Here is a 144,179-nt window from a genome sequence, read left to right as displayed (position 1 = left end):
TTGATCACATGCTTCGCTTCACGAGAAGGCTACTTGCGAGCTACTCGCGAAAACTTCTTTGATCTTCAGATTGCCTCGAGTCTTCACACCCTCTTTAACATACAACTTTTACAATGAAATCCCACAAATAATATAGGGTACATAAGATTGAACATAATTACAATCAAATTTGGCACGGAATTAAAGCCAATACAAAATAGTTGTAAAACACAACTTTATAATCTCCCCCTTTGGCTATTCCGTGACAAAACTCCTAAAACAGACTCTAGAGTTAAACGTGAGTTTAGGAACAGTGGTAAAACTTGCTCACACCTAATCCAGAAGCTGTGAAGCACTTGCATGTATACACCTGTAACCTAAAACACTCGCACACAAACAAAACTTTCATTAAGTTTATGACAAGTTGAATACATGGTACGTATATGAGCAAGTAAAATGTGATCAAGGTAATAAAAACTATATAAACAGTTAAGCATATCTTGATCAGACAGGAACAGTCAATAAAGAATGACTACAATGAGCATTTAGCTAGTAAATGATCATTCAGACATGCAATCAATTAAGAGCAATGTAGAAATCAATTGCATGTCCAACACACAACGAATGCGAAATACGAGAAGTATTTGCATCAAAGATACAAGATCCAACAAGAGCACAAAAGTGTAGTACTCAAGATAATGCAACAAAATCTAAAAGTACTAAAAAAAATGCTACAAAGGAAGGATATAAAAGAAAGTATTGAATATAAACTGAAAGTTTTAAACCAAAGTACTTAAAGCTTTAAAAGAAAGCAATGTAAATATCCACGAGTTATAAAAACTATAAAGGTAAAAACAAAATTAAACTGCTAAACCACCAAAAATAAACCAATATTTATTATTATCTATGATCTACCCTGCTCCCTTTCAAACTGTGCATCTCCCCCTCAAACTTTTTCTCCCCCTTTTTGACTAGAATGGCCAAAGAGGCTAGAACTACTTAGATTCTAAGTCGGATCCTTGCTCCATCATCATGTCTTCAATCTGTGATGATAGCGTAGTAATCTAGCCTTGGATATAAGTAAACTGATTCGAGGTGTGTTACACATGCCATACATTTGCTCCACCCTTGCAATGAGGTGATCAAGCCAATCGGGTCCTCGTGCTTAAGCTATGAAGATGGTTGTGCAGAGCCTTTTGGGGCTGAGGTGAACCTATCAATTTCTTCCTCCATATCCCCACCTTCCTCCTCAACATCATCCCTTGGGATTTGAGAAATGCTGGTTCCTCTAGGTGATGCTCTTTGTCAAGAGGTGGTATATGTGACCGCATATGTCGATCTCCTTATGAGTGAAGAGATCATACAGGAAGATGGTTCTTGGTCTGGAAAATGTAGTAAAGTTCGTCACCGGGTAGAGGTTGTGAATCATGACATAAGCCAGTGTCCTCATCTCCACGTTGAAAGGAATGGTGTTCATTGACTTCTTCTTGAGAGAACCACCGAGGAGCTTCGCCATTGGCTCAAGAGAGTCCAATCTGTCATCATATTGTATGGAGATTGGTTGAGATGGTGGACGAACTTCTAAGAACTCTTGAATTGAATCCCTTGTGATGATGAGTTCTTTTTGTTGTACCCAACAGTTTATATGATCTCCTTCCACAGTGGCATTGGCAAAGAACTCCCTTCTGAGTTCAGCATAGACATTTCCACTTGGATTCAACAACTTTGTCGAAGTTCACTCCTTGAACACTTCAGAGATGGAAGTGTTTTCAAGGGTCTCCATTCATACAACCCTTTCCATGATGATTGTTGCTCTTTTGTAGCAGTCATTGTACTCCATGTTTGCCTTAATGGTTCAAAAATTCTCTAAATCTGTGCATGGATGCTTTGAGGATTTCTTGGAAGTAGAGTGCTTAGTGGGAGACATTTGCACAAACAGACACAAAGTAGAGAAAAAAGTGCAAAAATACAAAACAAGAATGTAAACTTGACTAGAACCAAGTTAGTCCATAAAATAAGCACAAAGTCCTAAAAAGGAACAAAAACAATGTCTGACAATCATGTTATAAGTGCTAAACATGTAAGCAACAAATATCTAGCATGAGTGATATTTAGAACATGATAAGTGAACAAGTGTGTGCATCAAGTGTGCAGGTGGTGTGCCTATGTGATGCATGAGCAAGGCATGACTAAGCAAAATTGGGTCAAAGTGTGTAAAACACACAACCAATGATCAAAACATGATAAACATGTACAATCATGGTAATTCCCAAAGTTTGGAAGTCATTAGAGTCCAAAACAACAAAAAAAGGCCATTTGGGCATTTATCAAACACTTGGTATGCACCTATAAAACTAACATGTGGGCAATGCATGAACATGAGTGAATCTTGCCTAAATACATATTAAAATGCCACAATTGGCCAACACAAACACAAACAAACCAAATGGGACAAAGCCCAATCAAGAAATAGGAAGAATTTTCACAAAATTTAAAGTTCCTAACCCTTTTTCAAAATAACCCAATTTAAGAAAAACCTAAAAATTTTCTGCATAATCTAAGGAAATAAAGAGAGAAGATTGAATAAACATACATTAGAAAAGATTCGAAAAGGTTTTCTTTTGAGATTTGGTTGGGTTTTTGAGTGAAATAAGGTTTTGAGTTGAGAGAGGCATGAGGGAGGAAAAACTGTCATGATCAGCCTTTTAAAAATTGAAAACACGCGTTTTTCGCGGGTTAGCTTCTTGGGAAGTTACTCGTGAAAAATGCCTTGAAGCACAAAACTTTTCGCGGTAAGCATTACTCGCGAGATAGTTGCGAGCGAGTCACGAAAGTTTTTGTCTGAAATTTTGTGTTTTTATGATTTTGCCTTAATCCATTTTCGCGGGAAGTGCTTTGTCCCGAGCTTTTCACGAAAATACCTCTAAAGAAGTTTTTGATGAAAAACATGAAAAATCCAATTAAACAAAAACTCAAAACACGAAAGCATAAAAACACTTTTAACAACATATAAAATACTCAAAAATCATTTTGGGTTTGATTGACAAGCAATTGAGTATACACATCATATTTGAACATGTATAATCACACAAATGAAATAAGTATTCATTGAAAAAAAGTCTTGTGTGTTGTGTGTGAGTATCAAATATGGAATAGTCCTTAGTCCAAAGTGAAGCTTCAATGATTAATTCAATCAAGTCATACACAATTGGTACTAAGTCAAGTGGTCTATCTCAATTATAGAAATAAACATATATAACCTCCCACAAGAAAATGATTACATATATTTGAAGCTTTTCATTTGGCTTCTTTTCAATTTATAACATTTGATCATTTTTAAACAAAACATCTCATTTTGAGATGGTGCTTGAAATTTTTAATATTTCAATATTGAGAATATTCCTTTGGCTTTTTGGGCACCATACATTTTAATACAAGTCGTTTTCCCTTTTGCCTAGTCAAATACTAGTATGTGCGATGGCTTTTGCAGCTCATTTTCTCTTTTTGAGATTTGACATTTGTTGAGCTATAAAGCAAAAACATAAAAAGTGTGGGAAGATATATAGGCATAAGTCTATGCATGTATTAAACCATCAAGATTATTGACCAATTATTCATGACAAGCTTGAAGATGGATTTACAATAGTCACACATAGATTTCAAGATTTTTCCCACAAAGATAGATGTGCATACATAACAAGCTAAGCTCGTAAATGCACTACGCCATTAGTACGAAGGTACCAGGCCAAACTCACATGTCAATACACAACACAAGCAATCAAAATTTTTGGAGATTTTTAATTTTTTATGTGTTTTTGAATTTTTTCAACACACTCAAAAATAGAATATGTAAAGTAAGATCAACAAAAACGACAAGAACAAAACAGACTTGAAAAGAAACATGATCTAACTAACAAGTGAGACCTATATAGCAAGTATGCAACAATGAGCAGAGTAAGGTCACATAAGAGATAGAAGTCAAGGGATGATACTGACACCAATAGTCTTACGCAGAGACTCAAATCGTGGACCATCGAGAGATTTGGTAAATATATCTGCCTTCTGGTTGTCGATGTTTATAAACTCTAGACATATAATCTTCTCCTCCACCAAATCTCAAATGAAGTGGTATCGAATCTCGATATGCTTCGATTTATAGTGTTGTACTGATTTTTTTGACTGGTTTATGGCACTTGAATTATCAGAGAACACACACATAGTGTCTTAAGTGATTTGATAATTATGAAGGAGCTTCTTCATCCATAACAGTTGTGCACAACAACTCCCTACTGCAATGTATTCAACTTTATCCGTTGATAGAGAGACTGAATTTTGCTTTTTGCTCATCCATGATACCAAGTTATTTCCAAGGTAGAAATAGCTGCCTAAGGTGCTCTTCCTATCATTAACGGACCCGACCTAATCAGCATTTGAATATTCGGCTAAGCACTCATTCGAGTCTCTTGAATACCAAATTCCATAGTCAGATGTGCCATTGATATAACAGATAATTCGTTTGACTGCTGTTAAATGAGATTCTTTGGGTGCTACCTGATATTAAGCACATAGCCCTACACTAAAGGCGATATTTGGTCTACTCGCAGTAAGGTAGAGAAGACTGTCGATCATGCTTCAATAGAGTGTTGGATCTACTTCCACACTGGTTGCATCAAGGCTTAGTTTTACCGAGGAACTCATACAAGTGGAAGTATGTTTCTTGGAGTCTAGGCCGAATCTCTTGACAAGATTTTTGGCACATTTCTCTTGAGATATAAATATCTCATCTTTCTATTGTTTCACTTGAAGCCCTAGGAAGTAGTTTAGCTCCCCCACCATGCTCATCTCAAACTCCTTTTTCATCTCTTCTGAAAATTCTTAAGTAAGGTGATCGATTGTGGATCCAAAAACAATGTCATCCACGTATACTTGAGCAACAAGGAGAGACTTCTTATCTCTTTTAACAAAGAGGGTTTGATCGACTTGACCTCTCTTGAAACCATGATCCAAAAAGTATGTGGTGAGGCGATCATACCAAGCTCTTGGTACTTGCTTCAACTCATATAATGCCTTCTTCAATCTTAGCACATGGTCTAGAAAATAAGGGTCTTGAAACCCCTTTGGTTGCTCAACGAATACTTCTTTGTCCAAAAATCCATTCAAGAACGCACTCTTCACATCTATTTGGTATAACTTGAACTTCATGATACACGCTATGGAGAGAAGAATTCGAATTGACTCTAGTCTTGCTACCGAAGCAAATGACTCATCAAAATCAATGCCTTCAACTTGAGTATATCATTGAGCCACCAATCTAGACTTATTTCGGACAACTTCACCATCTTCATCGGTCTTGTTCTTGAAGATCCACTTGGTGTCGATTACATGTGTATCTTTGGGTTTTGGTACCAACTCTCATACATCATTTCTAACAAATTGATGCAACTTTTGGTGCATTGACTCTACCCAATTCTTATCTTTCAAAGCTTCTTCCACTTTCTTGGGTTCAAATTAAGCAAGATAATAGTTGTATGTCACATGATTCACACTATAGCCTAGTCATTATCTCAAACGGATTCCCTCTTCTAAATCACCAATGATGTTACTTGTGGGATGATTGAGAGTTACTCTTGATGACGGTTTCTTGGAAGTGGAGGGTTCCCCATCACAAGAAATTGGAGGTTGAACTTCTGGAGGGGTGAATGGGCTTGAAGGTCTTTGTGTTGATCTAGTCTCCTTTCTTGATGTAGGAGGTGTAAACTCCTTTTTCGGTGATTCTCTCTCCATCATCACCTTCACACATGTTGTCATCACCCTCATTCTTCTTAAGACTTGGTCCTTCGCCATCCTCATTAACATCCTTTTCTGAGATGGTGTCATCTATGACCATATTTATCGATTCCATCACCGTTTTAGTTCACTTATTGTACACTATATATGCTCAGCTATTTGTGGAGTATCTTAGGAAGATCCCTTTGTCACTATTAGCATCAAATTTTCCAAGGTTCTCCTTATCATTTAGAATGTAGCATTTTCTTCCAAATAATCGGAAGTAATTCACCTTCGGCTTCTTTTCTCTCCAAATTTCATATGATGTCTTCTTTGTTCCTGCTTGAAAGAAAATCGTATTCCCAATGTGACACAAAGTATTTACTGCTTCAGCCCAAAACTTTCGTGGAAGGTTTTTGTTGAGAAGCATTACTCTCGCCATCTCTTGGATCACCCAGTTCTTTCTTTCAACCACCCCATTCTGTTGTGGAGTCTTTAGGGCTGAGAATTCTTTTTTGATACTGTGCTCATTGCAAAACGTTTCAAATTTTGCATTTTCAAACTCCTTCCCATGATCACTTCTAATTTTGAGTATTGGAACTCCTTTTTCATTTTGGAGCCTCTTGTATAACCTTTCCATCTTGTCGCATGCCTCCAACTTCTCTCTAAGAAATTTCACCCAAGAGTACCTTAAGAAATCATTAACTACCACCATGATGTAACGTTTTCCACCCATGCTTTCCATTCTCGTTGGACCCATTAGATCCACATGAATTAACTCCAATGGATGAAAAGTAGCAACTACATTTACTTTAGGATGGGTTGACTTTGTTTGTTTTCCCAATTAACATGGACCATAAACATTCTTCTCAATTTTTCCAAACTTTGGCAAACCAACCACTGCTTCAAGCTTTGAGATTTTTGCCACTTGTTTGTAATTTGTATGCCCAAACCGTTGATGCCATAACTCCAAAAGGTTCACTCAAGCTCTCCATGATATGCTTGGTTTGGGAATAACACCATAGCAGTTGTCGGTGGTCCTAAGTCCCTTCAATACTTGAGCACCTTCTTCATTGAGGATTAGACAACCTTTCTTTGAAAATTGAACTAGTAAGTCTTCATCGCATATTTGGGTGATACTCAGCAAGTTCACTTTTAATCCTTTAATGTACAGAAAATCAATCAATAAGCAAAGTCCAGGAATATCAACGGTTCCCTTTCCAAGAACTTGTGAGTGACTACCATCTTCAAATGTCACAAAGCCGTCTTCCTTCTCTTTAAGAGTTTTGAATAGTGATTTATCTCCAGTCATATGCCTTGAACATCCACTGTCAAGATACCATAAACACGAATTAAACACTTTCAATGTGGTATGAACAAAAAGACAAGTATGAGATAGGCATTCTTGACCATAAAAGCTAGACTCATCTTCCTTTACTTCATTCATAAATGAGTGAAGCTTTCTTTTCAAACAATCAAGTCTATCACACAAATGTCTATTCCTTCTCTTATATTTACCAATTAGGGAATTCGACTCACACAAGCTATTATGAATATCATGATTCCTATGTTCTAAAGATTTCAGCATGTGTACAAAAATTTTAGCATGTTTCTTTGATTTGAATAACTCTAAAAGCTCATTACTAGGATAGTTTCCAAAGATGCTCATAGAGTCATTATCACAAACACATGAACTATGCTTCATGTTTGCCTTTGCCATAGCAATATCCATAGTAAGCCAAGGGGTTTAGGATCACACTTAGGTAATGAAACCACAACAAGTGTACCCACTTTGATACCAATTGAAAGCTCGAATATGTATGAAAACACAAGAGCTGTTTAGACCCCCAAATTAAAATTATGACTTTGTTGATTTTACTCTATTCCGCACTTAATTTAAGTTAAAGTAAAATTAACCGAGCTGTAATTTTAATTTGGGGGTCTAAACAGCTCTTGTGTTTTTCACACATATTCGAGCTTTCAATGTATGTCTCAATATGTTATATTAATTTTTCAAAGAAGCTCCCTAGTATGTTTATCTCCCTAACAAGTAGTATCAAAGCCCATGGTGGTGTGGGACAAAGGTGGCAAGGTTATTGAGAATCCTTCTGAATTGGAGGTTACAAAGTTATTGAGGTTCCTTCTGAAGTTGGAGTAGGAATAGGGTGTGTGTAGTTGAAATCCTTTCGCAAATTGAGTAGGGCGGGCAGTTGGAGGTGGGATGAGGTGTGTGTACTTGAAGCACGTTTGCAAATGGAGCAAGGTGGGTACCTTTTGGTGCTAGAAAACAGTGAGATGCGAGGTTCCCATAGAGGATGAAAGACTTGCAGGGTTGACATGTGGAGGCCCATGGATGATGCACTAGTGAAGAGAAAGCTCATTAAGCAAAAGGGAGTAAGTAGGACTTGTTCATAACCTACGGAGAGGCCTTGAAGTCCATAGAGAGAGAGACTCACACGTGAGGGGGAGATTGTTAGGTTAAAAGTGTGAGTGAAGTTAGAATAAGTAATTAATATAACATAATTGAGTATATACCTATTGGGCTTAGACTTTTTGGGTTAAAGCATGTCTCAATATGCTATATTAATTATTCAAAAAAACTCCCTAATGTGTTTTTCTCTTGAACACATTGGGAATTAATAGCACTTTAGTAGGGTTTCAGAAGCATATCTAGATAGTTTGGCAGCACTTTAGTTAGGCTTTAACAACAACAACAGTACTTTAGCACCACTTCAACAAGGCTTTAATACATCGGTAAGGTTTAAGCAACAGTGTTAGCCAAGTTAGATTTTTTGCAACATCTCGGAAGTAGTGCCAGCAATATCAGCAAGATTTCTACAACAACAATGTCAGTAGAGATTTCGATTGCAATGGCAATGGGACTTTTGTTTGACCAGGGTATCTTCAATAGAGGACCAAAGCTTTTTTGAAAATCCTTCTTGGAAAGGGCTACACTAGAATTTTAATAAACACCTCTCAAATCTTTAGTAAAACATCGGTTTTGGGGCAAAAAATGCAGTAAATCAACAAATAGGAAACTCTCATGGGCAAGAACTTGCTAAAATGAAATGGGGAGAGGTTCTATTTATAGAGGGAGTTCGCATAGCCAACATGATTCCATCATGAGTGGGAGCATGTCAATCAAACCCCAATTCATGATGGATACATGTTGGTGTGTAATTAACATGTTGTGTCTTGCTTAGTCCTCAAGGTTGTATCAATTGAAGTCCCCAAATCAAAAGTTATGGCCTCATGAAGCTAATTTCTCACAAAGTTTTTGAGCTTTACCTTTAGTCAATTTTGTGCATGTGTTTCGAAGCATTCCCAAACTTTGAATTGAATGATCCAAATGTCTTTGGTAAGCATGTGATACCAATTTTCTATAGAGTTTAAATTAAATAAGGGCATTGTCTACACCCTGTTTACTACACCTATCAATAATATCTTGTCACATAAGATATTTTAAAAGTTAAGAAAAAAATAGGATCACACCTAATTTTGGTCAACAAAGTACCAACCAATTAAAATAAACAAAAAATTCTATACAACCCTTCTCTATCTCTCTATCTCCTTCCCCAGCACCACCTTTCTTCCACCATCATCATCATGTCTCTTTGAAAAAACCCAAAAAATCCCTTGTCCTCTCTTTACCTCCTCTGAAGTTCTATGTCTACCCACACATACACTTCAAAAAAGTTGAGATTGTGAGCAATACATTTTCAATTTCGACAACTGCTATCCTTTTCTTTTAATTGGTCACAATCAATGAATTCTTAAGTGATTTAATTCCATACTCTCATATCACATTACAAATCACAAGGGCCACCAAAGTAAAACATTTACAAATTTATTAGCTTTAAAAGACTTTTATTAGATTCCTTGATTCCCTAAGCCCTCATTTGGGAGGAGGGAATGGAATGGAATGGAAATGAATGAAAATAATAATTTTCCTTGTTTAGGAGTTTTAATAGATGGAATGGAAAATCCATTCCCTTATTTGGGAGTTTAAGTGGGAGGGAATGGAATGGGTAGGAGTAGAAGGGAACACTCATTCCTCTATTCCCTTAAAACTTCAAATTTTCATCCCCAAAATTGGGAGAAATTGGAGGGAATGAAATTAGATTTAATGAATTTTTTACTAATAGTAATATTGTCATAAAATGATTCAATTCCTTTCCCTCTATGTTACTCCCAAACAAGTTTACTTAAATTTCATTCATTTTCATTCATTTATTTTAAAACATCCAAACAAGACTATTTAATTAATTGCTTTTTCATTCCTTTTCCTTACTTAAATACATTATATTCCATTCTATTCTTTTATGATTATTCCTTTCTGTTGGGTTATAAATTGAACCCAATTAATATATTCAATTACCCAAGTTGATTAATTAGGTCAAATTACATGAAAATTGTGGAGACTCACATAAATCACCAAATAAACTAAAGAGCAGCAGAAATTAAATTGACAAGGTGATTGTTCACTTATGGAGAAAACCCTTCACAAGAAGAAAACCCTATTGGGTAAGTTTCAGGTCACCACTCACAATAATTAGCAATCAAGGATCAAGCGGTTACAAGTACAAGGAATCTTACAACTACCTTGGACTATCCCAAAGTAACAACCTACAGTTTAACCTTCACTCCAATCCCCAATTAGACTTGATCTTGTAGAGATTTCTTTCTTTGCACGGATCTTAGTACGTGACTAACTTCCTAACAATTGATGTCTTTTGTTGGATGCAAAGTTTTTCACTTCAATACACGTTGAAGATCTAGAAGCACTTGATTACAAAACCCTAAGGCACATAAGAATGCAATAGCTTCTTCAAAAGTGTATGAGTTCTCTAATTGAGTCTCTGTGCCTTGTGATGAGTTTAAAATAAATCTTTTTTACATTCTAGGAGTTTAGTGTATAAAACCCTAGTAATCCAAGTATCGTAGGTCGAAAATCTAATCAAAGAATTCTAGATCTGCATAGCTCATTAGATCGAAAGGTATCGAGACTAGTATCAAGGTCCCTCATTTATGCTCGATAGATGCTAGTATTGATATAGTGTCGAGGTTCACCTTTTCAGCTTTTCTTCATTTGTTTCTTGGTGCAGTCTTTATGTCTTCAATAATAACACCTGATTAAGTCCTACTACATACTTCATGATATTCTAGAAACCACTTAGAACTACCAAATTACAAGTAAAGTGCATTTTGTTGAAAGAGGTCCCTAACACTTTCTATTTTATTTCATTCCCTTATACTCATAAACACCAACCCAATATTGAAACGTGTCATCTATTAATGCAGAAGTAACGTTTAACATTTTGACTTGCCCTCGATTTGAGCATCTAAGTCTTGGAGAAGTTGACAAGGTAAGTGTGCCACAGAGGCTTGGCCTTCAATATGTAAGGATTGTACAGAGTTCTAGAGAAGGTGAAGAGATAAGATAGAGTGGACGAAGGAATTTTTTGGGCTTTCCAAAAAGATGAAATGGTGGTGTTGGTGGAAAAGGAGACAAAGAAATGGAGGAGGGTTGTATATAGTTTTTATTCTTTTTTAATTGGTTTGTGAACTGGGATCAGGTTTGATCCTATCTATTGCTAAATTTAAAAATATTTGATGTAACAAAATATTATTGGTGGGTGTAAAGACAGTATTACACCCAATCCTTATTGAATTTAGTTGGAGTTTGAATTTGGTGAGGATATGGTGTAAAACCCATATTTTACACCATCCAATAAGAGCATGCCACATTAACATATTACACATTATTACACATGAATGAATAAGTAGTGTCACACACAATCGTAACTCACCCAAAGCCAAATCTTCTCTCTTTCTCTTAGATCAGTCAGCCACAAGCTCTGCCTCTTGTTGGATTATGCTGCCATCCATGAAGATGGCTCCTAAACTCTCAAATTGAATTCTGCCGCCGTCAGCCTCTCATCAGATTCTATCGCCTCTCATTGATGGGTACTCTGATGAGTTGGATTTTCAAATGGGTATTAAAAACCACCATAGGTTGAAGAGAGAGAGAGAGAGAGAGAGAGAGAGAGAGAGAGAGAGAGAGAGAGAGAGAGAGAGAGAGAGACATTAGGAAGTCGAGCGGGGAGCTTGTAGTCCTTTTGTATGAACTTCAATTCTTTCATAGTGAATTCAGGTTAGCCTTGAGGATCGGTGGGTCAAATCCTCCCCAGGTTTTTACCGTGTGGTTTCCTGGGTGATCATATCTTGTGTTATTTATTTTCCGCTGCTTTATATCTTGATATGATTGTTTGGATTGTTTTAACCTAGAATTGCTTAATTTGACTAAGTAACAACTTGGCTAATTAATCTAGGCTACGCAATCTGTGTGTGTTTAAGGGGTCTAAATTTCTTTCAGACAGTATTACACCCAATCCTTATTGAATTTAGTTGGAGTCTGAATTTGGTAAGGATATGGTGTAAAACCCATATTTTACACCATCCAATAAGAGCATGCCACATTAGCATATTACACATTATTACACATGAATGAATAAGTAGTGTCACACACAATTGTAACTCACCCAAAGCCAAATCTTCTCTCTTTCTCTTAGATCAGTCAGCCACAAGCTCTGCCTCTTGTTGGATTATGCCGCCATCCATGAAGATGGCTCCTAAACTCTCAAATTGAATTCTGCCGCCGTCAGCCTCTCATCAGATTCTATCGCCTCTCATTGATGGGTACTCTGATGAGTTGGATTTTCAAATGGGTATTAAAAACCACCATAGGTTGAAGAGAGAGAGAGAGAGAGAGAGTCAATAAAAAAGAAAGGGAGTAAGTGAGAGAGAGAAGTAAGTCTCTATGCCACCACTGGTGGTGGCAAGTGGTAGAGCTTGAGGCAACTCTAGCCGTGGGTTGAAATAGAAGAGAGAGATTGAGGGAGTTTAGGGTATGGAGGAGGTCGGTGATGGTGGAGGAGATGGAAGGGTTGAAGAGGAAATGATTGGTTTTGTGAGGGAGAAGGTGTTGGAGGTGAAAACGAAGGGGGGAGGGGAGGGGAGCAGACAACCATGGTTGCTAGCTTGATCTAAGACATGAGAGAAAGAATGCATATGAGTATTGAGGAGAATTGACTATGTGTGGCCATCTCTATTCATCAATTTGTGAAATTTTTGTGAAATACTAATGTGGCATTATTTAATTGGATGGTGTAAAATAAAGTTTTTACACCACATCCTTATTGAATTTAAACTCATTTAATTTGTATTGGGTGTAATACTATATTTGGTGTATATTATCTATTGGTGGGTGTAAACAAGTATCACAGTATTACAAACAATACTAATTAAATTCATGTTTTACACAGTATTGGTTGGTTTTACATTTGTTATCTATTGATGGGTGTAATATTAGATGGTGTGAAACATGAGTTTTACACCACATCTTTATCAAATTTGGACTCTTTAATGAGTGAGATGCACTATCATTAGAGAAGAGATAACATTCCTATGAACAATTACTCAATGTTAAGGGCTTTTAGGAGTCTTTATTAATTTTCTAAACATGGATCACAAGAATGGAAGGAATTTGGGATATAAGTTCCATTCTTTTCATGCTAAACTTGCTAGATCTCCTCCATTACAAGTAGAAATATTATTCAATATTGCTAGAACAATGTTCTTTGCTCTCACATGAAGATCCCACCATGAATTTAATTAATTGGATTTACTAACATTTAAGAGTAAGAGTTGTTGAATAATTTCTTGATTTTGAGGACACTTTAGGAGTTTTCATTAATTTTGAACATTACAGCTAATGGATGCATACAATTATGACATATGTCCTTTAGACAAAGCATAAAATAATGACAAATGTAAGAACAACTCTATTTTTATTTTTTTTTCATTTGAGTTATTACCTATTTTTTCCTATTAGAGCCTATTAGGAGAGCAATTAATTTCGGGTTTTGCTTATCTCCAATACTTTTTTAACTAGAATTTCCTTTAAAAAAACCTACCACATCACTCACTAACTAAATAAAATGTGGAAATTAAAACCGACTACCACTTGCTATTGAATATTTAAAACAAAAGGAGATGTTCTATTGAAAAAGTACTGAAGGTAAGCCAAACTCATAATTTCTGACATAAATGTATTTTATTTTTTGGTCAATAGGCAGATTAATTTCTCCCATACATGTATTAAGACAATAAATTTCTCCCCATAAACTTCACATAATTTTCTATAAAAAGTTAATTTGCATTCTAATACACGGGGAAAAGAATTTGAACAACCTTTGGGTATCTACAACTATAATCTCTAACTATAAAATTATAAGGAAAATGCATTTTAAGTGCAACCAAATATCTTCAATGCATGCACGCACGCGCGCACACACAAAAAAAAAAAAAAAAAAAAAAAAAAGAAGAAACAAATGATAATATTTCAGTTTTGTTGTTTTGTGCTTATTCTTCTTTTTGAATTTCGCCTAAGTAATTCTTTTATGTGCTTGTTTTGTGTTGCAACTATTGAATTATTCAAAAAAAAAAAAAAAAAAGTGACGGTTTACAGCCACCCGAAATCTTAGGCAACATTGCTATGCATAATTGCTTGATGTTGCTGAATAATTTCTCGATGTTGTGGGTCTTTTTTTTTTGTTTTTTTGTTTTTTTTTTGTTTTTTTTTTTAATATTTACATTCATATTGACAATAATAAATTAAACAAATATAATCCGAGTGTGTGTGAATAAATGTATCCATTTCTCTCTTTTCTGTCAATGGACTTGGTCTTTGTTTTAATACTTTATTTAAATGATGGGTTCAGATACACGAAGTATTTATTTAATTTATTGAAAAAAAAAACCAGATAAGATAATAATCGATAAATAAGAATTAAATTTCTATCAATTTTGACTAGATCTATACTCTTATTTAATCTATATTTTTATTTTAGAAATATTTGCCGACTTTCTAAAGATAAAATCAGCCAGTTGGCAGGTGATCGATTTGGCAAATGATGTTCGTTATTGATCCATTTCTCTCTATTCTGCAATGGACTTGGTCTTTGTTTTAATACTTTATTTAAATGATGAGTTCAGATACACGAAGTATTTATTTAATTTATTGAAAAAAAAAACAGCTAAGATAATAATCGATAAATAAGAATTAAATTTCTATCAATTTTGACTAGATCTATACTCTCATTTTAATCTATATTTTTATTTTAGAAATATTTGCCGACTTTCTAAAGATAAAATCAGCCAGTTGGCAGGTGATCGATTTGGCAAATGATGTTCGTTATTGATCCATTTCTCTCTATTCTGCAATGGACTTGGTCTTTGTTTTAATACTTTATTTAAATGATGGGTTCAAATACACGAAGTATTTATTTAATTTATTGAAAAAAAAAAAAAAACCAGATAAGATAATAATAGATAAATAAGAATTAAATTTCTATCAATTTTGACTAGATCTATACTCTTATTTTAATCTATATTTTTATTTTAGAAATATTTGCTGACTTTCTAAAGATAAAATCAGCCAGTTGGCAGGTGATCGATTTGGCAAATGATGTTCGTTATTTCCAAACTTGTCAGGAACACAATCAGCTATAATTTTGTCAGGAACCTCGTACATCTAAAATTAGGGGAGGCTATTTACGATGTGGTTCCATTCATAGAATTATTGTAGAGAGCCTCCCCTAATTTTAGATTGCAGATAAGACCATGACAATCTTAGTATGAAAATAATGTACCTAATTACATCATTCGCCAAAATTATAGAAGATTGTGATCCTGACAAGTATGGAAATAACGAACATCATTTGCCAAATTATGGGAGGCTCTCTACTATAAATGGAGCCACATCTCCATTAAAAAAAAAAAAAAAAAACAAAGGAACCACATCTAGTTCACCAAATATGGAGCAGCTGTTTCAACTTTTTATCAAGCTGGTGCTTGCATTCCTAGTGATCATGTTCATAACCATGCCATTAGCCATGGGGTCCAGAGGTGATATTGATCACTGTCCATGCCCCCGTATTCCTGACTGCTGCCTTGCAAAGTAGCAAAACCAACAGAATAACTTTTTTTTCCTCTCAGGGTTTGTGCTTCTTAAAGCACAATGTACGTTTAGGGGAAATTACAGTTGCTTTATCCGGAGAGTGCTGCCTCCTATTGTGATAGCACAAATGAATTCAATAAAATAGAAATAAATAAAAGGCTAATTTATTATTATTTCATTTTTATTTTAGAAGTATTTGCTGACTTTTTTGGATAAACAAGTATTTGCTGACTTTCTAATGATAAAACTAGTGTGCAGGAACACAATAATTTCCCAAGATCCACATGGTGAATTACGTCATTTTTGCCTAATAGCCTATCATTCTATTAAAAAACTCCTACATGTTTAAAAATTTGCTGGCTCAATAAAAGTATAAGATAAAAAAAACATTTAAACGCTATCTGTTAAAAAAAAAAAATTACATTTTTCACATCAAGATATTATTATAATAAAATCGTATAGCCTTGAAATACTACAAGATCTTATCAACATCTCCTAAAAAGTATCAGATGTGATATCTAGCTTCAGCGTCATCTACAAACATAACATCATTTTGTTTTGTAGCGTTCGACTAGATACGAGGTTGTTAAATAAGGCACAGTGTATGATTAAGGATGTAAATTAAAAACTGTCTTCTATTATGATAGAAGCCATTTCCAAAAAGCATACCTCCATCAGTCATTTGAGTGTCTATTAGTGCAATGCGGTAAGAAGTAAGAACAAAGAATAAAAAACTATGTTCTGTTATGATAAAATGAAACACAAACAACTTTTTCACCTTAGCATTTGCCATTAAAAGAATGGTTTTTTTTCCCCCTTCTGAGCAGGGAAGTCAGTTTCGTACCGTACTGGCCGGTACCTCCGGTATTTACCGTTCCGGTACCTTGGCCGATACGGAAACAAGGTTGTTTTGTACCGGAAAATATACCGGCCTATACCGGGTCATTTCGGCCATACCGGAGAAAATATCAAATTTCGGCCGGTAAATGCATACCGGACCGGAAAAAGAAAAGTGTTTCTTCCTCACTCTCACCTTCCACCGGCGACGATCTCTACATTCTCGACCTTAAGTCGGGGCCGTGTAGGCTGCTGCTACTTCATCTTCATCTTCTTCTCCTCTCTGTCTCTCTCTCTGTCCGTCTACCTTTCTCTTTCTCTCTCTCTTTCTCAGTTTTTCAAACCTCTTAAATGATATTTGCAGTTTGCACGCCCAAGAATTAGACTTTACAGCTAGCATGTTTTTTTACTGATAGTTGTTGCTTTACAGCTAGCATGTTTTGACTTTTGTTATCATATGAATTGAAATTTTAAAAGCCTCACGTGTTGGGCTGATGGCAGATTGGTTCTTATTTTTAATAAAATATAATATTAATTTGATTGTTATTATTTTTATTGGGTTTGGATTAGATTGAGTCATTAACAATATTGTTATATAACTTATATTTATGAGATTTAATCAATAAAACTTAAATTAATGAATATATATTTATTTATAGCGGTAAATCCGAAACGGTACACCGGTATTGACCGGTATCCGAAATATATCGTACCGTTGACCAAACCGGTACAGCTTCCGGTACGGTATTGACTCCCTTGCTTTTGAGTGCTTAAAACAGATAACGCTTAAATTTTGTTATCTTTTACTTTTGCTTTTATCATAAATTGAGTCAGCAATTTTTTAAACATGTGGAGTCTTTTAATAAAATTGTGGACCTCTAGGCAAAAGTGACGAGGTCCACCATGAGGACTTTATAATTTCTCATAATTTGGCAAATGATGTGCATTATTTTCATATACTAGCTGATTTTTCACGCACATTTTGAAATATTTTGTAAGAAATTATCTTATAGTCCATGTATATTTAGGAAATCAACTTTAATTGTATTACATATCATCAAAAAGAGGAAACACAAATTTTTAACATTAAAATAATTAAAATTTGAACTTGTTACTTGAGTGATTAAGACAAATAATTAGTTATTTTTCTTTAAATTAAGCATAGATTTATTTTTATTTTTTATATTCTCGGTTGCTTGTTAAAAAATTTGCTTCAACTCCATTCTAGATAGGATTTCATCTTAGTCCCGATATATTTGTTGATTAATATTTACAATAAACAAGACAGAGAAGGGGTTGTGTTTGTGTTTGTGTTTGTGTTTGTGGATGATGTTGTGAGATTGGGAAAATTCTCATTATTGGAACATAGCTTTTTTTGGTTTTTTTTCAAAAATTATTTTTATATATTTTTATGTGAGATTTTTTTTTTTGAATTTTTTTAATATTAGTTAGTTAAATACTTAACAAAACCTTCTAACAGAAGTGGATGAAAGACCATGATTGAATAAATTTGAAAATTAAAAGATTCATTTGAATAAGAGCAAAGTTAGAAGCCAGAAATAAATTTTGGTGATACTTGGAGGGTAGGTTTTGTGTTTTTGTCTAAAATTTTTAATTTACCTTTATATCCTTAATTTTCTTCTAAATAAATTGCAATTTACACTAGGGGTATATAGGGTTTGGTTTGGTCGGTTTTGGAGAGGTTTTTTGCACCACACCTATAGGGTGCAGTTTCACCCTATGCTTGACCGCACCTCACTTTTGGAAGGTAAAAACTGGTCTACACAAGGTGCAGTTAATCTTAGCAGCTTGGTGCGGTTAATCTTAGCAGCTCGGTGCAGTTTGTTCGATTATATGGGTATGGAAAAAAAATTATGTGGCTGAGTGCAAAAGAGAAGAGAAAAAAGGTTGGTGGAAGCCTAAAAATCTGAGATAGAGAGGGAAACACTACTAATTGTTTGGCGGGATAAGGGTTTGGAAGAAACATTATGTGGCTGAGAGAAAAAAAGGAGAAAAATGGTTAGGTGAGAGCCTAAGATTCTGAGATTGAGAGGGAAGAAAAATGAAGAAAAATGAATGTGGCTAATGACTGATAGTGACTGAGTTCTGAGTCTGAGAGGTGAGACCGTGAGAGGAGTAGAAGTCTAAAGACTAAATAGGAGAAATGAAATTATGAGAGTAGCTACGTTTGAGTAGGAGATAACTCAAGAGAAAAGACTTGTGTGGCTGAGATCAAAAGAGAAAAAAAAAAATCTTGCACAGTAAATGACTCCATCAGTGACTTAAATAGTGACAATACCACATCGTTTTGTTTTTTTTAAATATATATTTTTTCAAAAAATGCAAGTCACAAGAAAGTGAGTTAGTGACTAATACATGCGGCATTTGTTTTTAAATTAATTTTACACCCTTGAAGTTTGGGGTTGATTGGATTTTACACCCCAAAGTTTCAAAAACTTGATTTTACACCCTAAAGTTTGGTTCCGTTAGCAATCCACCCCCCACAGTTAGTTTCTGTTGTTAAGTGACATATCATCATGCTAATGTGTTTTATTTTTGCAAAATTTGCCTCAAAACTACGTTGTTTTAGTGATGACTAAGTGAATAGCTGGCACAGTCAAAACTATGTCGTTTCAACCCTAAATTTAAAACACAAACATATAGCTTAAACGACAGGCAATGATATGAATCCCAAAAGCATCAACTCTACCAATATACGCATTTTAAGATTCAGAGTTCAATTCAGAATAGAATAAAAACCAAAAAAAAAGTAAACGCAGAATGAAATTGGATATATATATATATATAAAATAGAAAGAAAGACCTTCTTTCACATCCTTTAAAATCATGGTGTATCCAATGTTAGCCTTAACACATATATCACCAATTTCCACAATGTCCACATAACTATCATTGCCCATCTTCACTCTCCCAAAGTGTCCCGCTTTTTATGAAGTGAATAACTCCTTTCTAGGAGTGACATGGCAGGAAGCAGCTGAATAAATCACTCATTCAACATAAGGATCTAAAACTGTACAACAATCATCTTGTCCTATAGCTAGGGCCTCATCTTCCAACACCATAACAGCAGCAGTGTTCTCATCATCCGCCTTTTTCTTATTTTTATCCTCTTTTTGTCTATTCTTCCAAGCCTTGCAATTTCTTTTTATGTGACCTTCTTTATCACAATAAAAACACTTGAATTTCCCTTTCGACTCTAACCGACTTCTAGATTTACCTCGCCCTTTAGAATTTCTACTATTACTTCTCCCTTTATTCTCTGTGACAAAAGCATGTGCAATATCCTTGCCCATATCCTTTCTTCTAGTTTCTTCATTAAGCAAACTATCTTTAACCATAGCAAGTTGTAACACACCATTCGGGGCAAAATTACTAAGCGATGCTACCAAAGTCTCCCAACTGTCAGGTAAGGAACTCAAAAGCAATAAAGCTTGCAACTCATCATCTATTACTAGCTTCATTGTAGCTATTTGATTAACCAAGTCTTGGAACTCACTAAGGTGCTCGGCAATGGACTTACCCTCCTTAAGCTTCAAATTCACAAGCTTTCTAGCAATAAAAGCTTTATTTTGAGCTGTCTTTCTTTCATAAAGACTCCTTAATTTTTCCCAAAGAGCCTCTGCATTTATTTCCTAAGACACATGGTGAAAAACACTAACGTTGATGCATTGTCTAATACACCCAATAGTTTTTCTATTTAATTTCTCCTAGTCTGTATCAGACATATCACTAGGCTTGGCACTATCACCCTCAATAGGGTCATGCAAATCCTTGCAATAAAGGACATCCTCCATCATCGGCTTCCATATCGAATAATTCGATGCCGAAAGTTTAACCATAGTATTCATACCCATATTCTCCATTTAATCCAACACAAGATAGTCAAACCCAAGCAACCAATAGCTCTGATACCACTTGTTGGGGAAAAATCCTAGTCCCCTCTATATCTATGTGTGAATTAAAATATATAACTACCAAGCAATAGCAATATTATGGAAACCAAAAAACAAATTCCAGCAAGTACCACATAAACACAACCACATAAGAACACCAAATCTTACGTGGAAAACCCTCTAGTGTAGAGAGAAAAACCACGGGGCAGCTCTGAAAAATATCCACTATGAAATAAAGATTATAACTATCAAGTTTATGCTAAACTTAAGTCTACAATAAATTGGATATACAACAAATAAATCTCAAGAAGTAAATACAATCTCACCACAAAGCTAGTAGCAAAATCTTCCTCTGAATACTCCAACTCTCCATGGTTGTAGCACTCAAAAACTCCATGAGAATTCCACCAATTTATCTTCCTTGTGTATAACTTGAGCAAAGAAAAATGTCTCTTTTTTTCTTTTTCACTCTCTCACACTCTCATTGTGTTTCTCTCTATTTCTTCACACTAACAACACCTCTCAAAATGGCTGAATATCACTTTGTGTTTTGCTCTTTCTAGAACTCACACACACTGGCCAAATGTGGCTCTCTGTTTCAGCTCTTCTCACTAGGCCGAATGCTTTCTTTTCTTTTCTTTTCTCTCTTTTTTTTTTTTTTTTTTTTTTTTTGCTTATTCTTTTTCTTCAGCATGTCCCACACGCTTTGCAACACTTCTCAATAAGAGAAGTCAGACCATGTTTTTTGCTTCACCCAATTTTCTTTCTTTCTTCATCATGTTAGACATGCTTCAGTCAAGTCTCATTAAGAGGCATGGCTGACTTAGAGACTTTTGGAACCAAGCTCATAAATGAGCTTTGACAAGGCATGTGGGCAGCAAGTGGGCTAGACTCCAAGGGTGTCACGTGCACCCAACAGGATATGAGCATAGAGAAACAAATCTCTCTCTCTCAGTACTGTATACTTCTTCCACTTATATGAATGGTGTGTTCCATTATAAATTTAATTAGTACAACCCACTATTATATAAAATGAATGTGTTTTGTTCAGGGAATACTGTCAAGTCTCATTAAGAGGCATGGCTGACTTAGAGACTTTTGGAACCAAGCTCATAAAGTCAAGTCTCATTAAGAGGCATGGCTGACTTAGAGACTTTTGGAACCAAGCTCATAAATGAGCTTTGACAAGGCATGTGGGCAACAAGTGGGCTAGACTCCAAGGGTGTCACGTGCACCCAACAGGATATGAGCATAGAGAAACAAATCTCTCTCTCTCAGTACTGTATACTTCTTCTACTTATATGAATGGTGGGTTCCATTAGAAATTTAATTAGTACAACCCACTATTATATAAAATGAATGTGTTTTGTTCAGGGAATACTGAATAATTACACTTCTGTCTCTCTCACTTATGCGACATCTTATTACGTCTTAGTTTTTCAAATCCTCCTATGTATTTTAGCTCGAAAAGAAATTAAGGTATTCCTAATCCGTTAATTTAACATTTGAATTCAAGTTCAAGTATCCAAATGAAATCAATACATATTCTTTTTTGAATAAATACATGGCTACATGATCATCTTAAAAATAAGATCTTACCAACATAGCTCTCTCCTGCAAGATATATACTTGAATTCTTGTATTGTGGAAATTTGAGTAGCCATTGTCGTAGAAATATGAAATTGTCTTGTGCTTAATTAAAAAAATGTATTCAATGTCAGATTTATGTGAAAATATTCGTAATATTGAATCAACTTTGTCAGGGATATTTCTAATAAGGTTAGAGCATACCTGCCATGTCATCGGTGACATTGGCGTAAAATGTTTTATTTTCGTAATAAGAGAAGCCCACTCCTGCTGGTGACTCCACATATAACATATGGGCTTCTGTAACAAAAAGGGAACTCAAGAATTCAATTTCGTTATTCACTTGAAATAAAAGATTGGCCTTTGTGTTTTTTAAAACTACACCTCTAAACTAAGTAATTCATTATTGAATTTCACTTTAAAATAAATATTTTAAAAAGAAAAAGAAAAAAGAAGCCAAGTCTATCATCATTTGTTTCTCTTGTAACACATTGTTTTTAACTTATCTAATTCTAATCTAATCTAATATGTTAAAGTGGAAGATGAGGGAAAGTTGAATTTTAAGAACCATAAAGAGGCTAACTAGCATCAGGTGGTATAATTAATTTTGCATAACCAAGTGATAGAGATAGCAATCTTATCGAATCTTAGGCCTACAACTAAAAGACATTTACTCGGTCACATACAAAATACTCAAGAAGTGCAAATCCATAATCCTGCAACAATAATATATATATATATATATTCACATATGTGTGTCTATGTGAAGAATATATATCAAATTCGGATAAGAGGAAACTAGATGAACGATTTTATCTGACTGAACCTTTATTCCAACTATAGTCATTTTTAATTAGAGTCCCTGATCCACTTGGTTTAAAGGGGCCATGTGTAAAGAAAGCTCCGAGTCCCAGAGATGAGCAACCAGGCCCTACACAAGGAAGATAGAGATAGCTTCTGTCATTACTATTATATTTTCACAATTTCAACTTCAAAATAACTCACAAACAACTTCTTTTATATCAAATCACATTTACGAACAACGAAAAGTGGAAGTTCTTTCAGGCAGCATGGTGATGTGAGCAACAAGAATTTACCTCCATTTAGCCAGAGAACAACGGGCTTTGAAGCAGGTTGAGCTTCTGCTTCAACAAAGTAGTAAAAGAGAGTTCTTTGTGGTTGACTACTGTTTGAGTTTACTGTGACATTACCAGCATATTGCTGAAAACTGAACACTGGTTGCCCAGGCAAACTAAGGACTATATCACCTATGGATGGATCAGACTCCACAGCAGGCAAGAAAATCTGCAACAGAGATGTGCAGATTATGACCATGACGATCCATGGTTGAGACTGCATGACTTGGGAAGAAGTGGAGCAAAACATCAAGGGAGAAGGAAATTTCTTTGTTATGAGATACTATACTTGTGCTTGATTGTGATTCTTCTTATGGACTTGTGTTTATATAGGGAATATAGTCCTTGTGCTATTGGTTAACACTTAACACATAAGACAAGAAGCAAAAAACTCTATTTTAACCAAATTGAATGATTTTATATATATATATATATATATATATGCTGAAGAGGATATAACTTTTGTATACAACCTAAAGTACAAATGATAAGGGTTTGTTTGGCATCTGAGTTCAAACAACAATTTTCAGAGTTTTAACACTGAAAATTGTGGGCCAAAAAAAAGTATGTTTAGTAAGAGTGTTTGAGTTAAAGATTAAAAATTTACAGTGTTTAAACACTGTATTTTGTGAATACATCCAAAGCACTTTTCAATTTTTGAGTAACAATGTTGAGTGTTATTGTTGTAAGTATTTTGAAAAGCATGTGACTCACATGATTTGACAATACACAAACTGAACAACTTGGGACATTCTTTCTTTCATGCGTACAACAGCTCTCTCTCTCTCTCTCTCTCTCTCTCTCTCTCATGCGAACAGAGACCTTTGGACTCTTCTCACCAATTACTTCTCTTACAACACTCCTCTCTCTCTCCTTAATCAAATACAACAGTACCAACAAAAGAAAAAAAAATGTACATGTCAGACAGTTACCACGTTAAAAAAAAAAAAAAAAAAAAAAATTTTCTTTTTTTCATTATGAATACTTTAAACATATATTTTACAACACTTTTTAAAACCACAACTTTATCATCATTTTGAAAACAAATTCTTGAACTCTCCTACAAAACAAGCCCTAAGGTTCTCAAACACCCTAGCCAATAAGGTAACCATATAATTGAGGATTCAAATTTCATCATTCAACCTTTGAAAACTACTTTTTATGGTAAAATTATAAATGCTACATCTTAGCTCAGTTTTTTTTATTGTACTTTATTCAAAAATGTTTTTGTGTGTGTATATATATATATATATAGGGCAAAACTTAGATACAGTACCTTAGGTGCAGTACCTTAGGTACCCCTTTTAAAATTTAAACACCTGTCCACTTCCTTAAAAGTGAAACGGCCGTTTACCTCTCTGTTTATTTCTTTTTCTCTTTTATTTTTCCCCTGTTTCAGACTCAAGAACTCCCACAAGAAAACCCCCAAAACTCATCAGCTCTTAGATTTCCTATGACGTTCTCTTTTCTTCTCTTTCTCTCTCTCTTTCCTTCTCTCTCGCTTAGATTGTTCGAGTTATCAAATCCAGCTCTCTGAACTCTCTCTCTCTCTCGCTCTATTTTCACCAGCTCTAGAGCGAGAGAGAGAGAGAGAGAGTTCAGAGAGTTGGATTTGATAACTCGAACAATCTAAGCGAGAGAGAAGGAAAGAGAGAGAGAAAGAGAAGAAAAGAGAACGTCATAGGAAATCTAAGAGCTGGTGAGTTTGGGGGGTTTTCTTGTGGGAGTTCTTGAGTCTGAAACAGGGGAAAAATAAAAGAGAAAAAGAAATAAACGAAGAGGTAAACGGCCGTTTCACTTTTAAGGAAGTGGACAAGTGTTTAAATTTTAAAAGAGGTACCTAAGGTACTGCACCTAAGGTACTGTATCTAAGTTTTGCCCATATATATATATATATATATATATATATTATTTTTTAAATATAAAACTTGATAAATACAGTAGCTATTAATATGCATTTATTATTATTGTATTTATATATGGAAATATTCAACCATTAAGCATGTATTGTGATTGTATTTGAATATTGAACTACTATTTTTCCTTTAAAGAAAATATAATATCCCGATATTTTAATGGAGGTTTAAATATAGAATAGATTTTTTTTTTTTTTTTTTGAAGAGAGAATAGAATTAGAATTCAATTAATATATATATATATATAGAGAGAGAGAGAGAGAGAGAGAGAGAGAGAGAAAAAATAATTTACATCTGAAATTGTAAGGTCGCCAAAATTTATGTCACAAAATATTATGAAATCCACCAAAATTCAAACTATTATTATAAATAAGAAATTAGGAAGGGCAACCCTTCATAAAAGTTAATGGGCCAGACTCATTTTATACAGTGAACATATTATTTGCAATTCATCTAAAATTAATTATTTGAATATATATCAACACTATTTTTAAATAAATAATTTTTTTCTTAAAACTATTTAGTAAAATATATAAAACTTAAAGTAGACCATTTCAAATTTTACTTACATTAGTGAAGTAAAATGATATACACATATGCTTATAAAATTATGTATTTTCATAAAAATATGTATTAAATTTACAATTTTCTTTTAATGATTTTGCAAATGAGATATGCTTAAACTTTTGGATGCAGCATTAGACTAAAAAAGGTGTGACCCATTAATTATTTTAAGATGTTGCTGGTGCTAGTTCATATATTAGTTATATATAATGCTAAGTTTGCTTCTCTCCCTCCTTTCCCGCTGGTGTTCAAGAAGGTGAGGAAGGATGTGTTTCTACTTTTAATGATATCATGCATTATAAAAATAAATAAATAAAAACTTGAGTAAAATTGAAGGTAATGATTATGACACCATTTATTGCACACTTTTTATTTACTGTTCACACTGCCATATGAACTGAAATCGTGTTACAAAAATGTGTACAAGAGTATGTAATAAGAAGTGTGTAACAAGATTTAGCCAAATTTGAGTTGGGATAGTCTAAATTTATATGGATTTATTCTCATGATTTGGATTTATGAATAACTATCTTTTTTTTTTCCTCAAAAAAAAAAAATCTTTTTTTAATACTCTCATAAATCTCGCAAAAGTAGAAATTTGTGCATTGAATAAGATTTTTTTTTTTTTTTTTAATTAATTGGTATATGGAGCAAAAGGTAAAACTTAGTTACAGTACTTTAAATGCAGCACATTAACTTTTCCAATTAAATTCAAACACTTAGTTGTATTAATCAATAAAATACAAATATTATTATATTTTTGAAGAAAAATTAAATTCAAAACGACCGAGAGTTGAATTTAATTGTAAACAACTAAGATTTTGCATACTCACAGGAGATCATAAAATTTAATATATATTCATGTGTGTTCTAATAAAATCATCCAGACAGGGCAGGGGGTGAGAGTTGCATTTCGATAACAATTGAAGACTATTGAACGCAACATTTCTATACAAGTTAAATTCTCTACTCTTCAAGTTTTTTTTTTTTTTTTTACTTGCAATTGGGGATGCAAAGTAAGTCAAGTTCTATCCCAGTTGCCACAGTAAGTGGCATAACTCTATAGATCATTTCGAAACCCTGCAAAATCATCCTGCTTCCAACAGAAATCAAGCAAATGCAGTGCACGACCTCTAATACCAAAACATATACCTTTCTTTTCTTTTCAAGGAGAAGAGGTTGAGGCTTAGGAATTTACATTGGTTCTGCCAAAACAAAAAATAATTATTACTAAGTCAATATAGCAGCATATCGTTTGGAGCGGAATTCATTCTTGAATCTGATCAGGTTTTGAGTGAACTTGTCCCTATTATTCAAATCTAAGCTTCGAGTTATGTCTGCCATTAGTTTTTCAAAGCACAAGGAAAGTTGCTGCTGTTGATCCGGCGGCTGCACAATGATAATTAAACAAGACATCAGAAAATTAACACGCACAATTAAGCCTTGGAAGCCAAATTACAGGTGGAGGTGGTCCCTACAAAGTGATGGTTGACAGGTTGTGCATCTATCCCACTAGAAGATATGGGATTAGGGAGAATGTAATCCATTAATAGCTACTAGATTTCCAATAGATGTTAACATTCGAAATAATTTCTATGGATGCAATTAAAATCACTTTGTCGGGACCACCTCCCACATGTATATTATTGATGAGAAAACGTTACTTGTAGTTCAACAATATTTGGAATGATTTCTATGAATGCAATTAAAATCACTAAAATTGAGAAATAGTATAGATAGTGATAATGGGGTTAAACGACGAATATTAGTGAATTTCAAGAAAAAGCATATGGTGAAACAGTTAAGTACATGTTAGAGGGGCATTACATATTCCCATTACACCATATACCCTCCAAATTCCAGATAGTTTTATCTTATGGATTAATAAAACATGTTAGGCATGCTAATTGAGGGCTGAACAAGACCTTAGTAAGCACAGGTAATGTATGAACCAAAGAGTTCAAGTATTAGACTTACATGTGAAGCCAAAATCTGACCCTTGATGTTTGTCAACGTCTGCAGGAAGTCAAAGTTATAAAAGTTATAATACAAGCACAGTTGAAAGAATCGATAAGGTAAAAGTGAAGGGGAACAATGAACACAAGCAGACAAGCCTCCTGACTCTTCAAACCCTGCTTTCCCCTCGGCACAGGGTGTGGCAAACAGAAAATGCAAGTTTCATTTTTTTTTTTTTAAATAATGTAAGAACTTTTTACTAAAGAATAGCCAACCCAAGTACACTGGAAATGTACTACAGTGGCAAAAATTAAAAACCGAGATTATATTGATCAACTAGAACAAGAGGAACAAAGAAGAACATGAAGGCAAAACTAAGCTCCATTCAAGGAGAGTAGAGGAAAAAAAAAAGAAGAAGAAGAAGGAGGACTTTATATCAAGGATCGACCGTTCAGAGTCCTCAAAGCATTTAGCATTCCATTCCCACCATAAACACCAAAACGTACAATGCAACACAACTCCAAAAATCTATATTTCTACGTCTTCCAAACTTACCCTACCAAGAAGCCAACAACTCAATAACTTTATACAACATAACCCAATGGATACCAAACAAACAGAATACCATAGACCACAATTCATATGCTATCAGGCAATGAAGAAGAAGATGATCCACCAATTCTCCACATATTTTGCACATATAGCATCAATCAAGCACTACAATTTGCCTATGCCAAAGATTATCTATAGTTAAAATCTTACCTAAAGTGGCAGTCCAAGAAAGGAACACTACTCCAGGAGGAACCTTCAATTGCCACACCATTTTCCAAAAGGAAATGACAGAAGAAGAGGATAGAACGTAATAAAAACCTCGAACCTCAAAATCTTTTTTCATTACTGGCTTCCAGCAAACCTTGTCAGCACCCGTAAAAATCAGTAGTTTTATTACGTTCTATGCCTCCTGTAACTTCAAAATTTACTAAAAATCTCCGTGCTCTTCTAGATTTCCTCCCTCAATCTTTCTAATCCTTGACTCTCTGAAACCGATCTCTCACACCAGCTTTAATCTTCTCATAAAGGTGCCTTCCTCTCTTAAAAGAGCTGCTTTTCAACATCATTCTAGTTCTTTCTATTCTCTTTCTAAAATGTTTCCCACTTTCTGAAAAGTAAAGCTCTCTCCTATTCAAAATTAAAATTAAAATTTTTGACCCATAAAAGCCCAGTCTGTCTCTACCCCAAATCTTGGCACAAGAGCTGTGATTTGGCATCATAAACAGAATAATTGGCGGTGGTTTTGGGATTGATTTTGTATCTTTGCTTCATTTGGACTGTGAGATGAAGATTGTTTCGAAAAGTTAATACAAAGGAGACCTTAAAAATTCAGTTTCCATAACTAATCAAGTTATGCAAACCAAAAAAAAAAACTAAGAAATGAATATATAAAAATAAAAATTCCAAACAGAAGAAAATAAGAAGTAGCATATGGAAGACATGCATGGTCGGCCCAAAAAATAAGGGAGCTCTCTTTGCTTGTGCCCCATTTCCCCATCACCTAATAAAAAATCTCAATCAAATATGCGTTAAACCCAAATGATTGAGGCTGACCAAGAATCCTATTCTATCATCCATTCCTGATTAAAACAATGTTCTTAATTAACTACTATTTATCTAAGGTCAACTCAAGCTAATAACAAAACTAAAGTAAACTGAAAGTTGTTCATTCATGAAAAGCCTAGAGCACTAGCAGGAAACACAAAAAGGACTAAAGAGAACTTCATTCTTGTGATCAAATTGGATAGAAGAAGCAAGAGCTACCGGAAAGCCATTTCTTTTCAATATTAACATGAACATAAATTTTGTTGAATTGAAAACATAATCTAAGTTGAAAAGTTAAATGAATAAGACTAATTTTTTATTTAAAAAAACTCATTTTATATATAACTAGGAAATCCTATGTTGAATCTTTTCATTGTGAACAATATTGCAAATAAGCTGAACATGTTTTAAGCTTCAATACATCACCATCGAGCTAGTTTTGCTTTCATTTTAGTAGGGACAGGGATTGCATTTTCCCTGTTTTGGTTGGGCACCTCCCTGCCAATGGCCTAGGTAGAATGACAATCAGAAGTTTGAACTGTGTTCAGGGCAGGAACAAGGTTAAATTAGCCTTGCCCAGAACCAGATACAAAACCAATGTACCCACATGCACACACATACTAGCATATAATATCCACAAACATTTACTTTGTGAAGTTCAATTTAATACATCAAAAGCATCTAGACTAAAGAGACCAAAATGTTTCCATAAAATTCCTTGAAGTAAATTTCAAATTCCAAATAGTTACCAGGGGCCGAATTATTTTAAAATCATGTCTCTCATTAGTGGGCATTACAAGAGGATTTGTGACAATATAAATGGCTACTCTCAGTGCTTTCTTTTTCTTCTTCTCAAGGGAGGGGGGTTGGGGTTTGTAGTCCCTATTTTTGTTCACCAATACTGGATTGGCTACATAATGAACATATTCCAACCAAAAAGCATATTCTACATATTGAGGATGGTCATAGTCATTAAAAACAAAGATGGAAACATGGGCATTATAGACATTGAAACATGAAGGCATTGAAATAAATAAGAATGAAAAAATCTTACCCTGAACATTAATTATTACGTCAATCTAACTTGGCCTGGCAAACAGCAGGCTATCCATACATTTTCTATAAACTATAACATCATGTTGGCATGTTTTAAGGAAGCATCAATTAACCCACTCAGATGCCAATACAGAAGTTAAATGTTCAATTCTATTTCATATTAACAAATATGATCCCGCCAATGAGCTCTTGCTCAACTGGCAGCTCCTTCCCTTGCAAGTGCTAGGTGGAGGGTTCAAGACCAGTTGAGTGCATAGCTTACCAATAAAATAAAATAAAATAAAATAAACTTATAATCCCAAAGAATCTTTGCTTATATGAAATCCATAAGCAAAGAACAAAATTTTATTAAAAGTCCTGTAAGACACTGCTTATTCATATAAATAACTTTCCATCAATACCTCTTCAGATTTCAGTGTCCAACCCTCAGTACCTATGTTGTAGTAATGCAACCATATGGATAGTTGGACACCGTGATACAGCCTTGGCAAGTAATGATATAGAACAGGAAGCAAAAAAGGCAAAAGGTAAAAGAAGTAGGAGGGTCTTACCTCTTCATTGATAAGTATCAAGCTCAGCATTGGCCTGCTAAGGTTCCGTTGGTTGCCACCATCCCCAAATATAATAATCTCAAAGAGGGTACTCAATATCTAGAAACAAAAAGACATCTTTGTTAATGAAGAAACCAGGAGGTAAGGTAATGAAGGTTCTCAGGACTCCATACATGCTCATCTATTACAGCATTATCCTAATTATAAGAAACTCAATAATTACTAATACTCCCCTTTTGAATGAGTAATCAACTATATTACATGCTGTACTTACCAATACTTTACTATACTTGGTATTTTTTTTATTCTTTTTCTTTTTTTCAAATTAAAAGACTATCCACCCTTTTGGAGTGTCCAGAAGCATTGCCCTAACCATATCATGTCGTATCAGCGTGGGAGTGGTGAAGGGTCTAGATAACATAGGCTAACAGTAAAAAATGCATTGCAGAGACAAATCATGTGTGCCTGATTTCTAGGAATGTCTAAGATTTCAATGGTGATGAATAAGGAAGTGCAAAAAACTGACCAGCCTACCTGCCCTGTGTGAACTGCAGTGAAATGCTCAGATTTTGAGTATAGCAGCCATGATTTGGACGGTTTTGGATTGTGCTTTAAAAAGTACTATTTTATCAGTCAAAAAGTTTCGGAAAATTATACTTTACACCCCTAAACTATGACGCCGTTTACACTTACCCCCATTAAGCTATGAGAATGCACACTTTACCCCCCCACCCCCAAAAAAGAAAAAAACTATACCCCCCTTCTACACTTACCCCCCTAAACTATGAAAATGCACACTTACTTCCCTAAATTATTATCTCCGTGATGGGGTGCAAAGTGTAACACGAGTAATAGTTTAGGGGGGTTAAGTGTGCACTCTCATAGTTTAGGTTTTAGGAGGATAAAGTGCGTGTTCTCATAGTTTAGTGGGGTAAGTGTAAAAGGGGGTATAGTTTAGGGGGGTAAAGTGTAATTTCCCCCCAAAAGTTTCATATGTTTTCTGAAAATGCAACTTTGATTTGTTAGTTACATACTTCAGTCACCTCAAATGAGTTCTATAATATTTTCCAAATTACATTACAGTCTAGTAGTTTAGAGATTTGATTTTTTGTATATGCTTTTGTCTGACTATTTTTCTGTTTTTGTTTTGAACAGATGGTGCAGGCAAATAAAAATATGTGCTGTAGAGCCTCTATTTTTTTTTTTTTTTTTTTTTTGGGTGGGGATTGGCCTGATAGTAAGCTTGGAGGTTTTTTTTTTTTTTTTAATTGGCCCATTTTGGATGTCAGATAGATGTTGAAGGCCTAGTTACAGGAGGCCAAAAAGGGCTCAAGTCATTAAGTCAACCTGAACAAAAGAGCTCAAGCCAATAAATCCACTCGAACCTAAGGGCACTGGTCATTAAATCAATCTGACTGATTACAAGCCAACCTGTCAGTTTTATAGGTGTTTTAGTTTGGCCGCTGTTTGGATTCCTTCAATCCAACAAGTGGGCTGGTTGAGAATTCCTCCCCTAAGCAAACCTGTGCATAACCCTAGTTGTGAATTATTTTACTGAAGAATTACCATTTCATACCTCTCTCCCTCAATATGAGAGAAAAAAAAAAAAAAAAACTGCGAGTTGCATTGCTTACTTGATGTAATATAAGAATATTAACACAAGTATGTAGCAAACTTACTTCTTGGAATAAACCAGGGCAATTAGTAATGTGTTGAGCAAGACACAGAGCAGCAGGTGAACTGGGTGACTCTCCAGTCACAATGTCAAGAAAATAAAAAGTAGCCAATTTATCAACTGCAGATGCGCACTGCAATGACATTTTGAGAGTTGATTATTAAAAGGAAACACATCTCATAAATCATCTTATGATATAATCATAATGCTTCTAGAATAATTATTTATGTAAAAATCATAGTTATTTTGATGAGTAAGTTTTGGCCCAAGGGGAGAGGGAATGGAAGATTTAAACTAGTGACCAGGTGTGGCCCCTATGATACCTTCGGGTTTTTGTTTAATAATCATTATTATAGGTAACAGAGAAATCATTCTTGCATATTATAAGGATCATGAACATGCTAAAGCAGAAGAACAAGTCACAAAGGAATCTGTAAAAGTTAAAAAGAGAGAATGCTATACAAACCTGTGTCGAGATATTCTCAATTAAACCTTTAAGGCCTGCTTCAAGAGATCCAACAATATACATAAATGTGCTTGTATCTAAATTTAAAATAAAAGCCATATGGCTGTTGAAAAGTATCTCCAAGAATGCAAAGTAGGCTTGAGCCAGCTGGAAAGAAACAAAGAGAAAGTACAAGAAAAGATTAGATCTACATGAAACATGAATGATAAGAACGTTGCAAAATGACTTCTCAATATTTTGTACATGATGTGAACTTTGACAAAGTGCATGCAAAATTTGTTGTCAAGAGTTTTAACCTCAAATAATCCTTATAAACTGCCAATTAAAATAATTCTTTCAGTTATCCATCTGAGGAAGAAGATAACATAAAATAGAAAGCACACATACTAAAGCATCAATTACTAAATGCTCTGTAGTCATTACTCAAAAAATGCATTGTGCATTCAGTAAGATGAGGTCAGGCATGTTTCTCTGAGTAGTCCTTAAGGATGTGTTGCCCTTAGGGTCACTCTCAGCAAGTTTCTTTTTTGATAAGTCACTCAGCAAATTTCAGGCCCTATACAGCCTCCATTGGTCAGGCCATGCTTCAAATTATCATAATTGGTTCAATTATAAGCTAAAAAGCAACCACCTTCACCTATAAATAGCTGAACAGCAAGTTTAATTAGGATCTTTTCTTCAGTCATTTAGTATTTTAAGGGGTCTACAAGAATGTACCAGATCTTGAATCATACTCTCAATGAGAACAAGTCCATGAAGTCATTAATGCATCTCTTTTGAGTGCCTTATTACTGACATCTATACTTATAAAGTCTTTCAGAACTGCTTCACGTTCTCATTGAGCTACTTCATTCTCTGCATCATTACTTCTTATCATGCCCCTTTCCAAAACCCATATTCTTCCCCACAACAATCATTAGCACTTAGAATTCAATTGGGTATCTTTTCTTTCCTTCCCAACTTATTTTCTGGTCACTATAATCTTCCTATTCTATGGTTTTCCATACCCTAAATCCTATCAACTAAAATTTGGAATGGGTTAATCTCTTCCATTCAAAATTTCACTTTGTTCAGGACCCTGTGTGCAGATTGGTGCTAGTATAGTGTGAATATGTAATTAAGAAAAATAAAAAATGAAATACCTCAGTGATGCAGGGAGATCATACATTGAATGGAAGGGGCCAGTAAGAATAGTTCTCTCACAAACATCACTGAAATCCTAAAGGAACAATATAACTCAAAGCTAAAGTTTATACCTTTCGAAATTTTAATACATCAGCCAAAGGAATAGACAATATCATTCGGAGAGCAACATCTAAAGCATCAGCAAGAGATCTATCACCATAAAGTTCAAACACACCAAAGTTCACATAGTTCCCAGCGAGTGCTGCCATACAGAAATGAACCCCATATAATGGTCAGCTGATATGGAACCATCTTTAGCAATGTAAATAAACATGCTGAGTAGAACTGTTTCTTTAGTCACTTTTCAATATTCTCCTGTGTCTCGTGTTGCTTAGATACATGACATCCTTAAGATATAAGACCTCCAATTATTTTAAAAACCTTGTTAAAAAACTTCATATGACAGAAATAAGAGATGGTAACAACTTCGGTTGTCAGGAAACCAGTTCAAGCTGGGCATGCAAATATATAGTGGCTTTCAAAAAGACACAAGAAATAATCCTCATACCTCTTGTAAGAATGGTCAAACAAATCCATATTCCCTTGTATTTGAAAGTGTACATATCTGCTGCATTCCGAAGGGGCAAAATCCTTGATCCATAGGCTACGGTCAGTTTGCTGACTTCTTGAAAAAGCAGTATGCCATTAGGAGATGATGAATCAAAAGCCAATCTCTCAGATTTATTCAGCACCAACTCAGCAATAAATTTCAACAATGGAGTTGTGACCTATACCATGGTTTTCTGTCAAAAATTCCTTTGAACAAATAAAGGAGAGTTCAATTTCTTCTAATTTAAGATGCACTTGATGAGATGACTAGGTCAGATAATAGGATGTTGATTGCATTGAAGTCACCATTAGATGAAATACGTCATGAATTTAGGGAAAATTGACAAACACAACGGTATATTACAAGGCTAATTATTTATTTCAACACAATCAGAACAAGGAAAAGACTTCAGCAGATACCCACAATTTCCAACAGATTCTGCCTCCAAAACATGCATAAAATATCTAAGAAAAAGATAATTTTGAGCAAAGTTGATGCAAATAATGTGGAAAGTAGCGGTAATGTTTTATTATCTAAAATACCAATCAGAAAAAAATTATTATTTAAAACTTTCACAAAACAAGTAAATGAACTTTTTAAGCACAACCCAACTATTGGAATTTATAACCTATAATAAATTACAGATTGTCCCAAAAGCTTTAAGTTGTTAGAGAATTGTGAATTTAATCATTTAACCAATATTCTAACAGCCTTGATATCAGTGTTGTTAAAAGCGCTGAGTGCACTTAAGTGCAAAGGCCTCCTGGAGCCTAGGCGCAAAGTGCAAGTGCGCGCCTGACCAATGTGAAGCGCTCGTTGAAAAAAAAATTTATTAATGGTCAATACAACAATCAAGTGATCAATTGATCATATAAATTACAATAAAACATTTTATACAATTTATATAACATTTATATAATTCTCTTGTGCTTTACAAAATATATGCAACCATGATATTTGATGGCCATGATTACAAAAATGGTTGAATCAAAATAGAAGTACAAAACCAAAAAGGCAAATGCTAAAAAGTACTAGACTATTAAGTAATGCTATCTTTGCCTAAATCAATGCAAATATACAATTCAATCCTAATCTACATAATCATCATCCTCATTAAGCAAGAGACCATCATCATTGCCTAACTTGAGCGTTTGTTTGTGTGGATGTAGTCCAATAGGTCTAGAATATCTAAAGGGGTAGGCTTAGGTGTATGATAGCACACCACACTATTAGTTTTTATATATTATATCAATGGCATATATCAAACATATTTAGATCTAATGGCTAAAAATCAAATCAAGATTCTTTTAGGAAAAATTAACAAAAAGCTCAAAAAAGTGCACTTTGAGCTTAATAAAAAGGCTCTAAAAGGCATGCCTAAGGCGTGCTTTTCTAAGGGCGCCTCGCTTTAGAGGAAAAGCCCCAAGGCCTGTGCGCTCTACGCTTTGCACTTAAGTGCACTTTAAGCATGCTTTTAACAACATTGTTTGATATTACTTAATTTTTTTTTTTTTTTTTTTTTTTTTTTTTTTTTTTTTTTTTTTACCCTTGTGAGGGTATACTTCTAATTTTCCTATTATTTTCTAGGTATAATAAGACAAGGGGGCCCTTTATCCACATTACGGGTATGATAAAACTATTATCTTGGCTGTTTCAAGGTAAGCTGCATGATAAGATGGTAGAGGTTTCATTTTTCTGATGGGAGAGTGGATAGACTTGAGAGCATAAATCAGGGAAAAAAACATGGTATGTAACCCAACAATCCTCAAGTTATTCTTAGAGCCTAGCATTAGGTGTTCTAAATGCTAAATTTTAAGCATTTAGAACACCAAAACCCCACTATATCAAATGTTGCAAATGCTAAAACTTAATAAATTTTTTTATTCCATCTCTCCCTCTCTTGTTTTGCTTTTTGCCTAGTGGAGATTGGTGTGGTTGCTGGTGGAGATCAGTGGAGACCGGAGTGGTTGCTGGTGGAGATCGTGGGTTTGTTCTTGATGTGGAATGGGTTGTAAATCGTTGGATTTGTTTGGTTTTGGAATGGGTTTTGAGAGTTGTGATTGTGAACGGCGAGTTTGTTCTAGTATTGGGATCAATTTGGTGTTCTTGTTGATGGGTTTTGATGGTGGTGGTGGTGGTGGTGGTGATGGGTTGTGGGTTTGAGCCTTTGAGGTGGTGGTGGGTTGTGAGAATGATGGTTGACTGTTTCTGATGTGGTGATTTTTGTGGGGATGATGGTTGACTGGTTTATGAGAGAGAGATGTAATTAGATGAAGGGAACCCAAAAATAATTGTTATAGAGGCTGGTATTCTTCATTCAAGATAATCAGTGGTAACTGGATATATATTAGGGAAGTTTTGACATTGTGGCCAACTTTTATCGTTCTTCTTGGTTCCTTGCAGAGTAGGCAGAAAAATGCAGGAAAGAAGGCGGGAGCGGCAAAGGAAAAAGAAGAGAAAAAGAAAAGGAAAAGGAAACTGGAAGAGCTATCAGCTATCACATGATAGCACATGAAAATAGAAAGAGAGATAAAAATGAATAAAATAAATTAATAGCACATGAAATAGCAGAATTGATGTGGAGTGTATTGTCAAATGCTATATTAATGTAGAAAAAGTAAGTATTTGTGTGTTAAAATAGGATTTGGATACAACACCTGATGCTAGTGCTCTTAGAATAGATCACCTTGACAGGAGTAATCAATATGTCAGCAGACTGACTCAATAACACTACCCAGAGGTGTTTAATAACTTTGTACTGTCTTCTGTAGGTCTAGCGTGGTAATCCAAAACTGGGTATACCATTGACACAGTCTGACAAAAGTGTGATACCATCAGCTATTTGCAATATTTTCATAGTGGAAAGATCAACTAGGTCTATCCATGAAACAAGATAGTTGTCCCAGTAGCCAAGGCAAGCTCAAGTAAACATAAGCCACACTTCCTACATGAAAATTCAAGGAAAACTCAGGAGCATATCACCATGATAAGGTGCCTATAGGATAGGCGTTTAGCTCTTGTCAGCATCCAGCTTGGGGACTGGCATCCATTGCTGTGGTAGATTTATATATTTGCTTTCCAATGTAATGAAATCATTTTGCCTACATTTTTGTTAGTCTTCTCTAATTATGATAACACAATTCTAAGGCAAGGTTACCCTATTAACAAGCTCAAGTAAACACAAGCCACACTTCCTACATGAAAATTCAAGGAAAACTCAGGAGCATATCACTATGATAAGGTGCCTATAGGACAGGCATTTAGCTCCTGTCAGCATCCAGTCTGGGAACTGGCATCCATTGCTGTGGTAGGTTTATATATTTGCTTTCCAATGTAATGAAACCATTTTGCCTACATTTTTATTATTCTCTAATTATGATAACTCATTCTAAATTAGACAATTTAAATTATACATAAACTAGTATTGACAAAGTCCATGATTTTATAACAATGTATAAATATCCATTGCATCAAAAGACTTCCCATTGAAGTGGTTCAGTTTCAACTATAGCATAAGATGAACAAACTTAATTTAGTATCCAAAGGGGAGAGGATAAGGGCCTGACCACCATAGTTATTATCACAAATAATTTTAGATCTTAATATTACAAGGTTAATTGCTTTATTTGGGTTGTTAAAACATCAGAAATTTATCACCATATATTAAAATTTTAGTAAAGACATTCTGACTAAACAAGCACAAAATGAACTCAAATTCATTTATAAAATCACCAGTTTCCAGAAAAAGGTAAAATCAATATCATTTCATGCAGATCAGTATGTACAAGGGGATCAAAAGGGTAAATTGCAAACCTCTGGAGTATCAGTCCAATATGCAATGGCTTTCAAAAGAAGTGGCAGGCGAGCCGGATACAGCCAATCAAAAAGGAAACAATATGTTCTGTGACTATAGAAAGAGCAAGAAAAAGAGGACCATACTCAGCCTCAAAATAAGAAAGTAATAAATAAAAAATTTTACAGCCATTGGCAAGAAGCCAAAAATTAAACATTACCAACCTCTTTGTTGCCATTGCTATTCCTCTTAGATCCCGCATCAAACCAATCAATGCATATTTTACAGCGTCTGAGTGGAATGTTGCATCAGATGTTGATTCCAAACTAACAAAAACCTTAGGTGGCATAAACACCAGAACAAAATTCAATATTATTCAAGAGAAAGAAGCCAATCAAATGCATATCAACACACTAGCATAAGCCTGAAGAGTTAAGCCATTCAATTAAATATAACATGAGTACATAAAACAGCAGTAATTCAAGCACAAGATGATAACAAAATTGTTGCACAAGCAGACTTAAGCGAACGCAACCAGAATTTAACCATCAGTTCTGTTATGAGTAATATTTTATAAGTCATGACGGTAGTTTGGCCATATTGCCTTTAATTCCTAATATATAAATAATAGATGGGTATTAGGGTTAGTCAATTTATAATCCTTTTTTTTTTATGACAAGGATTCCCCTCAAGGTATGGTCCAGTGAGACCACCCCTGAAGGGCAAACCCAAATGCCTACACACCCCCATTGAGCAGGCATCGAGTAAATCACAAAATGCCTAAGCTAGAAGTCAAACCAGAGAGTTTTGGGTTTACATTACAATTAGTCCAGGCACTAACCCTAGCCACTGAGGTATCCCCTGCACGCAGGGGGGGGGGGGGGGAGCAATTTATAATCCTGAGCCAATTATTGGTTTCCATGGTATCAAAGCCTAATGTAAATCGCAAACCCACCACCACCACCAATTATATCCAACCATCACCAACAACTCATAAACAACAATCAACCATTGCAAAACACCCATATACCATAGTCAACCGCTGATCAGTCACAATCAAACACCACCTGATCCATCATCACAGTTGTCCTTGTCTCCTGCAGACACACTAAAGCCCAATATCAAGAGCCCATACCTCTGATTTTAGCTGGCTGTTTCAACCTTTTCTTTTGTTGTTTTCTGTTTGAATTCATGGATGTGTCACACTGTTTCACCTGTCTTTCTTGAGGTAGTTGTTCCCTGTTAAACCACAGATTGGGTAATGGTGATTAATATGGTGCGGTTTACTCCACTGATATCCTTATGTGTTGGTGGCCTGTCAAATGACCAAATTGGATGTTCCGATCATGGAGTCTTGCAAAGTTGGTAAATTTATTCTTATTTATTGTGGTTAATGGGCATTATCCCTTAATTGGAATTTGGCTGGTGTCATGGAGTTGAAGAAAGAAATGGAGCCTCTTTTTTCCCCTTGAATTATTTCTACTGACCTCCATTAAATTAAGTACTAACAATTATGCTCAGTGGGCAAAGTCAGTAGAAGTATTTTTGCTAGGTAAGTAGAAATTTCAGTATTTGGTGACATATCCCCCAGAATCAAGTGCTTCAAAATATGCTGATTGGAGAGCACAAGATGCCAAAATTCATAGGTTTTTATGGAATAGTACAGAACGAAGAATTAGTAGTACCCTAGTTTTCATATCATGGCATAATTCATCAATCCTCTTATATTGTAGATTATTCTTAAACTTTTTCCCATGTCATTAAGATTGCTTATGTAAAATTTAATATCACTAACTGCTAACCTTGGTCAACCATTGCATCAGTTGTATATCAAAAATGATATTGTAGGTTTTTTAAATTTATAGGTGGCATTCTATATGAAGTAACCAGACATGTTTGATGCTCTGGGAGAGTTTGAGAAGATGTGTAAACTATGCAACCCATTATGATTTAAGCAATCTCTCCCAGCTTGATTTGGTAAGTACAGTGAAACAATGGTCCGATTTGGGATGAAACATTGTCAATGTGATCACTCTGTTTTCTCTCATACTTCTGAAAGAAGGAAAATCTTGTTAATCATTTATGTTAGTCACAAGAAGAGAATTATTGAGCAAAAGGTGTTTCATCAAGCATCATTTCAGACTAAGGATCTAGGAAAGTTATGTTACTTTTTAGATATTGAAGTAGCACACTCCAAGGGATAAATTAATTTGTCGCACAGAAAATATGTGTTGAATATATTGGAAGAAACAAGTTTTTATTAAGTTCAGAACTAATAGAGACCCATATGGATACCAATATCAAATGGATATGGATAAGGGAGAGTTGTTATCTAATCCAAGAGCGATGCGGTCCACAGTAACCAATGGTTGCTGGAACTGATTTAGAGAAAAAAACAAAACAAAACAAAACAAAAAAATAAAAAAATAAACAAACAAACAAACAAACAAGAGAATAGAAAGAGTAGATCAAGAGACAAACCCAAAATAGGGCTGTAGAGAATGATTCTCTAAATTAGATATCTTAATTGGTAAAAGATGATCCCATACTTGACAACTTACACAGTAAACAATCTCTCTAGTTCCATGATCATACAGTCAAAAGGTCATGAAAAACTATTGACTCAAATTAGGACTTATTGACTAACTTAAATTCTATTACAACATAAACAAATAAATAATAACCAACCAGACTTCAAGAAATATTAAAGATATCTTGGAAAAATCAAATCTGGCTGGCTGCATCAAAAAGACATCTTCTTTGATTTCTAAGTTGAACTACCTCACTATTACCCAATCAAATATATACTTTGCAGTAAGTGTTGTGAGTCAGTATATAGTTGTACTTCATCATCCACATTGGGAAGCCATTCTTCAAATTGTGAGACACCTTAAGGCTTATCCTGGACGTGGACTTTAATGTAAAGCCCATGATCATTTGCATGTAAAGGCTCTTACAAATTCAGATTAGGCAATATCACCCTCAACTATGAAGTCTACCACAAGATATTGTCCTCTCCTAGGAGGTAACTTGATCAATTGAAAAATTAAAACACTAAGTGTTGTGTCCTGCTCCAGTGCAGAGGCTGAATATAGATCCATGGCTCATACCTTATGTGAGGTTATGCAGATTAAGCATCTGCTAGTGGAATTGAGATTTGATGTACAATTGCCATGACCATGTATTATGATAACCAAGTAGCAGTTCAATCGCTTCGAACCTAGTGTTCCATGAACTGAACAAACATATAGAGGTAGATTGCATCTTGTTTGAAAGGGAGTGGAGAGTGGTTGACACCCCCATATGTCTCTACAGGGGCCCAAGTTGCTGATATGTTCATGAAACTGCCGTGCGATGACTTAGATTTGTTAAGTAACAAGCCCAGACATTTTGATAAATATATGCCCCAGCTTGAGGGTAGTTTGGTCATATTTTACGTAATGCCTATATATACAAATAATAGATGAGAATTATGGGTACTCATTTTTTAACCCAAAGCCACTTATTAATTTACAAGATCTTCGCGGAGGAAAAAAAGAACTGCTAAAGTTGACATGCACAAAACTGTTATACAAGGCACGCTTAGATTTGTTATGTAACAAGTTGAGACTATTTGCTTGAGGGGAGTGCTTTGAGTAATATACTGTATAAGTTATGTGGGCAGTTTGGTCATATTGTATTTAATACCTAATCTATAAATAATAGATGAGTAGAATGGTTATTTAGTTTTTAACCCTAAGCCAACTATTAAATTACAATATCCATATAAAAAAGAAAGGAGAAAAAAAAAAAAAAGATGTCAAAGTCCAACCATTTATTCTATGTCAGAATAAAAAAAGAATGCAGGATTACTTTAGTTGACATTCTTAAAACTCTCAATCAGGTGACTAAACAAAATTGCATACCTGTAGAAGAGGATCCATTGAAGATTTGAATTTCAAAAGACTGTCCTCCATGAAAATCAACGTGGCAATAGCGAAATAAAACGTTGTTCTACTACGAGAACATCTGTAATCATCTAAGAAAGGGAAGTGCTCTTTCTGAAAATGGAAAACAAACAAACATATTGCCAAATTATTGGCCAATATTAACTTACAGTTAAGTGTAAATTTAAATATGAGAACAAAGCCAAAAGAAATATATATATATATATATATATATTTAAGAGTGATATTTACATCATGATGTGCAATAATAGATTTAATAATATCCAACTTCAGAAGCAGCTTTCCCAACATAGATCTGCACAAAATTGCATTTTGATGTAAATACAGAGCAGAGAGAATTGATATAATAAAAAGGCCGTACCCGGTACACAAATCTCCCACTGATGCGGGGTCTCAGAGAAACCAAGGTAGGCAACCTTATCCCTAATTTATTTGAGAGGTTGATTCCCATACTCATCACCCTCAACTATGAAGTCTACCACAAGATATTGTCCTCTCCTAGGAGGTAACTTGATCAATTGAAAAATTAAAACACTAAGTATTGTGTCCTGCTCCAGTGCAGAGGCTGAATATAGATCCATGGCTCATACCTTATGTGAGGTTATGCAGATTAAGCATCTGCTAGTGGAATTGAGATTTGATGTACAATTGCCCATGACCATGTATTATGATAACCAAGTAGCAGTTCAATCGCTTCGAACCTAGTGTTCCATGAACTGAACAAACATATAGAGGTAGATTGCATCTTGTTTGAAAGGGAGTGGAGAGTGGTTGACACCCCCATATGTCTAAGTTGCTGATATGTTCATGAAACTGCCGTGCGATGACTTAGATTTGTTAAGTAACAAGCCCAAACATTTTGATAAATATGTGCCCCAGCTTGAGGGTAGTTTGGTCATATTTTACGTAATGCCTATATATACAAATAATAGATGAGAGTTATGGGTACTCATTTTTTAACCCAAAGCCACTTATTAATTTACAAGATCCGCGCGGAGGAAAAAAAGAACTGCTAAAGTTGACATGCACAAAACTGTTATACAAGGCACGCTTAGATTTGTTATGTAACAAGTTGAGACTATTTGCTTGAGGGGAGCGCTTTGAGTAATATACTGTATAAGTTATGTGGGCAGTTTGGTCATATTGTATTTAATACCTAATCTATAAATAATAGATGAGTAGAATGGTTATTTAGTTTTTAACCCTAAGCCAACTATTAAATTACAATATCCATATAAAAAAGAAAGGAGAAAAAAAAAAAAAAAAAAGATGTCAAAATCCAACCATTTATTCTATGTCAGAATAAAAAAAGAATGCCGGATTACTTTAGTTGACATTCTTAAAACTCTCAATCAGGTGACTAAACAAAATTGCATACCTGTAGAAGAGGATCCATTGAAGATTTGAATTTCAAAAGACTGTCCTCCATGAAAATCAACGTGGCAATAGCGAAATAAAACGTTGTTCTACTACGAGAACATCTGTAATCATCTAAGAAAGGGAAGTGCTCTTTCTGAAAATGGAAAACAAACAAACATATTGCCAAATTATTGGCCAATATTAACTTACAGTTAAGTGTAAATTTAAATATGAGAACAAAGCCAAAAGAAATATATATATATATATATATATATTTAAGAGTGATATTTACATCATGATGTGCAATAATAGATTTAATAATATCCAACTTCAGAAGCAGCTTTCCCAACATAGATCTGCACAAAATTGCATTTTGATGTAAATACACAGCAGAGAGAATTGATATAATAAAAAGGCCGTACCCGGTACACAAATCTCCCACTGATGCGGGGTCTCAGAGAAACCAAGGTAGGCAACCTTATCCCTAATTTATTTGAGAGGTTGATTCCCATACTCGAACCCATGACTTATCGCTTTTGGTGGAAGGCATTTGCCATTGCACCAAGGCTCGACCTCAAGAAAATTAATATAATAAAAAATAAAAAGTTTCCAAACTATATCTAAAGTTATAAAACTAACCCAGATGTCATTTCAAAGAAAACGCTCAAGGTATGGTCAATAACCGCTTTAGACTGCAAATTCAGATATATCATGCCATTAGATAAACTAATTGAATTCATTAGAACAGTTAATAGAAGGTGTGATTTGTCACCTGAGAGTAAGACTTCAGATTTGTAACAATCTTTCTTACAATAGCAACCAATAATAGTAAATGATCATGGATTCCAAGAAGCTCAGATAGTCGAGCATATAGTTGCTGCAAAAAAACATCCAGGAACATGAAGAGGGTCGAACTCAACCAAAAAGAAAGGAAAAAAGTACAGGTTTGAATTTCAAATTCACTTACTTTGGAAGAATGCAAGGCATAATCACCAACAAAAGATTTCCTAAATTGTTGTAAAAAGGTAAGAATTGCACAATCAAGCCTTTGCTTGCTTAGTTCACCATACCTCTGCCAATGTCCAAGGAATAAATAAACATCATATATAACAAAGGAAAAAGACAACCAGATATATTTAAGAAAGAATCAGCTGCTTTAATGTGAAAAAAATATAAATTTTACCTCTCAAATTTTAAAAGGAGAATGGAGACAAATTGTGCTTAAAAGAAAATTTTTAAAAACAAGTAGTTTTATACTAATCAGCAAAGCCTTAGTTTAAACCATACGCAGATGCACATGATCTAAAAGAAAGTAAGAATTGAAAATAAATCATTAAATGCAACCCTTTAGGCAAAAGGGTAATGATTAATTGTTTCAAAGCCTACAATAAGCACCCAGATTAGGTGGGGTAAAAGTTATGGAACAGTTCACAGGTGATTTACTTATTCTGTGTACTATTTCAAACCCAATACCAATGTCACAATGCATCTGTAGCCGTATCATTGTATAGACTAAAACATCAATCAAAGGAGATGCGAATGGCCTTGTAGAAATTTGTAATGACGTGAGGGAGAAAAGAGGAGAGGAGAGAACCTACGAGTTTACGTGGTTCGGCCTTTTGACCTACAGTCATGGACAAGAGCCCAAAGAGCTACAATTTCATTCACTTTTCTTAACAATAGATTATAATAGAATCCATATTTATAATAGAGATTAAACACAAAATTCAATGGTAATTTGAATTTGAATTGCATATTAATTGCTTCAATCCCACGACATTCTCTAGCAATCAATCCCTTAATTTACTAACCAATTCAATAATTTTTTTTTTCCCGGTAATCAACACTCCCACTCAAGTCGTGCATTAATCTTTGATGAAATGAATAAGTTGCAAATATTGCATACAAATCTTGAACTATCTTCCAAAGTTTTGTACTTTTTATTTATAAGAAAATTAGCCAACAGTGAAATTTGGTATGAATCAATGTAGGTGCTTAATGTGATGAAATCCTTTGCTATGAAGGATGGTACTAGGAGTGAGAATTGCATAGATAAAATATTTTTTGATATGTAAATAGTGGGTAGGGAAAGGTGTGATTGGAACCACAAACATCAGACCCATTGAGAGTGCTATTACCACTGTGCATCACTTTCTCACTAGAATTGAAGGTGACAATAGCAAAAACATTATTAGCAGCAGAAGAAGAATCCAGTACGAAAGCATACTGGTTTGAGGATTAAAAAAAGAAGGCAACTAACAAGGTAGAAATCATGTCCATCTCTCTCAACAGAAGCATCCTCACCTCCATGCTTTCTTAAGAGGGAAGGAGGTGCCAATTGAACTACAACTCAGCCACATCATACATCACACTCTTCATAACAAAGAAATAGATACTAGTAAGTTATACATTATCTTTCAAGAATTCCAAAATGCAGCAAGCACTTTGATGCAGCACACAATAGGAAAATAGAGATAAAAGAGGAACAAAAGGAACAACTGGACAAACCCTAGGCTTCACCACCTAGAACCTACCTGCAAAATCTAGGCATCACCACTTAAGGGCGTTTGGCATCACCACCAAACAGAGAGAACAAAAGAGAAAAACAATTACAGAATCTCCAAATGTCAAGTCCAAATTCGAATCAGTCTGTACCCAAGAAGTTTATTTAGGACCTGGTAGTACATTATTTTAAAATTTTGGGCTTAACTAAGATCTTTTGAGTCAGACTGGCTACCACCCTGACTTTATGCAGAGACTAGGGATTAGAAGAAGTTTCAAACTATGGATTATTAATGAGGTCAGATAACAAAGTGGTATCATCAAGAGTATCATATACTTCATAATGTCCTACAAGTCTGACTGGTCAAGCAAATTACTTTAGACCGCATATTGACTCCTGAAGTCATATTCAGACCTCAAACAATAAGCTTTATCACAGTACTAGTAAAAGTAAAAACAGGCTTAGATACAACTTGATATGGGCAACACATGATTAATAGACTCCACTTATGATTATGAACCTGAGATATCCCTTTACAACAACCATATATGAGATAACTATTTAATATAAACTTGTAACTCCTTTTTTCTTATAGGTAATCAGAAAACTTTTATAATTACCTATCAAAAAAAAGGAGTTACAAGTTTATATTAAATAGTTATCTCATACAAAGATGTCTTGTTAATTTTTATAAAAACATGTTTAAGAAGGAAAAAAGGATATAAAATGCAACAATTCCACACCATAAAGATTGCATGTTCAAGTTGCACTGAAAATATCTGAATGCAAAAAAAATGCCAACTTGGTTTAATGAAAAACCTGACTGTGTAACCCGCTGTCTGTCACATTTATCAACTGCCAAACACGAGCTGAAAGTTCTGCATCAAATACTTCTTGCAATTCTCCACTGGATTAGAGAAGCAAAAGGGCCTGATGAGATACACAATTCTCTCTGAAAGCTATAATTGTAAATTTGTAATAAGCAATAAAAATGTAACCTGAAGCCAGAAATTTGCTTAGTCTTAAGAATGGCAGCAACAATATGCACTATCCAAGCAAGTTTGACTTCGGCCAAAGAGAGTTGAATGTTATCTGCACAACATTGGAGGTTTGCTCCACCCTATACAAAGCAAATTACATGTAATATCAAATTATTGCAGAAAGAAAGAGAAAGTAAGGAAAGGGAGTATTCAATAGAGTACCATATACAATTGCAAGATAGGCTCCATAATCTTCATTATATACATACCACAAGTTTCATACTGCAATTCACGCAAGAAAAGATGGTGTTAAAGTCAAATTCATCAGCAATTTTTGAGAAAATTGAAGGGTTGTTTAGTTTAACCAATAAGGAAACGTAAAACTTTTCAAAAGTATTCCTGATGCGTGTTTTCCGAACCTGAAATCTGCAAAGATAAGGAATGAAATCAAGTTGATCCTGAAGGAGTTCAACATTATCAAGTGGATCCTCATAGAGTTCATCAGAAAATTCAGACTGCAGCAGATAAATGAAGCAGAAGTAATGTAAAAGATTTACTTAGTGAAAGTGAAAGCATTGCATCACTGCTAGAATTATAGCTGCTATCTCACCTGCAAAGAATCAAATCTTGATGAAATGAAACCTTCTATAATCTTGGGTGCATATTCATCCAACAGGTTTGCTGTGTCAGTCTTCAAAAACCGTACAGATGTGACCAATCTTGACCACATCCCTAAAAGGTAATAAACACTGCTGCCAGCCCACTGGAAAAAGATAATGAATTCATCAATTCAGACAAGGAATTTCATTAAATCTATCCATAATAAAATCAAATTCCATCATTTTCTTCATAAAAAATACTCAAAAGTTATGGGAGATAAATGAACCTGCCAGGAATGAAGAGATTTCAGTGTGAAGTCTGCTACTAAGCGTATCCAATCAGTATAGCCATCAGCGTTAACAAGTTCTGATAACTGCAACACACATATTACCAATTTTAACCATCAGTGTCTGGGCTCACCAAAAAATTGGAGAAAATGGACAATAATATAATAAAAGTCAGAAGCTCCCCTCAAAGAAAACTGAAACCACAATGACCCCCATTCCCCCTCCCCCCCCCCATTCAGCATGCGTGTCCTCACCATGTCCTTTTTTAAAAAAAAATGCAAGACACAGCTGAGACACGAGAACAAGAAGAATTGAATACCCTTTTAAATAATAATAAAAAATTAAAAATAAATAAAAAATAAAAGAGAGAGCATTCATGCTCTAAATATCAAGAGTGCATTTGAAAATTAATAAATATCTTTATTCTTGGTTTGTATTCTAATTTGTAAACATTCTTTAATGGTCATGGTTTTGCTTTATTATCCATTATTACTCTTAATTTAATGCATAATTAACATTATATAAAAAATAATATATATAGAAAATATAAATAAAAGTATATTTAATAATTATTTAATAGACATGTCCTGCCATACCCATGTCCTATTTTTTGAAAAAAATTCTTATCAGCGTGTCATACCCGTACCCGTGTCAGTGCTTCTTAGCTCTAATAGTTCCCCATTGAAACGGATTTGGAAGTTTTCTGTTTGATATTTAACTCCATCATGAGATTCATGACCCCTTGTCTATGATAACAGGTTGTGGGAGCTTTATTTTCTCTAGGTGTGCTTCCTATTAGATTGTTATTTCTACTGTTTTTCTGAACTATGGTCATATCATATTAGAAAAGTAAGGTGACAAATGATTGTTGGACCAATGTGTACAGGATTGTTTTGCCATTCAAAGGAATATCCACCAATGCACTGTATAGCATAAAAGTAGAGAACTCCAAAATAGCTGACAACATTTAAGACAACCATATCTCTCACTAGGAAATCTCAATGCAATAAAATGTCCCCCCCACTGTCAGTGCATTAAATATTCCCCAATATGACATGTCTATCCCACTACAACTCAAAAAGGAGAATTCTTCCCCTAGTTCTGCTTTCCCCACATCATCATTCAGTTGTAACGACCCAAGTAAAATCATCCTCAATCTTGAACAAACAAGAAATAGAATCAGCTCCATATCCTCCTTCATGCTTTACCCCTTCATCCCATGATAAAAACACCCTTCCAAAAGTTCAATCGTATAAAATACATCCAGCCCAAAAAACAGAGTTCCCCATAAGCTCTGGATGGATAATTGATTAATGGGACTACATCTTAGCCTCCTATATAGGTTAATGGCCAGCAAAAGTGCCTATTGTCATATATTTTGCCCACAACCAGTCCCAAGCCCAGAAAATGAGGATCATAGAAGGTTGACGGTCAATGTAAAATTTAGTCACTTTATTATGAATGGATCTTAACCTCTTTTAAGCAAACCATATCAACTTTGCAGCTATGCAAAAAATAAGATAAAAAAAATCCTAGTAGGCTATTAGTCAAGATCATGAAGACCATGACCATTACTAAAAAAGATCTTAAGACTCAGTCATATGAGCTCCAATCCCCTCTCTGCTAACTTCACTTCCCTCAACCACCCTTTCCCTACTAATAACTTGATGTAAAACGTGACCTCCTGCTCCTCATTTGCCAACCTCCTTGTTTCTTCATCCAAGACCATTGGCTCCAACCACATACCATCATTTTCAAGCCCCTCAAATGACATCAAAACCCAATGTAAAGCAGCAATTTTAAAGGACAGTATTTTGGCTAAGTAATTCAATTCCAAAAGATAAAAGTAGGTAGTCCCCATCTAACGGTCTGAAAAAACCCCTTAATGATGTAGTTTGGAAGTTAGATATTTTGCTTACTAGGAGGGTGTTTGAATTGGGTGAAAATTGAGTTATATAACTCAGTTTTCATCACCCATAATCCAAAACACGTGGGACCCACAAAAGAAATGTTTTTTGGCAAGATTTTTGAATCTTGATTTCATCGCTCAAACCTCAAAAAATTGAGTTTGAGTGATGAAAACTGGAAACAAAAATTTGGATTTCCCAAAACATCAAATTTGAGTTTCAGTGGCACTGTAGTTATTTTGGTGAGTTTGTGGGGCCATGTGCAGTGAGTTGTCACGTCAACCATCAAGTTGGGCACATTTCTTTTTTCATTTCATTTCCTTCATTTCAGACTTTCTCCTCCATTTTCACTTTACTCTTCTCCACAACCTTCTCTCTTCCTCCCCTCACATTTGTTCTTTTCCATTTCATTTCATAAATCAGAGAATCAAAAACTCTTGCAAAGCCGAAGAGAACCCATACGTGCTCACCATTGCTGACCGAAAGATCTTCACCGGCAAGGCTTGCTCTGTCACCAGCAGGCTGTCACTCCACTTGATCAAGTTTGTAGAACTTCTCCCAGGAGACCACTATCTCTCTCTCCCTCTCCATTTTCCATGTCCATTGTCACATTTGTAGATGGAGATGTAGACATGCTTTGGGTGTTTGGAGATGGATATGTAGACTTCTGGTTTTTTATAAAGCTCATGATCTTCTTCTTCTTCTTCTTTTGAAGGTGCTATTGGACACTGATCTTGAAAATCCATCGTGGGTTGTACTAGAAAATTTAATTCCATGGAATTTAGATCTTTCTCAGAGAGAAACATCTGAGAATCAGACACACCCATGAATGAAAGTGACTTGAACTCACAGAACATGAAGAGAAAAAGTGTTAAAAATACACAGAATACCAAATTGGAATTGGAATAAAGAAAGGACCAAAACAAAAGGACGAGAAGATGAAAAGGACGAAGAAACCTAAAAACAAACTAGAGGGGACTGACAAGCCTAGACTAAGATCTTATCCCAAGTGACCACTATCTCTCTCTCCCTCTCCATTTTCCATGTCCATTGTCACATTTGTAGATGGAGATGTGGAGATGCTTTGGATGTTTGGAGATGGATATGTTGACTTCTGGTTTTTTATAAAGCTCATGATCTTCTTCTTCTTCTTCTTCTTCTTCTCCTAGAGGTGCTGTTGGACACTAATCTTGAAAATCCAACGTAGGTCATACTAGGAAATTTAATTCCATGGAATTTAGATCTTTCTCAAAGAGAAACATCAGAGAATCAGACACACCCATGAATGAAAGTGACTTGAACTCAGAGAACATGAAGAGAAAAAGTGTTAAAAACACACAGAATACCAACTTGGAATTGGAATATAAAAAGGACCAAAACAAAAGGACAAGAAGATGAAAAGACAAAGAAATCTAAAAACAAACTAGAGGGGACTGACAAGCCTAGACTAAGAAGAAACGTAATGCCAACAATATATTTAGAAAATCACTATCTATTTTTTTGTTTTTTTTTTTTAAGTGATTTCTTGAAGCTTGTTTTTTTAAAGTGATTTCTTCACATTTCTGGGTTTTATGATGGGAGAAGACGAAAGTGGAGAGGATTAGTAGAAAAATGAGGGATGAAGGAGAGAGAATGTGGGTAGGGGTGTTTTCTGTTCTGTGTAGTGTTAGTGAGTGGGCTCCACCATTTTGCCAAAAAGTAGAGTTCAAGACTGAGAGATGTAACTCAGTTTTGTAACTAAACAGAAATTGGTATTTGAGTTATAGTGGGAATTGAGTTATGAGTTATGGGTTATGAATTTGAGTTATGGGTGATGAGATATCCAAACAGGCCCTAATTGTCTCCCCTTCACAATCTTCAACAACTTCAACGACATAGAAAGGATCGGGGAAAAAAGCACTATGCAAAGTTGCCCTCCCAAACATAAGCTACCTAACCATATCCCTCAATTTAAGTAACATGTAAACCCTAAATCTTAACTGCATTATCGGTCACTCTAAAAGTCCACATTGTGGCAACATCTCCAATGAAATCCTCCTCCAGCAACTAAAGGGCTCATTTCTTATGACTCGCTACCCAGCCCTTCCTTTGTTTTTGTTGCATAAGCATTCTGACCAACAACTTCCTTTGATGGTTGTAAATCAGCTCCAGCTTCATTATTACCTCTAGCAACAAAGGATGCAGACTGTTATGAATATGTATAAGTGAGGGATAAACTTGTAATATTGAAATTACTCACCTCTAAATAATATGTCTTTGTGCCAATGAACTATTGGTCAAATAGCATTTCCTAGTGTTTTACAAAGACAATCAGGGTTTGAACCTCCCCTCCTCACTTAACATGTATCTAGAGAAATTAATATGTGTGTGTGTTTGGGTAAATTACTTAAACCTAAACTCATTTCCCAATGCACAACATTGTATCAGAGAATTAAAGCCCCTTTTCACATCCAACGCCATAACTTCGCTGTTACCCAACTCTGGCAATGACATCATTCTTCTTCCTAGGCTTCGGGGACCACACTCAAACACAGACCAATATATTTATACCCTCTCTAACGTCAACCTCATGACCACCAGTCGAGTCACATGACCTAAGCAGAGTCAAATTTGATCAAGATCAGTAGGATGACTAAATTGTGACTGTCCCTACACCTCTGATAACTGTCAACAATGTGAACAAACCCCCAAAACTGATACCAACTTCCACCAACTGGGCCAAAATGACACTGAAGTTTTAGGAACATCATTCCAGTTCTTTTATTGGTAAGAAACACATACACACCCAATCAGTCTTAAATCCACACTCATTTTTCCTTTTACAATTAACACTAGAAGAAAATTTTCATTTTACAACTAACATTGTTCTACTGATTTTCATTCAAGAAAGGTTGAAAACAAGAAATAGGTTCTACAACCACCCTTTATACTGAAACGTTACCACAATCCTGGGTATAGGATTTTCTCAGGGAAAAATTTAAGAAAAGAAAGTAGGTCAATTGTAAAGACCAGATATAGGCAACATGGTTCTGACAAATTCCATCCAATAGACATAATAATAAGCCCCACCTAGCATAGGTTGTCCATCAAGCAAATTTATAATAACACACATAACATTGTCCATCCAGCTACAATTTCAAGCAAAACATTTAGGACATCTATATACTTATATTTTATAGAGAATTTTGCACCAAAATGAAGAAAGATATGCAGTGCCATAAGTTCCTTTTCATGATTACACTTTTCTCATACTTCCTCCTAACAATTTCCAAAAAATAACACAAATATATGTCCATGAAATACAACATATAGAAGAAAATATGTTTTTGTCCTACAAGAGAAAAAACTCTTGATGTGAAGAACCCTAGGTGTAGCTTTTCAAAAAAATTTCAACTGGGTAGTTAAAATGGATATTATAAACACAAGCATCTTATAGTTATATATTATTTTGAGATTAAGCAAATTACCAATCAACAAGAAGCAATTAAGCCAAACATACAACATAAGTCACAACAGAAGTAGTTGAATGCATATATTGAGTGAGCATATAGTCAAAGTCACCTGATAATTCACTTTAAAGCGGCCAAGCAGACGACAAAATGTATGATAATTATCATGATCAGCAAGACCTGCCTCCAAACCAAAAAGGAACAAATTTCAGCAGGGATGAAATAATTTATAAATTAATACAATCAATATACTATTATTTTAGTATATAGATGGCAATAAATGTTAAATATTTAAGCAAGTTTTAAAATGACCCAGAACAGCCAAAGTTTTAGAGGATCAACACATTCCAATTATGTAAATGAATTCTCCCAACTCCCCCCAACAATGCATGTTAAAGATTGTTATACTTATTACTGACATCATGATTTGGTTCACAGTATGCAAAAACTACAATTACAATTTTCAAGATGATAAGTATTAAGAGTTATAGAAAACAAATCATTTTTCTTTAAATTTTTTTGGGTGAGCTTTCCCAAGGCTCCTATTGCTTTGCTGGATAAAAATTCCAGAAATATATTTTTGGGAAAAGATCACTGGCTCAATAGTCTTGTCACATGTTATGAAGCTTTAAGTAAATTCATCACATATTTTCCACTAGCTACAAAAAGGAAAAATAACCGAGGAATTTATTCTTAAGAAAGAAATTTCCACCAATAAATTAGCAGTGAAACAAAGCATGTCCTAGAAGAAAAAAAGATCAAAACATCATGGTTATTGTTGGAACAGTTTGTTTGCAACCATTCAGTAAGAATGACTTCTCTAATGAAATCAACAACTGTCTCCTCACAAGTGACAAGCCTATATCCCCCTTCCCCTACTTCCCTTTCCATCCCTTCCCTTGAGAGTTTACATGTTGGTTTTAAATCATCACATTTAACTAAGTCTAAACTGAATAATTTTTATGCTAACTATTTTTTTTAGTAACATATGAAATCTTTCTAAGAAAGAACCCTTTGGACTTGCTTTCAACATGAAAAGAAAGATAAGGAAACAGAACCAGTGTACTGGAGGTGCATCTAAATATGTAAAAGTAGAACAATCAAGAAGATCCAACAAACTAGAGAAGGAATGACCACCCATAATAGCCATCCAATCATACAAAGTGCACAGAAAAATCAACTTCACTAGCACCATAGGTTGTTCAATGCCTTTGAATTTCCAGTAATTCCTTTCCTTCCAAATGAACCATGTGACACAAAGATGGAAAAGTTGGAAATGCTATGCAGATTTAATAGTATTTGTCTATGGTGTTTTGCTGTGTAGTAATCATATATTTCATTATGTTTTTCAGACATCTTATTGCTGCTGTTTTATATTTAGTTGGCATCTAGTGAATTTCTCTTTGGCATATGACCAATACTATTAAATCTCCATATAGTAGGAGAATAAAACTTGTGATTTAGGATGTCAAAGCATCTCTAAGTTCAATGTTTGATTTTAAATTATAAAATTAAATATTAAAAACCGTTGCAACATAATATAGAGAAAAACAAAACAGTAATTAATTGGTCCAGATACAAGAGATCTTCATCTTATCATGTAACTGAACCACTACTGGTTATTTTACTTAAAAAGTTCAATTATCTTAAGTTTACCAAGGTTGAAAAGTTGATTTTCAAAAAAAAAGTTTCAAAAAATTTACTGCATAGTAGCATTCCACAGATAACGTTGAAAAAAAGAAGTCAACACAAATAAAATCCAGTTTACCAATTCCACTTTGCAGGATTTCTTTGGTGCCTGTCATTAAATGTGACAAAAACTTCAATCGTGTAGCGTCATTTATAAAAAACGATCGCCTTATAGAGGCTAGCCGCAACAAGCACTCCAAAGCCTGTAATTAAACATTAGGGCAGAGCTAAGAGTTAGTAAGGCAAAAAAAATCAACTCACATTTTGACCAGAAAAGTTGCAATTCAACCTCAAATAAAGAATTTTCACCAAACAAATTGGTGAAAAAATGAAAAAAGGGATCTGCTAAGAGTTTAACATTTCACACGTTGAAAACCGGTATGAAAGATCATAGTAACTTAAAATATAAAGACTATAACTTAAAATACAACAAAAGTAACGCTGAAATTTAAATGAGTTAAGTTTGATCCCAAAACTAACAAAAGATTAAATCATAATAAATTACTTTGACTAAAAATATATAAATAGTCAGATATGGTCCCAAAACAAATTAATCATTAATTTAAAAACAAATGCTAATTTGATCACTCCACAAGAATTACAAAGACAAGAACCAATTTTAGGTTACACTACACAAAATAATAAAGATGTGCTTATATGAACAAATCTATTTATAAAACTTTTAGAGGATATCTTATGATAAAAACATAAGAGGAAATTTAAACACAATAACAAAGATGGAGAGCTGGAGGGAATCTATGCTTTTAAAATTTGACTTCAGAAGGCCAGCCCAAAAAAATTGCAATTGTTATGCTGATAAAACTTTCATGGAATTCCTATGACGGTCTTATTTAATAAAGGGATAAAATGATAAAATAACAAGGGCAGAAATTCTTCATCATACGATATGGCGGATAGTGAATAAACACGTTAGCGAGTACAGCAAAAAGAGGAAACTTGAACAAAATGTTAGCAAAATGAGAAAAGCATGAATAGAAGCATACACCATTTGAAACGTGAGGTGTTCACCTATGGCATTTAGATCTGGAAGGTTTTACTAATGCATTTTTTCAAGCTTGCTGGAGCGTAGTGAAGAATGACATCATGGAAGTCTCAAAGCAGTGCGAGTGAGCCCCCCTCAACATGAGATTCCAGAGGAGAACACCCACAAGAAGACTTGAGGTGAGTGGGCTGTGGTCAAAACGGAGCCAACCAGTGAGGAGTTTGCAGCAATGTATCATAGGAAGAGATCCAGCAGTAGTGGTGGTGGAGCCTTGCTTGTGTGCGATCCACCTTGAATTCATGCCCAGGTGGCTGCCTCAGAACAAGCAACACATCAAGCCCATTGTTCCTAGGGTCAGCACTCCTCCTAGTTTTGGCAGTAGTTGGATGCCTCCCTCAATGGTAGGAGGGTAGTTCAAGGCAAAGGGGTCAGAGAGCAGATGGCTCAACGGGGATGAAGATGTGGCTAATGGAGTAACTGTAGAGGAGGAAGTTTATCAAATAAAATAAAATAAAAAACTGTTGAGGAGGAAGTGTTAGAAGTTACCCCTTTGAGCACCTACTGTGGATTTGAGGAGTAATCAGCCACCTCTCATGAGGAACCCTCAGAGAGGGTAATGAGAAGGATTAAGGTGTTTTATAAAATCCTGGGGGTGTCCTATGATGGCTACAAGGAAGAAGTAATGAGGTTTGCGGCAATTGAGAGATGGTGGTGAGCTACTGGGACACAGAGAGGTTCCCCACAGCAACACCATAGAGGTGTGGTGAGAGGAGTAAGGGAGTTGAAAAATATGGAGTGGTCAGTGAACTATGATTCTAAGAGAAGAAGCAACAGAGATATTGGTAGGATGGAGAGGGCTCTACAGTTAACCTTATGAAGCTTAAAATCTTGTCTTGGAATGCTCAAGGATTAAACAATTATGATCAAAGGTTGAGGGTCAAAAACTCCTTGAAGAAGTGGAAAGGTGACGATGTGTGTTTGCAAGAAACGAAGTTGGAGGTAGTTAACAGAGCTATGGTGAGAAGTGTATGGGGTAGTCCTTTTGTTGATTGGGCCATGTTAGAGGCAGAAGGATTTGGTGGAGAACGTCCATGTCCAAGTCCAGATTGAATAGGTCACTACATAGTCCAATAATCATGAGACAAAGTCCATCTCCAGATTGGATAAGTTTTTGATTTCCACTATTTGAGAAGAGCACTTTTCTAGGATCACTCAAAGTCGGTTGCCTCAGACCGTCTTGGATCATTTTCCAATTCTGTTTGATGGAGGTAGTATGTAGTATTAATGGGGGTAAGACTCATTTCAAATTTGAAAATATGTGGTGAAGAATAGAGGGGTTTGTAGATAGGGTGAGATAATGGGGGAGAGTTATACCTTTCAAGGCACACCAAGTTTCATTCTAGCACAAAAACTTCGAGCTTTGAAGGAAGATTTGAAGAAGTGGAATAGGGAGGAGTTGGGGGACATTGGACCCAGAAAGAAAGAGCTAAAAGAAATAATTACAGAGCTCGATGCATGGGAGGAGCAAAATTGAAACTTAGCCCCAAAAATGCAAAATTTGGTCATTTGGTAGAACCCTAATAATTTCATTTTAATCCATATTTTAGGGGTCAAATGTAACAATTAAAAGTTTGTGGATTAAATTATGATAGGAAGAAACTAGAAAGGGTAAATTCTTATTTTCCCTAAAATACAACGTGATTGACACATCCCCCCCCAACCTTATTCAGGCATACCACTATGTAATAGTAAATGGGATTTAAAATGTCTAAAAGATTAGTCCCAACAAATTAACACCAACAAAATTTTAATTACATATCAAAAAAATTATTATAATGAAAGTAAATTTAGATACTGCAACAAGATACAGTGTAAAGAACTTCTCTCAAGGACAGCTTTAAAATAATTATTAAAAAAAGGTTATCCTACAAAAAGGATATAATAAATACAAACCTCTTTCGAAAAATGACTTTGAGTGATTGCATAATAATCAAAAAATATTTGAAGTGTCGAGGGATCCTGAATAACTGGCCTCCAAGAAATTGGAATCTGTACACCGCAAGGCAACAATAGTTTTAACTAAAAAGTACTAAAATAGAAAAACCGTAAAAGGCTAATGAGTTATATCAAGAACGTTTGCCTCAAAAAAAAGTTAAATGTACCTGTACCATACCAATCTCATCTGAACTTTCATCAAAAGATGTCCCCATAAAATCAAATGATAAAACATTCAAGGATAGTGAAAGAACCAGTTCCTGCAACTTGCTTCCAACTTTTTTTTTGGGGGGAAGAGGGGGTGGATCAACAAAAAAAAAATGACACTACAATCAAATAAAACTTTTTAAAGAAAAAAAAATTCAAAGATACCATTCAAATATAAAAATCAATGTATTACCATCATTTTTAAGTTGGTGCAGTGAAGTTAGAGATATCTGGAAAACTTGAAAAAGTGACTGATCCTTGAAAGAAATAGCTATCTTACGTTGAAGCATAGAAGGTAATCCAGAATTGGTCTGACAATTGATGAACCGAGATGAAATATTTGTATTCAAAAAATTGACCAAGAATCATTATCTATTATGGAAAAAAGAAGAAAAATTTAACTAAAAGAATTTATATTAACAACCCAATAAGAAATTACACCTGTGACCCTAATTAAATAGAAACACAAGCTGCTTATTCACACAGAAAGATAACAAGAAGATACGTTAAGAGTCAAATGAAACTCTGCCTGTGTGATGCCCAATGTCCTAATCTTTATACACAGCTAGTACCAAGCCCAAAGAAAAGTGGTGGGTGCAGTAAATTGATAGCTAGCATAAAACTTAGTCACAATGCATGAATGTGAATCCTTGCACAAGTGATTTAACTCAAGTTAACAAGAGAGTATAACCTTCAATACAATATACTGATAGAAGAAGATACATATATTCAACCATGATTTAGTTCGGATTAAGAATTAGTCAAGTTGAGTTGAACTGAAATTGCAACAAAATGACATCTATCAAGTGGTATAAGCAGAATATCAAGGTTATAAGCAAGTAGGCAACCAAAACTCATCTTCATTATTATTTTCAGTAATAAGAAGAGCAACCTTGTCAAAGTACAACCCAGCTATCAACTCAACACATTCATATTACAAACTGGCTACAACTAAAAATGGAGAACAAGTGCCCAATTCTAGAAGAAAAATTATCACATAACAGAAGATAGAACAGAATTAGTTCTTTGGAAATTCAAGCATTCCTCCACTCCCAATCAGTCAAAAACAGCCAACCAGCCAAAAAGGCAAGGACCCAATGAATATCAGATAAGATGCAGATTGGATTAGGGAAGAAGAACCTGCCAAAAGATGATCTTACATAAAAGCAACTCCTTTCAATAAATTTGCATTGCTCAAAGCAACCTGCTTCCTCAATTAAAAGATGACAAGCATACTATCTATAAAGGTGGTAAAACAAGAATTCTATCATAGAAAAAATCCAGGTCACAGAAAATATACATATAATAAGGCTACTGCCTCAGCACAAACGACATCGTGAGATGTCAGAAGGAACTTCTCCATGTTTCAGAATTTGTGCTCTTTTAGAATAGCATAATTAAGTTCCCACTAGAAGATCTTAATCAGACATTTACACTACTAACCTGATTCATCTCAGAAACAAGCTGATTCAATATCTTCAAACCAATTGCACAATGATATGGTGCCTGATGAAAGCATATAATTTGTAAGCAAGCATATCTTTTCACAGATTCACAACAAATCACATATAAGGAGTTTCACTCCCTTCAGGCAAGGCATGAAAATAGAAAAGTATCTATCAAAAAATAAAAGAGCAACAGGCAAGGCATGAAAATAGAAAAGTATCTATCAAAAAATAAAAGAGCAACAGGCAAGGCATGAACTAGGGCTATTGTGGGATTGGTTGGGTGACAAATTTAAATTCTATCTTATGGAATGGAATGCTGATTGTTCTCAAATAAAAAATGGTGGTTTGAGGGTGAGGAAAGAGGGCAAATTTAATCAAGCCCTACCGGGTAAATGACTTTGGTGTTTTGTGGGAAGAAGACAGTCATTAGTGTGGCAAATTTTTGCTTCAAAATATGGGGAGAATTAGGGTCAATGGTCCACTAAACAAGTTAAAGGTACCCAAGTTTGTAGTTTATGGAGAAGTATTAGAGTGAGTTGGTAAGATTTGTGGAGAATGTATAGTTTGAGGCAGAGGATCATGCAACAAGGTGAGGTTTTGGCACAATAAGTGGTGTTCTATGTTCATTCATGTTATGCACATAATAATATGAATGGTGATTGAACATAGGTTAAGACATGAAACAACAATATCAGAGAATCAATTTGGTTTTATGCTAGGACGATCTACCATGGAAGCTATTTTCTTACTTATACATCTAACAGAAAAATAAAAAATAAATAAATAAAGAGGCATGTAAAGATCTTCATATAGTTTTCATTGATCTTGAGAAAGCATATGATAGGGTCCCTAGAGAGGTTACGTTGTGGGCTTTGGAGAAGAAAGGAGTTCCTCTAAAGTATATTCAGTTAATCAAGGATATTTATGACGGAGTTGTAACTAGTGTGAGAACAAGTGGAGGAATCACAAGTGAGTTTCCTGTTACTACAAGTTTTCATCAAGGATCAAGAATCAGCATTAAGCCCATATCTCTTTGCACTGGTGATGGATGAGCTCACTAAATTGATTCAAGAGGAAGTCCCTTGGTGTATACTTTTTGCAGATGATATAGTTTTAAATTGTTAGTGGATGAAACTAAAAGTGGAGTTAATGCCAAGTTAGAAATTTGGCAAAAACCCCTAGAATCTAAAGGCTTTCATTTAAGTAGGACTAAAACGATGTATATGGAATATAAGTTTAGTAAAAGTAGAAACAAAGATAAAGGGGAAATAAGACTTGATGACCAAGAGATACTAAAGAGTGAGAGCTTTCGATATATTGGATCAATAATTCATAAATATGGAGAGAATGAGGAGGATGTGAATCATAGTATAAGAGCAAGTGGATCTGTTAAGTTAAAGGGAAAATTTTATAAGATTGTTATACGACTAGCGATGCTCTATTGTAGCGAATGTTGGACTAAGAAGCAACATATCCATAAAAAGAGTATAGCAAAAATGAGATTGCTAGGATGGATAAGCGGGAATAGACAGAAAGATATGATTTGAATTGAGGAAATCCGCTTAAAGATTAGACCCCATTGATGGAAAGATGAGAGAGAGTAGCTTATGATGGTTTGGCCATTTTCAGAGGAGACTAAGCAATGAATTGGTAAGAAAGAGTGGGTTAATCTAAGTTATGAGAATGAAAAAAAAGGAAGAGGAAGGCCAAAAATAACATTAGTAGAAGTAATAAGAAATGATATGTCAATGATAGAATGGAGGGAAAATACTCATGTGGCCAACCCAATCTAACTTGTCAACGATCCATAGCTAACCCTAAATTTTCGGACTAAGGCCTTGTTATTGTAATAATATGAATGTTAGGTTCAATGTGCAATCATATTATGCTGCTGATACACATTTCCCTTATAAAAGTATTTGGTGCTAAGGCTTCTAAAAAAATCACGTTCCTTGTGTTGACAGCAAATTACAAGAAGCTTCTAACTTGTGATAATCTCACGAAGAGATGAAACAATTTAGTAGATTGGTGTTGCATGTATATTAGAAGCTCTTACACAGTGAATCATTTATTATTGCACTGTGACATTGCATATGCATTGTAGGCTTTTTTCTTCTTAGCATTTGGGGCTCAATGGGTTATTTTGAGGAGTGTAGTTGATCCCTTGTCTAGATGGAGGAATTGATTGGGAAAACACTCTTCTTCCATTTTGGATCTATTTCCCCCTATGTCTGCTATGAACACTAAAGGAGATAGAGAAAGCAATGTATTTTTGAAGATGAGGAACCTTGGTGGCTAAGTTAGAAGTAGTTTTCTACAAGATCTTTTTTTTTTTTTGTGATAGGTAAGTTTTTTACTAGATCGTTGTTTGAATAATCCTTAGCTTTAGGTCTTTTTGAAGCTCATTCTTTGCAATTCTTTTGGCAATCTTATTTATACATTTGTAGATTTCAAATTCTCGAACATTTCAATATAACTATCCTTCTTTGCAATTCTTTAGGCTATCTTATGTATTCATCATATACATGAGGAGGTTCCTATGCTTTAACATAATTTTATTTACTTATCAGAAAAAGGCTGTAGGCAATTGCCCAACACTTGAATTTGGGTTCGAATATGCCTTTTAGCCCAAGTCAGACCCAGTAGTTTAGACCAATGTGATTACCAGTTATCTAGATAATTAGTGTCAACCCAAAAGACATAAACAAATCAGTGCATACAATTATTTATGACAATGATGACAAAATAGCGATGCCATTATAATAATGTAACCAAATTGTTATTAGATAAAAAATCCTATACTAACAACCTAACACAACAAGAAAACAAATATGCCACAGGAGTTAGAAGATAATGGTATATATTTCCTAGAAGCAATCATTTTAAAAAAGAAGAAAGCCAAAAAAAAGAGAAAAAAAAAAAAACAAACAAACAAACAAACAAACAAAACAAACAAACAAAAGTCAAAAAACAAATTCATCACCTGGCTTAAAAAGTTCATCGCCTCTTTAATCACCTCTTTGAATCTATCATCATCAAGCCACCCAAACTTTGTAACACGACAAAGTAGCTGGATTAGGGATCCAACCACAAAAGGCTCCAAGTCAGGTCCTCTAGTTGCCAGATAGCTTATAAGATAGTTTCCTTCAGACAAAGTGCAGTTCGGTCAAGTTTGGAAATAATCAAGAGATGAGGTTGAAAGAAACAATTTATGAAAACGGTGACTGTCAATGTTAGCTGAAAGTCATCCACTCTCACAAATATTAAAGGTGAAACCCAAAAACTTCCCAAATGTCTGCTTCTGCCTCATTTATTGCTATTTTTGGTAATATTAAACTTTAATGTGGTTTTGAATCAATAAAATACAGCAGTTAATATTGTGAATTGTAAAATTAACCAACAGACATCATTACTTCATAAAATTTATAGAACAGAGACAAGAAAAGTCTCATCTAGAGGATAGAAGCCAGTCCTAGAAATTTCCTCCACAAGATATACAAATGCATAAATATCCGCAAGCAAACAAGAATATTACGAATATCAAGACGAAGCTGCAATGGGAGGCTCTGCTCTGTCACTTGCTTCAGTAGGCTCGAACTAGCCAGCATCAATGCATAAGGAGTCAATGAATTGTCCAGAATGTACTGACATTGTGAAATGTAGTCAGTGTTCACAGAAAAGCATTTCAGAGTTCTCTCAGCATGAGCTCGCTCAACAGAGTCCTGTGAATTGTAAAGCCTTTCACACAAAATTTCAAGTTGTGCCAAACTCTCCATTGTTGACAGCTTAAGAGGTGGTGTTTCCCAGAATTCAAGTAATCAAGCACCCACCAACAAAGAAGTCAATTCTCTCGCCTTTCCCACGTATAACCAATATACATCTACACATTTCATACCAAACGCATTTACATACTCTGAGATGGAGGGCAAAAAAAAGGAGAGAATTAAAGGGAAATAATTATAGAAAAAGTGGCGGTTCAGCTCAAATAAATAGATTGCAATAATTTTTGAAGAATTGAATTCAATATTACTAATACTAGAATGTAATGTTTACAGATGTACAGGACAATTTTTAAAACTAAATTGTTTCAATTACAAGAGATGCTCTAAATACAATGAGAACGCCGGATATAAGGCCTGTGTCAGAAAAATCCAACTGCTATAGCACCAGTCCAAAACAAAACAGCAGCATCAATCCTGAGAGAGGAAAGGAAATTATTAAACACAGTAGGACTAAAGCACATTCTACTAGATGAAATCCAAAAAGATAATTCCACTTATATAGGCTTCATCCACTTTTTCGGTTTTTTTCTTCTTTTTTTTTTTTTTTTTTTATTAGTCTTCATTATCTAAATTTATCAAACTTGTGAACTTTTTTCTTAACAGCAAATGTTCATTTCATTTGAGACAATATACAAGATATAATACTAAAAGTTAAAATAAAATCTCCATCAATAGCCAAACACTCCAGGATGAAAACCAATCTCACCAGCAGATTCTATAAACATCTAAACAGTCTCAAAATTTCATACAAGCATCGCCTCTACTAAAAATATATTATCGACAAACAAATTCAATGCAGAGAAAATATATTAACACATATAATCTCTAATTAAAATTCAAAATAGGTATTAACTTCTGCACAAAAAAATTAAAAATAAATAAAAATAAACAATGAATCTTAAACCAAATATAAATCATATATCATCAGCACTATACAATTGATGAAACCGACTGAGCAAATACATTGAGTGCAATAACAAAAAATTTGTGAAAATTATACCTAAATACAAAGACAATTTAAAATCAACAACGCAAAGATTTGGATACATATTTATACTTGGAAATGAATACACATACATAGTATTGAAGATTGAAATCAAAGAACAGAGATAGAATTTTCAGTAAGGGAATCGTATTCGCTAATCGGAACGAAGCTTTCTTACGTGGATAAAAAGCAAAAACATGGGCTCTGTATTCAAATGGAAGCGTTCTTTTTTTTTTTTTTTTTTTTTTTTTGATAGGAGATGGAAGCGTTCTTGGAGAGGGTGAAAGAGTGTATAAGATATAAAATAATGGGGTTTGCAAGTAGATAATCAAGCTTGGAAGTTTTTAACTTCTCTATTTTTTCTTTTTTCTGAAAAAAAAAAAAAAAAAAAAAAAAAAAAAAAAAAACCATCACTATTTATTTTGATGATGTCTACAAAATATAAATAAATATATGAATTTTATTAAATATTTTTTCTGAATTAAATTTATTAAAATATTAAAAGTTTTAGTAAAAGGTTAAATATAAATGAATAATTTATTTATTTGTATCGAAAAAAAGGTTTGAAAAAATGTTTTTTTTTTTTTGTTTGCACTTGGAAAAAACACTAAAGACAGAATTAAGTGTCATAAGAACAAGGAGTTAGCAATTTATTAATATTTTTCATCTACAATATAAAAAATTTAATATAAATTTAGGATATAAACATAAATGGAAATAAGCCAATAAGAACTACAATTTTTAATTTTTAATAAAAGCTTGGTGCACGAGTTGGGTTTGTGCTTGAGTTTGACCTTACCAAGTTATGTAAAAATGAGCTAGACAAAAAAAAAAAAATAGATTGTTATTCTTATTATATATGTTCTTTTTTTTTTTTTTCTTTTTTCAAGTTCGAACAAGGGAACCATCTAAGAAGTCCATGTTCAAATTAATTAGATCTAGAGTTGTGAGTGAGCCTCTAACCCCCAACCCCAATAGTAGGCAACCCATACTCTTAATAATACTTGAGCATTACTCCACATTAATTAATGGGTGTAACTGTTGAGGCATCACTCATATGACTGGAAAAAATACTAAAATTACAAACTTTTTTATGAAAAAAAAAATCATCTAGCCCTATGCCTTGACGTACACACCCCATTTGTTACTCAAAGGCTAAAATCTAGCCAACTTCTTCAATTTAACATGGCTATAAAAGGCAGCCAAGAGGTTTTTCCATGCACCAATATTATAATTCTATGTGATTGCGTGAGAATTTAGATTGTAGTGTACGTACACCATCACTGTGAGAATTCAATTGTGCAAAGTCAAAAACTATGAAAAACTGTGTAAGGTGAAGTAAAGGTTCGTTGTTCTTTAGTTTAGAGTGCTCGAGTGAGTGGAGACTCACTCTAGAATCTAGATAACATCTGCTTCGGTAAAATTTTGGAGCAAGAGCGGTAAATTCAAAATAAAAATTTATTCATGTTTTATACAATTTCTAATATTGGTATAAAAGTCATAGTGGTTGTTTTCGTGCTCTAGTAATGTCCTTGAGTTGTTTTATAAGGACAAAAAAAAAATTGTTTGATTATTTATTTGGAAACTTTTTTATGTGTATTGATAATTGATAGCTCTTACAAAAATTTTCCCTGCTATCACAAATCACAATCATGACACATTCTTACCAAAAAATAATAATAATAATAATAATAATAATAATAAAAAAGTGTGGTGCGTCCAACATGACATTTTTCAAAGCTTTATATTTTCTCATTTAATATTTATGCTGAAAATAATATTTGATTGAATTAAATATAATTGGATTATATTTAAATCAATAAAAAATTGTAACTAAAATTTTTTCAAAAAAATATGTAATCGATTGGAAAAATATAATATTGAATTAAAAATTGCTATTTCTCTTGGACGACAATGAAATAAAATAAAATATGGATTTTATATTTTTTATTTAATGAAAATTAGGCTATATTATGCATTGTGCGATTTTTATATGAAAAAAAATAGTGCATAATTACTCAAAATTAGACGCACAAAAATAATTTTACCAATATCAAAAAATTGGGCATTTTTTTATTTCATGTAATTAGTTTAAACTTTAAAGTATTTAATTCCATAATTATTTCTTAGTCAAATATAAAATTTACAAATTAATATATGATATTAAATTTTCGAATTAGCAAAATAAAAATTATTTCTTTGAGAAATACAATTTATTTTTTTTATTCGGTTAAGCATTTTGAAGCATGTTTAGCTCTAATAATTAACGTTTCTCAAAAAAATAAAAAGCCCTAATAAATAATAATTAACTCTTTACATGTACAAAGTGATCAATTGTTTTAACAAAGCATATTTCTAAGCTCTAATAATTAACTCTAGACATGTATAAATTGTTCAATTGTTTTAACAAAGCATATTTCCATGATATACTTATAACTGAGAAGTACATAGAATTAATTTAGATAGTAGGAGTATGTTTGAGGTAGATTTGTTTCCTTCCATATGCAATTTCACTCTAAAATATTAAAATTAAATTTAGTAATGAACACTAGTTGTGTGGGAGATGATTAGGAAGCTTGGCAATTTTTCAATCTTGTGACATGTGCTAATTATTCAAGTTTATTTTAGATCAAACACAACAAAATTCTTTGAAACGTGTCTGTAATATCTTGCAGGTAAAATTTTGTAGAGAGATGAAATGAAAAAGCATCATAATTAATTCAAACAACGGGAAAAAATTGGATGAAGATAATTATGACATTTGGCATCTCAAAATCTAATGTTTTAAATGGAAGCGGTCTTGGAGACTTTGATTTATTCACTTAAGTGCAAAATCCGTTAATTTGGATGAATATAAATAACAGTTTCATTTCAGTTCAAAATTTATGGGTGTAAATGTAACAAATGAAACTTTGCAGACTAAATAGTGAGAATGTCAAACCACATGGATATTGTAATTTGCAATTTGATTTTTATAAGGTAAACAGGATTTTTTTTTTTTTTTTTTTTTTTTTGAACAATACGTTGATACATCAATATATGTGATAGTATGCATATTTTACCAGCTACAACTCAAACAGTGTACAGATTGAAGAGAACTGAGAGGCTGAGGATATAGAAAGGGGAAGAAGGGAAGTGAGTGTTGTGTGATTGGTATTTACTATCACTCCATAATACAATAGGGCCACAGCAAGCAAAATGATATAAATATGACATTGAGTTTAGTTTGGCCAATGAATAATACTTTCGATCCACAAGCCATTGATGATCTAAATTTCTATTTCATCTTAGTTTATTCACAAACCATAAGCAATTCTTGCTGTATCCTCAACACTTTTTACACTTGTCGTAATTTTGTGAAACAATTACACAATAGTCAGCTTATGATCATTTAATTTTACAAATGCTTGACCAGTGCCCAAACAACAATAATTAGAATCACAGCAGCAATGACTAGCAGAATCAAGTAAGAGCAACCGCCTTTGGTCCGTCTATTCAGCGCAGCCAGTTTCTTTTGCACCCGCTGCTCCAAACAAAAGAACATTAGCTTGAGTTGAACAGCTAAATATAAGTTGATATGGGTGGTAGATTATCTTGTAAATATACTGCCTAGGTAATAAGCAAAAAAAAAAAACCCTGATATCCAAGCTCATTATTAAAATACAGAGAAATTAACACCTTTTGTGAGTGTGTTTGTGTGTGTGTGAGAGAGAGAGAGAGAGATAAATGCAGAGAAATAATCACTTTCTATTAGCCTTTGAATAATAAGTCATAATGTAAATGTAGTTCATGTTGCCTTAGCAATGAAGATGATGCTGATGTTCTGATGCTAGCAAAACATGCAAGGACAAAGAAGTCCAAGACAAAGGTCAATGAGTCATGACAAACAAGAGATCTGCCATTCCAGGAACTTCAAATTCTTGTTGTTCTATTTTGTTTATTAAGCCTACAGAACTTTTTTTCTCATATTATTTTAAAACCAAAAAAATTGATGTTGGTTCTTTAACATGGTTATGCCCTATGCTCAATTTCTGGAGGTCAAAGTATTATAAAGTTGGATGCTTTGGCACAAAGACAAGTGAACACTGCCATGCGCAGGGATTCAAGGTTGATAAGAGTGCAACAAAACAATAGTAATGGTGTAACCTGTAGGTGGGAATCTGTTGAGTCCACATGCTGATCCAAGTTATCCTGCATATTGCAAAAGATAGAAAAACATAAAGTTATGAGACCGCAGAAGTCAAAAGCACAAATAGGATGGTAAACATCAGGAAAAGGTAAAAAATGGAGAACACATCAGTAAAAGAACCAACCAGAAGCCTAGTATGGAGGTTAAGTTCCTCATTGACTGCCAATGCAATGTGTTTTGTACTTGTTACTGTCTCCTCCAATTTTTCAAGACCTTCATCTTGTTCTGCTTTCAATGATAGTATGTAATTCAGATTACAAATGTATATACTCTAATCCAAGTAGCATAAAAAGTAACATGTGTCCAAGTAAGAATTACATACCTTTTATAATTTGCCGCTGAAAGCCTACAAGACCATGGTTGTCCAAGCACTTTGTTCTGTTCATGATGTCATCTTGCTTTATATTAGGCCCAAGCAAGCTATCTCTATTATTGAAGCCGGACATGTTAAGAGTAGCAGCCATCTGGTTGGCTTTGGAACTCAAATTTTTTAGCATGTCTTGACGCCTATTCATCTCTTTTCCTGTTCTGTTCATCAGTAGAGGCAAGCTTTAATAAGGTTGTTGTGATAATGGTTAATTGATAAAATTCACTCTTTCCTAACAACTTAAGTTTTTAGGAAAATCAGTAATTTATCTTAGTATCAAAGCATATGGTCCTGAATTCAAATTCTATCTCCACTCTACCTCCCATTTTTAAAAGTTCAAAATCCCACATGTTGGACCTCAAGACTTTGGGCCTACCCATGAGGGAGACTGCTAGGATAATGGCTAAGGGACTCTTTTCTATCAATTTAAGCTTTTGAGAGAATCGGTAATTTATCAAAGGTCAAGGAGAAAACATTATCTAAAAGAACGATTTGAATCTCATAGAAAAGAAGGTAACTGTTGCCATATAAAAATTACTTACCTACAATTACATGTTGCACTCATTTGGTTATTGTATGAATATAAATTAAAACCAAAAATCCTAAACCATTCCAATTCCAGTAAATTTTTAACACTTTTAATACTTTGGTGAAGTCAGACTTCAAAACCTGATACCAGAAAACATGAATTTTGATGCAACTCTGGAGGAACACCACATAACAACCAACCACTGCAGGAATGCATAATGTAGACTACAACAGCATGCATGCAAGGACTTAAGACATGAGTAAGAGATGCGCTGCAGTACATCAAGAGCTTGGAATTTAAAACTTTTGAATTACACTTACCAAAGCAAGTAAATAACAAATTATTTCCTTTTCTAAGAGAAAATCATAAGGTTACCATCAAAAGAAAGCCAGCACATTGAGATATTATTGGCAACAAAATTAATGTCAGGTTTTTGGTAATAGTAAGTAGTAGAGAGGGGGGAGGGGGGGGTGGTCATTGCAGAAGAATGGAGGGAGTAATATAGTGATGATGGTAGTCTGAGGCAGTGGTGTGGATGGAGAAGGCAAGCTATAGGTGGTCAAAGTGGTTCAATGTGTAAGTGTCTTTTGCTACACAAAGAGAAAAGATTCCTACAATGAGCAAGGCTGCTTAATTGGTAATTCCGAGATAGCTTCTAATAGTTATTTTCTGCTTTCCATGGTATGTTTCTGATTTTCCAACAAATATAATCAAAGACGTGAGCCATTTAATTCCCAAACCAATTTCACCAGTTCCCGAATCTTTAACAAATCCTAAACCTAATTTCCTAAACTGTAGAATCTTCCCTTGACATCCTACAAGGCTACACCATTGAATTTAATTCAAGAGTTGTAGGAGTAGTTTTAAAAACTTATGCATTGCTACTTGAAAGACAATGCATTAAATGGTCTCCTTTTCAAAAGTTGGGTTCTCTAAACAAACCAAAAATATGAGACTGAGAGAGTAGTTTTTTAAGAAAGACAATTATCACTTAACTGACTGGCATGTTCTTGTTTATATATAATATAAGTTCCTTGATTACACGTGGCCGACTTTGACTAGTCTTTAAAGGATCCATAGCCAACCCCAAAATTTTGGAACTAAAGTCTTATTTTTGTTGTTAATTATGTTCACTAGAAGCTTATCAATTTGAAAACTCAAGGAAACCAAAATTATGTAGTTTAACAAACTTTTAAAGATGTTGTGGCCATCTTTATGCCCACAAATTCTGGTATCTAAATTAACTCGATAGGATACATTCAGCAAGTTTGAGATATTTGGATAAGCGACAATGTAATAGCTGATGACAAATGGAAGATTACAACCAAAACCACAGAATGATTAGTGGTAAACAGGAATGAATTTTTACAATGGCACTACTATTGACGTTTGGCAACTACAAACACAGCATGTAAAATATGTATTATTGATGTCTATATAGATGAAATCAACCTACGGAAATTTGTACAAGAGAAACTATAAAACATGCATTTCAAGCTAACAAACACACTTCAATCAATTAGTTGTGTTACAAGCACCACAATCCACAAGCTCAAGTTTGAAAATAACATGCCCTCATATAGCATCAGTTTCTTCCATGACAGTACCAGAACAGCTACTAGCGTACTAAAGTTCAACTATACATGAAACAGAATCCTTTTCAAAATTGAGGAACCCTTACGACTTGCACCTATATTGCAAATGCCTTTTGTTTTAAATATTTCTGAGCAGCAATGGAAGGCATTGCCTGTCTTATTCTTTTTTTTTTTTTTTTTTTTATCCTTAAAGATTAGCTAATGTGGATTTCCATTAGAAACTTGAAGTATATGAAACAAAAACTTTTGTGATGTGATTCAAGACACATTGCAGCTTAATTATTTTGCTATAATGATACAAATTCCACTAGAATACTTACATTGGCTGCGTATTAGAAAGCGTTGACAGAAGTAACTCAAGAGTCTCAAGTTTGGTCCTTAATATTGTGATCTTTCTCCGAGCTGTTGACAAATGCCGCTGTGTTTCTGGTCCAGATGGAGGCAGTGAACTACTTCCAGCAATCATATCTTTGATATCCTCAGCTAATTTTGATGCTTCATTGATTCCTCGCATCCATGAGTCAGAAGGAGACGTCATTGTAGCTGAACCAAAAATGCATTGTTTTTAGACACATGTATCACAATAAGTTTTAAAAAAAAAAAAAGTGTTGTAAAATTACCAAAACTTGAATTACCAAGATTGATTGTGTACGTATTTTGGGCACAATTAATAGGAACCAAAAATTTCAACCCAAAAGAAAAATTGACACCAACACACCAAGAATTACGTTGTTCGACAATAGCTTATATCCACCGGTAACAGCAAAAAAATTTCACTAACAAATTTGGGAGATACAAATTTAGTATAGAGAGCACTCTCACAAATCACAATCCCAAATTCCAAATACACCCAAATTAAATGACTCTTACTCACAAATACAAAAACTCTAATGCTAATCTCAAAAGCCACAACACTTATATTATATAGTACTGGCTGTAATTATCAAAGTCGGCTAACACTCCTTAGTCCTTATAGCCGGTAGCCACAAAGAAGTCCAAAACCAAGTAGTAATCAATAGATATAAATAAAAATAAAAATAAACTCAGTACTTAAATACATTGCCGTGCACGGGACATATATTACGGCTGAAGGTAACCGACTTAATGGTTTCCAATTCAAGCCACGTCACGTGTCTAACAGAAAGTTCCAATACAAATTGAAAAGGAGTCAAAAATCTCAACAAGATTACATGCAAACAAACTTAAAAGTTTTATCAGTTTAAACTAATCCCTGATTTTAGAGTACAAAGTCGTTTTTTTTTTTTTTTTTTTTTAGGGACTAAAATCTCATGGGCTAAACTTTTAGGGACAAAAATGGTATTAAATTAAAGCTTAAAAATACAATACATAGTAAATATTGTGATATATTCTCTCTAGCTAATAAAAGTTACACGCAACCGTACACTAGTCATTCACTGTTCATTGAAAGTTTATCCATAACATAATCACAAAAATTGACCGTGTTGGCGTATCATATGCAATTTAAGCTTCAAATCACTTTAGCTTTTTTTTGTTTGACACAGTTCAAATCACTTTAGCTGAAAATTATAAATGGTATTCAACTCTTTTACCCATTGCTTTTGATAAAAAGAATAGGAAAAAAAACAATACAAGGATATATAATTAAATAAACCCATATAAATAAAGTTATTGAATATGCCAGCAAACATAATATTTCTGTGTGGAGTATGGATGGGTCTGAGACTCTGAATTATAATAAATATTCAAACAAAGACCAGATCAACTAGTGAATAGTAAACCAAAGCCAAATACAAACAGAGAGAGAGGTTTATAGATTTTTGGAATTGAGAGGTGTTACCTTTTATTTTGATGGGAGATTATTTGATTGAAAAGGGAAGATATATTGAATGAAACTTTAAAGGAAGGAAGGCGTGGTTACGCTTAGAGAAAAACAGAGTGGCGTGAACGTATCAATAGTTGGAGAGAGATAGAGAACACTAGAACAGCAACAGTGTTTGGAGTGTTTGTCCGTTTATGAGTGAATGTGCATTAATTGAAGTTAAAGCACTACTAATAATCACCAATGAATTTCACGTGTTTGTATGTTTCTATTGTACGTGTATTAATATTCACCACAGCCTACGGCACCAATAGATGACCAAAGTTTGGTTCATCTTTCACCAATTTAGCGCTTGGTCATGGTCGGGTATGGGTACCCAACCTGATTATTTTATCGTGAATACCCGATTCTCTTACCTGATTAGCATCAATACTCGGTTCGTACTTCGTACCTGGTCGGGTACAGGAATGGATTGGTGTGTGACTTTGATGTTGCTGCTGAGTAAGTACAAAATAATTTTATTTAAAATTTTTTAAAGGGTTGGGTTTTTTGAATTAGTTAATTGGACTTATGTTGTTTTAGATTTATTATTAGTAATTTTTGTTATTGTGCTAATTTTCTAGGCTTGTATATTTTGTTTTAGATTTTAAATATATTGAATTTTTTATGGTCTTTATGAGAGGAATGCTTAAGTTATAAATTTGTTTACAAATTGCTGATATAGTGAGTAATTATTAGTAAGTCATAAAATGATGTAAACGGTGAGTCAAGTGTGAACTAATACGAATTTTTTACCTTAACAGTTTGTAAAAATATTGTAAAAAAGTTTGTAGCAATAGCATTGCTCTTAAAAGAATTATTGATATTATTAAAAGGGAGGGCAAAGTGTAATTTTATAGAACAAAATTACTAAAATTAATACTCAAGTATATACTAATATTTAAAAAAATATTGGGGTGGGGTGGGTGGGGTGGGGGGGCAATGCCGCCCACGTTAAAGTTTGCCTCCATCCTGGTCAGGTATAGGTACCTGACCTAATTATTTTATTATGGATACTCGATTCCCTTATCTAATTAGCATTATACCCGATTGGTACCTGAATTGTTTACCAATAGATATCTAGACCCGACCTGACCAGAACTCAATTTTTTAGGTTTTTTTTTTTTTAAGTTTAAAAAATTTTGGAAATTCTAGAGAAGTTTCTGCCATTGCTTTCTATAATGTTGGGACCAAGTTTAATGGATACAGAATTTGTTGTTGTTGCATTTTAGTATGATAATCTCAAAAATGATTTTTAAAAAAGCAAAACTGGTTTACTAGATTAAGAGTGAGACGAATTGAAACAATTCACATAGGGATGACATGCATGAACAATTGCCAATTAGTAAAAGAGAAATGTTAACAAGCATCGTGCAGTACTTGTTAAGGTTTCCCTAATGTGATAACAAAGAAAAACAACAATAATAGCTGATACATTGTAGATAGTGTAAAAGGTAACTCTCAAAGTTATAGAAAATGGTTACAGGGCAAAGTATTAACAAATGATAACAAAGATGCATGCGGGTCTAAAATTGTTGGAATGAGTGAGCAACTCTACCTCAAATACAAAGTATTTCCATGTGCATCACAAACATCAAATTTGAGCAAGAGTTTGCACCAAGAGAGGATCATCAATATCCTCCTTGATTTTAGTTGGAATTGATTTAACATTTGGTCTAAATATCACAGATAATCTCTAGAATTTGCAAAAAGAGTAATAATATAAATAAATCATCAAAGCATAGGAAGAATTAATTTCGAAGATTATGATAAACTTGATACATGTGGAATGACTTCATCCATGTTCCCATTAATTACTCTCCGAAAATGATGTAGCAGCCAAGAAGATTGGAAAAATCTACATAAGGCATGAAAATTATTATTTTATTAAACTGTGCCATTGGTTTTCAATTCGAGTCTCCCTAAAGGCACCATAATTGAAAGGGGTGTCTGTCTTGGCAATAACATCCTTGTAAGCTAAACTGGTTTCCCTCTAGATTGGACCTATAATCAAGTTATGATAAGCTCCATGGACGTCTGGGTATGATGTGATTAGACTGTATCGGTGCAATGGATTCATATCCCGTGCAATACCTTGGGTATTGCACCGGGTGCAATACCTAAATTCTCAGCCATAGATTTAATTTAATGGCTTAAATCTTTGGCACCTCACCAAATAACAAAAAGACTATTTTACCCTTAAAAAATTTCATAGCCCACCCACTGTTTTTGGTAAGTCTGAGTAAACTTTCATAAAATCAATTTTTTTTTCTCTCTCTCTCCCCCCTGCGCAGCTGCCGCTCTCTGCCTCTCCTTCAACCCATTCTCTGCCTCTCATTCAATCCATTGTCATAGTTGCCCCAACTCATACCCAAACATTGAAACTTAGCATTTGAAACCAAACCCCCAAACACTCACACTCCCTCTTTTTCGTGTGTGAAGTTGTCCCAAGTCCCAACTCTCATGGAGTGAAGGTCTCTCTGAAGCAATAAAGCTACTGCCAGATCAGTGGTTCCGACAGTACTTGGCCATTGTATTGTCAAAAAATTCCCAAAATCCCCTTTGTGATAGTCATTGCGGGTCCCTCTTTGATTGGTTACTTCCGACATCAACCGACTCATGGTGGTGACTTCTCTCTTTTGTATACATTGAATAAAAAAAAAAATTTTGGGTAAAAGGAGAGATAGGTCAAGGGTCAAGATAGTTGGGGCTATTGAAATCAAGCTCTTGAAATTTTGATTTTTATTTCCAATCGCCTTATGAGGCTATTGCACCTCTGCACTTCTACAGCCTTGATCTTTTCTTTCACTTCCTCCATAAAATCTTTAACCTATCAGGTTTTGTCTAATTAATTTTATTTAAATAATAGTATAATACTTAGCCATTGTTAAGGTTCAAAATTAAATGGCCACAAACTAAGGCCCAAAGAAGTAAAAAAAAAAAATGTTGGGCCCATTTCACACAAAAAAAAATGAATAATAAAACTGGAAAGGCTGGGCTCTCACAAATAAAGAAAAGAGAGAAGAAAGAAAGAAAGGGGAAGAAGCCCAGAGGAATGGAACCAGCGAACCGAAGAAAGCCCAGAAAGAAGAACTGGGTCAAGATCCCGGGAGCCCCCAGAGTCAGGAGATCCCTGGACGCGCGAAGTGAGATTGAAGCAAATTCAAAGAGAGATAAAAGACAAAAGGCATGCGGGTCTCATGCTCCAGACATGCAGTAAAGCCAGGAGGTACGCGCAAGAGCGTGGTCCCAACCATTTGGAGAAAGTGACAAGGAAGAGTACAACTGAAAAAGGGGCTGGAGCGCTGAGAAGAAAAAGCCAAAAAGCTTTAGACCAGCCAACAGAGAAATATGGAAATAGAAAACTAGCTAAGGGACTTTCACTTGGTCGGATCAAAAAGCAAGAAACTATGAAGAAAAAGGGAAAAGACATAATCCTGAGCAACCTGGCACGGCACGAGCTCTAAGGGGTAAAAGAGAGAAATCGTTAGTACCCCCCAGAGCCCGAAGTTGTGCTATAAAAAGAGGAAGGGGTCCATGCTACAGGGGAGGATGGAAGACTAAGGGATAGAGAATTCATTTACGATTAGATCATTTGAAGCGTTCACAATCTAAACTCTCGTGAAATTATAGAAAGAGGCTCTGTAAACTTAAGAGAAAACAGAGGAACCATTCCCAGTATCCCAGAGGTAGCCGCTATAGTACATGCTCGAATTCAACAAATTCAAACTTTGCAAGCCTTTGAAACTTGAATAGCTATCAAAATCTATAACTTTTGAACTCAGTTGAACCTTGCACCACGTCTTAGTGAGCGCTGTAATCACAATTAAGGGAAATTAATAAAATACACCTCATTAATTAGGGGATCCCCAACTTGTTCTTGCATCATATTTCACTTGTTGTGCATACCTTTACTGTTAAAATGTCATTCAATACGGATATACTTGTTTGTTAGCTATTTGTATTGTAGGAGGCTTGTTTTGTGCACCAATCGGTTCTTAAACAGCCCTTTAGCTGCGATGAATCGAGCCCAGTCCACCAAAAACATTTTATTCGGCCCAGGATCCTTGGGCCATAGTGCTGGGAGAAAAAAGGCCCTCCCACAACCATCACAAGTTCACAACAAAAGAAAAGAGAGACATAGATGTTCATTCTTGTTTGCATTGGATTCTTCGTGTTGTTTCAGGTTCCTTATACAGAATAATATTCATAAAAAAAGTGTTTCCATAAAATGATAGGAACCTTCTTACAAGAATAAAATGGACAATAAGGAATAAACCAAAGAAGATGATTGAATCAATAAATTGGCTTGCTAAAGCTCGTATGGATAAAACCCAGATGTATAAAATCCCTATTTTACCATTACATTGCTTGAATTCTATGCTTTTAGGTCCTTATTGTATCTAAATTGTAGTGTTTTAATCCTTGCCTTTCAAGTTTGCAGTCAGAATTTAGTGATAAAAATTTATTGTCATAAAGATAGAAAATTTTCAATAAGGCATAGGTTCTTTGGATTCAGAGCAACAGTTGATGGCAATCTTCGATGGCATGTGGATTGACAGCCAAACTTCAGGCCGCGCGTGGAGGCGTGTGAGGCTGAAGATGGAGGCCGGCTTCTTGGGTTTTACACATTGGAGGCCGAAGAAAAGATCTGTGGCATTGGTTTTGTGAACCACCAATCATCAGGGAATCTGTGACGACACGTGGGTCGACGGCCACCATGCATGGTGGTACGTGTCTCTGAAAATGGAGATTAGACTCTTGGGTTTTGCATAATGGAGGTTGAAGAAGAGATCTGCGGCGTTGGTTTCGCAAAAGGATTAAGAAAAACTAACAGATCTGAAGGAAGGCTCAGACTTAATGGTACGACGACTGTGGCTTTTGATAGCAGCGATGTAGAGGCAGAGAGGCCTTGTAAAGGTGGTGAAGGTAGCGGTAGTCTTGAATTGAATGATGGTATGTTTGGTAGATCAATTTGGCTCCAGAGATGGTGAAGGGAGAGGTAAGAGAGATGAGAAATTATTGGATTTTTCCTAACCGTTGGATCATTTTATATACACGTGTCACTCATCTATTTTAAAATGGAAGAAAACTAGAGGTGACCGTTTTCCTTACTTATCAATGGGTTCATCTAATCCTCTCAACTTGCAAAACGAAAAAGAAAAGAAAATATTAATTAGTTCTAATCTAACTAATAAGATGAAGACTTCTATAAAAAATAAAGCATAACAAGAAATGAGAAACAATTAAAAATCTAAGCTAAACTAAAGTGTCTAGCGACTTTTCTTTAGTGATCAAATCTGTCCGTTAAAAAGAGAATAAAGAAAAAAAAAAGACAAAGAAAAAAAGACTAGATAAGTCTAAAATGTGTCGTGCAGTAACACAATAAAGAAAAGGCAAGGCCTATGCCTTTTCATTCATCTCCTTTACCAAATACGAAACTAACCAATAACCAAGCCCTTAACCCACTAGTAAAGAGGGGGGGAAAAAAGTAGGTTAAACCATGCCACCCAAGAAGATAAAAGAGGTTTGGAGCTAAAATGCTCTAACCATCAATACAGGGAGAGGTTAGATATTTTGGTTGATTATGGGAGATTATTTCAAGTAATTAAGTTTTATTTTGGATTTTTGGAGAGAGTTATGAGATTGTTCTATATTTTTAGTCCATGCAGGAGCATAGACTAAATTTTGGTGCTTAATTAATGCGGAGACAAGATAATTATTATTCTATTTTTTTTTCTATTTTTTTATTGGTTATGATTTTTTTAATAAAAAATCCATTGATTAATATATGGGCATATATTTAAGATTTTTAAGTAATACTTGGAGCTTCTTCTATTTGGGGCCATAGGCAATGGCCTTAGATGCCTAGTGAGTTGAGCTGACTCTAAACCCGACTCATTGAAATAGTAGATGTTGGCAAAATTTGTTCTATACATAGAAAAAGTTGTTTAGTTAGGTAGTACATATATTTTTTGAACATAAGTTTATTAAACTTGATTTCTAGTTCAAACTCGAGTTCCAAGTAGTGTGCATCTATACTGATTGGAACTCGAATTCCAAAAAATGTGCTACATAATTAAATAATTTCCTTTGTGTGCTATACTCTTAAATTTTTTTCTAAAAAACATGCTATTTGACAAATTTTGCCTATAGACACTAGTCACCGATTGACCTTTATATTTCAAAAGAATTTTTTTTTTTTCTTCTTGTTTTGCCTACGTGACTAGGAAGGACTAGTAAATTTTAAGCATTAGTTTATGAACAATTTCAAAAAGTATTTTTTAGAAAAAAAAAATAATAAGTAATAATTAATTGTCTAAACAGCTTTTAATATTTTTCATAAAAATAATTTTAAAACTTTTTAAAAATAATTTATTAATAACTACTTTAAAAACATCAATTAACATGGCAAATTATTTATTTATTTATTTATTGACAAGAATCCCTTTAATTTATATATATTTATATTTATATAACGCAGTCAAAAGACTCAAAACCACGCCGTCCCTGTTGTTTCTCTCAGGAATGTTTCTTTATATGCTAATTTTGTGCCTTGTTTTTCGTATTGTTTGTTTTTCTGTAATTAGGGTTTGTACGGTTGATCAAAACCAAATCTAATCGAAAAACCTACAAATTAAAAGCAATCTAATTAGGGTTTGTATTGAATTAAATTGGGATTAGGATTTGGATTGCTGGTGGAAGATGGCAGATGTGAAGGAGGAGTATGAGGACTATGAGGTAGTATTCTTTAGGCGCACTGAAAAAGAAGAAGAAGAAGAAGAAAAACAGGAATCCTTCGAGAGTTACCAATACCGCCTCCAGAGTAAAAGACACAGGAACATGATGATGGAATCACTTTCTTTCAAAAACCTTTCCAGGGAAGAAGAAGAAGACGAAGACGAAGAAACAAACCCAAGCCCAAGCAAGACTAATGCCAAGACCCTAGCACCAACCTCTCCCCTGAACAACCTCTCATCCTTAGAAAACATGGAACACGAACCAGTGGTTGTACCCTATTTTCGTAGAATTGAAATCGTAGGTACCAAAGAGGAACCCACAGGTACCAGAGAGATATTTGACTTATGGTTCCCAGCGAGTGCGGTACGTACGTACGTGTTGTGTGATTTTCTTTTTTTAGTAGAAAGAAAAGAAATGACAAGGATTTTTAATTAATTAAACTTGCTTCTTCTGCAGGTTGATGAGAAAGACCTAAATCGATTTTCTGGCTATGCACAGACGGTGATAAAGCGCTACAACAAAGTGAAGGTCTTTTTCTTCTTCTTCTTCTTCTTCTTCTTCATATTTATTAATGTATCTTGTAATAATCTTAAATTTTGAAAAATTGGTGCAGAAAACAGATTTTGAGTTTGTGAGATTGGTGAAGATGAGGTGGACATTGGGTCATTTTTATCTTCGCTTCAAGGCCAAGGCCAAGTCCAGCGGTGCAGCCACTTTGAAAACCTTTGAAGGAGATGTGCGCTGTAATTGGTGCCTAGTAAATGAAGAAGATGGGAGGCCCTTGAGTTGTCGTCTAATAGGCCGCAAATTTGACGATTATTTGTATGTAAGACCGCCACCTTGGTACCACTAAACAATACATGCATGGTTGCAGGGGCCTTGTCCTTACTTATTCTCTGCTTTATGGGTTTCTTGTTGGTTTTGGGAACAAATTGTTGCTTTCTTAATTTGTTGGTATGAATGACCTGCGAATAATATTTGCTATCTTATAAAAAAATAAATTAGTATCCTTATTTTGCACATATTCTTTCAATTTATCTTTGAGTATTTGACTCAAGTTACTCGAGCATATCAGATTTTTAGAAAAAAAAAAATCAATATATGTTTTTTTTTTTCTTTTTTTCTTTGGGTGGTCTTAACTGTGTTGTTTCTCACCATTGCCTCTATCTCTATGCCAATTTGGTTGAGGTGGGGTTTATGGGTTTCTCATCTCGTCTCCCACGATGGCAAGTTGCTGGTCTCTTGTTGCCTGATTTATTGGTTCTTATAAAGAGGTGTACCATACTCTACCAACTTTTGCTTATTCTGGCTTCTTTGAATTTGTTGTTGTCTTGCAATATTCACCTCTTAATGGCTGCGTATGTGAAGCTGTAATTCAGTCAACAGTACGAGTCCATGCATCAACATTGTAATTTGCAAGACAACTTCAAATTCAGCTGTCTGGTTCCTTATCAGCTCTAGGTGTTTGTGGTTCTCCTCATGAGCTCTGCTGCTCCCCTCTCCAAGCCGAATCAGCTGCACTCCTCTGGGCAGTTAGATTAGCTGCTCAAGAGAATTGGCATCAAGTTGTGTTTGAAGGTGTCACTAAAGCCTGTTTTTGACTCCCTTGGCTCCTTGGATTTTCATCCCTGATTGGTCTATTAATTAGCACCTCCATTAGTAACATTCGTTGTTTAGCTGTTTCTTTTGCTACCTTTAAGTTTAGTTGGGTCCAGAGAAACTGCAATTCTGCAGCCCATGTAGCTGCTAGACTTGCTTTTAAGCTCTTTTGATTCTGCTTCAATAAAGGCAACCTCCCAAGTTCCACCTCATATTGAGTCTGCTTGTAAGGTGGATTACCTAGCTTATTATTCCTTTTATGTTTTAATGTTTTTGAAGCTTAGCAGGAAAAATTAAAAAACAGTAAGAGTCCATGCCTTGTAGACATACTTTTGACTAACTTTTGAGGTTCTATGGTTATATATAGACACGCTTTTGACTATTTGTTGAGTTTCTATTTTATATACTAACCTGTGCTTATATTAAGAGCTATAAACTGAGCTTATAGTTTTGACATTACAGTATTAGACATTAACTGCAATAAAATAGATTGGAAGTAATTTTTGGTTGTTAGAGGTAGAGATTGTCCTGTCACACAATAATGAGACAAGTGATACTTGAAGGCGGTTGAATAAACTTTTATGGATATCTTCATTGGATGTACAGTACTTTCAATGTTGGTTTTGCCTTGTACTTAAATTTCTTGAAGCGGAAGTTCATCATCTTTTTATTTTATCATATTTTTAACTGAAGAACGAGTAGAGTAATATGTTTCTCATCTTTATTTATTGCATCAGCTCTCTGATTAACTCGTGTCCCATATTGGTGTACATGGGGAGGAAAAGTCTGAAAATTCTCCTCACAAAACTAATATAGACCTAAATACCTGATAAATGTTATATCATTCGTCATGATTTTTTTTTTTTTTCTTTAAGACATTAGACCTCCAACTTCTATTATTTTTTATTGTATTTGTTATTTAGTTAAAATACATTGTTAGTTCTTGAAATTTATCAAATGTGTATTTTTGTTTCATAAAGTTTCAAATAAGCCTTATTGGTTCTGGAGTTTTAAAAATTAGTCATTGATTTTTTAGTTAATTGCCGTGCCAATGTGGTTAAGAGATTAAGGATCATTGGTTTTTTGGGGAAATGATAAAGCATTTTTATAGATAAAAAGAGTCCATAACCCAACAAAGGAAAACTTTTTCCAGTTAGTTTTTCATGAAAAGGGAAAAACCAAGTGGATTAAGGAGCAAACAAGTCAGATTGATGAAGTTTAGGTCTGTTTGGAATTGTGTATTTTACTGAAATTGAAAACTTTTTGCTAAAAGTATTGTAGATAAAGGTAAAAGTTAGTTGAAATAGTACACTAAGACCCATGAATAATACCAAAAAGTGCAATGAGGCTCATAAATAGTAGCAAAAATAAATTGAATAGAATAAGCTGGCTTTTTAAGCTGGTGTTAAACACCCATTAAATGGGCTGCAAAATATATAACCCTTATCTGATTTTTTCAGGGTCACATCAACTTGGTATGACTAGTAAAAACTAAAAATTAAAAATAAAGCTTGACAATATAGTCTGTGCTTACAAATAAAATAACATATGTTAGTATTTTATAGGAAAAGGGTTAGATCTGGGAAAGAAGCAGAAGAATGGCCTTTACCCAAAATCAAGTCCAATCCAACATAGAGTGCTCTCACCCTCCAACTTAACAAGAAATATTCACAGAATCTTAAAGCAGCCGAACCTAAGATTGTTGGTATCCTAAAGACAAATGACTAAATAAGAACTAACCCAGATCATATGCAAAGATTCTAACAGAGCCACTATCACCAGTATCACGTCGCCTTTTTAACCTCTAATATGCTTCGGCTTTGAGACTTTGTTAAGTAATGTTGATCAAAGTTTTCAAACTTAACAGGATGTAATTGTCCCAGTTAGAATGAGCATGCAAATATATCTGAGTTTAATATTTTCTCCTTAATTCTTTTAGTTTTTATCTTATGATAAGTGGAATTCTTTATCTCTCTATTTTTCCTGTCTGCCTTCTAATTCAATTGTGAATTTTGTATCAATTATATCCCTTTTCTATATACACAAACACACACAAAGGAAAGGAAATGAGATTTTAACATAACGAATAAACTTAACTCAAAAGTCATTTTAAGGAAGGGTTGGACAAGTAATACTACATACAACACACTCTCTTCAGTAACGCGAGACAATTACCATTTTATCAAATATAATACATATAATCAAACTTTTATTTTTAAACTAAGGTGTAGTAGCAAAAAAAGGGAAAACACACGCACCGAATACAAGGGGAAGAAAAGGCAAGTAGTTAATAATATTTTGCAAACGCAGTTTTTTAAAGGTTTCCACCTTATTGCAAAGGAGAGAGGATGGAAAATGAAATACAAAATTAGTTCTTATGAAATCCGATTCTAAAACATTATTATACTTGTCTTTATCCTCTTTTGACTTCATTTGGATCTAAGGAATTTTTTTTTTTTTTTGGTGATATAAGGAAGTGATGAGATTGGTGAAGATGAGGTGGACATTGGGTCATTTTTATCTTCGCTTCAAGGCCAAGGCCAAGTCCAGCGGTGCAGCCACTTTGAAAACCTTTGAAGGAGATGTGCGCTGTAATTGGTGCCTAGTAAATGAAGAAGATGGGAGGCCCTTGAGTTGTCGTCTAATAGGCCGCAAATTTGACGATTATTTGTATGTAAGACCGCCACCTTGGTACCACTAAACAATACATGCATGGTTGCAGGGGCCTTGTCCTTACTTATTCTCTGCTTTATGGGTTTCTTGTTGGTTTTGGGAACAAATTGTCGCTTTCTTAATTTGTTGGTATGAATGACCTGCGAATAATATTTGCTATCTTATAAAAAAATAAATTAGTATCCTTATTTTGCACATATTCTTTCAATTTATCTTTGAGTATTTGACTCAAGTTACTCGAGCATATCAGATTTTTAGAAAAAAAAAAATCAATATATGTTTTTTTTTTCTTTTTTTCTTTGGGTGGTCTTAACTGTGTTGTTTCTCACCATTGCCTCTATCTCTATGCCAATTTGGTTGAGGTGGGGTTTATGGGTTTCTCATCTCGTCTCCCACGATGGCAAGTTGCTGGTCTCTTGTTGCCTGATTTATTGGTTCTTATAAAGAGGTGTACCATACTCTACCAACTTTTGCTTATTCTGGCTTCTTTGAATTTGTTGTTGTCTTGCAATATTCACCTCTTAATGGCTGCGTATGTGAAGCTGTAATTCAGTCAACAGTACGAGTCCATGCATCAACATTGTAATTTGTAAGACAACTTCAAATTCAGCTGTCTAGTTCCTTATCAGCTCTAGGTGTTTGGGGTTCTCCTCATGAGCTCTGCTGCTCCCCTCTCCAAGCCGAATCAGCTGCACTCCTCTGGGTAGTTAGATTAGCTGCTCAAGAGAATTGGCATCAAGTTGTGTTTGAAGGTGTCACTAAAGCCTGTTTTTGACTCCCTTGGCTTCTTGGATTTTCATCCCTGATTGGTCTATTAATTAGCACCTCCCTTAGTAACATTCGTTGTTTAGCTGTTTCTTTTGCTACCTTTAAGTTTAGTTGGGTCCAGAGAAACTGCAATTCTGCAGCCCATGTAGCTGCTAGACTTGCTTTTAAGCTCTTGTGATTCTGCTTCAATAAAGGCAACCTCCCAAGTTCCACCTCATATTGAGTCTGCTTGTAAGGTGGATTACCTAGCTTATTATTCCTTTTATGTTTTAATGTTTTTGAAGTTTAGCAGGAAAAATTAAAAAACAGTACGAGTCCATGCCTTGTAGACATACTTTTGACTAACTTTTGAGGTTCTATGGTTATATATAGACACGCTTTTGACTATTTGTTGAGTTTCTATTTTATATACTAACCTGTGCATATATTAAGAGCTATAAACTGAGCTTATAGTTTTGACATTACAGTATTAGACATTAACTGCAATAAAATAGATTGGAAGTAATTTTTGGTTGTTAGAGGTAGAGATTGTCCTGTCACACAATAATGAGACAAGTGATACTTGAAGGCGGTTGAATAAACTTTTATGGATATCTTCATTGGATGTACAGTACTTTTCAATGTTGGTTTTGCCTTGTACTTAAATTTCTTGAAGCGGAAGTTCATCATCTTTTTATTTTATTATATTTTTAACTGAAGGACGAGTAGAGTAATATGTTTCTCATCTTTATTTGTTGCATCAGCTCTCTGATTAACTCGTGTCCCATATTGGTGTACATGGGGAGGAAAAGTCTGAAAATTCTCCTCACAAAACTAATATAGACCTAAATACCTGATAAATGTTATATCATTCGTCATGATTTTTTTTTCTTTAAGACATTAGACCTCCAACTTCTATTATTCTTTATTGTATTTGTTATTTAGTTAAAATACATTGTTAGTTCTTGAAATTTATCAAATGTGTATTTTTGGTTCATAAAGTTTCAAATAAGCCTTATTGGTTCTGGAGTTTTAAAAATTAGTCATTGATTTTTTAGTTAATTGCCGTGCCAATGTGGTTAAGAGATTAAGGATCATTGGTTTTTTGGGGAAATGATAAAGCATTTTTATAGATAAAAAAAGTCCATAACCCAACAAAGGAAAACTTTTTCCAGTTAGGCTGTGTTTGTTTCAACTTCAAACTACTTCCGGAAATCAATTTCCGTAAAATTGATGTATTTGGCTGCCTAGGAAAATTGGGTCAACGGAAATCAATTTACCCTTTGACCAAAAATAAGCCCTCAACCGGTGGAAATGCATTTCACCTTCCATTTTACCTTCAATCAATTTTCGGAAAAAAACTCTCTCAACTCTCCAAGCTCTCTCTTACACAGCAACACATCTCCAAGCTCTCTCTCACACAGCAGTACTCCGATCCGGTCCAAGCTCCAAGCTCCAAGCACAGCAGCAAGTTCAGACGTCCGATCCGGTCCAAGCACCGCGTCGCCTTCGCTCGATCTCGCCTTCGATCGCCTTCGATCCGAGCTCCGATCCACACCAAGCACCGCGTCGCCTTCGCTCGAGCTCGTCGCCTTCGCTCGATCTCGCCTTCGATTGCCGGCGATCGCCTTCAATCCGAGCTCCGATCCACACCAAGCACCGTGTCGCCTTCGCTCGATCTCGCCTCCGCTCGAGCTCGCCTCTGCCCGCGATCTCGCCTCCGCTCGAGCTCGCCTCTGCCGGCGACCCACGAACCCAAAGACCAAAGTGTTCGACCCAGACCCAGACTTTTGTTTGTTTAAAGTTTGATTGTTGTTGTTGTCGCCTTCGATCGCCGGAATTTTTTTGTTGTTGTTGGTGTTGTTGTTGTCGCCGGAGCCGGAATTTGTTGTTGTGATTGCCGAAATTTTTTGTTATTGTTGTCGTTGGTGTTGTTGTTGTCGCCAAAGCCGGAATTTGTTGTTGTTATTGCCGGAATTTTTTTTTGTTGTTGTTCTTGGTGTTGTTGTTGTTGCCGGAAAATGTGAAAAATTTTCCGGAAAATAGCATTTTCCTAACACATCCAAACACATGAAAATATTTTCCACAATAATTTTCATAATTCACCAAAACACTTCAAAATATTTTCCTTTTTCGGAAAATAGCATTTCCGGAAAATACATATTTTCCGGAAAACATTTTACACGAAACAAACACAGCCTTAGTTTTTCATGAAAAGGGAAAAACCAAGTGGATTAAGGAGCAAACAAGTCAGACACTGAGACCCATGAATAATACTAAAAAGTGCAATGAGGCTCATAAATAGTAGCAAAAATAAATTGAATAGAATAAGCTGGCTTTTTAAGCTGGTGTTAAACACCCATTAAATGGGTTGCAAAATATATAACCCTTATCTGATTTTTTCAGGGTCACATCAACTTGGTATGACTAGTAAAAACTAAAAATTAAAAATAAAGCTTGACAATGTAGTCTGTGCTTACAAATAAAATAACATATGTTAGTATTTTATAGGAAAAGGGTTAGATCTGGGGAAGAAGCAGAAGAATGGCCTTTACCCAAAATCAAGTCCAATCCAACGTAGAGTGCTCTCACCCTCCAACTTAACAAGAAATATTCACAGAATCTTAAAGCAGCCGAACCTAAGATTGTTGGTATCCTAAAGACAAATGACTAAATAAGAACTAACCCAGATCATATGCAAAGATTCTAACAGAGCCACTATCACGTCGCCTTTTTAACCTCTAATATGCTTCGGCTTTGAGACTTTGTTAAGTAATGTTGATCAAAGTTTTCAAACTTAACAGGATGTAATTGTCCCAGTTAGAATGAGCATGCAAATAAATCTGAGTTTAATATTTTCTCCTTAATTCTTTTAGTTTTTATCTTATGATAAGTGGAATTCTTTATCTCTCTATTTTTCCTGTCTGCCTTCTAATTCAATTGTGGATTTTGTATCAATTATATCCCTTTTCTATGTACACACACACAAAGGAAAGGAAATGAGATTTTAACATAACGAATAAACTTAACTCAAAAGTCATTTTTAGGAAGGGTTGGACAAATAATACTACATACAACACTCTCTTCAGTAACGCGAGACAATTACCATTTTATCAAATATAATACATATAATCAAACTTTTATTTTTAAACTAAGGTGTAGTAGCAAAAAAAGGGAAAACACACGCACCGAATACAAGGGGAAAAAAAGGCAAGTAGTTAATAATATTTAGCAAACGCAGTTTTTTAAAGGTTTCCACCTTATTGCAAAGGAGAGAGGACGGAAAATGAAATACAAAATTAGTTCTTATGAAATCCGATTCTAAAACATTATTATACTTGTCTTTATCCTCTTTTGACTTCATTTGGATCTAAGGAATATATATATATATATATATATATTTTTTTTGGGTAATATAAGGAAGTGATGTCTCTTAGCCTTTAGTTAGACTATTTCACTCTCTGTCCATGAGACACTCTAGAAACTATCTGGTTTGATAATATAATAGTTTAACTTGGGACCTTCAGACCATATCAATGAACCCATTCCACAGATACCCTTGTAGGAGTATTTAAGGAGGGAGTTGATAAGGGATAGTTAGAAATTAAACTTGTGATAAGTTACGAATTTCAATAAAATAAAATAAAAATATTGAGGATTCTGCCAAAAGGAATTAAACAAAGGAAAATGATTTTTATAAATATCACCTTGAATTGATGTTAGTGTTAATTTGGGTTTTCCATTTTTTGATTTGAAAATTAATTCTCTAGGCATTAGTTAGTGACAAATAAAACCTCCACAGGTATGTTTAATTATATATTGGTTTCGTTATAGTCCTATACTCCTATGATTTTTTTTTTTTTTTGAGAAGATATACTCATATGAGTTTAATCATGTGATGTATATATAATTTTTATGATCGGATAGATTAAAATAATGAAAAAGAATACATGTTGTGGTCTATTTGGTTGTTGACTTGTTGCACATAATATCTGTCAAAACTTTAATAATTTTATATTAATAATAATAACAATATTGTCTATGTCACGTAATTAAAATCATCAAATTGTTCTTCTAGAAAAAAACATCAAATTGTAACAGAAAACACTAATAAAGGTTTGGTTTATCATAATGTGAAAGTGTTAATTGTTGGGGGGAAAAATGGAAATCCACTTGCAAACATACAAAAATGGAATGAGAGAAAGAAAACTTCAAAAGTGGGCTTTTTCCACGTGGTCCGACCCATCCATCCTCTTTCTTCTATGTGTCTCTAAGTATACCAAAGACTCATTCAGAATAAGAGGTATCTCTTGTCTGATTGTTCTAACTTACAACACTCTAGCATCTCCAATAGACTAGTTAAAGCCATTTTTTGGAAAGCAAACCCAAAAAAAAACAGTTTCAACAGCCTCTCTAAAAGGAAAAATTTTCCAAATTATTTTTGGAGTTGCTACAGTAACTCTCTTGACTTGGAAAGCACTGTAGCAACCCCATATGAATTTTTCTCCTTTAAAAAAATCAAACAACTCTATAAAAAATGATTCTTTCTCTCTCATTGACTCAAACGCTTCACATAATCAAAACATGGCCAAAATTGGCAATTAACCCCAATTACCCAACTATATAGTTAGTAGGCACTCTTTCAAAACTATATTTTTAATTAACATCTCAAGTTTAAAATACTCAATTTAGGGCTTATAAATCGAGCCTCAAAAACTCGATTTCCATGTTCTGATCATGTTTGATTTGGCCTTTTTCCACGTGGCGTCCACTTGGAAATTGAGTCTCTAAGACTTGAGTTATATCTCGACACTTAAAGCCTCAATTTATGCCCACGTGGACTCCACTTGGATATCGAGCCTTAGAGGCTCAGTTTTCTAAAAGGAAAATCGAGTCTTAGAAACTCGATTTGTAAGCTGTGGTGCCCAGGCATCCACGTGGCTCAGCTGCTTGTCCTTAGCTCTGTACATAATGTGGGTCTCTCTCTTTCTCCGTTTCCTCCTCCAAAAAACCCAACAGCACACACTCTCTCTTCCTCTCTCAATCTCTGTCTCTCTCTCACTCTTATACAAAAATCACCCCCATTACAAAACTTCAAATCAAACTCACCCCCCATTTACACATCCTCATGTCAGGTAAGGTGTATATATGTATTGTTAGCTTTTTTTATGGGTGTATCATGACTTTTTTTTTTTGTTTGGTTTGATATTTTTCTTTATATTTTTGTTAGAATGATTTGGAAGTTAGTAATGGGGTGAGTTGTCTGTTTAGTTTTTTTTGGTTTGAGTATGAAATGATAATGATTGAGTGTGTTTGTATGTGATAGGGTGAGTGTATGCAAATGTGGGGTTTGTATATGCATATGATGTAACAAGTTAGTGTATATATTTTCTAGGCTTTTATAAAAAGTAAAAAATATTTAAGATATATTTGTATTGTTAGGCTTTTATCATGACTATTTTTGTTGTTGTTTGGTTTAATATTTTTCTTTATTTTTCTGTTAGAATGATTTGAAATTTTGTAATAAGGGTGAGTTTTGTCTTTAGTTTTTTTATTTGTTTGAGTATGAAATGATAATGAGTGAGTGTGTTTGTATGTGATAGGGTGAGAATATGCAAATGTGGGGTTTGTATATGCATATGATGTAACAAGCTAGTGTATATATTTGCTAGGCTTTTATAAAAAGTAAAAAATATTTAAGATATATTTGTATTGTTAGGCTTTTATCATGACTATTTCAGTTGTTGTTTGGTTTAATATTTTTCTTTATTTTTTTGTTAGAATGATTTGAAATTTTGTAATGGGGGTGAGTTTTGTCTTTAGTTTTTTTATTTGTTTGAGTATGAAATGATAATGATTGAGTGTGTTTGTATGTGATGTGGGTTGAGTATATGCAAATGTGGGGTGTGTTTGTATATGCATATGATGTAAGAAGTTGTAAATTTTGTACTTTGAGTAGATAAAAAGTTCTTGTAGTTGATGTTAAATGAAAGAGATAAAATATGTCACTAACATATTACACTTGACTCTAATAGTTTCAGAAAATCAATTAGTCCACAAAAAGAATTATACTTAAAATCAAATAAATTTCAATATAAATGCCTAAAAACCTAAGTTTATCAAAACACATGACTACAAAATAAAGATTAAAAAGCTACCCTTGAAAAGAATAATCCATGACCATACTTGTTGCAAATTTGCTAGTTAGTTTCAAAAAACCAATTAATCCACAAAAGAATGATATCTAAAATCAAATAAATATATGACTACAAAACAGAGAAATATAAGAGAAAATAGATTACCCTCAACAGAAATCTTATGAAACCAATTTTCCCACACACCCAAAAAAAAAAAATGATACCTAAAATCAAATAAATCTGAATATAAATGTGGAAACCTAAGTTTATCAAAATTATGATTGTCCTCGAAAGAATAATCCTTGGCCATAACTGTTGCAAATTGTTTCAAAAAACCACTTAGTCCAGAAAAAATGATGCCTAACATCAAATAATTCTCAATATAAAAGAACTGTGAATAAGTTTATAGTGTGTGTATATATATATATATATTGAAAGCTCAAATAGTATAAAACACTATTACTTGTTTAGACTTTCAATTTTAAACTTACGGCTAAATTACTTTTACTCTACTTATCTAAGTGCGGAACAGGAGTAAATGAAACGCAATAAACCAAAACTACTCTAATGCATAAACATAACATTAAACAATAAATGTAAAGCACAAAGAGTAAGGGAAGAAAATGCAAATACAAGATAACACCGAGACGTGTTATCGAAGAGGAAACCAAAGTATTCGATGAAAAACCTCTCTGCGGCCCTTCAAGCCGTAATGATCCACTAATGAATAAAGTTGGAGTACAAGAATATCAAAAAGACCCTCCAAGCCTAATCTACCCATTGTACTTGAACCTCCAAGTTCTAGCTCCTAACAGACTTCACTGAGCCTTATCTTCACTAGTTATCCGGATCCCACAATTAGCTCCAAATAGCAATCGTCAATCAATGGCTTCTTTCAATGTTTCCCACACGCATCAAAATTTCTCTCAACACTCAAATTGAGCGAGGTAAGTGTTTGGGCTAAGAACCTCTCAAGGATTTGTAATTGGAAAGTAGGAGTAGAGGAAAATGAAGAGAAACTGTATAGATAATTGTGGTTTACAATCTCTAACTCTTAAGTGTATTGCTAAGGTTTCCCTCTGAAAGTCTACTTACAATTTTGTGGGTAATGTGGGCTTAGATAGTGTGTGTAAAGATATGAGGAAATGCACACTTTAAAACATCAAGGCAGAGAGTTTCGCAGGTCACTTACGGGTTGGCCAAGTCACAAAATGACTTTTGAAATACAGCCTGGCAAAAGACTATTCAAATTCCATCATGTGCTTCTCGTGTGGCTTTTCGTAGGTTCTCCACTTGCGAGCCAGTGCGAGCAAGTCGTAAACTTCACTGTCTTCACAATTCTTCACCAAACTCTCACACTCAATCCTTACATTAAATCCCACAAATATACAAGGAAATGATTGAACAAAATATAATTAAATTTGACACGGAATTAAAGCTAACAAACATAGTTAAAATTCACAACTTAACACACACACACACAACACACCCACACACACACAAATAAGAGTTCACCTACACACAAATCAACCAATAATCCTAAATTGAATGAGGTGTTTGTTCTTTAGAGAGATTTACAACTTTCATGTACCATGCTCTCAACTTGGTCAATCCTAAAAAGGTTCTTAAGTCGTCTAGGTTGGAAAAACACTAGTTGGAATTCAAGCATTAACTGGAATTGATCAAAATACTTAATCTTCAATTCGTAACATGTCATTGTCATGGTCAAAAGCAGGGGCGAAGCTAGGGGCGTCGAGGGGGGCACTTGCCCCCCTTTATCCACCTAAAAAAGCTAGTAAGATCTAGTAAGTCTAGTAGTAATATTATGTATTAAATGCTTTGTCCCATGATAAAACAGAAGGCAGCCCTTACTTAATACACTCTGACACAGAAGAAAACAAGTGAGAGATTCAACACTTTTTAAACAAAAACTAATGTCACTTTTGTTAAAAAAAACTTTTATCTTGTACCTGAATTTCAGTATGTTTATTTTCAGCATTTTTAAAGTTTATCCTTTTTTTTTTTTTTTTGGTTCATAGAATTTCAACTGTTTGTGGCTCTTATATTTTATACACAACAATAAAGCCACAATTCCAATATTTTCACAATAAATTCATCACAAAGCTAAGTGACAAACTGATATAGGTAGATATAAAGATATGTCAATGATATGCCAAGATGAGAAATGGTTTAAACTTTGACTTTCTGCTACGAACCCAAATTTAAACCATTTATAGAATAGAGAAGAAAAAGGCTAAATTCTACATATGTTTTGAAAGCAATTAAAATAGTGTATATACAACTTTAAATGGTTATCAAAATTATCTTTAAATCCCCCCCCCCTCGGCCCCCCCCCCCCCCCCCGCGGGAAGTGAAATCCTAGCTTCGCCACTAGTCAAAAGTAATATCGCTTTTTACTTATACATAGCTGTTGAAACAATAGGAACTCCATAGATAGCTAGCAAATCCGCACGCCTAGAAATAACAACTCTAAAGTTCCTAAAAAAAAGAAAAAAAGAAATAACAACCTTAAGGTTGTGTTTGTTTGGAGATGAAATAAGGTGGATGGAAAACTTTGGAGGGAAAATAAGAAGGGAAGCTTTTTTGGAGTGTGTTTGGTTGGGTGAGGAGGAAGGAAAATAAATGGTGAGGTCCAGATGTTTTCTCCTTGGGCCGTTTTTTGCTTAAAATGGAGAGGAAACTAAGTGGGGATGAATTTTTTCTTGATTGACAAAAATGCCCATATGCATGTGCACATGGGCTTCTTCAAGGTGCCTTTATTTTTTTTTTCTTCTCCCTGGCAGTAAGGTTGCCTTGTTGCCTTTTTTTTGTTTTTTGATTTTCTAGGCCTGGGCATCCTTCTTCTTCTTCTTTTTTTCTTCCTTTTCTGGGCAGTAAAGTTGCCCTTTTTTTTTCTTTTGATTTTCTAGGGTCTGGCATGATACTTTTTTTTCTCTTTTTTTTAACTAGATGTGATTTTTTTTTGGGACATGATTTTTATTTTTTTTAATAAATTTGGGTGATTGCTCTTTTTTTGTGGTTATTTATCACTTTTTTTTTTAATTGGGCATCATTCTTTAACAAAGGTATATGAGTAAATTTATTCAAACTTATTTTTTTCCATCCCTCCACTTTTCCACTCTCAACTAAACAAATAAGAGAGAAAATAAAATATTTGCTATCCTCCCACTTTTTCATCCTCCCACAATTTTCTATTCCCTTACTTTTCCACTCTTCCAACCAAACGGACCCTAACATCCGCAACAATTAGGAAAAATGATTATGAAGACTGCTTTGTGGTTTGGCGTGGCGACTGTGGTATTTGAGGAGTGAGTGTGAGTCTATCGTGTGGTAGTATTCAATTTAATTAAGAGAATTAAATAAAATAAAATAAATTATAATGAGGTATAAATTTGTGAAGCTTGTAAAGCTTACATGTCAATATATTATAAGGTTAACAAAAAGTCAAAATTTTTGGTTTTATAGTATATGTAGGGACCCGATTCGGATTGACCCTGAATATGAATGGGTTTTCAGCCCAACCAGCCTAAACAATAAATTTATAGAGGGTGGATTGAAAGGTTTAGGTGCTGGCCATCGATCACCATGCACGAACTTTTCTTATAAAAAATGCTAAGAGTGCATTTACAAATGGGGGACGCTCCTCGGCCACGGGCCGAGGAGACCTTCTTGTTCTCTCTCTTTTTTCCCCCCCCTTCTTTACTTTCCTAGCTTTTCTTTTATAGTTTTTATCTTCCTATCCCCTCCTTCCATCTGTTGATCATCTATTTGCCTTTTTTTCTGGTCGTCCATCCCATCAGAGGCCTTATCGGTACTCAAGTGGTTCACTCTGATCAACGTTATTCTGCCAAGGGGTTACCTCCCCATTAATGCGGCCAGGGGGGTTAGTTGAATGCATTAAATGTGAGAGTGACAGCTTACTTTGGGGTTAGTCTCTTTCCAAAATTACCTTCGTCAGGCCGAGGATAAGGTGGTCCTCGGTGTGGATTGGGAAGGAAAGGCTTTCCCTCACCTTGGCCCTGAATAGTCTGTGCTCCTCGGCCTGGGCCTTGGGCCTGCTACATGATGGGCCGAGGCTAATCAGGCCTGGGCCCCACAATAGCCCCTCAAAACTCTGCCTGCACGTTCCCTCGGACGGGGAGGAGGGTTTGATACCTGCTGGTCCATTGGACGAATTGCCCCTCGGTTTGTACTGGTTTTGGCGGCTTTTTGACTGCTCGATGCGCGTTTTTAGCATTTCAAAACTTAATGGGCACCCACATTAAATTTTGGCGGCACCACGTTTCCCACTTTAACGGGTATGATCTCTTGCTTTTCTGAACANGGTTTCCAAACCAGCATCACTCACCCGCAAATCCCCACTCTTTTACAGTTTCTTAAGGTTTTCTCGCAGACCCATTTCGGATTCCACCCGAATTCCCGCAAACCCAGTTCAGATTAGCGGGTTTCGTACCTGTTCTTCGTGCCACTCTTACTCTCACCCGTTGAATTCTGGCCATGGAGCCGAGCTTAAGAATTTGGGCCGTTCTGAAATGCGATTTGGGCAACTGGGTTTTGATCGTTTTCGAGTTTCTGCGGTTTCGGATGGTGGGTCGGGTGGATATGGAGGTTCTGGTGGGAGAGGTGAAGGTAGTGGTGGTGATGGCGGTGCTGGCAGCAGTGACGGTGGTGGTGGAAATAAGTCTTTGCTATCATGGTAATGAACTAAGGTTTCAAGTTTTTTGGTTTTAGTTTAATGTTGTTACTTGTATTGTTTAATGGTTCCCAAATGTAGTTTATGTTATGCTTTTTGGTTTCCAAATTTTTTTTTTTAAAAAAAAGAATAATTCGATAGTTACAAATTACAATGGCGACGGATGGTGATTTGAATTTTTATTTTGCTCATAAAGGAGAGCAGACAATGCCACTGAGCTAAAGCTTTTGGCCTAAATATTGTTAATTTACTAGTGCCATGGGATTGAATTGCCAAGTCAATGAGCCATAGCTTAATTGACAGTCCTTTCCTTTTAAGGGCAATGCGGAGGGTAAGGTTGGGTTTAAGACTCACCGGGTGTGTGTAACTTGTTAAAAAAAAAAAAAAGCTAGTTCCTATTGGTTTTTTCAGAGTCAGCTTATTCGCTTTTTGTTTTTTAGTTCTTAATTTCTGTGTGAAATGAAATACCAGCTGAGTTTTGTGTTAATCACTTTCCTGTATGCTTGGGAATTGACAAAAATCATTCATTAGATGCCATTATCAACATGAAGTTCTCATATTACAGGTATTTGGCTCTTCTTGCGAAGTATCCTGTGACAATAAAAGCTCTGACATCAGCACTTTTAACTTTAATTGGAGATTTGATCTGCCAGGTACACCTCCTGTAATTTTCATCAATGGAATGTATAAATTTCTGTTATTTCTTTGTGGATTTGTTATCAATGTTGACCTACCAGTATTTTTATTGTAAATTTGTTTAGTAAGAATAGAGTATTATTCACTTTGTGTATTTCCTGTGTTTGGGAATCAAGTCAGTTAGTTGAAAGCTTGATCACATATATGGGAAATGCCTGAATGCTACTTCAACTCCATCAGTAGTTTAAGTTTATTGTTATATAACTAAAACAGTGGTAGAGCAAGGATTTTAAGTTCAGGGAAATGATATTAAAAGGAAAAGTTCTTAAGATATAAAAGACAAAGTTGAAAATAGAGTTCATTCGAAACATGTTTATTAACTTAAGTATGATAAAATAATAAAACAAGAAATTAATTATCAGACAAATAGAACGTAAATAGAAATTGTAATATATTTTTTATGCCTAATGTCAACTAAAAGATATATATATATATATATATAATAACTTTAAAAAGTAATCAAAATATAAGAAATTTATACAGATAATTTTTTTAATAAGAATAAATTGAGAAAGCAAATCAATGTGAAACCATTAAAATTTTTGGCAATATACTTGAAAATTTTCAAAAAAATTTATATGGGCTTTGATATCTTTTAAGAACTTGTACAATGTTCAATCTTATTTATTTATATACTAAGTTCCTATTCTTAACTTTCATCTTCAATTATTAAAAATCTATGCATAATAGAAAGTTGTAAGAAGGGTGTTGTGGTATTGTAAAATATTTACAACCAAAAAAAAGAGATCAAGCTTTCTCAATAATTGGCAGTTCACCCATGCCATGCCATGTATCATTTAGTTAAAATAATACCAAATAGATGCCTGCTACATTGAGAGAAGTGTAATCCTCAACCAAAAAAAAAAAAAGGTGAAAGAGAGTAGAAATACAAAATTGGAAGTAAGATTGTGTGTGTGATGTTTAAATTTTAAATATGAGTTGGATTCCAAAATATATAAAAAGCTTGTTTGGTTTCTCTTTGGGAAGTAGGTTTAGGGTGAAATAAATTGTTACATTCTAGTGTAGTGATAAAAAAGTTTTATTATTAAATTAAGGCCTATGTATGGTTTGCAGATTAGTACACCTGCCTTAGTGTTTTAAAGCTTAATTTTCCTCTAGATGAGTTGCTAGCCCTAAATAGGGTTGCATAATGAGATGCCAACGTAGGATGCACACTGCTGGCTCCATATAGAAGAGTCATACTGAGTATGTTTAGATCTTAAGTGGCCTTAAATGGACAGGGTAAAGATGCATTCTATATGATTTCTAGCCACATTATGTGCTTGGATGACAGACTCATACGATCATTATATAGATTGCTTTTGAGATTTCATGTCTTATACACATGCATAGTTTTTTATTTTCTTTTGATTTTGTTTTGTCTTTGGTTCTCTACCCTTGTATACTTGTGTATTTGGGTGGATTTTACTTGTCATATTTGTAAGGAATGTACTATCTTCTGAAAAAAGAAAAAGAAGAAGAAGAAATGAATAAGGGAAAGAGATCAGAGTTGGAGAAGATCCAACTTTTGTGTGACTGTTTGGATAAGTCTTTGGAGTCAAGTATATTGGGAGGCAGCTTTGCTATACATGACATTGCAAAACCAATAATGCCAAGTGATAGTGTAAACGGATCGGATGGGGACTAATGCCTCATGAAACTGAGACACTAGTTTGAATCTTCCCTTCCCTCTTTCCTTGGGGCTAAAACCTACTTATCTCTAAAAAAAAAATTGTAAAACCAAAGCCTCATTGTAGAGCTTCTTTGATCTACTTCCAAACCATCCAAGAAAGAAGGAAGCTCTACTTATATTTGCTGCCCACATCACAAGTTCAAAGAAGACAAACAACCAAAAAGCTTCGCTTTTATACTTACAAGTTGCAAGTATAACAGATATCATGGTCTGGCCACTCCCTATTACACTGCAGTAATAATTAGAATTCAGATGCCCTTGAGGTTGAACTCACCAGGAACAAAGTCTCTAAAGAGGATGCCTGTCTTTTTCAAATTGTCCCTTATTTTTTTTTTTTTTTTTTTTTTTAAAAAGGTTCTTGTTTATATGTTTCTTCCAGCATTCCACAGTATATCAGAGTGTGATTCTTATGCATTTTCATCTTGCAGATTGTCACTCTCTTATTTCACTTGCTTTTCGTGGCACATATTCCAATTTCTTACTTGTACAACTAAGCTGGAAATAAAATATGCAAGCCACAGAGGCTCCTAGATGTTGCCACAGCTTTGTTAGTAATGACTAGAGATGCAAAACGTTTACCTTTACTGATGAGGTTACTAAATTATGGAAAGTTAAATTGTATAATTAAAGCTTTCTCTTTTCTGTGTATTTCCTAAGTACTGCATTATTGCAATGATTTAACAATTATCAGTCTGGTTTTACTGAATTTTAAATTTTTTTTTATTTGCCTCAGCTCGTGATTGATCAAGTGCCATCACTAGACCAGAAAAGGACATTCCTGTTTACTCTGTTGGGTCTGGTGTTAGTGGGTCCAACATTGCATTTCTGGTAATGCTTCAGAGTCCATGTCTATGTGTGAAAATGGGAGATATAGCAACAGCAACTTATCCATTATTTTTATCTAATAATATTAATAGCACTTCTATGCGTTTTGCTGTAATTTAACAATTATTAGATTGATTTCTTATGCATTTTGAATTTTCTATTTGCTTTAAAAAATTGGAAATTCTAAATTTCATTTGTAATTGATGTAGTCATCACGTACATGTATACATTTTTTTTTATAAGAAAAAATTTGTGGTTTCTTACTTACATCCCTTGTTATTTGTTTTCGTGTCACCCATGAGACCCACATATGTGCTTACCAATGATGTTTTCCTACTTGACCTATAGAAAAATTATTTTAAATTAGATTCTTTGTATCTATTCCTGGATATGCTTTTGGATCATCAGAGGCAAGGATAGTCTTTTTTATTTATTTATGAACCCGAGGCAAGGGTAGTCTGGAATGATGAGCATGCATCAAATGCACTGGACAAAAGCCAAGACCAATAATCATTTTTTTAGAAAGAATTTCTGGCCTCTCTGATACATGTGACCTTTATTTACTTATTCAATCTTCATTTTCACAACTTGATGTGTCTTTAGGTATTTGTATTTGAGTAAATTGGTACCATTGCCTGGAGCCTCAGGTGCATTCTTGCGCCTTCTACTTGATCAGGTGACCTAATTTTTCTAAATTTGTTTCTCAAATTGCATAAAAGAATCTCTAATGCTACTAATGCAAGGTAATATTATTGCAGTTCCTCTTTTCTCCTATATTCATTGGAGTTTTCTTAGCTACATTGGTGACCCTAGAAGGAAGGCCATCACAAGCCATTCCGAAGCTTCAGCAGGTGGTTCTGAAGGCATTTATTTATATGAACTTTAGAGGCGGTTCATTGGCAGGGTTATTTTCCATTTTATTTTGTTTCTTAAAATTTTCATTTTGACTTTAATTTTGTAGGAGTGGTTTTCTGCTGTTCTTGCAAATTGGAAGTTGTGGATACCCTTCCAATTTCTCAACTTCCGATTTGTCCCACAGCAATTTCAGGTCCTTGCTGCTAATTTTATTGCTCTTATATGGAATGTTTTTCTCTCCTTCATAGCTCACAAAGAGATTCTTCAAAAATAGGTACGTTTTAATTTCCAAGAACGCATGATACTGTTATATTGTTAGATAAGCAAATACTGTTAATTCCATACCTTCCTTGAAGCACAATACTGTTAGTTATAGATATGCTTGACTCAAATGGCACTTCCTTCCCCAAAAAAAAAAGAGTGGAGTGCGAGTTCTTGGATTCAAGACCTGGATTCAAGACCTAATAGGTGCATGTGTAACTAAGTTACCAATATATAAAAAAGATAGTTTTATACCATTATCTTATGCAGGCAGTTTTTAGATATTTCTTTTATATGTTTATGTGTTGATAAATCCTGTATATTGTTGTGAAGTCCTCTTCCATAGAGTTCGGGGAGCGAAAAAAAATCTGTAGCGGAGTCAATTTTTGTTTTTAGGATTTTGGCACATATTTCACTAGTTCTTTATATAATCAATATGGTTATTGAATGGACTTATATATATATATATATATATTATACATGCAAGAAGATACCAACAGTAGAAGTGCAAATATGTGATGTGACCTGATGTTTTAGCCCCACTTCCTAGAAAAATAGTTTGCTGACAAGCATGTGCATTGATGCTTTGTGAACTATGAAGAAACTAAAATGTAATTAGAAACTGCTCCAGAGTAAAGCAATGGTTAGCCATAAGGTGCTCTATGTCATTGCTAGCTTGTTTGATCACCGATTCTGCTTTGCAATTTCTGTACAAATCAAGGGTCTTGCTCAGATCAAACTTTGAACTTTGGGAAACAAAGAAATTATGCATTTATTTGGAGTGAAATATGTATATTGAAGTTGAATCATCGATATTCTTCATGCATGTTATTTCAGTGAACATGCAGGTTACTGCAGTGATCCCAGTTTTATTGGCTGGATTACTTCAAGTTTGATTTACCCTAGCGAGAAGTTTGTTAGCAAAAAGATTTTGGGACAAGGCAACGGTCGTGATGCTGTTTTGATGTTTGTTTTTGTAGTTTATGGGCTTCTTCTTTTTCTTTCTTTTTTTTTCTTTTTTTTTCTTTTTTTATTTGGTAGTTGCCGAGTGAGCATGGGCTTGTAAGTCTATGGACCAAAGAATGCGTTGAAACAGGGATGTAAGTGTTATTTTTTTTAAGATCTGTGTTTGTGTGTGTGTGTGTGTGTGTGTGTGTGTTAGAGAGAGAAAGAGACAGTACCATAATGACTCACGGTTAAGAGTTGGTCAGATGGGTGGTTTCTCCAGTTTAGGCAATGATCTAGTCATTATATATATTGAGTACATACATTAATACTTAAGAAACTTATATTAGAATTAGTTTAGTATTTCCTAAAAAAATTTGTTTATAATATTTGATTTGCTTTATTCCAATAAAACAATTGTTCTAATTATTTATTAATTTTTATTTTAGAGAAATTCTATATTCACAACATTTTCACAACAAAACTTAAGTGACAGGTTCTTATGGATTGTTATTGGGGGCAAAAAAATAATTTTAGTAATAGGTTCAAATTAGAATCAATAATAACTAATTACTTATGATTTGTTGTGAAAGTGTTAAGAAAAATAAAAACAAGAGTTTTAAATGGTTTCAAATAACTGTAACAATTAAAATGTTAATATATGTGGAATTCCAAGTATTTCAAGGATCTTAAGTTCTAAAAATAAAAATGCAAAACTCTTTCTATTTGGAATTCCAAGGTCTAAATGGGACTTATATTTTATAATTAAAAAAAGAAAAAAAAAAGATTGCTATGTGGAAATTTGTGAGATTTCGAGAGTAACATGGCAAAATATTCAAAGATCAATGAAAAGTCAAACATTTTCAGCTCATATATATATATATAGAGCATAAGCCCATAAATAGTCAGATACTAATACCTTTAAGTGCATTTGTGTTTTTGCAGGGGGAAGGTGGAGAAAGATCTAAATCAAAATATAAGCTTACCGATATTATAAACTGACAAAAATTTCCCCCTATAACTCTCAATATCTAAAATTTGCACTAAAAATTCAGGAAAATATGTCTCTATTTTATAATTGTCGGATTCTTTTTGCTCACATTTTTTTTTTTTTTGGGGATATATATGAAGTGTTTAATAAATCAGTATTGACTTGTATTATATCTCATGAGATAAAGGCATATAGTATATAATACATTGATATTTGATTGGATAATGAATCCATGATACTATGTATGGTGAAGTGTGTATTATATATATATATATATATAGTTTGAAGGGAACATTTATTAAACTGAAAATATATTACAATTTTAGGGGAGGTGGGGAATATTGAGACATGAAGTCACAAAATTAGGACTCTGATTTTTAAACTATAGTTTGTTCTTATTATAAGAACCAAATTTATACATGTTGCAGATGTTGTTATGTATTACAGGAACCCAATAGTTCAATTATAAACGTCATGAAGAAGTGATTCAGCACACTTCACCATACATAGTGCCTGACATTCCTCTAGGTTTTTCATGGCTATGTACTTACATTCTGCTTTAACACAAGCCTTATAACATTTATAATCATATATAAGGGAGGAATGTGCTCGATCCTGAACCTCCCTGGGATCGTCTTTAGGGGTTGGAGGACGGTGCTTAGGGGAACAGTGATGAGGGTCTTTTAATGGAGGACGACGCCGATGTTTATGCCGTCCATCAATATCGCCTTCCATTGTAACTGAAAAAATTATGAAAAACATAATCATCGTTCCTACAAGCCTCATTCTACTATTTCCATCCATAGCTGATAGCTCTCTCCTTTTGTAAATGTATTCATGTAATTTAGAAGTGAAATCATATTATCAGTATTAATAAGATATAAACCTATGATCACACCATTTGGGACTTTCCAAATAAAAAATAATTATTCAAAGCCAAAATGCTAGATTTAGACAAATAAGAGCATCCACATGGGTGGATGTAAAATTTCTATTTATTTTGCCAAAAAAAAAAACATATATTTTTTTTAATTTTACATATTTACTTTTACAAAACACACACATCAGTTTATCTATTCTACCATCTATTTTATTTAAATAATTATATTTCTTTAATTTTTTATTATATCAAACAAACAACTACTCACATGGTCCCACTCTCCTCTTACTTTCTTTTTCTCATGCCAACCCTCTTTCTTTTTCTTTGAACCATCTCCCTCTTTCTTGTTCTCCTTTTCCTTCCTACAAAGCACGGGTGCAGCTCTAGGGCCACCACACCCGCACCCGATGCGGACCGACACGGTGTGCGGTGGTCAACACCGCTGAGCGTGCATCCGTGCCACGTTGCTTTTTTTTTTTTTCTCTGTTTGTGGATTTGCACCAACTCACATGGATTTGGGCCGAATTCATGCAAAATTTATGCCAAACCAGGCCAATTCGCGCTGAATTGGATCGTATCAACCGATGGCCAAAACAGGTCGAAACAAACTCTAAATAAGGCCGAAATTCTAGTAAAATTTTATATATAAAAAAAAATTATGCAAAACTCACTGTTTTGAACTTTGAAGCTTTCTACCTACTACCTCTCTCATTATCTTATGCTCTGTCTCCCCTCTCTCACTCCCTAACCCATGGCCACTCACTCAAAAGTCAGAATCTCTCCTTTGCCTCACTGCCCAGGCTCACTCTTTATCTCACGATTTCAATCTCTCTATCATAGAATGTTTTAGTTTCAAACTTATGGGTTGTATTCTAATTTGTGAACATCATGTTTTATTTATTATCTACTATAGCTCTTAATTCTTAAATTGGTATATGTTTATATAATGCGAAAAAGTATGCTTAGCAATATATATAAAATATAAATATAAATATTTTTAATAATTTTTTAATCGCCACAACCGCACTCTACTTTTTCAAATATTGCTGAGTCCTGCACCAGTACCTGAATCCGAATTCGCACCTGTGCTTTATAGTTTTCTTCTTCCTTCTTCTCTTTCTTCCTTTTTCTTTTTCTTCTACAGATTTCTCAAACTCGAACCAAGCTCATTGTCGACACCATCACACCACTGTCAACAACCCAAGCAAGCCCTAGTTGCAACGACCCACCACTGCCACCTCCGATCTTGATGTAGTGCTGCCATGGTCCTCACTTGACTTCATTTGGGTTTTGGTTAATTTTGGGGTTTGATTTCATCTAGTTCTTTTTGGATCAATTATGGGTTATTGCTAGTTTTAGTTTTTGGGTTTTTGTATTATAATGGGTTATTGCTAATTTTAGTTTTTTGATTTTCGTATTTGGGTGGTACCACCTTGATCTGTGGTTGAGGCTGGGCAGGGGTGGTTTTGTGATTTTGTTGTCGAAAGAAGATAGAGATCAGTGGTTGAGGCTGGGGCAAGGGTGATTTTGTGTTTTTTTATGAGAAGAAGACAGAGGGGAAGAGAAAGATGAAGGGGGAGAGAGAAAAAAAAAAGAATAAAAAAATCATTTGCACATGAACAGTAATTGTGCATATATGCATGGTTATGTAGCACTTTTGTATATATGCACAAATTTGCAAGCACTGATGTGTGTGTGTGTGTGTGTGTGTGTGTGTTTTGCATTAAAATGTATAAAATTAACCACTTTTTGTATTTTGCAACTTCTGATGCGGATGCTCTAACTATTTAGAAATAGCGATATAATTGCATCAAGTTAACCTTTACATGATTCAAAAGTTTTTTTTTTTAATCCAATCAATTTATAAATTCTAAACTCCTTTAAATTATTTTGATCACAATTATCAAATCATTGTTTTATAGGGCTAGGGACATAGGTCCTGAATATTCATTATTCTAATAAGTTACTTATACAAGTAATAAGAATCAAAATGATACAATAATTATTTATTTAAACTTTTTTTTATGGGATTTATTTAAACTTATTAATCTTTATGAAATATACCTCAAATAAATTTCGATTTAATGAGGTAATATGGTATTAAAATTGATGAACATGAAAGAAAAAAAAATGATGCATTATTCTTTACATAAATGTATTACATAAATTTTTTAAATTTTAGGGATCCTTGCTATTTTAGCTAATCACTTTTTTTTTCAAGGAATGGCAGTAAACCCACCTGCAATTTGGCCCAAATTTACATTGCCTGCTTGTGATTTGAATCACTTTGCCCACTTAGTTTTGCTCCGTTTGTCTCCTGTAACCCACCTCCATTAAAAATAAGAGTAAATATGTATTTTTACCCCCATTTTATGTCTCTCTCCTTCAAAACAAAAAACACATGCAAAAACAAGAGATAAAAAAAAAATCAAAAAGTTAGGGTTTTGTAAAAATTAATAAAATCTACTCTCTCTCTCTCTCTCTCTCTCTCTCTCTCTCTCTCTCTCTCTCTCTCTCTCTCTCTCTCTCTCTCTCTCTCTCTCTCTCTCTCTCTCTCTCTCTCTCTCTCTCTCTCTCATTATTTGCTAATATTTGGTTAATTGCTGCTGACCTTGCTAATTAGCCTAATACTTGGAGTTTGAAGTTAAGCTATATGTGTTCAATCCAGCTTAAGTTGATTCAGAGTAGGTTTATCATTTTGAACACAGAGCTGTATACATGAAATCTAAATAATCTCAGTCACTAGTCAGGTATAATTGCAAAAACTAATCATTGACTAAAAGCAAAATTAATTATGTTTTTCTGCCACCATTCTTAAGCTATATATGATTGGTATTTGGTGGTTAGAGATATAAAATGTTGGTTTTGGAAGGACTAGGCTCTAGATCTTCTCCTTTTTGGTCCGCAAATCTGTGGGTTGTTGGGGCATTGTAGGCTTGCCCCACCATGGGGCGCGATGTTAAAGGTGGGTATTAGATTAGGGGCTTCCCACTTACTCTGCACAATGATAGGCGTTAATCTTGTTGGCTTATTAGTGCAACGAAGGTACTTTGTTGTCTCACGAGCACTGTTAGTCCATTGTAGGTGAAACTTCCAGTTGAATCGTTGATAGATGGTGGATGATTATGATTTTCATTAATAGTAATTCTTTGTTGTTGCCATTATGCTAGAAGAGAGAGAGAGAGAGATAAAGAGGAGAGAGAAAGACACATAGTGGAAGAGGAGAGGGAGAGTCAAATGTTTGTTATTAATTTTTACCAAACCTTAACTTTTTAATCTTTTTTTTCTCTTATTTTTTGTTTTGGGAGGAGAGAGACATAGAATGGGAGCAAAAATACATATTTACCCTCGTTTTTAACAAAGGTAGGTTACGAGAGGCAAACGGAGTGAATCTCAGGTGGGTAAAGTGATACTTTTCAAACCACAGGTAGGTAAAGTAACATTTTTCAAACCACAGATAAGCAAAGTGAATTTGGGCAAAACCACAGGTGGGTTTACTGTAATTACATTTTTTTTTCACTCACATCAAATTCCTTATTTTAAACCATATTTCTTGTAAATATTGTTTTTTCATTCTTTTTTTTAATTGTTCCTCTCACTATTCAAAGCTCCCACTTTACTTTATGACAATTACCAAGATATGAAAAGCAATAAATATATGTTTAGGGAATGGATAATAATCCCTAAGGTTTGGGAGCAACTATAGCAAAACTCATTTTTTGGGTTGAAATGAGTAATTTAATGTGGGTAGATTTGGGGGAATGTTTTCGTTTTGGTTATCTATATTCAGTACATCTTACCCCATTTTAAGTAACCTGCTATCAATGCTCTTATGTCATGACTTCTACTAGTAAGAGTGAAATCTAAGAATTGATAATATAATAGGGTAATCGGTTATAATAAAAAAAATGGGGGATTTTTTATTTTCCATGAATGACAAATCTTGCGGCACCATTTAATAGGTGAGTAAAGACCATATTAGTTAAAAATTCAATTTGAAAATTAATGATTAGATCACATTCAAGAGAGCCTTGTAAAACATTTTGTTGCCATGTTTGCTAGTCCCTGAACTTCTTGGAAACCGGTTGAGGAGCAATTTGGATGTGAATGTGCTTAATCATCTTTTTTAATGTTGCAATATCATCCATGATGGGAACATTCTCCAAGCTAGTAAGGTGATGTGTCTGAATTAGCTTCACTCCTTGATTTGATTTTAGAAAAAGGATTATCTCCCTAAAACCTTGCTTCCATGCCTCATATAATGCTTCTCTGATTGTGGATAATTGATTTTTCTCATCATTGCAAGAGTGTCATGATTAACAACCTTTACGAACGGACTGGCCTAAACAATTTTTTATCATAAAGGCACCTCCATTCCAATTAACTTCGCGCGAACGCTTTTTTGTGTCAACTATTATTATGGCTTGCCAATTCTAATTTTGACATAAAATCTGGTTTTCAGCATTTACTGCAGTTGTTGAACCATTTTGGAGACATTCTTCTAAATCAATTGTCCATTTTGTCAGGGATTTTTAGATATGTCTTTTATATGTTTATGTGTTGATAAATCTTGTATATTGTTGTGAAGTCCTCTTCCATAGAGTTCAGGGGCGAAAAAAATCTATAGCAGAGTCAAATTTTGTTTTTAGGATTTTGGCACATATTCACTAGTTCTTTATATAATCAATATAGTTGTTTTGATACAAGATAGAAATTCTACTTTATCCTAACCTAAGTGTATATATATGTGAAGCTCCTTCCTGGAGACTTGAACCCCAACCCTTGCTCCTCACACCTCACAAGTATTTATACTTGTGGAATGATCATCACACCAAGGATGTGTGATGGTATAATCAATATTGTAGTACTTTCAATACTTTTTAATGACTACTAAAAATATATGAAAAATTACATACCAAGTTCTTAACAAAGAAAAAGAAAATTATTTACCGTCAAACTTTATTTTCAATCATTTTTTCAATACATCAATAAATTTTTATCACTTACTTCCCAAAAAAAAGTATGTGCACATATAAATTTACTTGTAACTAAATTAATGTCTAGGATTTTTACTAATACATGCCTTCAAATTTAGTTCACTTTGGTCTATTTTGGTCCTTTCAGTTATTTGGGTACACTTCGATCCATTCGATCCAGTTTGGTCCAAGATGACAAAAAGTTATATTATTATTTTTAATTGTTTAATTTATTGATTTGTGGTTTTATCTTTATTTATGTTCTTTTTTTGCCCCTTGGCTGATATTAGTATTTCAGTTTTTGAGTACAATTTTAGTGTTTTGATATGATATAATTTGAATTTGAAGACCAAATGAGGATTTTTTTTTTTTCCTTTTATGAATGGATAAGAAAATTTGAAGACTTATGATATTAAGTTCAATATCATAATCTATAATCTTGCAATGTATAAGTTATTCAATAGAATTTCATTTCATATGAAGTTTGTGAAGATCATCTTGCAATGTAAAAGTCATTCAACATACTATGGCAAAAATTCCTTTATAGATATATTTATTGTCCTCTACATTTTCTAACAAAAGTGATCATATATATTTTCATTCAAATACTCAAAATAGTTAATATGGAAAAAATAAGGCTGCATGAAGCAAGCTCTTTATGTTGATGACTCTATTGTGTAGTTGGAAGAAGCTTCAAACTTTTTACTAAAAAAAATAATAATATCGGCACAAAAAATTGCAACTATGCCACACATTGTGTGCGCCTGTGAGTAGGAGTGGCATGGTGTAAAAGTGATGAAGAGGGAAAAATGATGCATTAATTATTTACATAAATGTACTATATGTGTGTGTGCATGTGTGAGACTTTAAGTTACGTAATACCACACAATATTTTTTTATTGGATGCAAATCTTGACAAATCTAGTTTTTTATTACATCTTTCCCTTATACCCTTCACGATTGCAAAATTTAAGATGATTTGAGATCAATAACCTTATCTATAAAATGTTTAAAAATTAAGTTTTTTGTATTATAAAAATTATGTATAAAAGATGAGTTTATTGATCAAATAGTAAATAACATATAATAGACATGAAATTTTGGATGTGTGTTAAAGACATAGAAAATATACAATCCAACAGTTAGATTTTTATATTAATTTAATAAAAAGTTATTATATTGTGTAATATTACTTAAAATCACATCACATGTAACTTGATCTTGTCCCCATGTGTATATATATAGGTCATTAACTAAAATTACACTCGGAAATTTCAATTAAAAAGAGAGGGTAAAAGTATAAAGGTTTCAATTCTTATTAATGAATTTGACGGTGCTAAGTTGCGGTGGAGGTATTATTCTGAGAAGAAATGGAGATCTATCAGTCTATGTACAATTCAAAACTAAGAATTAAGAATATGCTAGTGTAATTTTAATAAATCTCAAGATAGGTCAATGCAATTTTACTTGATTTATTTGGGTTCAGTTCTTTCATTTTTTAAAATATTTTACGAGGAATTGAAAAAACTGTCAAAAATTTTGATAATTTTTTCTTTTAAAAAAAAAAAAATTCTTAAAATAGTTTACTAATAAATGCCCTAAGATATTCGTGAGTAAAACCCAATCTATATTCTATATATATAATATATAATAATAGGTGAAGCAGAGAGAGTGTGAAATTGAATTCCAAATTAGAAATCTAATTGTGTGCCATGTGTACACACTAAATTAGAGTTCTAATTTTGTGCCATGTGTCTAGAATCTGAAATTGAAATTGAATTTTGCATCATGTGGCTAAATGTATGTGGGCTCATTCTTATTAAAACCACTTCTATGTATCGAGTCAAGTGAGTTACTCTGCTAATTAAGTTTTTTCTTGATTTTGCAGGCAAACGTGAAAACCAAAGAGATTAATATCGGTGATAAGAACTTGGTTTGAGTACATTGCATAATTTCCAAAAAGATAAATGTATGTGAGTTTATTCTCATTAGAACCACTTCTATGTATCGGGTCAAGTGAGTTACTGTGCTAATTAAGTTTTTTCTTGATTTTGCAGTCAAACGTGAGAACCAAAGAGATTAATATCAGTGATAAGAACTTGGTTTGGGTACATTGCATAATTTCCAAAAAGATAGCAAAGCCAGAGTTTGCATCTTTGTTATAAATTGTTTACAAAGTTTGCATCTTTACATTTGCACTAAGTTTCAGATTAAAGTGTTTTCTTCTTGGTTTTGACACTGATTTTTGTTTACTATTCACTTACAAAATTTGCATCTTTACATTTGTTATAAATTGCTAATATGTGATTAGATGCACATTATGCATAAAATTCACTATCCTTATATTTGGCTTTTTGTTTAGGTTTGGCACCTATAACAATGAAGAAAGCACTGCTGTGGACCGATGGATGATACTTTTTGCAGGCTGCAAAGGAACTTAGTGATCAATGGAATCTCACGCGAATTGAAGAGGACCCGACTGTAGATGTCTAGATGGCAGATGTGAGTCACTTTGTTTTTAAAATTTTCAGTGAAGGTAAAGGTTATGAACAATGTAAATTTTTCGGAGAGAGATTTATTATTCTATATTTACACAAGTTTGGTCGCCTTCTTGGAGTGGATCACTCCACCCTGTCTTTTTATTGGAATTTTTTATTCAGATTGTTACAATTTAATCCGAAATTTTATTTGAATTTTCCTATTGTTATTACTATCATATATTATCATTCCAATTGTTCAATTAGAATATGAAATTGGAGTCCAATTTTACTATACAGGTGTACAATCTAATTATTTTTAATTTTGTTGCCATGTGTAAAAGTCAATGAGATGAAATTAATAATACATTAAACACTCATGTTTTGGGAATCGATAGTACCAATCTAAATCCATTGGACCTGCTTCGTGATAATACAACTATGAAGGATGTATAAAAATACGCACAAACCCATCTCTTTATAAAAAGAGATTGGAAAGAATTTCTTTTATTAGTCATGGAACTTCAGAGGTTTTTTCTTCACACAAATGTCCATCATGTTTCAAAATGACCCATCGTAAAACTACAAAATAAGTACAGCTTTGAGGGTTTTTTTTTTTTTTTTTAATTTTAAATTTTTTAAGCTACGAAAGTTCCAATCACCAATAGAGATTGAAGATTCAAAAGCGTGAATGGATCTTTTGGATAAACATTGTCACTAAGGTTCATCTTTTTGTGTAAAATATATATACTGCTAAGTTTTGTTAATGAAATTTTCTAGTTAATAATATGAATTTAGATTTAACTGAGTCTTTTAAACATGAATAAACTCATAATTAATAATATATCTATTCCTGTGCGGTAACATGGGGCTACATACTAATTTATTATACAAGAACAGATTATATTAGAATTCAAAATCTATTTGCAGTTTTGCTTGTGTAAGTGTGTATTATTAAAATGCAATTTAACTTTGTGTCCTGGACAATGGATTTTCTTTTCTTTTTTTTTCTTTTTTTTTTTTGAGATGTAGACAATGGACATAACTCTTACAAAATTCATATTTTCAATATACATGAATAATGATAGATACAATTGTATAAAGAAAACAATTATGACGCAATGCAGGCTTAAGCGTGAGATCATAGATAGAGGAGCCACCCCGGCGACAATAAAAGAGACAAAATCTCCGGCGAATTAACATAATAGACAATGACTGACACAAGTCAGAGGACACGTCACCCCTTCATGGTCCCCATTCTACCCTATAGAGCACCATTTACTTCTTAGGTCAACAACCTCCCCCATTGTCCAATATTCTATCTTCTAGAGCTTGCTTGAACAATAAATACATTAAAATTGACAACAAATTTGATACCTTTGGTATTGTTTATCGTTTATTGTTAGAAATTAAAAATTAAAAATTAAAAATATTATAATAAAATAATTTTTAAATGTATAAATAGTATTGTAAAACTCAATTTTAAAATTGTTTTTATTAAATAAAGTATTTGCAGGTTCAATAAACAATGCATAGATCCATTAAAAAAACGCACCTTTGCAAATGCGCTTTCTAACCTCACACTTTTAAAAGAATCCAATTAATGTATTATCTATTTTTTGAAATATTTTATGGGAAATTAAAAAAAATTGTAAAAAGAGTTAGTAATTCTTTTATTTTTTCATAAAAAGTTTCTTAAAATAGTTTATTAACTTATGTTTTAAAAGTTAGTAAAACCCTTAGTAAAATAGTGTTAATAATGAACTTGTTTAAAAAATTAATAACAAACTACTAACTCAAAAGTATGTAATTTTTTTGTCAAAGCTATTCTACAAGTGAATGATGAAGGAAAGTAGCTGGTCTTCGAATACATAATGCTATATGTCCCCAATTAATAATCAACCATTTTTCTTTGTGAAATTTATTTTGAAAAAAAAAAAAATTGTGCTTAGTGTTATAATTAAATTTTGAGTTATAATTAACTCAATTAGTAAAATTTATTATTATTAAATAAGATATTTAAACTTGAAAGCTATCTACATTAAAAAAATTATTAGTATCTTAAATTTTAGAAAAACAAACACACAAAAATAAGAAAGGCATAAACTCAACTCAAGAATTATGATAACTTTTAAATAAAGGCGAGACAAATTATACTGCACGTAACCAATTTTAACTTCGTGACAAATGCCTAAAATGAAGTTATAATTAACTTGATGACGCGGTCTCTTGTGGATGACCGCATGCTATGATTTCTCAAGAAGGGAATCGCAGCCTCAGAAAAGTCTCTGTGGACCAGATGTTGAACGTTGATTATGCTGATCCAGCGGTCAAGGATAAGGTGGGGTTTGTTGAGAAAGGACACGTGTCAACAGTTTTGACGTAAATGACAAAGTCAATGTCTTGATGGGTGTGCAGGTAGGGGCAAGTCACAGTCAGTCTAAGTATAAAAAGACAGAAATGTACCATCAAGTACAGCACACCGTCTTTGACATTTCCAAAGAGACTTAATGCTGTAATCTCTCGAGTGTAATAGTGGAACACTCGCGGCTGAATGGAACCAATTCCAAAAAAAAAAAAATTTCGCAATTGTTCACGTCTATTATTTTATAATATATACATATCTATAAATGATGTAAATATGTAAATATTTTAAAAATATCCACATTATAGCATATAAAAGATGTGAAATTGTGAGTTTGTGAGAATTAAATTTCTTTTTTCTATTTTTTATTGGATCAATTGTTAGTAAAACATTTTAGAAAAAAATTTATCCACTTTTATGAGAAATTGAAAAATCTGTTAAAATATTTATTTTTTTTTCATAAAAAAATTTCTAAATTAATTTACTAATGTAAGGACTAGATTTTAGTCTCTAGCCCAAAAGATAGATGGACTCAGGCCCAAGAAACCCAAAACAATGAATTTATAAAGAGTGGATCAGAAAAACTGGGTTTTAGTGAATTAGACAACAAATAAGGTAGATCTTGATGACAAAATAATGAAGATAGACGAGTTTAAACTAAAGAAAATTGTCCTCAGTAAAGTTCGAGGAGATTGATTATTATATATTTCTTTCAAGTTTGATTACAAAGTCAGTTCTTGATGTTACAACGTTTTTCTCTTAGTTTCTCGATCCTCATTCTTCAGGGGTTTCTTATATTATATATCTCCCTTTAAATGATCTTGGCCCTTCATTTGTTGATCATCCAAGTCATTACTTGAGTGCTTGTCCCATCGGACACCCCTTTTGGCCCTCTATGAGTTAGGGTAGTCAAAGCAGCACTATTCAGGGGTCTTCTCCGTATAAATGCGGCCAGAAAGTTAGCTGTAGAGCATTCAATGCGGTGACAGCAGTTTTTCCTTAGATATTTCCTAGCTCCTATTCTTCCAGTACATTCATAGTGCATGTCTTTATCAATGGAGTCTCCTGGTACATCACCCTAGATGACAGGAGGCAGATCTTGATCTTCGTTACATTTAGCCAAGGGGATATTCCTCATCGGACAACCTCTCTCAACCATTACTGTCATAGTTTACTCGTGAAGTTCGAAGTATCACATCTCTCTTGCTATTGATCCATTCTCGAACCATTGTGCCTCCTCGGACAAGGCCTAAGGTCCAATATATATTTGGGTCCGCGTCCCCACAACTAACAAATGCCTTTAGGGCATTCGTTAACATTTTTTGTAAAGATTTGAAGGAATTTTAATTTATAGCGTTCATTTTATCATAATTACTTATTATTATTAGGCTAAGACATCAATAAATTTTTTTTATGCAGCTAGAGTTTAAAATTTCAAATCTTTTATTTGATGATAAAATATTGTATGCTCAAACAATCTAGAACCCACTATTTTTCCATTTTAACTATCTTTAAGAGATAAGGACTATAAATTAAAGAAGTAGCCACTTGTTATTGTTTTTTTTATATTATATTATATTATATTTTTTTATAAAGTTTCATCCTATAAACCCCAGATTTATTATTTAACCATTAAAAATTTTTCCAGTCGAATTAACTAAAAAACATTTACACTATTAATTGAAAGCAGAATTGTAGAATACAATGAATTCGGCCAAGTGTTTAGTCTAAAGATTGAACCAATTAATACAATACCTAAAATGCCTTGTGACAAATTTAATTAAAAAAATTATTTTATAAAATATCTGCATCTAGTGACTTAAAATGGGATGGGAGGCCAGATGTCAAATGCAATTGAGGTTATAATATTATTTGATAATATTAATGGTAACATCAGTGAGTTTACCTCAAAAGAAAAAGTCAGCAGCAAATAGATTCTCACTTTCACGTTTTGATTTATTAATTTCTTTATTGTTTTATAAAACTAACATAATCAGTAAAGAGTTTGGCAATGGTTTGACAAATCTGACAAATATATATATATATATATATTTCAATCTATGACATTGGGGCAGGTTTTTAATTTAGAATGTCAGGTGAAATTGGGAAAAAGTCTTGCTCATGAAAGGAGGAGAAAGGTCTCCTTTTTACAGTGAAATTGGGCAAAAAATCCTGCTTACGAGTTCCCCGATATATTATTGGCCATATTATCAAAAATTTAACAGAGAAGCCCATGCGTGGGTCACCTTTTTATTCCTCTTTCTCCAAAAGCATAGGCCCATTTAACCAGCGTTGGATTTAGAAGATTCTCGCTCCACCCAAAGTAAAACTTTTCTTCTGAAAATGTGAACATCACGATAGGGCTCTCTCTGGATTTGCTGACACGAAAACATCGTCACAAAATATGATGTTTACAATACTTTTACAATAAATTTTAAATAACAGAATATGACGTTGATGATATTTTAACAATAAATTTTAAATGACAGATTATTACAATTTGTTACTGATGGATAAAAAAGTAATTTAAGTAGTGAATTCAAATTAAAACAAACAACTTATTATTTATGATTTGTTGTGAAAATGATATAAACGTAACATTTGTTATCATGAGAATGCTTTGGTAAATACAAGACCAACAGGAGGGAGTGGTCTCCTTGGGGACATAGAGGGAAAGTGTGTACAGGACTTCTCCCTTAACTTAGAAATAACCATGAGTAATCAAGTGGATTTATAGGCAACTAATTAAGGTCTCCAAATTGCTTGGAACATAATATTGAAACGTTATTTTAGAATTATTGGGGTTATATTTCTCACCTGGCTATGAAGTTTTGGATTTTTTATTGGCTTGGCTTTTAGACACATCTTCAACTCAGGGAAGTTGAGCCAGTTACTTGCATCAACAAAAGAAGTGAAGAAGCTAGTTACACTTCTTAGAATTGCACTTAAGTAAGCAAAATTGCAAAAGAGGAGGTAGAAGCAATTTCGTTTTGGCTCCCTATTTTTTTACCTAAGTATTTAAAATGGCTCATATATGTATAAAATAAAAAGTATATTAACAAAAATCATACTACTAAATTAGTAGTATAATTAGTTTATGTTCCCCTATGCCTACTCTAATTTTGAATTGTAGGGAATTGGTTAAACACTGTAGTGTTGGTCCCCAACAAGGTTGACCAATAGAAAAAGTACACAATAGACATCTACTAAAAATATTTAGTGTGCCTTCCTTTTTGTATTTTCTTTTTTTACTGGTTTAGTTAGCAAGTGCCTTTGTGCACTTGTTAACGAAGCTTCAAAATGGCTCCACTTGTATTGGAAAATAGAAAAAGCAAATAAAAATATAATTTTTTAGCTGAAAGTAACTCAAGTTTTTATAAAAAGTGGCTCTAATTACATTATAAAATTTTATCTTAACGGGTGTAAAAGGCACTCGTTAACTAAACAATTTTTTTTGTTAGGGCTTTAGGGATGTGTGTTTAAATAGACATGTAATACGAAAACCTTTTGAATGAACTTTTGGGCTAAATTTAGTTAAATAAACACCTCTCGTGTAAGTTCCATGTTTCGTATTCCCTTTAGATGACATATCGGTATGTCAGTTCTTTCTCGCGAACGTGAGGTGCACAATACTTCACCTCCTTGAAAGTGGTTTTAGACTAATCGCTAGCGTGAGCATAGGAGTATGCGGAGCCTCTTAAAAAGAGGTGAAGGAGTTGACACCTAGTTATAGGTCTAGGAACCAAAACATTACTCCATGAAGGTCTACCTACCAGAAAAGGTCTAGAGTTTGGGTATAAGATGGGAAGAGATTAGGCACCCCAAGCCTACCTAGTTATAGTTGGCCTTCGGGGTGTCCACTTAACCCGGAAACCTGACCAACCAGCTCGAAACCAAACCGCCATCACTCGAACCGACCAATCCGACGGTCAGCGATGGGTCGCCACCCACAGAACTCGATACCTTCAAGTCGGTTGGTGAGTTTCCTCCCCAAAAACTTGAGCCACCCGACTCGACCATAAAATCAATAAAATTTTCGACAAAAACTTATAAATAACGACGATATTTTTGCTCTTTCGATGAAGAGCTACTTGAAATCCATTAGATCCAGTGAGATCTCGTTGAGATTCGATGGATCCAGCCAAATATCGGCCATATCTTGATTGATCTTGCAAAATATCGACACTGGCGACGAAACCCGAAACCCAACGGACCTGAATCGGACAATCCAACCATTATTACAGGTCGGTTTCGATTTTTTTTTCACTCACCCGAAAAATTCGGGTCAGGCATAAACCCAACTCAACCCAACCCGTGGACACCCCTAGGTGGCCTTCATATATTGTTATTGGATAGTGAATAAATGGTGTTTATCTAATGAGCCTATGTTGTTAGGACATATGTGGAACTTATTATGAACATATGTCATTTAGAATTGGCTAATCCTTTGAGAAAACACATTTTACTGGTATTTAGGTAGATCTAGGATAGATTTAGTACTTCAAGAAACAAGAGTTCAAGTCTAGTATTGAAGCCATGCAAATCTGTCTAAGAAACAAGTGAAGAAGTGTTGATTCATTAAAGCTCGATAGCTATTCGATAGATAACCTATCTATTGAGGTCTCGACAGATAGCTCGATAGTTGTATCTATCAAGAATTATGAAATTAGAATTTCTAGATTTGATTTTCGGCCCATGTGACATGTGTGTGTAGGGTTTCTTTTCGAACAACCCTATACATATATAAAACTTATTTTAAAAGCCATTACATAAGAGAATACAAGGGGAACACATGCAAAAAGTGATCGAGTACCTTATTTTCTCTCAAAGAAGCTACTGCGTCTTTGTACCTTAGGGTTTTGTAACCAAGTGCTTATTGATCTTCATTGTTGATGAAGTGAAGAACTTTGCAGTCAACATCTTCTTCAAGTTAATGTGTTAGTCACGTACTAAGAGCCGTGCATCATTGGTTAGTCATGTATTGGGATCCGTGCAAAAAGGGTGGCATTCATATATTGAAGAGTTCAGAGGTTCTGAATCGGTAGAAGATTTCTGTTATAAATTCATTTACGGGGATTGTAGAGTCTAGGGACAAAGAATTAGTGCTAAATCTAAAACTTCTCTTTATTATAGTGAATTGCTTTTTGGGAAGGTTTCCCCCCAGGTTTTTTTATTGTGAAACTAATTTATTTTATTGGTTTTCCTAGGCCATCATATCTTATCTTATTTACTATTCCGCTATACATAATATTGACATGATATTGATTTTAGTTTGTTTTATCAAGGTTTATTCATAATAAATTTAATTAACAACTTGGGTTTAAAATTTGTTAATTTTATCAACCGGGATCTAAATTTCCCAACATATGTGAACACGTATATACATCTGAGCCCTACAGTTCATCTATAGGTCATGTGAGGCAAATAAACAAAAAGCAGGAGAAAAGTTCGGGTGAAGAACAATCAATCATGTAAAGGTCAATAGAAAGTATGAGCATATGACATTTGATCATGAGAATATGGAAGCGTGTGAACATGGGAGCATCTGAACATGTGAGCATTTAAGCATGAAGAAATGTGAACATTCGAGCATATGAAAATACAAGCACGCGATCAATCAAGCATGTGATCATCAAAGCATGTGAGCATAAGGGCATACAAGCATGTGAGCACGTGATTATCAAAGCAAGTGAGCATGTGAGCATGTGAGCAACCAAGCTTGCAAGAGCATATATGGAACCAGCATGTAAGAATGAGAGCATACAAACATGTGAGAACATATAAGTGCATAAGCATTTAAGCACCCAACTATACAAACATTTTACTATCCAATCGCCCGAACACTTAAGCTCGATCATCAAAGCATGCGAGTGTACGAATATCCAACTACATGAGCATGTGAGCATCTAGACATAGAAATATGATCATCCAAGTGTGCACACGTGAATACAAGCAAAGGGTTGATGCTTAATGAGAATTAATGATTAATTCTTATAAAGGAGCGACATTTAATTGGAGTGTAGCATTCACTAAATCTTGAATTTCTTTCCTTTGTTAAACTCAACATCAATTATTAAAAGTGCTCTTGATCTTTAAATGTGTTCTTGCCTTTTTTAATGTGCTCTTTAATCAATTGACTGTTATTGCCTTAAATATCAATAGTTTGATTTCAAATATCAAAGTATTTTAGGAAGGATCATCAAATTAAATAAGTCATGGATTGCTTTGTCATTTCCTAATTATCCTTTAAATTAAATTCAACTACCTCTAATATATTAGACAATATGATCTATTGATTGTCGACCATTTTGGAATTAAACCCTTTTGTATTCATGTGAACACGGGGGTTATAGGGTACACGAAAGGAAATGTTCTTTCACGACATCATTGGTGACGCTCTGCGTATCCAAAAAAAAGAAAAAAAAAAAAAGGGAGATGGAGATTTTTTTCACTGGCCAATCAGTCATCTTGATCTCTCTTTAATTTCTCTTTAGCCGACTCCCAGTATTTCACTGACTAATCAGTCATCTTGATCTCTCTTTTAATTTCTCATTATCCGAACTCCCAATATTTCACAAGCAGATACTGAATCTTCTCCTGTCTGCCAAGTGGTCGAAAACCAATCAATCTTTTTTAAAACATTTTTGGCTTTTGCGTTCGGGGACTTATATGTTAAATTTTATAGAATTTTTCTGATGTTAAAGAGTCTTCAATTTTTTTTCTTTTTTCTTAGTGTTATTAATTTGGTTAGGGAACTGTTATTTTCTCATTAAGATCCTAAAGTATAATTCTTAATACTGCCAATAAGGGGAAGAGACAGCAAAAAGAAAAGTAATTTTCTCCTACATCGTCACAGAATACGTTAAAATTGAATGACATGAAGTCATGACTCATGAACAAAATAAAAAGAGCTAGTCAATTAGTCAATATCATTATACTATCTCTCCTAATAAGGATTTTTATATCTTTTCTCACTCTTCTATTAAAGTAAACTCTTTTTTGCTGAGATCTATTAATGTAAACACAAAAGATTAGCATCTTCTAAGATAACATGTGGTGGTCTTTTCACATCTATAGCGAGTAAGGTAGCTTTCCAATGCTTACGTTTTGGCATCTATCACCTTATGCAAAACGATGGGGTTCCTTGTTTTGCAAAATATTCGATCTGTGAACGGTCTGACAACGACTCATAAGAGTGATTCTACAACTGCCTTTTCTTTTTTTTCTTTTTTTCACAACTTTGTCATAATTCCGATGTAGAAAATTATAAGTAATTATGTGTTATATTTACATGAATTTACAATTTTTTTTTTCTATACCACTTTACTGTATCAAAATTGTGGCAAAAATAATTGTAGTCATAGATTTTCTCGACTCAACGTACTTCTGTCCATATATCACGGAGGTCTGTTTGTCTAAATTATGACAAGAAATGGTTATTAGTGAAATGCAACCAGATGGGATGCACCATGGCCTCGGTCTTTTTCAAGGGTTTGTCGTTAGGGAAGTCATTTTTTGACTCATGACCCAAATTTAGTTCATAGTGCTATGATGGCTACATTTATTTTCAAATTTTGATCGACTTTATTAGGAAGAGACCAGATCCATTTAGGCAAATTCTACCCGTCATTGGATCTTGGAAAGGATGGACCGGGAAGGAAAATAAAAAAAGAGAGTAGTTTGAAAAGGGTAATGCAGCCAAGATTTATCAAAATCTATCTAAAATGACAGTAGTGGATTCCTCATCATAAAGTTAAGAACTTAAGATGCTTAAAGATGAGGTATTTTACATACACAATTGGACAATTTCCCTAGAGTTTTCAAGACTAATCCTAATTGAAGTTTCTCGTAGCAAGTTCTAATAATAGACATCTCCAACACATCCAGATTATGCTAAAGTTACATCTTGTCTTTGAATAAAACAAAAATGTAAATAATCTAACAACAAATAAATTAGCCAAATGCATACTCTATATTTAATTTGGGGATGCACTTATAATTTATAAGATTAAATGTTCTTTCACATTTTTAGATGCAAAATGTTTCACACAATGTCCATATTTTTATAACAAGTATTCACATTTTACACAATATATGAAAGAATGTGGATTTGATGTGAAAGAATATAGATACTGTTGGATGTAAAATAATCAAAACAAAATTTATAATACAGTCACTGGTGCCAAAGCTACAAGAGTTCTAAGTGAGATTATCTTGTTGGTTTGGCTTAGGTAATTTAATACTTTGAATTAAGTATGAAGATTCTCTTCTTGGTTTGATTTGAAATTTAGGGAAAAAATAATCAAAACAAAACGATTAGGTGTTCGTGCATATCGTTTGGATTTAAGCTCTTCTATCTATGCATGCATTGTGATTAGGTGTCTGTTAAGTGTCATCTCAATTCGAAATGACGTAATTTTATAGATTCATAATTTGAAACTTTAGAAAGAAAAATTAAAATTATTTCAAACTTTAAAGGTGTAAATTACAGTTTAGTTAAACTAATATCTTACATGGCTTTAATAAGGGTTAAAAGTTAAAACGTTGTAGTTTTGAATGAAAAAATGACATCATTTTGAACTTAGTTGGCACTTGACAACACTTTAGTATGACGCATTGACGAAAGGACTTAATTCCAAATGATATGAAAGTTAGGGGTTCGAATTCAAATTTTAAAACTTTATGGGATGAAATCTAATTTACCTCAAAATTTAAGGTAGTCAACAAAGTAAACTTCAATTTGAGTGCTGACACAAAAAATGCCAATGTTATAAATTTTATTCCGCTCCGGCCAAAATATTCTATTCGGTTCCATAAACCAATAGACTAAATCCTCTATTTCATCTCAGTCAAAATTTCGGCCTATATCAACTGTTTTGACAGAATTCCGGCATTTTAAGAAAGAATATGCATCCAGATTATGCTCACTTTTATGGGATTTTATGAACTTTTTCTGTTAGTTTAATTATGTATGAGATGTTTTTTCCCAAAAAAAAAAAAAAATTATGTAAGAGATTTATATAATTATGATGATATTTTATGAACTTTTTTTATTAAAAAATTATTATATCTTCTTATGAATTTATGTTAGTTAATAAAATAGAATTAATTATGAAGTATGGACTTATTATATTATTATTTTTTTTTTTATGAACATTATTATTATTATTCCAATATGGTATATTGATACAGAAAGATTCTATTCTAGTAACCTCTGAACAAAATTCAAAACTTTGACCAAAACACGCGGGTGACATGACCCACTGTTGGGACCTTTTGCCTTCCCCATTTTATCAATATATCAAATGTGATTGACTCTTGTTTTTTGATGAACGCTGATTGACTCCTGTTATGTATTATAAGAAAGACATTTTACATGATGTTTGGTAAGTCAAGCCAAGAAAAATTACAATGTCCACATCCTTTAAATTAATTACATGTATTTGATTGATTTCGGATCATTCAGTAGATGAAAAACTCCGATTTAAGAGTGAACAAAGTTTAAAGCAAGAATTAAACACTATTTCTTTTCCTTGCTAAAGCACACAATTTTATTTTATCTTTTGAGATAGATAAATAATGGGAATGTATGATTTGAATCACAGAAATAAAACATCACAAAAAATGCTATTATCATTAGGTTAGCACTTTAACGTCACTACTTGTACCTTTATTGAATTAAATTTATTCTTTTTTCATCTTAGAAAAACCTATCTATTTTTTTAGAGAAACAGATAAACATTCACACACACACAAGAGAAGGGAAATGTGATTCTAACAAAAAGTATACGACTTTAACTTCACTCAAAAAAGCATTTGATCCTGGAATCATTGGCCAATTCAATAAATTTCTCATAATTTTTTTTCTTTATTAGCTTACACAAACAATAACAGTTGATTATATTTAAAACTAGTCTCATCAATGTGTGTACATATATTGTTAAACGATTGGCACATCAATAAAGATGTAGTCTCATCTATCTTGTAAATATTGTTAATCAATTCATATTTTTGTAGTTACGCATTCCGCAGCATATTAAGAATTATTATAGCAAACTCAACTCTCAAATCGAGACTTAAGTCAGCCCATGCACGCAACTAACCCCATTAGACCTTTCCCAAAAAAAAAAAAAAAAAACTAACCCCATTAGAGGGCCAATTCTTTAGTTAGAACTTTTTGACTTGAGTAAACCCTTCGCACCTTTAACTTTAATATAAATTAGTTGAAGATGGATGAATTTCTTTTAATTAAATAATGAATGAATGACGTATCTCATCCTATCATGTTAGCATTGAATTTTATTTCAGTACCACTCAAAAAGAAGCATTGTATTTTATTTATTAAAGGATAACATTAATTTACTAGGTAACTTGCACCACACACCAACTAGTTTAGCCAAATAATTTATTAATCTCTTCTCTACAAGGTTTGGCAAGTTGGTTTATAAATCATCACACCTACTATCTAGCAAACAAGCTAAGTCAAAATATATCAACATTGTGAATAAACCGCATAATAATAACTCAAGGAATTTTTATACTTTTATATTTAGATACTATTTATTTTGTTGAAAATTAAAAATAATAAAAAATAATTTTAAATCATTGTTCACCAATTAAAATACTATTTATATTTCATGAACAGTACAGAAGTAGCCGGTTAAAAAAAAAAAAAAACAAACAAACAAACAAACACTGATACGTAATCCAAACGCTACCCAAACAACCCAGAAAAGGAGAAAGAACATCTTGTCGACTCAAAAATTATGAGTACCAATTTTGGGTGGGTTTGCTGTCAACTCTAAATTGTGCCAACGATGCAGAATGCGGCGAAATTCGTGTCCTTAAAAAAAACTTGCCGACACATTGTCACTTCCGCTAGCTAAGGCCTAAAAAAAAGTACTTCTGGATTGGTAGTACTGGTACAACGATGAGTGGAGGTTCGCATTCCTCTTTTACTACCTTTGTCTTGGATTAGAAAGATCAAAGATCACATATAAAATAAGGCTGCTAAACTATAGGTGTACAAATCATACAAAGTGCAGAAATACCTAATGCCTTAAAAAAAGCTTTAAAATAAACAAAGAGCCATAACCCATAATTAATCCATAATCCATAATAATATACCATATCACCATTACACCACTAATTAACAACGAAACTACGCTGCAACAACAACAAAAAAAGAAAAAAAAAGAGTTACTACCCAAACACGGTCTCCCCCTAAATTATAAACAGATGCAACCACTGGGTCCAGGGTTAAAATTAAAATCTAAAAAGGAAAAAACATATTCATAAGGGTAAGATAAAATTAAACAAAAAAATATCCTGGGAAGTATCACATGACTTTCCACGACTCAAGAGTGGGAAAGTTCGTGAACGTGTCAAAATCAAACCCACCACCAAAACTACCAATACCGGGTCCATCAGAAACGTGACCCAGATTCGATCCAAAAGAAAGTGGCCCACCCGACCCACCAAGTCCAGTTCCAGCTCCTCCAGCTAAAGCCGCAGCCGAGTTGGATCCCACCACTTGCTGCTGATGATGGTCCAACAAAAACGCCGACGTATCGAGAGTCGGCAAGCAAGCTCCACCTACGCCTCCTCCTGGTAACCGGTTACCGGGTCTCTGCGGCTCCGGCTTCAGTATAGGCACCATCGGAACCGACGACGCGTTACCGAATCTCACGCCGGTAACCTGTTGCACCATCTGGCGGAAATTCGCGGCGTCCGCCGTTATAAAAGTCGTCTGTGACCTCTTCGAAGCGCGCGATTTCCGTTTCGAAACCTTTCCTACACCTCCGGAAACCGGAATCGCGTTTCGCTGGCGTTTCGGTATCGGAGTCTCGGGATCCGAACCGCCCGATATGCCCGAAAGTGTTGGAGTAGGCGACGTAGTCGTGTCGGGCTTGATGAGGTTCAGAAACGGAGATAGCGTATCGGTTGCCAAAGCCGCTGGATTGGCGCTCGAAATCGATTTCTGAAGAGCATCGGTGATCCATGTGTCTGCTAAAGAGTGACGGAAACTCCAAGATTCAATACTCGCCATGTTGTCAGCCATTAATGATTTTCTTTAGAAATGTTTTAAAAGCTTTAGAAGGTAAACAATAATTTAAAACATTATTGTTTTTGGGTTGAATTTCGGCGGAGAAACTAATAAGTCTTCATAAGCACAAGAAGCTGATGATGTGAGTTTAAGAAATAAAGAGTGAGTTGATAGTTGAGATGAGGAAATGAGAGGGAAAGAGAAGAGGGGGGGAGAGGGGACATAAATAGGGCGGTGAGAGAAGGAAGAAACCGCGTTGTATTCTGGGAGGACACGCGTCACACTTCCGTACTGGTTGTAAGCTAAGCAAAATGCTTAATGATACGTGGTACTTACTATTGGTGGAGGCTAACTATATAAGACTAACCATGGTTTGCATTTTGGGGGGTTGACTGTTTGAACTTTGAAGTCATTTGAGAGTGATAGGAAAGACTTGGGTGAATATTGTATATGAAGTACTGATAGTTACCTGCCCATACAAATTTTCACCAATTATAATTTGTAAAATGTTTATTTATTTTTTTAATTTTAAACTTTCACTATTTTATAAGAAAAGTTAAACAAATATATAACAAATTGTGATATGTGAAACATAAAATGAAAAAAAAAAAAATGATATAGAAGATTTGTATTCATTAGGTGTGTGTGTATACAAACACTATTTCATTGTGTGTGACATACAACACCACTTTGTTGTGTGTACTAATATAATTATACTTAATTACCAAATGTGATTGATCTAGTTGTTAAGATCTCACTTTTAAGGATTTGAGAGGTGAAGGTCTCAAGTTTGAATTCTACAGTGAAAAGTGCATGAAAATAACTATATACTTTTGGCTCATACTCATTAGCGTTCTCGATGAAGCTGTCACTATGATCACGTTTAAGTAGAAGACGTCAACTCAACTTGCTGCCCTAGTCACTTTTTTCCCATAAAATAATAATAATAATAATAATAATAACAATAATTCTACTTAAATTTGTGAATTTTATTTTAAAATACTTCACAATTATAACTAAAATTATATTTAAAACATGATATTATAATAAGTGTGTGCAAGAGTATGCAAGAAGAAGAAGATTTAGGGCCCGTTTAGTACATGTGTTTAAATACATATTTTTAGTTTTTAAATAATATTACACGTATTTATTTATACTTTTTTACCTATATATATTTTTAAAAAATATAAATAATAATACTAGAACAACATTACTAAACGGATCCTTAACCATTGTGTACAGGTGTTGGGTTTTGTTTTAACTTTATTTACTAGTAGGGAGTAGAATAATAATAGTAATACTCTGAAAGTATAAGTAAGTAGTCGCAGTAGCAGCTTGACGGTCAAGCCGCGTCGTTCGGCGTTACCCTTTACGCGTAAGCTCGCTTCCCAATATCAGTCGCTTTCTCCTTCCCCTCTCTCAATTATTATTAATTACAACATTATCTTTTTTGTTCTTTTTAAAAACCCCGCTTTTTTCAATTTAAACTCGCGCCGTTACCGTCACACCACTACGAGTGAATAGATATTGATTCCCTCTTTTTACACGGCAATAGCCAATAGGAATGCTTTACATTTTTTTTTTTTTTGGGGTTTTTACTTTTTACTAGACAATGAATTGCCTACATTAGCTAAAGCTTGTTTCATTATTTTGGACATTTGGACATAGGACTATAGGAGGCGGTGTAGCATTTGAAAATCTGTATTTTTTTTTTTTGTCTAAGTATTCGTCGCTTCTTTTGTTAAAAATTAAAAATTTATTGTTGTTTCATTATTTGGGACATTTGGACATAGGATTATAGGAGGCGGTGTACCATTTGAAAATCTGTACATATATATATATATATTTTGTCTAGGTGTTCGTCGCTTATTTTGCTAAAAATTAAATTTATTAGTGAAAACATTATAACAAAATATTTTTTATTGCTCAAATTTACTGTTCACCCACAATTTACACTTGGCTAATCCATAAACAGTGCCATGAACCAACTAAAAACGCAACTTATCAAAACCAAAACGTAAATGTAACTTACCCATCGAAGCTTAAATAAAATTTAGTAGTTCTATACTTCTATCCAAAAAATAAAATTGAGCAGTCACTTTATGAATGACATGGGAACTTTTAAGGGGGAAATGCTGCTGAAAAAGAGAAAAGTGGCACAAATAAAAAGACAAATTTATGATGTTATAAATATTCAAATTTGCTCTAATTAAGTTATAAATAATTAAATATATTTAAAGTCATATGAAAAATTAGTTTTCATTTATATAGCCATTTAACCTTACAAATAATTTAAGGTTACATTCCGTAAATGTTTTAAGACTAATTCAATGATACTATAAACGAGTTGAATTAAGTATTAAAAACACATTTGCACTTAATGATTCTATTCGGATTCTAAATATTGATCACATTTGCATTTATGCATAACACTTAAAAAACAAATAACTCATTAGGCCCTTTTAGATATACACTACTGTAAATTTTTTTAAAAAACATTCTCCTATTTTCTTGTGTGTGTTAAAAATATTTAATATTCTCAAAAAAAAAAAAAAAAAAAACCCACCGTGTCAATATGTAACAATGGTAAGTGTCTATTTGTACCATGAATTTCAAAATTTGTTGGATTTTCCATCTGTGGTCATTACTTCAACAATTAAAGAATAATATGATAAAATTACCCAAATGAGCCAATGACCGTTTCTTTTATTTTCTAGTAATTGAACATTCTTGGCAACTATTTTCCTTGTGAGGGAACTCGTTTACTTCAAAGCTTTGATATGCTTTACTTTCATAAAGCACACGAGTCAGCTTTTTAACTTCCATCCCATTCCTGAAAAGACCATGTTTGTTGCTTCTTCTTCTTCTTCTTCTTCCTATTCCTATTCCTATGAGAGGGACATTTTGATTATACACATATCTAGTACTAATTTACTGTTTTTTTTTTTTCTCTAAGGAAGTCCCTATTTCCTACTTTACAGCTGTATGAGTACAATTATATATATTTTACCTTCTTTTTCACTAATCTTTATATATATATATATATATATATATTTTTTTTAATATTTGTGATCAAAACACGGAAGATTTTTAACACCGCTAATCTCATGCACAGTGTCACGTCTGCACACTTTGACTTTAACCTCAACATTGTTGGTCACTCATGGAGTATTGGTATATTATTATGTACTATAAGTTCACTCAGCCTTAATTTTTTATTCATGAATAGTTAATGGAAGAAATTAGGTATAATATCTAATAATACTGAATCTGTTAAACTAGTGACATATATTCATTTTTAAATATGTATAATTATCTAATCGAATTTAGTGTACTGAACCTGACCTACAACCATAGCCAAAGAGCTAATCCATGGGCTGTCAATCTTTTGCTACTGTGACCATAAATATTCTCCATCCATCATTGCTATATTATTTTGGTCTACTTTGGCCGTATTTTATATGATTATATATCTATCTATATCAATGTAGTGTTTCGATAAAGGGTAAAAGAAAAACAAAAGAACTGTTGCTGATCACATGCTAAACAAAGGTTTGAGATTTGACGTTGAGAGCGTGTGGGCCATTCATTTTTCTAGCAAAGTGTTATGAACTTCTCTTCATTTTTTGTGTACTTTGGATATGGTTTAAAGTTGGATGCGAAGTTGGTTGTAGATCTCTTGAAGAAGGATGAAGGGAATTCAAATGATGTTGATGCGATTGTTAAAGATTGTAAAGACGGGCTTAAGGAAATTCCTTTGGTCCAAATTCGCCATTGTTATCGTGAAGTTAACAAATATGCAGATGCATTAGTTAGAAAAGATGCATTGTTGCTCAAAGATTTTGTTGTTTTCTTAAACCCTAGTAGATGTTGCGCTCCTGCTTAGTCTAGACACTGCTAGGGTTGCTTTTGATTAGTCTGTTCCTCCTTGTAATTCAATTGTCTAGTTTCTAATGCAGCATCCTATTTACAAAAAAAAAGGAAAAAAGAATGACCTCCCAACTATTCACACTCTTGCACGTAAACACCCCCTCCCCATCTTGTATAAAACTTTCAAAGAGAATTTTTAAACCAAAATCTCACCATTTAGTCATCTTAAATTTTCTAAAATAATTTACTAAATTTGGGAAAAAAATATGAAATTATTCTATAATTCAAAAAATTAAAAAAGAAATCAAAATTTTATTATTATTTAAAAATAAAAAATTTTACCAATTAAATTAATTACAATCCACGTACACACTCGAGTTGAAAACCACTTGAGTTGATTACCACAATTATCCACAAAACTACAACTTTGAATCAAAAAGTTATTATAGCGTAACTTGTTTGAAGCAAAAAGTTATCCTCACAATCGAAATTAACAATGGATTGGATTATAGTGTAACTTTTGTTAGATATATTTTTTCATAAGTTTGCAGTTAGATCATATGGTTTCTTTATCCAAATAATAACACCGACTCATATATCGAATTCTTACTTACAATTTTTTTAACTTCAAAAAGTTATAAGTCATATTGTAATGAGTATATTAAAAATTAAATAATTATTAATCTAATTACGAAAAATTTAAAATATTATAATAATAAATTTATTAGAGGAAAGAGTATTTTTTTTTTTTAAAATTACAAAATGTATCTTGCCTCAGATTCATTATCAAAAAAAGTAAAGATAGGCAAAAACATAGGTTGAAGTACACTAAAGAAATTAGGCGAGATGGGACAAAATGCGTGGCAAGTGTGAGATTGAAAAGAGAGCCAATCTATTTGTATATGTCGACTAAGGACATGCGAAATGGGGTTAGGTAGCATTGGAGTTGACATGTCTCCTCCTATGCTTCTCGTAAATGCCCCGGCTGCTACATTCGGAAACGGTCGGTAGGTGGCCTTCGCTGCTTTCTTCGAGGGAGTCAGTCAATTTTTCTTTGAGATACATTTAAGTAAATCCCAAAATTTATTACCTTTTTTTTCTTGAAATTTTAGTTTTATAAAAGTTGTCATAATATTTACTTTTAAATATTTGTTGTAATATGTAAATATTTTTATTAATTGAGTTAATTAAAATTTATATTAATAAATGGACGCAGCATTTAATAGAAGACTTACCGGAAGACTGAATTGACAATACTTAAAATTTAGAGGACTAAAATAACAAAATTTAAATTTTAAAAGACTGAAATGATAAAAATTTAAAAAATCAGTTTTACATTTTGACTTTTAAAAAACTAAGGACCATAATAAAAATACACATATTGATATGGATTGAAGAAGATTTTTGCCTATATTTATATTCTAAGAATATTATATCCATAAGTTTAGCAAACAAGATTATATTAAGAGGTTTATTAAAAAAATGATTATATTAAGAGGTTTTTTAACTTATGCTCTCTCTCCCGCTTATACTAGTATTAAGAAATTCTTAGATATCTTTCTCTCTCACTAGATAACAACATTTTATGAGTTGGAATGCATTAGTTTGACCCATGACATGACTGAGTAGTCTCTATTTCATTCTTATAGTTCTTAAATTCGAATCCGGTCAAGCTGCATTGCTGCTTCCAAGTTCATATGATATTTTAAAGATTAGGTGGTTCTCCCTTGTGGGTGATACGCAATCTTTTCTCATGGAAATGCTTGGTGTTCATGGCAGAGACCAATACAGTAATTTTGAAAAACGAATATTCCATTGAAAACTGTCTCCAACTGTTTTTCAATAACAACTACTTGAGAGTGAGATATTACAAAGCAGGCCTATGTGTATCTGATTGGGTACTCGGCAATTTTTGGAAACTAGCTTATTTGTGTAATAACTTTTATGTTAAATATTAAATATATGACAAAAATTAAAATAAAAAACTAAAAGTTAGTTTATTTTAAAAAACAAAAAATTAAATTATTTATAAAATGACTTTAAAAAAAAGAAGCAAAAACTTCACAAAAAACAGCCAAACACTCTCACAAACTTACACAAAATCAATTTTTCATCTAAAAAAACAAAAAGATACGTACGAAATCAATTTTTAATTTCTTTGTGATTTTGAAAGTATTTTGATAATCACATGGTGTTACTAACGTAATTGTGCAAACTACTAGTCAACAAAGCAACTAAAAAAACTAGGGTATAACTGATTAGATAGGGCCTTCTTCTAGATGAAAAAAATTCTTCCAACTTACTTTTGTACTATTCATATGATTAACATTAATCTCATGATTCATCAAGTCATTTAAATAAGTTTCATAACTATTAAATAGATCATTTAATTAATAATATATATAAACGATATATCATATGGGATTGAGAATTGTTAAAAAAAAAAGTTTAACATTTTTTATATATACATCTAACATAAAAGTTACTAAAAATATATATTTTTATAAACAATACACAAACAAACTATCAATAGTAGGCAGATTCCAAATTGCCAAAATAATTGCAAGAAATATCTATGGAAGACCTACTAATTTTGGGAAAAACAATGACATATACAATAGTACCATCGGTTATAGAAAAAAAAAAAAAAAATCTTTTGATTGTGTTAACTTGTTAATGTTAAATTATTAAGGGTCTTGTTCTTTATTCAAGAATCTCTTTTTCCTTTTGACCTTTTAAAACAGAACATGCAATGACTCAGGAAAAAGACAACAAATATTATAAAAATACCGAGTTCAGAAACTAAAAAAAGAAAAAGAAAAGAAAAGAAAAGGATAAGTTATTGCAAAATCTTCCAATCAAACAAGTGGAACAAAAGCGGAAGCAACATAGGTAGGAGGATAGGAATAGAATAGATGAGAGAGAATGAGAGGGTTTTTAGATTCTAGAAGGGAAAAAAATAAAAAAGAATATGAAAAAATTGAAATTAAAAAAAGAAAATAAAAAAAGAAAAGGAATAAGATGTCAGCGGTGACGTAAATTGATAACGTGGCGTGATGAAAGGGTGACGATGAGTGAAATCTTAGATTAAAAAAAAAAAAAGAGAAAAGGAGGAGTACAGGTAACAATGAATTGACAGCTGATGCTTACACCGAAAGCTCCGGGTTTATTCCTCAATCTTCTTGCTCCCCAAGTTTGTTTCCTGTTTTACCTTTGCCCTTGAGTTTAGTGCCTCTCTTCTCTTTTTATCGGCTCAGCTTCGGCTCCTTCCTTAGCTTTTGGCTTTTGTTATAAAATACTCCAGCTTCGGCTCTTCACTATTTTGTTATAGGCTACGTGTAGAGGTTCCTTGCTTCTTTCTCTTCAGTCTTCCCATCTATATCCAAAGTGGTCTTTGTCTTCTACCGCCCAATTGGACGCAACTCCAATTTGTTCTGTTGTGTTTTTTTTTTTTTTTGATGGGATTTTTCTGTTGTGTTAAATCATCATGATATGGATTCTTCCAAGTGATTTTGTTCATTCTAAGTGGTATAAACACTTTATAATAATACAATCACATTATCTGCTTTATTTTATAATTGAAACTTGGATTCCAAGTTATCTCCTAAAATTTAATTATTTTGTCATGATATGTACTGCATTTAGTTTTTGCTTATCTATTTAAAGTTTTTTTTTTTTTTTGGGTAAATAATTTAACTTTTAGTGTTTTTTTTTTTTTAAATAAAAAAAACTAGTTTTTCGGAAGATACTAAATTTTAGTATATTCCAACCATCTTTTCCTTTCCTCTCATTTTCTCTCCCTCCATCCCCCTCCATTCTAAACCATGGAAGTCAATATCATATTGGTATTAGTCGTACTAAGAAAATATATCATACTAGCCATTAAGCTGATAACAATATTCTTTTAAAATGTACCAAAAAAATATTGGGTCGTACTGGCTTGCATCAGCCATATTTTGGGTGTTTCAGTAGGTACAAAAAAAATTTTAATTTTTAATATTAAAAAAAAAAAAAAAACATGTTATTCAAGCCATCATATTGGTTAACGTACTTAGATTAATACTTAGGCTTATAAAATACAAGGATTTTAAATTTTAGGTTAATAAACATAAAAATTAATAAATTCATACTTACATAAATAAACACAAATATGTGTGTGTGTGTGTGTGTGCACGCGCTCTTAGAAATACATAAATAGCAATAAACCCAAAAAGGTACATCAGAATCAATAGAAACAAAAATATCTCATTGTCATGGCCCAACTGAAATGGCCTTCAATATGAAATCAACTCCCTTGTTCCAAACGCACCACAAAATACATTTTATTTACAAGTATTTATCTATTGAAGGCATGTCAAATAATCTTTTTTTCCAAGATATTTATATATTTAAAATTAGGAATGGGATTTGGAAAAAAGAATCGCCATTCCAAACTCAAACCCTCTAAATATTTTAGATGAAAATTCTACAAAATTTTAGGAATTTCATCCAAAACTCAAAGACATTTATGTTTGCAAAACCAAACTCGTTTCAAATCCATTTTGTCTATTTAACCATAAGTTTGGTTGAAAGGGTTGGATTACCTAAAATTTAATATTTAACATATTATTTGTCTAATTTTAATCATTAGAAGTACTTTATACTAAATTAAACAATATTTTAAGAGAAAAAGAATAACACATTTACTTTTGTTAGAGAATTACTAATTTTAAAAGTAAATAAAATTAACGATAGTGGCATCCTAATAATTTACATATATAGTGGCCGTTTGGGTTCGGCGTTTAGCGTCTGCGTTTTGATGAAAACGCGTTTTTGCTATTTTTTTTTTTTTTCTTTCAGCCGCTTCTTTCAGCCGCAAAGGCTGACTTTTCCACTGTGAACAGTGCATTCGTGCACTGTTCATGGACCCACAAATATCACTTTTTAACAACTTTTTCATTAAAAATGGGTCCCACGATATTATTTATACATTTTAAAATTATTTTGCTACAGTGTTTTCAGTTTTCAGTTTTCAGTTTCAGTAATAATAAGCTCAATCCAAACGGACCCATAATCTAGTTGGGTTTGGATACATAACTTGCAAAACCTAAACCCTTCTCAGACANCGTTCTCCCTCATTCCAAACATAGGGTTAGTGAAATTATTGAATTAATAATTTTAATATGGATAAGCAGAAGTATAAGGATAGACAAGATTGTAATGAAGAAATTCACTTAAAAATATAGGCGACCCTTTTGATAAAAAGATGATGAAGAGTTACTTGAGATATTTTGATTAAGAGTTGAGTGATTAATGCACGAATCAAAAAAGAATTGATTTTAGATAGTATAGAATGACAAAAAAAAAAAAAAAAAACCACCTTGTAGTTCACCCTTATTAATCTATTGAAAATCCATAATTGAATCTAAAGTTCTGGGATTCTAATCCAATCAAATATTCAATTCATTTGAGGTATTAAAATTTTCCCACACTTAAATCCCTTATGTCATTGTTAGGAGTTGTGTTTTGTCGCTATGTCGCCTGAACCACATGACATTGTTGTATTATACTACATATTGAAAAACAATGATAGAGGGGAGGGACTATCGCCCCAATACCCTCTCCCTCCTATATATAAAAAAAGCTAATGGCACCCTTAGATTTTAAAAAAATTATCCTATATTTATGTGAATGACTAATGAATTTTTTTTCCCCTTCTTCTTACTCTTATGTCATAGGTAGCTCGTTAAAGCATCTTACTCTTAAGTTATAGGTAGCTCATTAAAGCAAAGTGTATTCAAGATATTTTTTCTTTGATAAATGATATATAATTCTCTTTAATAAAAGCATTTTTTTTCTAAAAAAAGTTTTTTTTTTTTGGCATTTGGAGAATTAAAATAAAGACAATGTGTTTTTATTTTTCAGTTTGAGAAGAAATGACAATTATGCTTTTTGTAGTTTAGGATTAGAGATGTTAGTTGCATCTGTCATATTTGAAAGCTAAGGTTTTTTCTGTAATTTTTATTATTGTTAAAATTTTATTATATAAATTTGTATATGTTTAGACATGTAAAGCGATTTTAAATATTTAATATTTCATAATTAATAAAAATTTTAGTATAACCTAAATGTGTAATGTCTAATTTATTTAATAAAAATCATTGATATAAATGAAGAATATTAACTGTAACTCATACGAAAAAATTATTTTGCATTATGTATTGACTAACTTAATTTTAATTCCTCCCTCAAAAAAAAAAAAAAACTTAATTTTAATTTCTTTGTTAAATATAAAATAACATATATCATGCATATCACAAACATACTTTATGTATAATTATTTCACACAGCCTTCCTTTATGTTAGGAACCAATGGGGCTGGATAGGAATAGTAAATGAATGTATTATTATCCGATTACTAACACTTTTAACTATCCCCTATTATTATCAATATCTTTTTAATTTTTTTTTTCATACACAATATTTTTAATTTTCACAATCCTTTGAGCAAGCAATAAACTTATTTTTATTTTTATAATTCAATAATAACAAACGAGTAATTCTACTAAATTACAAGGCTATTGACAATAACAAACATTCTTAGGACTAGTTTTAGGTGGTATTTGATATAGTTTGATAGCATCACCTAACTTTCAGATTTTATCTTCATTTTTTTTAAAATCTGGTCTCTTCTTATTTATATTCCTTTAATGTTTATAATGACTTATCTATGGTGGTCTTACATTTGATCTCTTATTTTCTCCCTTTTAGCTATTTTCAACGAATAATTAGATAAATTAGTTTTTACCTTAAAGAAATGTATAACTAAGAACTACACATTAAAAGACCTATATCAAAATACTTGTGCAATAGTGACTTTTAATTTTTAAAGCATATTATTACTGTTTCTAAATAGAAAGAATTAAGTATGTGAAAATGAGATGATTTAAATGTACCACATTATAAATCGGCTTATACATTATGTATGATTTTTACATATCATACTGCAAAGCTTCATTTAAATCGGCTTATATATTATGTATGATTTTTACATATCATACAGCAAGATATGCATGTCACATCATGTGATACACTTACATTTAAAAATACATTTATGATATACACATCAAAATGGTTGAGGAAAAAGGTCAGTGTATAGTAAAATGTATCATGTATTGTAAGATATTAATAATTATAGTCCGTAAATAATGATTATTTCATACTGTTTGGAGGACAATATTCAAGAAGATTATCTAAATGATTTTATCTTGATTCTTTGGATTGAGTGATTTTTATAATTGCAATAAAGTATATATCACGCAAGATGTTCGGGAACTTGTTGAAAAGCTTGACCAAGAAATTAGGAATGCCCATTTGCTTCATTACATTAGGGTAAAATGTCAATTCAAAAGGATATATACAATCATTATATAAATAAGAATTTGATGCTAATATTATGTCTTTTTAAAAGGATGCTAATAGTATGTGAATCATTCGTTTTAAATTTTCATTCTGTTGAACAAGTTGTACAAATTGCATATTGGGCTGCAAATAAAATAAAAATTATGAATCCAACAGAAATCATCAACTTGTTTTAAAGTACAATTCACATAGCTTCTTTTTTAGTTTCAAGTTCATTTCCTTCATTAATTAACCCAAGGTAAATATGAATTCAAAGCATGTAATCATTTTATATGTGCTTCTTTAACATTTCCCACGTTAGAGTATATGGATTTATATTTTACTGTTTTTCAAGTGTTGAACAAGTTTGCACAAAATATCTTTATGCAAATAGGGCGGAGAAATAGTAAAAAATGCCGAAGGAAATTACCATCTTGTTTTAAAGTCCAATATAGTTTGCCCCTCTTCTAGTTTAAAGAATTCATCAGTAAAAAAATATTTGTAAAATTTGAGCTTTCTTAAGCAGCTTGCAATTTTTCTTGATTACATAATTAATAAGTTACACAATTGAAAAAGCTGTTTCTCCATCCATTAAAATATTATTAACAAATTAAGATTGATTTATTTACAAGTTACTGGTATAATATCTTAAAAAAAAATTAAATTCTATAAGAATGTAGTGTAAAACCTAACATACGACATCATTTTATCATATAATTACGAATAAACATAGCTACACTCAATCCATTTTAATACCAATTTATAAATCCAACAAAATTAGGACTTTATTGAGATGTTATTAGGTGTAATATGATGTATTGGATTTTAAGTAAAAAACTAATATGATAATATCTTATTAGATGGTATCATGGTATAAAACATGCGTTTTACATCTTGTCCTTATTAGATTTAAACTCCATTTAAAACTTTACTACATAAATTATAGATTGGACTTTTTTTTAACAGAAACTCACCTATCATTTTGTGCTATCATTAATAAAAACAAGATTCAATTAATTCTATCCCTTTCATGTTATTAACAACTTTACTAGGGAGACTAGTTCTTAACTTTTGAAAATTTCGCATATTATTTTCTGTCTTTCATAAATTTTCAACATAGTTTCTTATTAATTAATACTAGAAAAACATTGATTTGTTCAAGTAATTGAACTATACTATTACTGAAAACGGCAAGTGGAAATCATTCATGAATAATTTAACAAATGAAGTCCAAGAAAGATCAATATATGTTTATAAAAATGATCCTTGATATCAACTAGATATTTGTGGGTCACTCATTGACTTCCAAATAGATAAACTAATATATATATATATATATATATGTATGTATATAAATTAGTAGACCAATACAAACAGGATATGCGTTAGAAAAATAGTTTTGATGGTTTTGTTGGGCACCTAGGTTTGGGGAGGTTGGGAGTTAGGGACTCCCCCAAGCCTTACCTTCTCTCCTCCTCATGATACACGCATTAGCGCCACGTCTAACTCTGGGTCTCTTTCTTTGTTTGGACGTATTGGACCATGTCAAAGTCTTGTAGGCTTAGGGAGATTCAGATGGGATGTGCATGTGATCACTTCCTCAATCAATGCTTCGATCTTCTTTTTAATTTACGATGGCAAACCTTGACCTAACAACTTTCGAGGCTGTAATCTGTATACTAGGCGCTAAATTGGAAGAGAACCAACAAATCTCTTTGCTTGTTGACCCTATAGATTGGAACAGTTGTACTTTTAATTAGTTAGTCTTCTCTTGTACCTGTGTCCTTCACCTTCTAGACTTCTACGACTATAATTTAGTATTAATTTTTGATAATTCCTTAATTATAATGGAAAGGAAAAATTTGAATTCTAAACATTTCTGTTGAAGATATCAAAAAATTACAGTTAAAAGTTACAAAGTTCTCGGTATACTATAATTATAATAGCCCATTTTCAAATCATGTAAATGTTTATTTAGCCTATACTACTTATTGATCTTAAGTCGTGCACTTTGGCCCCATGGCTGGAATTTGTCAGTATCCACTGGTGGTGAGCAATGATTCTGAATTTTATTATATTAGTGTCATTCCATCAATACAGTACTACGGACCTAGTATTTCCTTTAGAAGACCTTACTCATGGTTTAGAGAACTGTACTTTCCTAATGATGTTTAAGAGTTCATTTCTTCAAAGTCTTTTTCTTCCCCCTATATGATTACAATCCTATTTTTCCAAAATCTTATGTTCTAGACATGATTATGTGTTGACTACTAACTAGAGTGACCTTTGTTTTTCTGGGGAGGGGGGGATGGGGGCATTTTGTGCGACTGCCCTTAAAATAGGCACATGGGGCGTGATCTCAAATTTCATAAAAGACTTGAATGTATCTCTCTCATTACCAATTAGTTTTGAAGTGAAGTAATACAACTCACGGTTTGACAAGTGATATCAAAGCCAAGGTCATGGGTTCAAGTCACAGTAGTGTAAAAACAAGCATACGAGGCACAATGTCGAATGTCATATAAGACTTGAGTGTATCTTTTTTATCACTAATTCACAATAAGCTAAGAGGCACCGCTCACGCTCCTACAAAATTATATGTATCTAGGCAATTTTAAAAAATATTTGATCATAAGTATTTCAATGGTATTGCTTCTTCTTCTTTATGAGGAAAACTAAGGTTTAAATTTGTTCTATCCGATTGTTGTAGGTCTTGAATTATTTTAAAAAAATTATTAAATTATTATGTTCATTAATGGATGGTAGAAGGGAAAACCATTTCGATGACATCTTAGGGAACAAGTCTACCATTAGTCCATTATTCCATCACTAAAATAAAAATAAATAAATAAAGTCTACCATTACTTTTGTTTTTTTTTATGGGAAAAAGTCTACCATATATATGATAAATTGATAACTGCTACAATTTGTATTAGGTTTGAAAGCTAAAAAGATATTTTGATTTTGATCTAAAATTTGATTAGATTCATTATCATTTGTCAATTTTTTTGGTAAAGGATAATAATGAGAGACTCAAAGGCCCACTTAGCATTCAAACCCAATCCTACGTAACAACTTCGGCTTGACCGGAGCATTGAATGGTAAAATATATAAAGTCATTCCGTCTATAACAGGAGAAATTATTGGGTCTTTTAGTGGATAAATGATGTGGTCCACTATTTCACTAAAAAATTTCTATTTGTTTAAAATTGCTGAGTCAGTAATTAATTTCTATTTAAAAAATTTTCTAACTAAAAATTTTAAACAAGTGAAATTTTTTTAGTAAAATGATAGATCACATCACTTGTCCACCACATGAATGTTATAATTTCTTCCATAAAAGAGCTTTCTTCCTTGAGAGAAACCTTAGGACCACATTCCATTATAAACAAAGCCTGTGGGCCTAAATATGTTTCGTGTTGTTCTCTTGAACTTGAAGCATTTGTTTAGATGGAGCAGTTTGGCCACACATTATCGACAAAGCTTTTAATGGCTATTTCCTTGTCACTTGCTTGCCTTTTGATTTTGGCCCTCCTTCCTTGGTCTTGCAATAGAATGGTGAATGCCACAACCTATGGCAACATTTAATTCTACGAGAATGACTTGATATAGTCAATTGGGTTTTGGTCAGCCCCCTGGCCCTCATTTTTTGTTTTTTTTTGGGGGTTCAATTAAGTTTGTATCTTGGAAATAATTTGAAAAATGAAGTAAAAAGAAAAAAGAAAAAAAAAAGTCTTCTTCTACCTGGAAATTTATTAATTTCCTTATCTCATTGTTGACCTGTATTGTGCACTATATGAAGCTGAAATTAGATCAGTGGATTTATGCTACTGCTGGTGCATGCCTAACAGACTATTATAAAGTCTTTATATATGTTTTCAGTAGGAATATTCAGTCAAGTCACTGGGACCATGTTTTCTATAACAAGGAAAAAGAATAAGGTATTAGTGGTTATTCCAATGTTAAACATTAAATTTCCATTAGGTGCTAAGGTCAGCAATGAAGTCACCAACGTAGCTTAGAACATAGCTTGAATTTTAGCCAGGTTCAAATATTCAAAAGGGAATTTCATACACGCATACACTTAAATTATTCTAGAGTAAAATTTTTATTTTATATTTCCAATGTTAAACGTTAAATTTCCATTAGGTGCTGAGGTCAGCAATGAAGTCACCAACGTAGCTTAGAACATAGCTTGAATTTTAGCCAAGTTCAAATCTTCAAAAGGGAATTTCATACACACATACACTTAAATTATTCTAGAGTAAAATTTTTATTTTGTATAAAAAAAGAAGATATATCTAATACTTTCATTTAAAATTTTAAATGACATTAAAAAATAGTAATAAATGACTAACAAAATGTAAAAAATAAGACAAGAAATAAAATTTTAATTGTAAAATGAACTTTTTAATTCACTTAAAATTAGGGATAGTAATGAGACAAAATAGGTTTGGATCATAAGTGCCTTATATCCCGTGTCGGGTGAGGAAAGCCCACGTGGGATGGAAGCATGGTAGGCTGGGATGAGATAAGGTGGAATTTTGTCATCTCTAATAAAGTGGCTCTAACATCAGTGATAAAGAAAATGGATAAATGGAGATGAAAGAGCTAAGAGGCAGGGGAGAGAGATGAGTGTTTTGGGATGGTAACATAAAGTCTATTTGGATTCCGCTTATTTTGCTAAAACTGAAAACTTTTTACTAAAAAGACTATAAATAAAAGTAAAAATTAATTGAAATAGTATAGTAGGACTCCTAAATAGTACTAAAAAGTGCAGTTGAGCCCATGAATAGTAGTAAAAATAAGATAAATAGTAAAATAAGCTGAATTTTTAATTTAGAACTAAACGCACACACAATATATATATATATATATATAATATAATAAATTATAAATAGAATATTCGTAACAAATATTAAATTACATATAATATATACACACACATACACGCTTAAGATGTGACAACCGCAAGAGAAGGAGGGTAGGCAAAATCCCTCCTGGTCTCATCGCCTGTTGAGGTTGGACATTTTGCCATCCTACTTGTAAAAACTTTCTTAATACATTATCTTTAAATTTGTTTATGGTTCTATGCTTTTCTTGACTAGTTGTTTGGTCATCGATAAATTTCAGAAAATTATACGCTTTAGTGTAGAAAAAAAATAATATTATAGCCCAAATTCCAATAAAATAGGATTGGTCCAGAACTAATACGTAGCTTGTTATTATTCAGTTTTATTCAAGTAATGAAATAGGGGATTTTGGGTTTGGCTAATATTGTCGTTTGTATTATTTTCTTCCAATTTCCTGTTTTCCAGACCCGTTCCCTACCCGTGATTGTCTGGCCACAAAACCCAGGACTTTAGATTTCTATGCCACTACCATTGTTGATTGGTAAAGATAACTTGGAGTACATTTTTTTTTGAAGAACATATAACTTGGAGTACATATTACGGTAGTCGTGGTAGACAGCAGGTTGGGTCCGTTAGGCAATCAGTGAATAGCCTCGGCCCAACCTAACTCTAAGTTTGGGCTTGAGCCATGTGCTAAGCCCCCCCTCTCTCTCTCTCTCTCTCTGTGGGGTGTCAATAGCCGAAGACATATTTCAACATATTTTTATCTAAATAATATATTTCATTGGTAAATATTAAGAGCAATGGAGCCAAGAACTCAACATACAATGATCATACAGTAGAATTCAAACACAATCCTGTCCAACTCAAGGTAATGACAAAACTGGGAGTCACCGGTCTAAGGAAATCCAAACCAAAAAGCTCGACAAAAAGAAAATGGATTTACGTGATAAGTTTCAATCAGTAGATAATGTCTCCAAAAGTAAAATTAGTTTACTGCACGCAACTAGTTACACGCCGTGCAAAAAGCTTATAAAATCATGTTTTTCATTATAGTTGTGAAATATTAAAATTGTGTTTTGAAAACACAATTTCACAATTTCAACTCAAATTATATTTTAAAAACATGGTTTTAGCTATGTGTTCCGTACACACCATGTGTAACTATCACTACTCATTAATTTATATCCGCAAGTAGCAAATAAACTATAATTTCATATACTTAAAAATTTTAATAATATTTTGCATGAATCATGTTAAATTGAAAATTAGAAGTGATAATTTTTTTTTTAATAATTTGATAGTTGGAAAAGGGGATAAGAACTTAGAATGTTTTTATTGAAAACACCGAAAATTGCTCAACTTTAATAGTTTAGTTAATGGAAAGATTTGTTTAGATTATAATAAAGCATATAAAATCCTCTCTCTCTCTCTCTCTCTCTCTCTCTCTCTCTCTTGTTTGTTTGTTTTGTTTTTTAATTTTTGGTTTTCTACAATTCTAAAAATGGTTTGAATGGTAGTATCATACAGTAAAGATACCAAATTGAAAAAGATTAGCCATCTAATTCCGTGTGGGAACGAGAAAGGCTCGAAGGTTCTTGCTTTTTTTCTTTGCATGAATGCAATTGGTTCCTAGGTATTCACTTTAACATCGATCCCGAAAGAAGACAGGAGATTTAAAATTAATTAAAAGCAAACAAATATTTTGGATTAAAGGTTGATGTGAAAGGGAAAAAGGACGTTGGGTTTGGTAGCTATTGTATGCGTTTCCGAGAAGAAAAGTATATCTTATCAAAAAAAGAAAAGAAAAGAAGATGAGCACAAGGATTTGGAGCTGGGAAAAAAGTTAAAAAAAAAAAGGAAAAAAAAAAAGAATAAAAAAGAAGTGTCTCACTGTATCGTTCCCTTCTTTAAAATTATCTCTGAAAATGGGGTTTTGCTGTCTTCTCCTTTAGGTGCAAAAGTTCCTTCTCAGAGTATCGATTAAAGAAGTTACTCCCAGAATATGCGTTTGAAAGTGAATTCTTAATCTTAGGGACAAAAGAAAATAATAAATACTTTCTAGGGGATCACTTGAAACTAGAAAGTATTTAATGAAGTTCAGAAACTCAACTATATTTAGAATTTAAAACCAAAAGGATGGAGAAAAAAAAACATTGAATTTCAAATGAAAATACAAAACCACAATAGATAGATCCTAATATTCACTGCGCTCACCAATTCACCAACATTACCCTAATAACAAGACCCTTTTTTTTTTTTTTTTTTGAGAGTGTTTACCCTGATAATATTTGAAAACACGTCTCGAATCAAGATACATTTGAGAAATTAACCGCATGTCTTTCTTGATTTATTCAATGAATATGGTTGCTTTTCACACTCACATTTCTATGCCTTGTAAATCATCTAACCCTCTCCTTTTAATCGTTTGTATTCAGTAGAGGGGAAAAAAAACAAAAAAACTATGGCTCCATGAACATTGTCCTATGTTACTAAGGAATGAATTAATTATAATTTTATGACTAAATGTAAAGTACATCCTCGAAATTGGAGGTAACTTCCTTATGATTAGTCAGTTTAAAAACTTTAATTTTAAACTTTTAATAAATAAATAACATATAAATTTATTTTCAATATGGTATTTTTGTTCGTACATGTTAATGAAGTGACTATTAAATGTCAAGTAAGCCTACAATTCTTACCATGTGCATCAATTGATCCAACTAAAACATGCCGACGCCATGTCGATAAAATCATGCTAGGTCAAGTAAATAAATAACTATAAAACAACTAATTCAAAAGCTAAAAACAATCAAAATACCTCTCTCAAAATTATTTATTTATTTATTTTTTTATGAAACCAAAATCTTAAATCTCATAAGACTTTAAATTTCTGGTGTCGTTAGGGTCATGACTCAATAGCCTTTTGATATTCCTCTCCTTTTCTTCAAATAAGCACCGCCCCATTGTGCGACAATGGCTAATTTGTGGTGGAAGTGCATGAAGAATGGCCAGTAAGGGTGCACAGTTGGAGCAGCCTAAATTGGTATTTCATAGATGCACATGTATATACCCATATCAAGAACCATGTATTTGGTTCTAAGTTCTAATGAACTAGTATACTCAAGCATTGTCTTCAGACTTCAGCCACAACTCTACTAACCTCACCAAGTCTATTTTTGCCCAAATCCAACTTGTGTTAAGTTTCTAATCATGGGCTAAAATTCAATTAATTAGTTAGTGATT

General features: G+C 33.4%; 6 protein-coding genes across 8 annotated transcripts; 2 read left to right on the top strand and 4 right to left on the bottom strand.

Moving 5' to 3' along the window:
- Positions 1-21,997: 21,997 nt before the first annotated feature.
- LOC112004194 (serine carboxypeptidase-like 45) lies at positions 21,998-23,535 on the bottom strand. 2 transcript variants are annotated; one of them, XM_024036427.2, is made up of 4 exons: positions 23,202-23,535; positions 22,931-23,035; positions 22,309-22,404; positions 21,998-22,209 (listed from the first exon to the last, which is right to left on the bottom strand). In XM_024036427.2, the coding sequence occupies exons 1-4, from the start codon at positions 23,488-23,490 to the stop codon at positions 22,094-22,096; spliced, it is 606 nt and encodes a 201-aa protein (XP_023892195.1). In that variant the 5' UTR covers positions 23,491-23,535; the 3' UTR covers positions 21,998-22,093. The 2 variants fall into 2 exon arrangements, with proteins under 2 accessions (XP_023892195.1, XP_065632259.1); XM_065776187.1 differs by having other exon boundaries at positions 22,313-22,404.
- Positions 23,536-26,690: 3,155 nt separating this feature from the next.
- LOC112004199 (uncharacterized) lies at positions 26,691-65,046 on the bottom strand. The gene is made up of 30 exons (XM_065776205.1): positions 64,782-65,046; positions 64,036-64,118; positions 63,458-63,835; positions 62,906-63,066; positions 59,918-59,980; positions 58,668-58,785; positions 58,435-58,544; positions 58,226-58,321; positions 55,349-55,472; positions 53,693-53,760; positions 48,224-48,310; positions 47,948-48,100; positions 47,757-47,852; positions 47,560-47,619; positions 47,356-47,477; positions 47,177-47,264; positions 44,822-44,926; positions 44,627-44,731; positions 44,494-44,546; positions 44,147-44,210; positions 43,874-44,008; positions 38,773-38,885; positions 38,569-38,662; positions 34,714-34,933; positions 34,277-34,407; positions 33,021-33,167; positions 32,559-32,687; positions 30,880-30,978; positions 27,698-27,736; positions 26,691-27,109 (listed from the first exon to the last, which is right to left on the bottom strand). The coding sequence occupies exons 3-30, from the start codon at positions 63,696-63,698 to the stop codon at positions 26,951-26,953; spliced, it is 3,180 nt and encodes a 1,059-aa protein (XP_065632277.1). The 5' UTR covers positions 63,699-63,835; positions 64,036-64,118; positions 64,782-65,046; the 3' UTR covers positions 26,691-26,950.
- Positions 65,047-67,847: 2,801 nt separating this feature from the next.
- LOC112004203 (syntaxin-51) lies at positions 67,848-73,370 on the bottom strand. Of its 2 annotated transcripts, none has more exons than XM_024036435.2 (6): positions 73,189-73,370; positions 71,690-71,912; positions 69,201-69,406; positions 69,003-69,103; positions 68,836-68,880; positions 67,848-68,212 (listed from the first exon to the last, which is right to left on the bottom strand). In XM_024036435.2, exons 2-6 carry the CDS (start codon positions 71,905-71,907, stop codon positions 68,087-68,089), a joined length of 696 nt encoding a protein of 231 aa, XP_023892203.2. In that variant the 5' UTR covers positions 71,908-71,912; positions 73,189-73,370; the 3' UTR covers positions 67,848-68,086. The 2 variants fall into 2 exon arrangements, with proteins under 2 accessions (XP_023892203.2, XP_065632276.1); XM_065776204.1 differs by lacking the exon at positions 73,189-73,370 and adding an exon at positions 72,005-72,557.
- Positions 73,371-79,700: 6,330 nt separating this feature from the next.
- Positions 79,701-80,963, top strand: LOC112004206 (uncharacterized). Its single transcript, XM_024036438.2, has 3 exons — positions 79,701-80,313; positions 80,407-80,478; positions 80,564-80,963. Exons 1-3 carry the CDS (start codon positions 79,915-79,917, stop codon positions 80,801-80,803), a joined length of 711 nt encoding a protein of 236 aa, XP_023892206.1. The 5' UTR covers positions 79,701-79,914; the 3' UTR covers positions 80,804-80,963.
- Positions 80,964-95,452: 14,489 nt separating this feature from the next.
- LOC112004204 (protein sym-1) lies at positions 95,453-101,270 on the top strand. Its single transcript, XM_065776203.1, has 7 exons — positions 95,453-95,823; positions 96,386-96,473; positions 98,943-99,037; positions 99,638-99,710; positions 99,793-99,885; positions 99,996-100,163; positions 100,999-101,270. Exons 1-6 carry the CDS (start codon positions 95,660-95,662, stop codon positions 100,161-100,163), a joined length of 681 nt encoding a protein of 226 aa, XP_065632275.1. The 5' UTR covers positions 95,453-95,659; the 3' UTR covers positions 100,999-101,270.
- Positions 101,271-123,882: 22,612 nt separating this feature from the next.
- Positions 123,883-125,042, bottom strand: LOC112004196 (calmodulin-binding protein 25). Its single transcript, XM_024036429.2, has one exon. The coding sequence runs from the start codon at positions 124,843-124,845 to the stop codon at positions 124,123-124,125; it is 723 nt and encodes a 240-aa protein (XP_023892197.1). The 5' UTR covers positions 124,846-125,042; the 3' UTR covers positions 123,883-124,122.
- Positions 125,043-144,179: the final 19,137 nt, after the last annotated feature.

Source organism: Quercus suber, unplaced genomic scaffold (assembly GCF_002906115.3).
Source record: "Quercus suber isolate HL8 unplaced genomic scaffold, Cork oak 2.0 scaffold_130, whole genome shotgun sequence".
Classification (NCBI taxonomy): domain Eukaryota; kingdom Viridiplantae; phylum Streptophyta; class Magnoliopsida; order Fagales; family Fagaceae; genus Quercus; species Quercus suber.
The sequence above is the reverse complement of the archived record's forward strand: the minus strand, read 5'-3'. Positions and strand labels throughout refer to the sequence as shown.

Coding starts and splice junctions, on each gene's coding strand:
- LOC112004196 (XM_024036429.2), bottom strand. CDS start 124,845: ATGGCTGACAACATGGCGAGTATTGAATCTTGGAGTTTCCGTCACTCT.
- LOC112004194 (XM_024036427.2), bottom strand. CDS start 23,490: ATGTTTTGCTCCACTTCTTCCCAAGTCATGCAGTCTCAACCATGGATC. Junction 23,036..23,201: donor TGTTCTCTGGCTAAATGGAG/GTAAATTCTTGT, acceptor TTCCTTGTGTAG/GGCCTGGTTGCTCATCTCTG. Junction 22,405..22,930: donor TGACTATAGTTGGAATAAAG/GTTCAGTCAGAT, acceptor TTTTTGTTACAG/AAGCCCATATGTTATATGTG.
- LOC112004199 (XM_065776205.1), bottom strand. CDS start 63,698: ATGGAGAGTTTGGCACAACTTGAAATTTTGTGTGAAAGGCTTTACAAT. Junction 59,981..62,905: donor CGATGAACTTTTTAAGCCAG/GTGATGAATTTG, acceptor TGCTTTCATCAG/GCACCATATCATTGTGCAAT. Junction 47,265..47,355: donor AAGCAAATTTCTGGCTTCAG/GTTACATTTTTA, acceptor TCTCTAATCCAG/TGGAGAATTGCAAGAAGTAT.
- LOC112004203 (XM_024036435.2), bottom strand. CDS start 71,907: ATGACGTCTCCTTCTGACTCATGGATGCGAGGAATCAATGAAGCATCA. Junction 68,881..69,002: donor ACCTCCATACTAGGCTTCTG/GTTGGTTCTTTT, acceptor TGCAATATGCAG/GATAACTTGGATCAGCATGT. Junction 68,213..68,835: donor CAACAGATTCCCACCTACAG/GTTACACCATTA, acceptor TGTTTGGAGCAG/CGGGTGCAAAAGAAACTGGC.
- LOC112004204 (XM_065776203.1), top strand. CDS start 95,660: ATGCGATTTGGGCAACTGGGTTTTGATCGTTTTCGAGTTTCTGCGGTT. Junction 96,474..98,942: donor TTGGAGATTTGATCTGCCAG/GTACACCTCCTG, acceptor TATTTGCCTCAG/CTCGTGATTGATCAAGTGCC. Junction 99,886..99,995: donor CCATTCCGAAGCTTCAGCAG/GTGGTTCTGAAG, acceptor TTAATTTTGTAG/GAGTGGTTTTCTGCTGTTCT.
- LOC112004206 (XM_024036438.2), top strand. CDS start 79,915: ATGGCAGATGTGAAGGAGGAGTATGAGGACTATGAGGTAGTATTCTTT. Junction 80,314..80,406: donor TATGGTTCCCAGCGAGTGCG/GTACGTACGTAC, acceptor CTTCTTCTGCAG/GTTGATGAGAAAGACCTAAA. Junction 80,479..80,563: donor AGCGCTACAACAAAGTGAAG/GTCTTTTTCTTC, acceptor AAATTGGTGCAG/AAAACAGATTTTGAGTTTGT.